Genomic DNA, 142,152 nt, shown 5'->3' on the forward strand with positions numbered 1-142,152 from the left:
GTTTCACTATGTTGGCCAGGCTGATCTTGAACTCCTGACCTCAGGTGATTCGCCTGCCTTGGCCTCCCAAAGTGCTGGGATTACAGGCATGAGCCACCATTCCCGGCCAGAAATCTGTACTTTTAACCTGTATATATTTTAAGCTGGGTGGTGGAATAATCATAGTAATGAAGAGGCATGAGAATGATCAGGAGGGTTTGTTATGAAAAAAAAGGAATGAAGACCAAGGAAAGAATAAAAACAGGAAGACACTTACTGAGAACCTACTCCACATCTGGCATTGGGCTTAGCACTTTGACACATAAGATCTCATTTAATTTTCCCCAGGACTCTGAGATGGGTGTTACACTCTTCCCATGTTTAAACAGAGAATGCTGACGTTCATAACTTCTCCAAAGTCACACTGCCAGTAGATTAAGCAGTAGGAGTGGCAGCTAACATTGACTAAACTCCAAAGGAAGCAATGAGGATACATACGCGGTGATTGCATAGTGTGTTTTTAACATAGCTGAACCTCCTCAGGCTCAATGACACAGAAGAGTAACTTTGCTTATGATTTCTTTCCTTGTACCAGGTCTAATGGAAGAGGAAAACCAGAGGGGAGTGGTACACTTCCACTTCCACTTCTTTTCAACAGACCTGGTGGTGGCTTCCTTTATAATTGTGGCCTTGATGTTGCACCAAGAAGCCTTGTTGGACACTTCACCTTTGGGCCCACAGTCTGGCAAGATCCCTTCCTCCATATTCCAATGTATTTATTTTTATTTTTTTGGCATTGACTATGTTGGAAATTGGCTACTCCACCAACATTTCTCCTCCAACACTGGCTACCGTCCTTTACATGGGGAAGATGCTTATCTCCCTCCCTGGCTATGGAACTCAGATGCTCTTTGTCATCCTTTTGAGAGGATCTGAGTGTGTCTTGCTTGCTGTCATGGCTTATGATAGGTATATAACCATCTGTCATCCATTCAATTACAATCTCATCATGAGTGGGTAGCTCTGTGGGCAGATGACTTTGGGCTCTTTGAGGCTGGGATTCCTGTTGTCACTGTTTTTGACTATGTTGATCTGACACCCTCCATTCTGTGGCCTAATGAAACCTACCACTTCTTCTGTGACATGCCCACAGCAAGTGCCTGGTCTGTGCAGACACCACATGCATGAGTCAGCTCTCTGACTTCCGTGTGGCCACCATCACCATCCCCTTCCTTCCTCCTTGTCTGCCTCCCCTATGGCTGCCTTGCAGCCACCATCTTGAGGATGCATTCAGCTAAGAGAAAGCACTAGGCCTTCTCTACCAGTTCCTCCCACCTCATTGTGGTTCTCCTGAAGTATTGGTGTTGCATCCTCATCTGCCTTTGCCCCAGCTCTAGTTACTCCCCAGAGGAGGGCTGGGAGGTATCTCTTGTTCACATGTTTTTCTCCCGGTGTGGAATCCCTTGATCTATAGCGTATGGAACCAAGACGTAACTGATGCAGTAGAGAGACTTGTGGCAAGAATGTCCTTGTTCTAACAGCCAGAAATATTCCTTCTTAAAAAATATTTCCCTAACTAGGAGGACATGATCTAAGGGACAGGAAGCTCAAAGACAAAAAGGAAGAAGTGGAGCATGGGGAGCCAGTCATAATCCCAAAAGACACAATCCAAGTCTTAAAATCTTGAAAGATCAAAATCCCAAAAATATAATTCTGAAAAAAGAATTTAAAAATTATTTAAAAGATATTTATTTACATTTGTAAAAGGGGATTTATTTGAGAAACATAAAAGCACTGCAGAGTATGTTATAGGGCACTTTACACATTAAAATAGGCAATAATAAGATACATATTTTTGCAAGCATAAGCACTCAGGTACACTAATGACAGTCACATGAGTATGACAGTTATGAGCAGATGCTGAACCGTATTTACAAAGAAATAGCTCATATAACTGCAGTCATCTGAAATACTGTAGGGACAACCTAAGTCTTTTGACGAGATTGATGAAAAACTGCAGTGGGTCACCGCTGCTCAGGCAGTCACTCAAAGAGCTGATATCTTGAGAAATGTTATCTTTCACAAAAGTAGATGCACAAAAAGGACATTTCTTCATTTACTGAGGAAGTTTTAACACTTTCATGTTACGCACAATGCTTACACACAAAGTCGATGTTGCAATAATGCACTTTTGTGGGGTCAAATTTGCAAAAAATGCATACAATGTATTAGAACTCTCTAAATGTCTTTACAAAATTTATACCTCCAGTATTGGAAATGATGCAAAGATAAACTACATAGCATAGTGAATTGTTAAAAATAATGCTGGCAATTTAAAATTGTGAGAAAAAACTAAAAATACTAAAAACAAAATACAAAACTACCTGTAATCCCAGCACTTTGGGAGGCCGAGGCAGGCAGGTCACGAGGTCAGGAGTTCGAGGCCAGCCTGGCCAACATAGCGAACCACGTCTCTACTAAAAATTCAAAAATTAGCTGGGCGTGGTGTTGGGCACCCGTAATTCCAGCTACTTGGGAAGCTGAGGCAGGAGAATCATTTGAACCCGGGAGGCGGAGGTTGCAGTGAGCTGAGATCGCACCGTTGCACTCCAGCTGGGGTGACAGGGTGAGACTCCGTCTCAAAAGAAACAAAATAAAACAAAACAAAAAACAAAAACAAAAACAAAACAAAAGTTTGACATATGAAAATGCATATTTCAGGGGTAAATTATGGGCAATTAGACAAAGGAAGTCCATAAGAGCTTTCTGAGTTTCATAATCATTAACTACATTTTGAAGTCTTGCATTGCAATAAGTAGCTGCTTTTTTTTTCTTTTAGGACATGGCTCTTCCTGGAGAATATGCTCGTATTCATTTTCTATGTGGTGCTGCTGTTTCAGAAATTCTTCTGTGATTCTATACACATGGACATGAGCATTCCCTATTAAATTTTTTCATCTTCTGTGCCATCCATCTATATTGTTTTGGGCATGTGGAAATCCATACATTTATATGCAGACCATAAATTTGGCAGAAACAATACTGGTGATCAAACAGCAACACCATTGTGTGTCTTCTTATCTTAGCTTGCACATAATTATTTTTGAACCAATCAGTAACTTCACTGGCTTCTTCAGGCAAATGCAACTTTAATTTGTTAAAAGTTTCTGGCATGTCATCAGCTGAAAGGAATGCCAATGCAGGCAAATTATCCATTCTCACACTGAAGTTGTTGTCCTTGTCATATCATGTGGCCAATTCACTCATCTGAATTTTTCACCAAATGCATTGGGATGAATTTTTTAAAAAAGCTTTTTATTGGTAATACTTTGAAATTCATTTTTAGGAGTCTTGATTGCACCTAATTCCAAATCTGTCATAACTAGGGAGACTGATGGTGTAACTCTGAGTCCGAGGCTGACAGGAACCTGGGAGCTGCTAGTGAGTCCCGGAGTCCAAAGGCCACTGGCCTGGAGTTCTGATGTCTAAGGCATCTGAAGAAAAGTGTGTCCCAGATCTCAGAGAGAGTCAGTTTGCTTCTGTTTTTGTGTGTGTGTGTGTGTTTTTTGAGGAAGGGTCTTGCTCTGTCACCCAGGCTGGAGTGCAGTGGTGTGATCTTGGCTCACTGCAACCTCCACCTCCTGGACTCAAGCAATCCTCCCATCTCAGCCTCCTGCACAGCTGGGACTACAGGCATGCACCACCATGCCTGACTAATTTTTTCTTTTTTTTTTTGGTAGAGATAGGATTTTTTGCCATGTTGCCCAGGCTGGTCTCGAACTCCTGGGCTCAAGCAATTTGCCCGCCTCAGCCTCTCAAAGTGCTAGGATTACACGCACGAGCCACCAAACCCAGCCTTCTGTATTTGTGGGCTCTCTAGGTCCCCAGCCCATTGGATGGTACCAGCTGACACTGAGGGCAGATCTCCCCCACCTAATCCACTCAGACTCACACATTAATCTGCTCTGGAAACACCCTCACAGACACACCTAAAATAATGCTTTAACACGTTTCTAGGTATCCCTTAATCCAGACAAGTTGACACCAAAAATTGAGTCCACAAGTCCACCCTTGTCAATTTGGCACCAATATTCATCTCTTTAAACCATAGTTATTTCCAGATAGGGACAATAATAAGGTTATTACCTTATTACCTTATTCTGCCTAATGTGAGGCAACTGTCACATGATTGTGATTTTGAGGAATTTAAATATAAGGGATTTTTAGTTTAGAAATATTGATCTTTCAGGATTTCAACTTTTAGGATTATGTATGGTGTTCGAGATTGTGATCCAAACCCCTTAATGGCTGTCTTGGCCTATGAAATGCTGATCAGCAGTAATTTCTCCACCTTTCATTAGATTCCAATGATGAATCCCTGGATTGGGTCCTACTGTTACCAGAAAGGGGTCCCGACCCAGAACCCAAGAGAGGGTTCTTGGATCTTGTGCAAGAAATAATTCAGGGCAAGTCCATAGAATAAACTGAAAGCAAGTTTGTTAAGAAAGTAAAGGAATAAAAGAATGGCAACTCCATAGGCAGAGCAGCAGAATGGGCTGCTCGTTGGCTATTTTTATGGTTATTTCTTGATTATATGCTAAACAAGGAGTGAATTATTCATAAGTTTTCTGGGAAAGGGGTGGGCAATTCCCAGAACTGAGGATTACTCCCATTTTTAGACCATATAGGGTAACTTCCTGACATTGCCATGGCATCTGTAAACTGTCATGGTGCTGGTATTATGGCAGGCCAGGTCTCACTAATGCAGGCCTCCATTACAACTGTCCCAGCACTGACTGAGAAGCTAGGTTAAATATTAAAAGCTGATTGAGCCAGTGCCCTTATACAAAGGCTGGAATGTAACAAACAGCCCACCAAGAGTTTTGCCTAGGCTTTTCCTGGGCCTTCAAGCATGACAAGGTAATGAAGGAATTCTTAACAGGACCCTTTTAGGATTAACCAAGTTTTATTGGGGGTCTGACGAAACTCCCCAGGCCTCCACAAACAAGTTTATTGGGGTCTAAAGGAACTCCCCAAACCTTTATGATTTAGCGGGAGACATGATAAGGGTAATCACCCCAGCACCTAGACCCATTTAGATTAAGTAAACTTACTGAGGCTCCAGAAAAAGGTCTTCAGGACTCAGACCTTAGTTATAGATTAAAAGAAGTTGGCTGGGCATGGTGGCTCATGCCTGTAATCCCAGCACTTTGGGAGGCCGAGGCGGGCAGGTCACCTGAGGTTGGGAGTTTAAGACCAACCTGACCAACATGGAGAAACCCTGTCTGTACTAAAAGTACAAAATTAGCTGGGCATGGTGGTGGGTGCCTGTAATCCCAGCTACTTGGGAGGCTGAGGAAGGAGAACTGCTTGAACCCGGGAGACAGAGGTTGCCTCGAGCCGAGATTGTGCGATTGCACTCCAGCCTGGGCAACAAGAGTGAAACTCCATCTAAAAAAAAAAGGTTAATCACTTGTGTCTTTAGAAGAATGCACGCTTACATGTAGACATACAGTTTAGAAGGTATATAAACTCTGGAAGACTGTAATTTTGAGTTGGTCTGGTGATAATTTCCAGGCCTTCTCTCTTCTCTGGTTACAGAAATGAAACCTGTCTTCCTGCCCCGTTCATCTGCATCTCGTTATTGGGCCACGAGAAATAGCAGCTCGACCCTCAGTTTGGTCCGGGAAGAGTAGGAGTGTCCTCTAGCATGCTAATGCATTATAATTAGTGTATAATGAGCAGTGAGAATGACCAGAGGTCACTTTCATTGCATCGCCATTTTAGTTTTGGTGGGATTTGGCTGGCTTCTTTACCATATGCTGTTTTATCAGCAAAGTCTTTGTGACCTGTAACTTGTGCTGACCTCCTATCACAGCCTATGTCTTAGAATGCTTAAACTCCTAGGAATGCAGCCCAGTAGGTTTCAGCCTTATTTTGCCCAGCCCCTATTCAAGATGGAGTTGCTGTGATTCAAACGCCTCTGATACTACCACCTCCACAAACTCCTCTTCCACCATAGGGCTTAGAATAAGGACTGGCACAGGAAGGTCAATGAATAAAAGAATGAATGTGGCCGGGCGTGGTGGCTCACGCCTGTAATCCCAGCTCTTTGGGAGGCCGAGGCAGGCAGATCACGAGGTCAGGAGATCAAGACCATCCTGGCTAACATGGTGAAACCCCATCTCTACTAAAAATACAAAAAAATTAGCCAGGTGTGGTGGTGGGTGCCTGTAGTCCCAGCTACTTGGGAGGCTGAGGCAGGAGAATGGCATGAACCCGGGAGGCAGAGCTTGCAGTGAGCCGAGATTGCACCACTGCACTCCAGCCTAGGCGACAGAGTGAGACTCCATCTCAAAAGAAAAAAAAAAGAATGAATGAATGAATGGATGGATGGATTGGTGGGAGCAGGTGGTAGAGTGGATGCCATCCTGTCTGCTGTTTTGAGGGCCTACAGCCCTGAAGGCATGCAGACCCAATGGATTTACATATCCGTATGTCTTTTTGACCCTTTGTCTTTTAAGGCCTGCTCAAGTTCCACTGCCTCAAGAAAATCTGCCTGGCAACTCTATCTGGTGGTGATCTTTCTCTTTTCATTAAATCATACTTCTTTCTATAAACTGAGTTTCATATATTTTGGTATTGCCTCTATAATATGCCTATAAGGCCCCTTGGGTCAGAAGAAATGGCTTACTTTTTCTGTGTATTTTCTGGCACAGTGCTGGGCACATAGTAAGTGCTTAGCCTTAGGGTCCAGGGCACAGACTTGAGCTCTAATCTTTCCTTTATGTAAAAAGGGGATAATAATAATAATAATGGCAGCTTTCCTACCTCAAAGGACTGGAATGATAGTCAAATGAGATAATGGGTATGCAAAAATATAATAGGAAAGTACACAATAAGCCGTGTGTGTGTATATGTGTGTGTGTATCTTTAAGGTTCTTAGTCACTTGCAACTGAATAGCTCTCGCTAAGTTGTGTAAGTCTCACCTTCCTGAAGGTCATATCAGCTCTTCCCAAAGTGAGTAGTAGAGTCAGCTACTTCTTATGGCAGTATATTGGATCCTGCAATCCTTCCAGGGGAATGCCAAAACCGCAATAGGCAATGAGCAGGGTTGTTACAGAGATTGGTGGAGAGGCTCAAATGGAAGATTAGGAGTAGGGAAAGATATTTTCAAGATACCTTCCTTAATAAGATAAAAGAAAATAGTCTCCATTCTCTTCTGCTTTTTTTCTTTTTCTTTCGATATGGAGTCTCCCTCTGTCACCCAGGCTGGAGTGCAGTGGTGCAATCTTGACTCACTGCAACCTCCGCCTCCTGAGTTCAAGTGATTCTCCTGCCTCAGCCTCCTGAGTAGCTGGGACTACAGGCGTGCGCCACCATACCTGGCTAATTTTTTTTGTATTTTTAGTAGAGACGGGGTTTCACCATGTTGGTCAGGCTGGTCTCAAACTCCTGACCTCGAATGATCCGCCTACCATGGCATCCCAAAGTGCTAGGATTACAGGTGTGAGCCACCATGCCTGGCCCCTCATTATCTTCTCGATGTGGCAAATGCAATGCAATAGATGATAGAAGCCACTCTATCCCATATCTAATCGTGCAATATACAAAAAAGGGAAAAAATGAAGAAAACCAATATGGAAACCCAGTGGCAAGAATTCTTGGGGTCCTTGGCTGGGCAACAACATTAAGAAGTGAAGGGTCATACAAGCATTTTATTTATTTTATTTTATTTTTTAGAGTCAGGGTCTCACTCTCTCATCCAGGCTGGAGGGCAGTGGCATAATCATGGCTCACTGCAGCCTTGAGCTCCTGGCCTAAAGTGATTCTCCCACCTCAGCTTCCTGAGTTTTTGGGATTACAAGGATCAACCATAGTGCTGAGCACAAGTATTTTTAATAGTGCTAATGTGGAGAAGATTTGATAAATATTTTATCTATAACAATGGCATTTGTTGAACTTAATAAATTACTTCTCTATTTTTCATCTATTCTATTCCCAATCTCCTTCCACAAAAGATTTGAAGCAGCTTAAAGATACATCTAATCCAAAAGTTAAAAACACATGGTCAAGAAGATTGGGGTAAAGAAAAAAATCCATCAGGATAGTAAAAAATACAGTAGTAAGATTGCTATGCAGAAAGGCAAAGCATGTGCTCCTCTGCGGTTTAGACAGTGGCCAGCTATAGGCATCTGAGCTTCCCAGTAGCCAAGAGAAAGAATAAAACACAATTAAATTTGAGAATTTTAAAGTTCATATAATAACATACAAATATATGAAGAAATCTAACTTTTTTGGCATAACCTTAGATGTAAAAGGGTCTTTTCCTACAGTTTTCAAAGGAGAATATACCATATATTAAAACACATCAGCAATGATAATAACACTAGCTGTCTTTTATTGGGCATTTAAGTATGTATCATTGTTTTAGGTGCTTAGTACATGTTAATTCATTTGAGTCCACAAAATCTTATGAGGTAAGTACAATTATCATTCCCATTTTACACATAAAGAACTGAGGCTCAGAGAGAGTAAGCAAATTTCCCAAGATTACACAGGTAGTAAGTGCTGGCTCAGCCTCACTCCAGAGCCTGCGACCTTAACCACTAATTCTCAATGTAGGCTAATGGTGTGTCATTGACATACAAGGCACTTCAAGCAGTTCTGTAACGGGCCATCACAACCAGTAAAAGGATACAGCTATTTGATTGTCTAACTTGATTTTAGGGAATAAACCTAAATTATCAGAGCCTGATTAGCCAGCGTTTCAAGAAATGCCCCACAAACGCTGTTTTACTCAACCAGGATCTTGATAGGAATTGGAAACGAGAAAATTTCTGATTATAGTTTCTACCCAAGAGCTGGAACACCTATATTCTGCAATAATAATGAGTAAGAAGTTTTACATTTAGTGTACAAGATTTGGACATGATTGGTTTTCATTTCTTTAAAAAATATTTTTATTTCAATAAGTTTTTGGGGAACAGGTGGTGTTTGGTTACGTGAATAAGTTTGTTAGTGGTGATTTCTGAGATTTTGGCGCACCCACCATCTAAGCGCCTACACCTACCCAATGTGTAGTCTTTTATCCCTCACCACCCCGCACCCTTTCCCCTGAGTCCCAAAAGTCCAATGCGTCATTCTCATGCCTTTGCGCCCTCATAGCTTAACTCTCATATATGAGTGAGAACATATGATGTTTGGTTTTCCATTCCTGAGGTACTTCACTTAGAATAATAGTCTGCAATTCCATCCATGTTGCTGCGAATGCCATTAATTCATTCCTTTTTATGGCTGAGTAGTATTCCATGGTATATATATATAACATTTTCTTTATCCACTCGTTCATTGATGGGCATTTGGGCTGGTTCTATATTTTTGAAATTGCAAACTGCGCTGCTATAAACGTGCATGTGCAAGTGTCTTTTCATATAATAACTTATTTTCCTCTAGGTATCTACCAGATACCTAGTAGTGGGATTGCTGGATGAAACAGTAGTTCTACTTCTAGTCCTTTAAGGATCTCCACACTGTTTACCATAGGGGTTTTACTAGTTTACATTCCCACCAACAGTGTAAAAGTGTTCCCTTTTTACTGCATCCACGCCAACATCTATTTTTTTTTATTTTTTGATTATGGTCATTCTTGCAGGAGTGAGGTGGTATCGCATTGTGGTTTTGATTTGCATTTCCCTGATCATTAGTGATGTTGAGCATTTTTCCATATGCTTGCTGGCCATTTGTATATCTTCTTTTGAGAATTGTGTATTCATGCCCTTAGCCTACTTTTTGACGGGATTGTTTGTTTTTTTCTCACTGATTTGTTTGAGTTCTTTGTAGATTCTTGATATTAGTCCTTTGTTGAATGTATGGATTATGAAGATTTTCTCTCACTCTGTGGGTTGTCTGTTAACTCTGCCGATTATATCTTTTTTTTTTTTTTCAGATGAAATCTCGCTCTGTCACCAAGGCCGGAGTGTGGTGGGTCAATCTTGGCCATGTTGGCCAGGCTGGTCTTGAACTCCTGACCTCAAGTGATTTGCCCACTTTGGCTTCCCAAAGTGCTAGGATTACAGGCATGAGACACTGCGCCTGGCCTCTGCTGATTATTTCTTTTGTGTGCAGAAGCTTTTTATTTTAATTAAGCCCCATCTCTTTATCTTTGTTTTTGTTGCATTTGCTTTTGGGTTCTTGGTCATAAAGTCTTTGCCCAAGCCAATGTCTAGAAGTGTGTTTTTCTCATGCTATCTTCCAGAAGCTTTATGGTTTCAGGTCTTAAAGTCCTTAAACCATCTTGAGTTGATTTTTGTATAAGGTGACAGAGGAGGATCCAGTTTCATTCCTCCACATGTGGCTTGCCAATTATCCCAGAACTATTTGTTGAATAGGGTGTCCTTTCCCCACTTTGTGTTTTTGTTTGCTTTGTCAAACAGCAGTTGGCTGTAAGTATTTGGGTTTATTTCTGGGTTCTCCATTCTATTCTGTTGGTCTATGTGCCTATTTTTATACCAGTACCATGCTGTTTTGCTGGCTATGGTCTTATAGTATAGTTTGAAGTTGGGTAATGTGACGCCTCCAGATTTGTTCTTTTTGCTTAGTCTTGCTTTGGCTATGTGGGCTCTTTTTTGGTTCTGTATGAATTTTAGGATTGTTTTTTCAGTTCTGTGAAGAATGATGGTGGTATTTTGATGGAAATTGCAATTAATTTATAGATTGCTTTTGGCAGAAGGATCACTTTCACAATATTGATTCTAACCATCCATGAGCATGGGATGTGTTTCCATTTGTTTGTGTCATCTATGATTTCTTTCAGCAGTGCTTTGTAGTTTTCCTTGTAGAGGTCTTTCATGTCCTTGGTCAGGTGTATTACTGAGTATTATTTTTGCAGCTATTGTGAAAGGGGTTGAGTTCTTGATTTGATTCTCAGCTACATCACTGTTGGTATATAGCAGAGCTACTGACTTGTGTATGTTAATTTTGTATCCTGAAACATTACTGAATTCATTTACCAGTTCTAGGAGTTTTTTGGATGAGTCTTTAGGGTTTTCTAGGTATACAATCATATCATCAGCAAACAGCAACAGTTTGACTTCCTCTTTACCAATTTGGATGCCCTTTATTTAATTCTCTTGTCTGATTGCTCTGGCTAGGACTTCCAGTACTATGTTGAAGAGAAGTGGTGAGAGTGGGCATCCATGTCTTTTTCCAGTTCTCAGGGAGAATGCTTTCACCTTTTCACCATTCAGTATAATGTTAGCTGTGGGTTTGTCTTAGATGGCTTTTATTACTTTAAGGTATATCCCTTCTATGCCAATTTCTTTTAATCATAAAGGGATGCTGGATTTTGTCAAATGCTCTTTCTGCATCTATTGAGATGATCCTGTGATTTTTTATTTTAATTCTGCTTATGTGGTGTATCACATTTATTGATTTACATATGTTAAACCATCCCTGCCTCCCTGGTATGAAACCCACTTGATCATGGTGAATTATCTTTTTGATACACTGTTGGATTCGGTTCACTAGTATTTTGTTGAGGATATGTTCATGAGACCTATGTTCATCAGAGATATTGGTCTGTAGTTTTCTTTTTTTGCTATGTCCTTTCCTGGTTTTGGTATTAGGGTGACACTGGATTCATAGAATGATTTAGGAGGATTTCCTCTTTCTGTATCTTTTGGAATAGTGTCAATAGGATTGGTACCTATTCTTCTTTGAATGTCTGATAGAATTCAGCTGTGAATCTGTCTGGTCCTAGACTTTTTCTTGTCAGCAATTTTTTGGTTACCATTTCAATCTCACTGCTTGTTATTGGTCTGTTCAGAGATTCTATATCTTCCTGGTTTAATCTGGGAGGGTTGTATATATCTAGGAGTTTATTCATTTCCTCTAGGTTTTCTAGTTAATACATTTCAAGGTATTCATAGAAGCCTTGAATAATCTTTTGTATTTCTGTGGTATCAGTTGTACTATCTCCTGTTTTGTTCCTAACTGGGCTTATTTGGATCTTCTGTCTTCTTTGTTAATCTCGCTAATGGTCTATCAATTTTATTTTAATTTGTTGAGACAGAGTCTTGCTCTGTCATTCAGGCTGCCGTGCAGTGGTGCAATCTTGGCTCACTGCAACCTCTGCTTCCTGGGTTCAAGTGATTCTCCTACCTCAGCCTCCCGAGTGGCTGGAACTGCAGGCCCATGCCACCACACCTGTCTAATTTTTTGTCTTTTTAGTAGCGATGAGGTTTTGCCATGTTGGCCAAGCTGATCTCGATTTCTTGACCTCAGGTGATCCGCCCACTTCAGTCTCCCAAAATGCTGGGATTACAGGCATGAGCCATCACCCCTAGCCTATCAATTTTACTTATTTTTTTCAAAGAACCAGCTTTTTGTTTCATTTATCTTTTGTATTTCTTGTTTGTTTGTTTCAATTTCATTTAGTTCTGTTCTGATCTTCGTTATTTCTTTTCTTCTGCTGGGTTTGGGTTTGGATTGTTCTTGTTTCTCCAGTTCTGTGAGGTGTGACCTTAGATTGTCTATTTGTGCTTCTTCAGACTTTTTGATGTAGGCATTTAATGCTCTGAACTTTCATCTTAGCACCACTTTTGCTGTATCCCAGAGGTTTTGATAGGTTGTGTCACTATTATCATTCAGTTCAAAGAATTTTTAAATTCCCATCTTGATTTCATTGTTGCCCCAACGATCATTCAGGAGCAGGTTATTTAATTTCCATGTATTTGCATGTTTAAGGGTTCCTTAAACATGCAAATACATGGTTGATTTCCAATTTTATTCCACTGAGAGAGTACTTGATGTAATTTCGATTTACTGAGAATTGTTTTGTGGCCTATCATATGGCCTATCCTGGAGAATGTTCCATGCGCTGATGAATAGAATGTATATTTTGGAGTTGTTGGGTAGAATGTTCTATAAATATCTGTTACATCTATTTGCTGTAAGGTATAGTTTAGGTCCCTTGTTTCTCTGTTGACTTTCTGTCTTGTTGACCTGGCTAGTGCTGTCAGTGGAGTATTAATGTCTCCCACTATTATTGTGTTGACGTCTATCTCATTTCTTAGGTCCAGTAGTAACTGTTTTATAAATTTGGGAGCTCCAATGTGTTAGATGCGTATATATTTAGAATTGTGTATTTTCCTGTTGGACAGTCCTTTTGTCATTATATAATGTCCCTCTTTGTCTCTTTTAACTGCTGTTGCTTTAAAGTTTGTTTAGTCTGATATAAGAAGAGCTACTCCTGGCCGGGTGTGGTGGCTCACACCTGTAATCCCAGCACTTTGGGAGGCTGAGGTGGGCAGATCACCTGAGGTCAGGTGTTTGAGACCATCCTGGCCAACATGGTGAAACCCTGTCTCTACTAAAAATACAAAAATTAGTCGGGTATGGCAGTCCTCCCACCTTGGCCTCCCAAAGTGCTGGGATTACAGGCATGAGCCACCATGCCCAGCCAACTTTCTTTTTTTAAACTAAAGATGTCAGGCAGGCCATAGCTCAGCTTTAGGTGGCCCCCCTCTGACACTCACGGTCTCTTTTTGCTGATTACCCACAATAGTGGAGGAAGATCCACATATAAAGTCAAAAGTCTAGGTTAAAATCCCACATCAGCCACTGATGAACTGTGCAAGCTTGGAAAAATCATTTCACCTCTGTGAATTGTGGTTTTGCCATCTGCAGAGCTGAATGTTAACCATAGCCCAAGATACTAAGTATTATAGGATTGAAATGAAATATAAATGAAACTTTGTAAATGTTAAATTATAACACAAATCATATGGTCAGTGTCGATGTCCTAATTGTTCCTAACTCCTCATCACACTCTCCTACTTCTTCATTGTGGCTGCCATCCTGATATCCGCTCTGCAGAGGGGAGGCACAAGGCTTTTCCCACCTGCTCCTTCCACCTGGTTTAATTCTCCTCCAGCACAATGAACAAGCCTCACCTATTTGTGCCCCAGCTCCATCTTCTCTTATGAGAGGGGCAAGGTAGTGTCTACGGTTTACACATGCATCACTCCTGTGCCAAACCCCTTGATCTGCAGCATGAGGAAGAAGGAACTCAAGCATGCTCTTAAAAAAAAAGAAGAAATTGCAAGGTTCTTGCTGCTCAGAACACATTGACTCTTTCTGGATATTGTTGATCAAGAAGCTATTTCTACCTGGAAAAGAAAACTGAATGAACCATACAGAAGTTAAGGGAAAAAAGACACCTAAGTGTCAGGAATTGTTGTAAATTCTATTGACTCTCCTTTTGTTGCTGTATCCCTTTTCTGGCTGTGAAGACACAATGTCTTTTTTCATCTCTAAAATCAGCCTGCTTGTGAGGCCTGTTGAAAGTACCATCAAGTGAGACCGTGGACCTAATAGTCCTATATAAATTGCTAAGTCTGATCTCAGATGACTTGGGGTCTTGATTCTGTTGCTTCCTACAAACAAAATCCATTTCTCTTTTCTTTCTGAAATGCATTTACATTATTTAGGTGACTATTAGCTAAGAAGGCAAGTGTGTCAAGTTCCAGTAGCCACAAGATATCAGAATTCTCAAATGCTGCTGAAAAGGAGTTACCGTAAGAGGTGTATCATCTTCTCTTCTAGAACAGAATAAATCAGCATTTCTTAAAATGCTGGCTTACTTTCAGGTGCCTACTTTCCTCAAATGACTGGTAAAAAAAAATTCCATGGCTAAGAGGAGAAAAGTGCATACTAACACTGCTTTCCTCTTGAAGACTCACATGCACTTCATCTGGGGCATCCTAGAGTGAAACAATCTTTGTAGGGTTGGAGCTTCCCAAAACATTTGATCATGAGAACTCTTTCTTTAACCACCTATGAATTTAGCCGAATGAAGACAATCTTCTGGGAATACTTTTAGAGAAATGGTTATGTAAATAACCAACAGCAAAGACTTAAGGAAATGGTACTAGGTGGAATGGTCCTTTAGTGCTGAATGAAGTAAGTCTACTGTAACAGAATCCAGGCTGTAGACATCAACTCATAAGCAAACTGTTTTTTTTTTTTTGAGACAGGATCTTGCCCTGTCACTCAGGCTGCAGTGCAGTGGCATGATCATGGCTTACTGCAGTCTTTAACTCCTGGGCTCAAGCGATCCTTCCATTTCAGCCCCCTGAGTAGCTGGGACTACAGGTGCATGTCACCAGACTTGACTAATTTTTTTTTTTTTTTTGTAGAGATGGGGTCTTACTATGTGACCCAGGCTGGTCTCTAACTCCTGGATGCAAGCAGTCCTCCTACCTCTCTTCCCAAAGTGTTGGGCACCTGGCCCATGAGCAAACTGAAAATGCAAATTGTTAGGCTCATGTCCATCTTTGCATTACTGAACACAATTCCTTTAGATATATTTTAAGGTTTGATTGTTACCCAGGTAAGTTTCACCTAGAAACCAAAAAATTTCAAGAAGAAAACACTAAAAATACAATGATTTACTAATTTTTTGAAGTGAAATTCACTCCTCACTCTTAGCTTTTAGCAGTGGCTCATACCTGTAATTTGAAGCAATCCAGGAGTCTGAGGCAGGAAGATTGCTTGAGCCCAGGAGTTCGAGATCAGCCTGGGCAATATAGTAAGACCTTATCTCTAAAATAAGTAGATAAATAGATAAATAAATAGAAATAAAAATAAATAAAAAGATCTTTAGGGGCATAGAACATTTACTGGAGTGTAAATGCTTACTATTCTTAGAGAGGGGAGATGTAGGTGTTTGTTGAGGCCTCATTTACCAATAGCAAGCTTGGCTGGGCCCCCATTCAAGCCATAGAGACACAGCCCATACTTGCCAACTGTGTCCACTGGGGTTAGTGGTTGCATTTGGGAGACTCAGGTTGAAATGATGGGGTCAGCTAGAGGCTCTCAGTAAATCAATGGGGAATGTGGGAGAAAATGATCCATTGATCATAGTAATAGCCTCATAGTCGCCTGGGATCCCATCACTTTCTCTTCCAAACTCCCTGGAGTCTGATTCTAGAAGATGGGCCAGAAAATGGCTAAGGGCTGGTGCCACTTGCAAAGGAGTCAATAGACTTTTCTCCCTGAAGCTTTTTTAAAAAATGAGTTTTCATTTGTACATTGAATTCAGCAAATAGGGAACCATTAAAGGCACATTAAATTCAGCAAATAGGCTGGGTGCGGTGGCTCAGGCCTGTAATCCCAGCACTTTGGGAGGCTGAGGCAGGCAGATCACCTGACGTCAGGAGTTCGAGACCAGCCTGCCAACATAGTGAAACTCCGTGTCTACTAAAAATACAAAAATTAGCCAGGTGATATGGCAGTTGCCTGTAATCCCAGCTACTCAGGAGTTTGAGGCAGGAGAATCCCTTGAACCCGGGAGGTGGAGGTTGCCGTGAGCCAAGATTGCGCCACTGAACTCCAGCCTGGGTAACAGAGTGAGACTCCATCTCAAAAAAAAAAAAAAAAAATTCAGCAAATAGAGAACCATACTTAGAGGCATAGATAATGGAGAAAAAGACAGGCAAAAGAAAAGGAAAGAGAAGGGATAATGAAATGTAGAACTTAAAGAAGAAAGAGAAGGTTAAAAATATTTTGTGTGGTTGGAATTAATAAAGTACTGTCAAGTAGTGCCTTCGCACAGAAAAACAAATATCACACTTTCTCACTCATATGTAGGAGCTAAAAAAAGTGGATCTCATGGAGGTAGACAATAGAATGGTGGTTGCCAGAGACTGAGAATGGAAGCAGGGAGGGAGGATGAAGAGAAGTTCGTGAAGACGTGCAAAAATACAGTTAGATAGGTGGAATAAGTTCTAGTGTTCAATAGTAGAGTGGGGAAATTACAGTAACAATAATTGATCGTATATTTCAAAGTAGCTAGAAGAGAAGAATTGTAATGTTCCCAACACAAAGATAAATATTTGAGGTGATGGATATTCCAATTACCCCGTTTGATCATTACACATGTATACAGCTATCAAAATATCACATGTACCCCCCAAATATGTATAACCATTATATAAAAATTTGTTTTAAATATTGCTTTCTGTGTTATGCAGAGACTGTTTTTCTGGCTTTAGCAGAAAGAGTGTAGACTCCAAATAAATTGAACTGTGGCTGGGCTTGGTGGCTCACGCCTGTAATCCTAGCACTTTGGGAGGCAGAGGTGGTGGATCACCTGAGGTCAGGGATTCAAGACCAGCTGGCCAACATGGTGAAACCCCGTCTCTACTAAAAATACAAAAATTAGCCTGGCGTGGTGGCAGCAGGCGCCTGTAATCCCAGCTACTTGGGAGGCTGAGGCAGGGGAATTGCTTGAACCTTGGGGGCAGCAGAGGTTGCAGTGAGCCGAGATCACACCACTGCACTCCAGCCTGGGCAACAGAGTGAGACTCCGTCTCAAATAAAATAAAATAAAAAATAAAAAATAAATAAAAATAAATAAATAAATTGAATTGCAACTCAAACATGGCAGCTGCTCCACCACGTGCATCCTGAAGCACTGGGCAGTAGAACAAAACCTTGAAACACAACCCATCCGAAAGCTTATTCATGGTCTGTAGCCTGTAGGCCAGCAGCTTGCAATTACTGCTCTAATGCAATAAAATGGTTTTGTTTGAGTGGACACTTGACCACTTGTATGTCCTTAAAATATATCCCAGCCCAGGATTCACATACACTCTTAAATGGGTGGTGACTGTTTCTTAAGGAAAGGTCTTGTATTTTTTTTCAAGACTGCTTTGAAAAATTCCTGCCAAATTTTCTCTCTCTCTCTCTCTCTCTCTCTCTCTCACACACACACACACACACACACACACACACAGACACACACACACCCTGTAAGTCCTTCTTTTCAACAATGATTCCAGAGTTTTCAGAGCTATTGGTATAGGAAGTGAAAGTTTTAGGTTCTACATGAATAAGGATTTAAACATCTTTTGTGTTTATTTATAAGTGAGGGATAAATATATATAAATAGTACAATACACATTGTTATGTAACAAAAAGTGAGTGAGTTGAATTTAAGAAAAATGTTAAGTAAATAATATCAATAACTGAGATAAAATATAAGTCATGAAGGTTGTTCATGAATAATGCAAGTTTGGAAATTTTATTTTTTCCTTTTTTTTTTTTTTAAGAGATAGGGTCTCACTCTGTCACCCATGCTGGAGTGCAGTGGTGTCATCACAGCTCACTGCAGCCTCAAACTCCTGGGCTCAGAGGATCCTCTTGTCTCAGTCTTCCATGTTGCTGGGACTACAGGTGTGCACCACCACAATGGGCTAATTAAAAATAAATTTTTCTTTTTTTTTTTTTTGTAGAGATAAGGTCTTGCTATGTTGCCCAGGCTGGTCTCAAACTCCTGGGCTCAAGTGATCTTTCTGCCGCAGCCTCCCAGATTGCTGACATTGCATTTGTGAGCCACCACCCCTGACCTATTTTCTATATTTTATACAATCTTGACCAGGTATCAATATCAGCAGTTTGCATAAAACGCTTCATTTATAAAAAGTGTGTATGGTCTTGAACAACATTAGATGAATGAATGAAGGAATGTCCAATGACATAATGTTCTGCAATCAATGAATGCTAAACATGTGCTATATGCTTAGCACCACATGAGAAAATGCAATGCAATATCTAGCTGAATAAGTTACTCTCTTTGAGGACCTATCCTGGTAGAGGTGGAGCAACAAGTCCTATGATATCGCAGAGTGATAACTGCTGTAATTGGGGTGGGCACAAAGCCAGTACAGAGCATGAAACATGGAATAATTTTTCCTTCTTGGAGGAGGGTGGGGGAAAGTATATATCAGAATTAAGCTTCATTTGACAGGAGACACTTGGCTGAAATTTGAAGATTCTGAGAATTTGTCTAGGTGCACAAAATTAGCCTCTGCCTTGATGAATTAAAGCTGGCTATCTTGCCAAACTTATCTTAAATGTGGAGAATAAAAACTTAAGCAATGATTAAAATAGAGCTAGCTAAGTCTAGCCTGGGCACAGTGGCTCACGCCTTTAATCCCAGCACTTTGGGAGGCCGAGGTGGGTGGATCACCTGAGGTCAGGAGTTCGAGACCAGCCTGACCAATATGGTGAAACCCCGTCTCTATTAAAAATACAAAAGTTAGCTGGGCGTGGTGGTGTGTGCCTGTAGTCCCAGCTACTTGGGAGGCTGAGACAGGAGAATTGCTTGAACCCGGGAGGTGGAGGTTGCAGTGAGCTGAGATCGCACCACTGCACTCCAGCCTGGGCAACAGAGCGATACTCTGTCTCAAATATATATATATATATGTCCAGTAACAATTAAACCAGTTTAGACTATCTTGTCTTTAAGCAATTCCTGTTTGTGTTCAAACTTTAACCCTACTGGGGATGGTCAAGTTGAAAGCTAAGTTATCCTCTTGGGGCTTTACTGAACCAAATTAGGCAGGGAATTCTCCAGAAATGATATGAGAAGGAGAGAGAGTTGAGAAAGAACCTACAATGAAAGCCCCACCGCCTTCTCTTTTGAAGCAGCAGCAGGAAAGGACTAACAGAATCTAAATGTGTGCTTCCCTCGGTGAAAGGCGGTTTATCGAGATTTGACTCCATGGTTCCCAAGATAGTAAAGGAGAAGATTCTACCTCGGGCTCTACTCAGTTTCTGGTAAGGATGTGATCATCAGCCTCTCTGGGCAGGAGACAAGGAAGGGTAAAGGGAAGACTGGGCTGATTGGGCTGTTATGTGGTCTAAACCCTGGGGAATGGACCAGTGAACCCTATGGGCTTTGGGATTTCCTAACCCTGTGAGGGACTTCCTGGTGTGGAGTTACAAATGAATTGAAACATTTACAGTAGTTTAACCGCCTGGAGCTAATGAAGTGACATTATATGCTAATGATACTAACAACAAGTAAGTCTTCAAAACAGACATTATGAGTGGCATCAATAAATGGTGAACTAGGGGGTCCCAGGCCTCACTCCCCCCACAGAAAGGTCAACTAGCAACTATCCACAGACAAAAACACTTTGGTAAAAACCCCAAAATATGGGACCCAGGTGGTCTAGCTGTGAAGTTTCTCCCTATATCCCCTGTTTCCCAAGAGGTGGGAAAAGGGAACCAAGGAGGCAACATTCAGCCTCCCTAGCACATCCTGAGACATTTCCCAGCAAGCTCACTTCATAGTATTAATGATTATTGCTAACATTTATGAAGAGCTGACTGGGAGCCAGATACACTTATTCTCACAACAAGTTTTTTGAGCTGCGTCCTACCGTTATATTTATAGATAAAGAAGTTGCAGCAGAAATCTTCAACAGGTTATCCGAGGTCATACTCTTGGTCAATCAGCCCAGGAATTAGAACCTAGACTAGAGGCTGTACTCTTGACAACCAGGCAAGAGATAGAAGTAGAGGGCTTTGTGGTCTGGGAATGGTATAGTGTGTTTTAAATTTCAGTGCTGACTCAAAGAGGTATTTGTGCACCAATGTTCCTAGCAGCATTATTCAAAATAGCTAAAAAGTGGAAATAGTTCAGTGTCCATGAGCAGAAGAATGGGTAAACAAAAGGTAGCATATACATACAATGGAGTATTATTCAGCCTTTAAAAGAATGCAGTTTTGTTTGTTTGTTTGTTTGTTTGTTTTTTAAAGGCAGGGTCTCACTTTGTCACCCAGGCTGGAATGCAATGGCTCAATCTCGGCTCACTGCAACTCCACCTCCTGGGTTCAAGCAATTCTCCCGCCTCAGCCTCCCTAGAAGCTGGGATTACAGGGGCATGCCACCACACCCATCTAATTTTTGTATTCTTAGTAGAGATGGGGTTTCACCATGTTGACCAGGCTGGTCTTGAACTCCTGACCTCAGGTGATCCACCCGCCTCTGCCTCCCAAAATGCTGGGATTACAGGCATGAGCTACCGTGCCCAGCCTCCATGTACTTCTTCCTGACAAACTTTGCAGGTCTGGAGATCTTCTACTTTTTCACCATTGCCCCTCTGACTCTGGCCAATGTCCTACCCATGGGGAGAAACCTCATTTCCCTGCCCGGCTGTGGAGGCCAGATGTTCTTCTTCATCTTCCTGGGAAGGGCTGACTGCATCCTGCTGGCCGTCATGGCCTTTGACTGGTTTGTGGCCATCTGTTGTCCTCTCTGTTACGGCCTCATCATGAGCTGGAGGTTGTGTGTCCAGCTGACCCTGGGGTCTCTGCTGTTGGGGTTCTTCTTAGCCATGCAGCTGACCGTGCTTATCTTCCAACTCCCTTTATGCAGCAGCAAAGAAATCAGCACGTTCTACTGTGATGTCCTCCCTGTCATGAGACTGGCCTGTGCAGATACCTGGGTCCATGAGGCCACTATGTCTATGGTCAGCACCACCTTTCTCACCGTCCCCTTCCTGCTCATCACTCTTTCCTATGTCTCCATCATGGCCGCCATCTTGAAGATTTGCTCTGCAGAGGGGAGGCACAAGGCCTTCTCCACCTTTCCTCCCACCTGACTGTGGTTCTCCTCCAGGACTGATGTACACGCCTCGCCTTCTTGTGTCCCAGCTCTAGCTACTATCCTGAGAGGGGCCAGGCAGTGTCTGTGGTTTACACCTTCATTACCCCTGTGCTGAACCCTTTGATCTACAGCATGAGGAACACAGAACTTAAGGATGCTTTGAAGAGAGCAATGACGAGGGTCCCGCTGCTCTAAACACATGCCACTCTTCAATACTGCTGGGCAGAGACACATGGCATACTGCCAGAAAGATAAGGAGAAGGGGCACAACAGTTGATTGTGTTTTATACTGTTAGTTCTTAGTTATATTATTTTTGAAAAGTCATTTTCCATTTCCCAGCCTCAGGTTCTTCACCTCCAAAATAGAGATTAAACTACCTGCAGGATCTAAATTCTGGGGGTACTTCTGAGGATCAATAGATATATTAAGTGAAAGTACTTTGTGACTTTTAAAGGGAGATATGGGCGGGGCACAGTGGCTCACGCCTGTAATCCCAGCACTTTAGGAGGCTGAGGTGGGTGGATCACCTGAGGTCAGGAGTTCAAAACCAGCCTGGCCAACCTGGTGAAACCCTGTCTCTACTAAAAATACAAAAATTAGCCTGGCATGGTGGCGGGTGCCTATAATCCCAGCTACGTGGGAGGATGAGGCAGGAGAATCACCAGGAGGCAGAGGCTGCAGTGAGCCAAGATTGCACCACTGCACTCCAGCCTGGACAACAAGAGTGAGACTCCATCTAAAAAAAAAAAAAAAAAAAGGGAGATATGGCAGTAAATGTGGTTATTGCCATCTTCATCATCATGTAAAATCTGCCCTACCTTGGATTTATCTCCAGATGTTGTTCTCAGGTTCTCAGCAGGCCCAAACAGTGCACACGTGGGGCTAAGCCAGGAATAGGATTCAAATGAAACTGGGACCACTGAGTTTGTGCTTTTTTTTGAATTAATAATCTTTCATCCTAATTTCTATTCCAGGGAAAGGTGATGGAGAAAATATCGGAGTCTTGGAGTTTCGGTAGCTTCTCTATTCTTGTTTTTTTTTTTTTAGATAAGAGTCTTGCTGTGTTGCCCAGTCTGGAGTGCAGTGGTGCAATCTTGGCTCACTGCAGCCTCCACCCCCCGAGTTCAAGCATTCTCCCGTCTCAGCCTCCCAAGTAGCTGGGACTACAGGTGCCACACCACCAGACCTGGCTAATTTTTGTATTTTTAGTAAAGACGGGGTTTCACCATGTTGGCCAGGCTGGTCTCGAACTCCTGACCTCAGTTGATCTGCCCACCTTGACCTCCCAAAGTGCTGGGATTACAGGTGTGAGCCACCACACCCGATCTCTTTTCTTACCTTTATACCAGAGCTTATTGGTCTCCATATGAATCACTGGCTCTGTATCAGTCTGCCTCCAAACTGTTCTCCCCACGACTATTCATTCCCCTCCCCTTTCTCCCGCAAATGTGTGGTCATGATTCCCTAAGCTGAGGGATTTATTTTGCGATGTTTTCCAAACTCTTTTTTCTTTGGAGGACGTCTTGAAGTGGGTTGTGTTGTTGAACTTATGTTGATAAATGCAGCATTATGTTGGAGAATGCTGAACTTATGTTGGAAAATGCTGACTCTGAATACCAAGATGGTTATTATTTTATCTGTGAATGAAATATTCCAGGCATTTCTCAGTTTCCCGTGCTCTCTGAAAAAGCAGTGCAGTTATAAAGGGTTAGCAGACTTTTTTTCAAGTTATTGAATTACGGAATTAACAATTCTCGTATATATTAACTCACTTATCTTCACAAAAACCCATGAAATGGGTACTATTATTATTATTTATCATTATTAGTTTTTTGAAACAGAGTATTGCTCTGTCACTGAGGCTATAGTGCAGTGGTGCAATCTTGGCTCACTGCAACCTCCTCCTTCCAGATTCAAGCAATTCTCATGCCTCAGCCGCCTGAGTTGCTGGGATTACAGGCATGAGCCACCACCCTTGGCTAATTTTTGTATTTTTCTTAGAGACAGGGTTTCACCATGTTGGCCAGGCTGGTCTTGAGCTCCTGGCCTCAAGTGATCCACCTGCCTCAGCCTCCCAAAGTGCTGGGATTACAGGTGTGAGCCACCACGCCCGGCTGAGATGGGTATTATTATTATCTTTGCTTACGGATAAGGACATTGAGGCACAGGGGCATTAAATCAATTGCCAAAGGTCACACAACCATTAGTGGTAGAACTGAGATTTGACCTGGGTAGTTTGGCTCCACAGCCTGGGCAGGCAACCACTGCCTTTTGCAGCATGTCTATCAGCATGCTATGTGAGCTTGGGAAAATCATCTTATTTCTCTGTACTTAATTTAATTTATAATAAAATGGGGATAATAATATGTACCCTAACTCCCTCCCTGAGTGATTGTGAGATATCAGGACAAAACAAAGTTATAAAAGTGCAGTAAAATTCAGTATGGCTATTCAAACATTCAAACGAGGAAATACATTAGATGGCTTATTTCTTTAATTACAAGGAGTTTAAAGCCACAATTATCCAATTGCCCTTTATCTGTGCTTCATTATAAATATCCTGTTCCTCTTTTTAAAGGAATAGATATACTTTTAATTTTTTTTTTTTTTGAGACATGTCTCTCTCTGTCACCCAGCCTGGAGTGCAGTGCCGTGATCATAGTTCACTGCAGCCTCAAAATTCTGGGCTCAAGCAATCCTGCACCGCAGCCTACTGAGTAGCTGGGGACTGCATGTGAGCACCACTATACCTGGCTAATTTTTTTTTTTTTTTTGAGACGGAGTCTCGCTCTGTCACCAGGCTGGAGTGCAGTGGCGCAATCTCGCCTCATTGCAACCTCTGCCTCCCGGGTTCAAGCAATTCTCACTGCAGCCTCCACCCCCTGGGTTCAAGCAATTCTCCTGCCTCAGCCTCCCAAGTAGCTGGGATTACAAGCACACACCACCACGCCCAGCTAATTTTTGTATTTTTAGTAGAGACGGGATTTCACCATGTTGGCCAGGATGGTCTCGATCTCCTGACCTCATGATCCACCTGCCTCAGCCTCCCAAAGTGCTAGGACTACAGGCGTGAGTCACTGCACCTGGCTCGATTTATGTATGTTTTGTAGAAATGGGGTGTCACTCTGTTGCCCAAGCTGACAAAGAATTCTTATTATTATTATACTTTAAGTTTTAGCGTACATGTACATAACGTGCAGGTTTGTTACATATGTATACATGTGCCATGTTGGTGTGCTGCACCCATTAACTCGTCACTTAGCATTAGGTATATCTCCTAATGCTATCCCTCCCCGTTCCCCCACCCCACAACAGTCCCCGACAAAGAAATTTTAACACAGTTGAAACTGTACAACTATGGAAGGTGCCACCTTGGGAATGTCTGGAAAAACTAAAAAAGTTAAAATGGCAAAAACTCCAAAAATTATTGGGTGTCCTGTGGCATGCTAGGCCTTATCTAAAGCACCTTTCTGGATTACCTGATTTTTTAGTGATTTTTGCCTTATAAAATCTTGCAGCTATTTTCCAACTTGGTAAGTTGTAGAAAATTCATAGGAATGCCAATGATTCTTGTCCATAGAGATGCCTGGTAGAAGTGCAATTGCTCTCCCAGCACCCCGAGGCCAGTTCTGCATTTATTATTTATTTTTATTAAAAATATAATTTTTAAGACAGAGTTTTGCTCTGTGGTCCAGGCTGGAGTGCAGTGGTGTGATCTCAGTTCACTGCAACCTCTGCTTCCCAGGTTCCAGAGATTCTTCTGCCGCAGCCTCCCGAGTAGCTGGGATTTGTAGGCGTGCACTATCACGCCCGGCTAATTTTTTGTATTTTTAGTAGAGATGAGGTTTCAAGATGTTGGCCAGGCTGGTCTTGAACTCCTAACTTCAAGTGATCTGCCCGCCTCAGCCTCCCACAGTGCTGGGATTACAGGCATGAGCCACTGCACCCGGCCAGTTGTGCATTTATTAACATGTTCGTTTCAGCATTCCTGATTGCCTATATATGTGTGTACACTTTGTGTTTTCCTCTGGACAGGGCTAGCTTTACTGGTCTCCTCATTCATTAATGAATTAAAGTCTTTGATGTGTGTGCATTTTATATTTGTAGAGGAGTCATGATTTTACTCTTTTCAAAACAATTATCCTGTAACAGGAACCCTCTGAGCAGAGGCAGACAGGCCACCCTTGATTCCTGCTGTGGAAAGAGAATTTTTTACTCCAGACCCCAATGGTCCTTTTCAGATTCCTAACGTGAAGGGTTGTTCATATCTCGGCCTCTCGCGGAAGACTCTATTTTCTTGAAGCGCGGGGAACTACGTATTCCCACTAACAAAAATCTGTTAAGGGGCAGGGCGCAGTGGCGCACGCCTGTAATCCCAGCCCTTCGAGAGGCCGAGGCGGGCGGATGGCTTGAATACAGGAGTTCCAGACCAGCCTGGGCAACATGGCGAAACCCTATCTCTACGAAAAAAACACAAAAATTAGCCGGGCGTAGTGGCGCACGCCTGTAATCCCAGCTACTTGGGAGGCTGAGATGGGAGGATGGGTTGGGCCCAGGGGATCGAGGCTGCAGAGAGCGGTGATCGCGCCACTGCACTCAACTTGCGCAACAGAATGAGACTCTGTCTAAAAAACAAACAAACAAACAAACAAACAAACAAACAACCCCCAAACTCCCCAAAAATGTGTTAGGGGAAGGAGGTGGGACAGTGTGTATTTCTGATCTACTCGCCTTTCCTAGTATGACCACCAGGGGGCGCGGAAGCCCTCCTGGTACTAAGGCGGGGACAACCTGCCCAGCGAGCACAGCGGGCAGAAGGAAGTGTGCCGGACGCGAGAGAGAACTACGGCCGAGACCCGCGGGGCCGGCTCAAAGCCCGACCTCTGCCATACGCACCGTATCTTTATGGGAGCCGATGAGGTCAGCAGGGAGCACGCGTTCAGATGGCAGAAGAGGGCAAAGTACTGCTAGAATTACAAAGATATTTACAGCTTTTTAACCTGAAAGCACAGAGCAGATCCTATTCTTCAGAATTAAATCTTCGGCTCGCCAGTCCCGTTTATGGATCTCCACTCTGATGAATGTGCCATTTGTTCCCAAGAAGACAAATAGGGTAGGGAGAAGAGGGAGAGGCGGGGAGAAGACTCGAGATAAAGGGACGATCTGCTTTTCGGAAGCAGAAGCCGCCTGGGAACCACCTGCACACCAAGCAGGCTGCGAGGACGGGGAGCGCTCCAGTGCAAAGTTCTGTATTTTAAAGCCCCTCCTCGCTCACAGGCTTCACAGCGAACTACGAAGTGGGTACCATCTCTGATTTACAGACACGGGAACGGGGTCCTCTTGAGAAACGATGCTTTCCCAAACGTCTGCAAATTGTGAGTGCCAAGTGTCTCCACTGGCACTAACAACATCGAGCTGCTTACGTTTCTCGGAGCGGTCCCGATTTCCAACAAGCAAAAGATCCAAATTCTCTGACCACCCTGACCGTCCTGTATCTCCAGATCTCCAGGTCTTTCCTCTGGACACCTCCTCCATCCCCCCACTTTCACTGCCAGCAGCCCTGAGGCTGCGCGGGATCCCGCTACTCGGAATGCCTTCCTCCTGGCGGGATATTTTTAGAACACTCGACTGCCACCCAATGTAGCCCACATCACATTGTCTTATTTGTTTTCGGGAGCTTGTCCCCGCCTAGCAAGGAGTCGGCTAAGAACTGGATCCTAGCGAGGAGCCCGGCACAGACAGCGAATGACCGCAGCCAGACAGTCGCTCTTGCTCTTCCTCGGCCCTGCGGCAGGATCCGCCGGTGCAGGGGCCTCTCCCCGGACTCCACGCGTGTCTGGAGGGCTCTCGGGTTAGGGAAGGGGGCTTTGGAGACGCCCCGGGCGGCCGGGCGGTGGCGGGACGCGGGCCCTTTAAGAAGGAGCGAGGGGCGCGGCCAGGTAGGGGCGGGTCCAGGGCGGATCAGCGCTGCGCCGGCGCCGGCCCGGGAGCCGGATTTGGAGCGCGAGGCGCCGGTGGGGGCGGAGGGGGCTGCGCGGCGGAGGCTCCCGTGGCCTCGGACGCTCCTCCTAGCTAGCGGCCGCCGCCCGCCGCCGCCTGCGCCTCCAGCTCCTTCGCCCCGGCGGGCCCGGCCGCCGCTTCCGGCAGCTCACCTGGGAAGCGCTCACCTGGGACGCGCTCACCTGGGACGCGCTACCTGCCTCCGGGCGCCTGGGCTTCAGGATGAAGGACCGTCTGGAGCAGCTGAAGGCCGTGAGTTTCGCCGCAGGCGGGGTGCTGCCAGGAGGGGTGCTGCATGGGAGAGGGGCTTCCCTTTGCTCCCCAAGTCGAGGCTGGAGGGGGGCCCGAGCCGGAGGCTTGCCCTCCCCAAGCCCCCACCGCTTCCCGCGCCGGTTCCGCACCCTCCCCTCCCCTCCCCTGCGGGGTCATGTGCCCGGTGATTCATCGCTAGGCAATGATTTTCCTGAACGCCTCTAACTCTCCCACCCCGCAAGCTGGACAGTGTCTGTCCAGAGCTGGTTCCCGAAGCGGGTGCTTGGGCCCGGGAGGTCAGGGGTCCCTTCACCACCTGCCCACTGCTGCCTGGCACTATGCCCAGGACCAGCCTCCTTCTCCCTTTCCTGTTTCTCTCCTGAGGTGCTACAGGCCTGGCTGCCCCTTCCCCCAGGGAGCAGCTCAGAGCTCTCTGGTGACCTCTGGAGCTGTGAGCCGGTCACATGCTGGGATGGGTCAGCTCCTCTCCAACCGGTGGTCTGTAATTGTTATCCCCGGGTGTCATTGTCCCCCCCTCCCCCGCCGTATCTTTTGGAACAGCTGTGGTTAGGTCAAAGGATCTGAAGGTAGACTACCTCCAGCCTTGGCTGCGCAAAAGCTGTAAAGCCTTAGGTTACTTACTGTGAGTCTCTGTTTCCTTATCTATCAAATGGGAATGATCATACCCTAGGAATTTGTTGGGAGGATCAGCTGATACAATGGAACTTGATACAGAAAAGGGTTAACGCATAGGGTTTTAAGCCAGATATTCATTGACTCATTCAGTACATAATTATTGAGTGTATTCTATGGGGAGGTCCAGTGCTAAGCCTTGGAGATTCAGTGGCACAGGTTCTACCTTAATAGAATTAAAATCTAGCCCTTGACACTCAAGAGTTTAGTCCATCTACTTTGGAGCTTGTTACAAGTGTAGCAGCTTAGGCCTGAGTCTAGCCCCGCAGAATCAGAATCTAATTATTCATCCATTTCCCCAGGTGATTCATGGGCACATTACAGTTTGGGAAGCACTGGACTGGATTAGAACTGGGGTTGTCTCCTGGCTCCACTGCTTACTGGTGATCCCTTAAAATCCCAGCCTAAGTTTTGTCATTTGTAAAATGGGTAGTTGTAAGGTCGAAATGCAACAGAAGATGCTTAAGAACACTTTTAGGGTGCATGGCACGGGGGACTTAATAAATGGTGAAATATGCTAATAACTGTGAGTGCTCTTGGGAAAATGCAGATGTCAGGGACTGCTGGGATGATGTTACAAGAGTTTATCCTTTTTCTCCCTTGCTTGGATGAGACCTTCATTCCTGTTTCACCTGTTCTGTGTAGCAGGGCTGCGGAGGAGGCAGGTAGCTGGGGAAGTGAGAGAAGCAAAGGGACAGTTGCCTATTGTGGGAGTGGCCTCTCTGCCTCAGGCTTGTGCTTAGTCATCTCAGCCTCACAGCGTCCAGGTTACTGATGGGGCAGAATTTATTGCCCCTGTTTTTATAGATGGGGAAACTGCTGCTCACGGGGTAGGAGGGATGCTCCAGGACACAGAGCCGGCCAGGGCACCACCAGGAGAGGAACCCAGGCTCTTGACACTCTCCACAGTGCTCCTTCCCTTGAAGCACGCTGGTTGGGGAGGCAGAAGGAAAAGAAGAGCACGATTTTGAAGATCTCTCTGTGTCGGCACACCCAGCAACCATAAAAAAGTACAAAACTGAACAGCAGGCTCTTCCATTTATTAGGAAATCCACTTCCAGAGGAAGATACTCCATGGCCCCTTTCAGTAGCTCATTGTCAACAATGAGCAAAGAGTCTTAACTGAGCTTTGAGTTCCAAGAATAAATTTAATTTGCCTGGGGACGCTGAGCAAGTCTCTTTGCCTCTCCTCGGTGCCTCATGGTTACCCTCTGTACAATGGAATTAATGATAGGTTTCCTCCCCTTCCCTCTTGGGGATGTGGTGAAAGTGAGACTGGAGATGGTGGTGGTATTATGGGAGGATTGTTCTGAAATCACAGGGTGGCTTCTGTAGCGTCTTGGAGCAGATGCATGGCAGCGTGGGACAAAGGGACACAGGTGGCAGGTTCCAAGACTGATCACTGTGCTTCTTTGCGTCACTTCTCTGCTTCTCAATTCCTCCTTTATACAACAAAGAATTGAGTTGATCTCAGAAGCCCCCTCTGGCGTTATTATAGGTTTTTCTTTGAAGACTGTTAAGGTTTATGTGGATTTTGGTGTCAGTTCACCTCCTCTTATCCCCTCTCCCCAGCCAGACTCCCAGGGATCACCCTCACTGAAACAAGATATGCGTCTTCTCCCTCTGATTTCCGTTATCAATTAGAAGCGTTTGTTAACCTGCATGAAACAAATTGCACATTGAGCAGCCTATGCAATCTCTTTCTGTGGTGTTCTTTCTAAATCCTGGGGAGGGGAGGTGGTAACTGCCTCCCGATAACTGGAGGGCTTTCCGTGCCTGTGATTGACTTTGTTCTGGGTAGATACAAAGAGAACATGTGGGGTTGATGGGTAGAAATGAGGAATCTGTAAGAAAGCGTTTTTAGTAGACAGAGCTGCCCAAGGATGGAGTAGATGGTGCACCCTCCAGCATGGGAAGGAAGCAAGAAGCTTGTTGGGATTTTGAATGTTGTAGGAATTTGAGCATCTCTTGGAGGGGAGGTGAACTAGGAGATATAAGGCCTTCACCAACCTTAAGAATGTGTGGTTTTATAAAATGCTTAATTGTGAGCCTGTCCTGAGGCTTTGAAGTCTACAGGGACTGAGGCCTCAAGAGTTGCCCCTGTAAAGTGGCTCATCACCCTTTTCCCATAGGATCATTGTGAGGATAAAATGAGATAATCCGTGACAATCACCCACCACTGTTATTGTTAGTTCCTCTGTCTTGGCCTGCTGGCAACAGCGTCCACACAGAAGGGCATCCCTTCCTGAGGCCATGGTCACAAGATCTGACTCACCTGGTCTCATCTCATCTCTTCTCTTGCACTGCTCTTCCTGGTGGGCTCCCTCGACAGCCTGCTTTTTCAGTGACACAGGACAGGCTTGCCAAGAATGTGCAGTGCCTCTACCCAGCCTATCCCAGGACATGGTTTTCTCTGACTTCTCAGCAGCTGAACTTTGAATCTGCTGAGTCCAGACAGTTCCATGCTTTTGCATGGCCCTGTTTTCATTCAGCAAACATTTGCTGAGTACTGAGTACCCACTGTGTGCCAGTCCTTGTACTAGATGCTGGAGTGTAATGGTGATAAACGCATGTTCCTGGCCCTTAGAAAGTTCATGGTCAGGTAGGAAGAAACAGAAGAAATAGACATGAGGATATCATCCTTGTGATAGAAGCAACCACAGGAAGACCCTGTTGGCCAGTCTTTGGAAGATGGGAGATGGGCATGAGGCTTTGGGTGGGTTCCCAAGAAGTAGTAATGCTTGAGCTCAGCTGATTCTTCCAGCCCAATCTGACCTTTTCAGATATGTAAAGGTGGTTGGAGATACATAAGTTACTTTACGTACCAGATAAGTAAAGAGACCTTGTATCTAATCCTCTCAACCCTGCAAAGCAGAGTGGGTTTTTCTATTATTCTCATTCTGCAAGTGAGTGAATTGAGGCTTAACAAGAAAGGCAAGGATCCTAGATTGTCTTAATCACTCTCGCATTGGTGTATAAACCATCAAGCATATAAACAACTCAAGGGAGCATCAGCAGGGTCGCATGTGCATGGTACCTGCTGACCACCATGATCAGAGCTTTGTGACCTCTGTGTGCCTAGCATCCTGCTGGGCGTCAAGTTTAGGCAGGATTGACAAAGTCCTAGTATCAAAGGGTAAATGATCACATAGGGAAGACAAAGACATGTAGTATATGACAAGAGGGCCAACAGTAATCAAAGCCATATGGTGGTAATGGAGAAGCCAGTGATGTATGGAATAGAGGTTGAAGGCTTTGGACTCCCTTGGAGACGGATCTGTAGAGGACTGGAAATGACGTGGATGTAATGGCCCTTCAAAGACCAGCACTAATAAGGACACACTAATGAAATCAACCACCTGGGGCTCTAAAGGCCAGACTAACTTTTTACTCTCTCTGTGTCTTGCTGCTTCCTAAATGGCTGTTATTGGCCTCCTTCCCCACTGGAAGCTCCAGGATCTTTGTGGAATCATAGTTCCTTAGGATAACATTATAACCCCATCAGCAACATGGAGCTGTGTACTTCTCCTTTAAAGCTTAATTTGTTAATAAATATTTATCGAGCCGCTTTTATGTGCCAGGTGCTTTGGATCATAACTGAACCTTAACATACCAATCTGCGCTTCACTGAGATTCTGTCTTTCTCTAGTCATAAAATTTCATTCAAGTCAGGATTCCTGCCTCCCCTCTTCTCTGTACCTGGGAGGATTCATTCTCTGGAAGAGCTGTTTTTCTGTGAGCAGACGGGAACCAGAGCTGAGAGTGATGGGGATTGAGTAGGGATTACAGCCCCATCAGCCGGAGGCCAGAAAATGCTTGGATGAGAGAAGAGGATTAATTTTATTTTTATTCCTGTGAGTGTGGGGGAAGTCGGGGGAATTGGCAGGAGCTAAGGGAGGGACACTTGTTCATGTTGTCCTCTCTCTCTTCCAAAGCTTCCTCCCTGCCTTTTGTCAAAATTTCTACCCATCTTCCAAAACTCATTTTTTATAGGTAGTAGTGTTCTGTAACTGCAACTTAGAATACTCTCCTCCATTCTTGCAGCTCTCACGGGGTGCATGTTGCTTTGCAGTAGGTTGTGGGTTTTTTTTTTTTGTTTGTTTGTTTTGTTTTTTTAATTACCATGGAGTGGGTTTGAAACCACTGTCCGTTGCTTTTTATAAGTTAGACCCTTTATCCCCTTTATCTTCTAGGTCCTTTTGTCTTTAAGGTCAGTGTTTCTAGTACTTCTTGTCACCACATCAATTACAATAACAACAATCATTTATTGAGCAGCTACTATTGGACAGACTTGTGCTACATACCTTACATACCTTGTCTCTAATTCTCTCAACCCTGCAAAGCAAAGTGGGTTTTTATATTATTCTCATTTACAAGCAAGGAATTGAGATATTATTCTCGTTTTACAAGTGAAGGAATTGAGTCTCAGGTTTGACTGAGATCCCCATCTGGGAAGTGGTGGGCTCAAGAATTGAACGTGTGTGTCTTGCTTCTTCGTATCCCCTTACACTGTATTCGATCATCTCCCTAACTGCACTATATGCCTCTGATGCAACAGCAGTTATGATAGTCCTCTGGAGCCCCAGGGCCTAGCACTCTGCATGGTAAGCCTGTATTAAACATTTGTCTCTTAGTTGATTAATAACAGCTTGACCCTTACACATCCTTTACTCATTATTATGACTTATTTTTCTTGCTCCATTCCCTGTGGGCTGGTGAATCTTTACCTACCTGAAGTGGAACATTTACTGAGGGAATCCATATGTTTGCTAATGAAGCCAGACCTTACAGGTCCATCCCCAAGGACGGAGTTCCAAGGCTCCTAACTACACCTAAACACCTAGCCCAAGATGACATGGAAGGTTGCCCCTATTTAGAAAGACAATGAAGGCGAAGATGTGGCTACCATGGTGAAAACTTAGGTACTCCATTTTTCTCCTGGCAAAATCCTACATATCTCCAAAGTCTCAGTTCCAGTGTCATCCAGCTTCCCAGGCTGACAGCACTGAGCATGCCTTTCCTCGGACCCCGCAAACTTTACTTTTGGTGGTGTATACAAATAGCCACATGGTATTGCAATTTCAGATGCCACTGGCTCTGTTAGTTCTTGTGCTCTGGGAGAGCACAGACCACATATGTCTCATTCTCTCTTATACCTTCCCAGCCCAAAGCCTGTAAAGCTGTAAACCAAACTGTCCTGTCAATGAATGGGGATATTCTGTAAATTTATTTGCCCGCAGATTCTGTAGTCCCTGAGGGGCCTTACCTCCAGCCACCTTTATGTTAGGCCCCTCTGCAACTGCCCCCACCCCATCTCCTCTCTCAGGGTAGCCTGCTTTTTGGCATTGGACCATTTCCATGGCAACTTTCCCCAGTCTCCATCTGGAAACTGAGTGAAGTTCAACCCCCCACCTAAAGAGATTAGTGGAGCAAATACTGTCTGGTTATGTTCAGCTGTCTGGGTTAGGACAGCTCAGTATGGCATCAGGGTTTTTTTTTTTTTAATAAATTTTTAAGTTTTAGCCTACTTTTAGATTTATGGAAAAGTTGCAAAGATAGTACAGAGAGTTCCTGTCTAGTCCTCTCCTGGTTCCCTCACTTGGTCTCATTTTATACTACAGTGTACACTTAGCAAAACTAAGAGACTTATATTGGTACATTACTATTCACCCAACTCCATACTTTATTTGGATTTCACTAGTTGTTCCACTAATGTCCTCTTTCTGTTCTAGGATGCGATCCAGGACACCACATTGCATTCGGTTGTCACATCTCCTTAGCTTCCTCTGGCCTGTCTGACAATTGCTTAGTCTCTTGTTTTTTGTGACCTTGGCGGCAGGGCTCCGGCATCTGTTTTCTAGTGCTCTGGAAGCACATTTCCTGTGGCCAGTGCTACATGCTACAGCTAGGGTGGTGGTGGAGCAGCCGTTAAGAGGCAACACTCCAGATGGCTGAGGACAAAGTCCCGGCAGCCAGCTGCCCAGGCACCCCTCCTAGCTCAGGTGCCCACTGTCTGCAGGATCTTGGTCAGGTTGCTTGGTGTCTTTATGCATTAGTTTTCTCAGCTGTAAGATGGGGAATATCCCCAGAAGACTGGCCTAGGGATTAACTGTCATGGTCAATAGAAAGCACACATCTTAGAAGGATCCTCACTCAGCACATGTTGAGTGTTTAATGAAGGTTGCGCGTTGTCACTGTTATTTAAGTATTCTAGAATGACCATGAGGGAGAGGAAGCTTGTGGGACAGAGGCTGAAAGGAGGGGTTGGGGAGAAGGCTGAGGATGGAGTAAGACAGTATTAGTTCCTTTCTTCCTCCTCTCTGTGTCCTTGAGAACTGAATGCCATGGTGGTGTCCAGAGGCCAGGACAGGAGACAGGGGAAGGGAGTGGAAGAGAGGGAAGAAGTGTGGGGTGGAGGAGGAAGGATCTAAAGGACACCTGAGATCTCCAGGAGGAAGAAGAAGGCCTTCTTTGAATCTCCTTGAATGGCTCCTGGGATGAGAAAGAAAGCAGGAAGAAGGTCTGATCTCCTCACCCTGAGTGGCCTTCTTGTAGGTTTCATTTGGGTAAATCCACACATTCCACAAAATTTCTCCAAGGAGTCACTTCTGCCAACATTCTCTAATAAGCTTCCATCTTCCCCAGGCTCAACCTTGAATTCAGGCAAGGTTGGGCACTGCGTCTTCTCTTGGGTGTGTAATTCCTTGGGCTAAAGCACTGTCCTCACGTGTCATGTGGTATTGTATCGCATGGACTGTTGCTTGGCAGATGTTAGATGTGCAATAAATACTGCCGGATGAAAGAATGAACAAATGAATCTGTTACTTTGCATGGAACATTGTGGCTGTGCTGATGGGTGATGAGACCTTGAGATGCCTCTCTGAGTTAATGAAGGAGTGAACATTGGATTAGACCACCCAGGTTTCTAATCTTGGCTGTGTTCCTTACTGTGTGATTCTGGATGAATTAACCTTCCTAGCCACAGATTCCTTGTTAGTGTACATAACATCTACCTAGAGGGCCTTTTCCCCCTCTTCTTCCTTTCTTGGGAGTTTTTGTCTTTCTTGTCTAGACCCACCTCAGGTCTGGAGAAGCAAAAGCAGGTAGGATGGCATGTGAGGATTGGACTTCAATGATTTTTGTATCCGACAAGCAGAATGCAAGTTCTTTTGAAATACGCATAGAAGATTAAGAAATACCATGTATTAAGACACAAAGAAAATGCCAAATCTCACAGAATAAAAGTCATATAGGCCGTTTCCTAACAGTGATACAATTAGAAATTAATACAATAATTGTCCTCCCCAGGCTAATCCATATTGGAAATGTAAGAACGCCTTTCTAAATAACTCTTGGGCTAAAGATAAATCAAAGTAGAAATGACAAACTATTTAGAAATAAATGATCGGCCGGGCGCGGTGGCTCATGCCTATAATCCTAGCACTTTGGGAGGCCGAGGCAGGTGGATCACCTGAGGTTGGGAGTTCAAGACCATCCTGGCCAACATGGCGGAAACCCTGTCTCTACTAAAAATACAAAATTAGCAGGGCATGGTGGCGCATGCCTGTAATCCCAGCTACTTGGGAGACTGAGGCAGGAGAATCACTTGAACCCGGGAGGTGGAGGTTGCAATGAGCCAAGATCAAGCCATTGCACTCCAGCCTGGGCAACAAGAGCGAAACTCCGTCTCAAAAAAAAAAAAATAAAAGGAATGATCACAAGAGCGGTAAATATCAAAATTTGGGAGAAGTAGTGGAAGAAGAATTGAGAGGGAGCTCTGTTTCTTTAAAAGCATATAGTAGAAAAATGACAGATTTAAAGCACATGAGGTAAATGCCAATGAATACATGAAATTCTCTCCTCCTGAGACATCTAGTGTCACCATCTAAGAATTGGCATTAGAATTGCATCTTTGCCAGAAACTCTTAGCAAAAACAAGGCCCAATTTTCTGCTTTAGATAACATGATCTTGGGCATTTAATATGTGCCTAGCATTGCTCTAAACATGTCTCCTGTGGTACTGATTTAATCCTTGCAACAATTCTATGAGCAGATTATTCTTGTCATGTCACAAATGAAGAAACTGAGGCACAGAGAAGTTAAGTAATCTGTTTAAGACCATATAGCTATTAAATGGTAGAGCCAGGTTTTCAACTCTGTATCTCTGTAGAGGTACAGAGATACATCTGACTGCCTGAGTTGGATTATATACACTGGTATCTTTTTCACTCATGCATATAGGTTAATCCAACTTAGTTTTATGGATGTTGTGGTATCCCCTGAAATAAGCGAGAGCGTGTTCACTGAGCCTGAGTGGGGAGGATGCCTTCAAGTGTGTGTAGTGGGGAACAGCAGAAGCCCTGGGCTCCCACAGACTTGCCTGTGAGTCCTAATGAGGTCGTTTATTAGCTGAATCATTTTGGATGAATTATTTAATTAAGCAGTTGTCTTATCTGGAAATGGGGAAAGTAATATTTGTCCCTCAGAGGGTTGATGTGAGAATTAATACATTTGAAACCACAAAAGTGCCTGCAACAACACACACACACATTATCTATTATTATTATTATTATTATTATTATTATTATTATTGTTAGGGCACACTGAGTGGAGTGGGGTCCTCAGGGACCTTGGCTCTTGTCCAGTTGTCCACTGGCTCACTGGCCTTGGGCTCACTGATAGGATTTATTCTGCAGTGTCTTCATCTTTCAAATAGGGCTAATTCTTTCCTCAAGTTGTTCAGCTAGGGCTTTCTTCAAAGTAAAAGCATGAGGCTCACTTAGGATATCATTATCTGTCAATCTCCTCTTGATTTCATCTGATGAGTGTGTTGGGGAAGATGGAATTAAGTGAAAAGGGGAAGTGTGCCCTCTGGGAGGGTTTCACTGGAAGAGAAATCACAGCTTAGTGAGAGAACTGGGCACTGGAGAAGAGTCATTTGACTCTTCACATAGGAAACAGAGAGCATGGAGTGCCTGTTGAGAACCTACACTCAGAATTTCTGGCTCTTTAAAGAAGAGGGACTGGAAAGACCAGATGTTGGGCAGTGTGCACATGGGTGTGTGTATGTGTCTGTGTGTGTCTGTGTAACCTTTGTAAGTGGTGGTGTTTGTCTTTAGGAATCCCCAGACCCTCATTTGGAGGGAGGCAGTTGGGAGAAGTGGGTAGCAAGGACAAGAAAAACCAGGAGTCAGGCTGGGTGCGGTGGCTCATGCGTGTAATCCCAGCACTTTGGGAGACCGAGGAGGGTGGATCACACAAGGTCAGGAGTCCAAGACCAGCCTGAGCTACATGGTGAAACCCTGTCTCTACTAAAAATAGAAAAATTAGCTGGGTGTGGTGGTGTGCGCCTGTAATCCCAGCTATTTGGAAGGCTGAGGCAGGAGAATCACTTGAACACAGGAGGCAGAGGCTGCAGTGAGCCGAGATTGCACCACCGTACTCCAGCCTGGAAGATAGAGCAAGACTCTGTCTCAAACAAACAAACAAACAAACAAAACAAACAAAACCCAGGTGTGTCATTGTTTCTTTGAGTTAAATTTATTGGGAGATAATCTGGATTTATAAAGAAGCATCTGTGTCTCCAGAGAAATAATTGTTTAAATTTGGAGAAGAGAAGGTGCAAGAATTTGTACTCGCTTGGTTGTGCCAGGAGGGGTGCTGCCCCACCGGCCCACAAATCTTTAATGCCCCACTGTGGGAAGTTAAGGACCAGATATACCCTTTCCCCTCTGTTATTTCTTTGACCCAGAAACTTTCCTGGGGGCTCCTGGGCTTTCTGCCTTGTCCTGGGACCCTTTTGTCTGCCTGGGGTCTGGCACCTGTGGCAGGAAGAGAATCAGAGCTGGTGAACACTGTGCTCTTCATCTGGGATGACTTCCTTTTTCTTTGTCTCATTCTGCCTTGCTGCTCTGATTTGTAAACATTCTTAAGGAGATACTGATGATTTAAACTTACGTTGCAGATGTGTTTTAACTTGGAAAGGAGGGACAAACTCTTTTTAGAAAGCACTTGTTCATCTATTTCTGTGATTTTCCAACTTTTTTTCTTTCTTTTGTGACAGTAGGACTCTTTCTTAAAATGAAATCTTATATTGAATCCCAGTGTATAAAGCAGATAAAAGTAAAGCTCTGTAGATTGAAGAGGGGGTGAGGCTCAGGACAGCTACGTCCCCCCATTGGCTCCCCACTCCCTGAGTACCCTGAGTGGGGTTTCTGAGGCACATGTGAAGTTTCCTGGGTTTCCGCAAATCTGCACTGGAAAGCCAAGCCCCTCCTTAATTGATGAGAAAGGCTTAATGGAAACAAATGTTGTCCCCAAAGGGCCACAGCTCCACTTTCTCAGCCCAGGATGCTTTCTGCAGGGTTGGGCTGCTTAGCTTCTGGGCCCCAGCTGCTCTCAGTGACAGGCTGCCCTGAGCAGCGTGCAGTGCGATAAGAAGGGCTTAGGACAGATGACTTAAGCTTGAGCCCTGTTTCGGCAAATCAGTAGCTGGGAGACCTTGAATAACTTACACCTTCTCTGACCTGCATGTTCTCAACTACATACTGCAGATGGGATTCGTTGACATGGTGTACACAAAGCAGCTAGTGTCTTGTGGCCACCTAGCACCTACTAGGGGCTCTATGGGGTTGCAAATATTTTTATAAATTATATGAGCTAATGAAGAGAGGAACCTGTGGTCAGATAGACTAACAATGATAGAGAAGGCAGTTGAGACAAAGACACTGAGCCTTGAGAGAGAGGAATTGCAGTTCAGTTGCTTGAGGTTGCATTCTGGGCCTCTGAACTCTTTCTACTTTCTGTCCAGAGAGGAGGTCATAACCCTGGCTGTCCTTTCTGGATTTGGGGGCACACTTGAGGGGTAGGGTCGGGGGAGATAGATCCCAGGTTGGAGTTCAGTGTTGCCTAAGTCATTGGTGATATCTCTCATCTCCTTGGGCGAGAGGCATCTGGAGGTTGGGGAGGGGAGGAAGTTGATGGCTGGGCTTGTGGTTCACTTGTGTTTTTTATTGTGGCTGATATTGCAGCTACTGTAATGTTCCTATTACCAGATATGTTGATTCTTTGATAAAGATGCTGAAGTTCTCTTCTTGGCTAAGCTCAGTCATGTGGGCTGAAGATAAGGGCATTGTGTGCTTTCCTTGCCCTTGGGTTCTGATGCCTCTAGATCTGCAAGAGAGCACATGTGTGTCAGAAGGGCAGGAGCCCTTACCCTGAGATTGGTTGAGCTTGCTCTGTAGGGAAGCCTGCTGCTAGCTCCAGTTTCATGTGACTCCAGATAACATGCGATGATGGCCTCTTCCTTGAGTTTTCTGATCTGGACCAAACTTTGTTGTTGTTATTTTGTATTTTTGGAAGTGGCATGCTACAGTGGGAAAAACTCTGCATGGGAAAATGGAAATCCAGAAACCTGGGTTCTATTCCTTTCTGTGTCAGTAACTCATTATTTCATTTTGGGCCTTGGTTTCCCCCTGGTTTCTGTCCAGACCTCCTCTCTGGACAGAAAGTGAAAAGAGTTCAGGGACCCAGAATTCAACCTCAACGTTTCCCTTTTTCTAAGTGAGGGGATTTGATGGTAAAATCTTTAACATTGCATTCAGCTCTGAAAGTCCTGTATCTAAAGATACTCATATCCAGGTCAAAGCTGTAGAGAAGTTGACTTGGCCAGATCTTATGTATGGTTGCTTTATTGAGTTCTTACTGTGTGCTCTACATTGCATAGGGAACTTTAAAATATTATCATATTGAATTCTCACAGCATCCCTGGCAGATAGCATATATTTTTTATAGAAGAAGGAGGCAGGGAAGAGGGGTGGATTTTGCAGGGATTCTCTCTGTTGCAGTAAAACCAAAGAGTACGTTTTGGCAGTGCTGGTAGGCATGCAGTCACATTGCATGTGACAGGCAGATTCAGTCAGTTGATATCAACTTCAACTTTCTAGGTGCCCAGCCTTGTGTCAGGTGCCCAGGAGATACTAGTAACACTTACGAGATACTATCCCTGACTTCAGGTTGGTTAAAATTGAGCTTGAAGTTGAGACTGCAACTCATTAAACTATTTGATAAACATGAAGTGGGGCAAGTTTTGTGGGAGAAATGGGCCCTGTGTTTGAATAGCAGAGGAGTATATGAATATTGGTTGTGATTGGGAATAAGGGGACATAGTGCTAATATGACTATTGATGGTGGTTGGGAATGAGGGGGCATGGTATTAAGAAAGCCCAGGAGCAGGAAGCAATGGGATGTGTGCAGAAGACATGAGGAGATCAAGTTGATGAGCAGAAGGTGTCTGGGGGAGAATAGTGGGAATATAGCTAAACGCATAAATACGGTCAGCTTCCAAAGGGTTATGACAGACAGGCTGAGGACTTTTATACAGTAAGTAATAGGGAACCATCATGTATTGGGAAACAGGGACATAATGGGATTGGACCAGAGAGATAATGGAGGTGGGTATGGGCAGGAGACTGTTGTAATGGTACAGGGTCTGCTACTCAAGCAAGGTCCAAAAATACTCTATTATTACTATTTTATAGATGAGGAAATTGAGGCTCAGAGATGTGTTACATGTGTGTAACTTTACAGGGAGGTAGCAGTGTGGTTTTGTTACATGGCTCTATTGCATAGTAGTGAGGTCTGGGCTTTTAGTGTATCCATCATCCAAATAGTATACATTGTATCCATTAAGTAATTTCTTGTCATCTACTCCCCTGCACACATGTATTGGGAAACAGGGACACATACATTTCTTTATCCAATCATCCATTGATGGATACTTAGGTTGATTCCATATTTTTGAGGCTCAGAGGGGTTAAACCATCTGTTTAATGTTCAGTGAGTAGCATGTGATGGACCGTGGTATAGAGCCCTGGCCATTATGTTGCCATGGAGCCGATCTTACTGACTTAGCCTTTAGTTTGAGAACTTCCTGTGGAGGAGGAGGAGGAGGAGGAGGATGAGGATGGGTGCGGACAGTGATGACTCACAGGGGATTCTGCTCATGTAGACCCACATCTTTTCAGCGGGGCAGCGGGGTTAGGCGCTGATGTATGCCTGGTATTGTGCTTTCCATATGTGATCTCGTTCAGTCCTCATAAAGGTCATAAGGTCTGTGGGGGTATTACTACTTACAGGTTGGAAACTCAGAGAGGTTTGGGACTTGACTGAGGCATCCCAGCCAGTAATTGGAAACAGCAGGTTTTGGATCTAGGTTTCTCTTTGCCCGTTTCACAGATTCTCACTGAAGGCGACCAGGCTGCCTGGCTACATCTGCACAAAGCTAAGAAGTAGCCATTGTGGATGTGGGGAATCCCTGTGTGGATACTAGGGGTCTCAAGAACTTACGTCATGATGGAGTGATAAGTGTCTGCCTCCCATGCTCCAGGTCACAGTTGTTCCCAGCTTCTGGAAACTTCCTTTAATCCATCCCATGATGGTAGCCTCTTCCCATTTCCTTAACACGTGTTTGAAGACTGAATTGATGTCTTATAGTGTACACGTGTGTGTGTGTGTGTGTGTGTATGTATGTGTTTGTGTGGGGGGGGAAGGTGTGTGGGTGTATGTTTGGAGGGGATGTGTTGGAGTGTGGGTGTATGTGTGTAGTGGGGTGTGGGTTGTGGGTGTCGGTGTGTGGGAGCTTGCAGATGTGTGTGGGAGGGTTATGAGTGTGTGTGGGTGTATGTGTGGAGTGTGTGTGTGTGGGATGTGTGTGTATGTGGAATGGGTGTGGGCATATGTGTAGAGTGGGTGTTGGGTGTTTGTGTATGTGGAATGGGTGTGGGTGTATGTGTGGAGTGTGTACGTGTGCAGCATGTGTGTATAGGGTGTGCGTGTAAGGGGTGTGTGTGTGTGCTGTATGTGTATGAAAGGTATATGAAGAGGTGGGGTGTATGTGTGTAATGTACGTGTGTAGGGTGTGTGTATGTGGAGTGTATGTGGGTGGGTATATGTGTGGAGTGTATGTGTGTAGGGTGTGTGTTTATATGTAGCGTGTGTGTATATGGGGTGTGGGTGGGCGGGTGTATGTGTGGAGTGTGTGTATGTATAGGGTGTGTGTGTCTGTGAGGAGTGTGTGTGTGTGGGTATATGTATGTATACAGATATACTTGAGGTCTGTCCCCTCAGTCATTCTCTAGATGACTCTGAAGAAAGGATACTCCCTAAAAAGCTTATTGACTCACTCTCCTAGAGGAAGACCGGGTCACAGTGAACCTCTTGGGAGCTGGAACTCTCTAGAGGTTGCTGAGGGGCCTGAGAGTTGATGATACTTGATGAAGGGAACATTTTGTCTCAAACTTTAAAAACTGGTGGTGAATCCTGGCTGCTAGTCTTTGTGGAAGCTAGTTATTTATTCAGCTAAAATTGGTTAAATTTCTATTATATGCCTGGTTACAGGGTGAGCGCTCAGGAAATGTGGAATAAATTAATTAATGACAAGTACAGTGCTCAGTTTTAATTGCAAGTGACAAAACTCAAGTCTGGCTAAATGAACTTAAAAAAGACATATTAGGAGGATACTGTTCAACTCATTGAAAGAAGACTAGGGAAGATCTGTAGAACCTGCCCAAAGCCAAGGGGTGTTGTGGGAAGCATGGGAATGAGGGCAGCTCTGGGAATTTCATGGACATCTCTGGGGGCAGCCATCAACTGACTCGGGCCCATTCACTTCAGACTCCTTTCACAATTCAGATTCCTCAGGGAGCCTGGGTCACGGTTGATCGACTCCCCCAAATCATGTGGAGGGCGTGAGGGGTTGCTCCACAGAGGAAGGTGTTTCGAGCAGACACAGACACACATACAAGTATCCACTTCGGCTGGGTGCAGTGGCTCAGAGCTATAATCCCAGCACGTTGGGAAGCTGAGGCGGGTGGATTACTTGAGGCCAGGATTTTGAGACCAGCTTGGGGCCTGGTGGTGCATGCCTGCAGTCCTAGCTATTTGGGAGGCTGAGGCAGGAGGATCACTTAGGCCCAGGAGGTTGAAGGTGGGGTGAGCTGTAATTGCGCCATTGCATTCCAGCCTGGGCAACAGAGTGAGTCTTCCTGCATAAATTTGCCCCCCGTCCCCCCACCTCCCCCCCCCCGCCCGCCCACAGAATCTCCAGGAGTTTGTAGTCAGTGGGGAAAGACAGGTGAGTAAAGGGCTGTGATGGTTGGTGTCGAAAGTTTGTGCAAAGTGCAGTGGGAGCTTAGGGAGGTTTTAACTTTTGCATGCGGGAGCCATGCCCAGGTCAGGCATACAGAGGTTGTCCGAGCTGAGTTTTAAGGGCTAAGGAAATGTTTGTCAGTTGGACCAATGCCTTTCAGCAGAACTCCCTGTGTGATAGAGTGATCTAAAAGAATGGTGTGTCCAGGGAATGGTGTGTCCAACTGCTTGCTTGGTCTAGAGTGTGCATCATAGAAGGAGAAGTATGGGTGGAGCTGGATCTTAAAGGGCCCCACGTGCTCTGTTAGGCACTGGGCCTTTAAATTATAGGAGCTAAGCTATCATTGGATGATGTTACGTGGCAGAAGGACATGATCAGTTCTGAGTTTAGGGAAGTTGATCGGGGAGGTGGTAGCAGTGCCCTCAAATTCGACTCCCTTGAATGTGGCTATTAACCTGGGGATGCTGATTGTTGCAGACCAGCCAGAGAATGAGATGCTGGGGGAGCCAATCAAGAGACTGTCCACATGGCTGGAGAATCCCAAATAGCCATAGGATTTCCCAGTAACAACTTCTGCCGTGGATTCAGGGGGATGGTCGTGGGTGAAGGAAAGAGGCTTCTGGTGGCATTCATTGCCCATGGAATTCTAAGTGTTCGAGAGTGCTATATCTTGGACTTAGAGGGTCAGAGGCTGATGAAGCTTGTGAAGAAGCAGGTGTGGGGGGTTTATCCCCTGCCTCACCTCCACCTTTCACAACAGTCAGTTCTCTGTGCTTAGAAATCAGCAATGTGCTGTGCAGCAGCTGTCTGGGAAGAACATTGAACAGGAATGTAGAAACAGCTCAGGCCCTTATGCTGGGTGGGAATGGAATCACTTCCTTTAGATGGCCATTTTGTGAATTTTTACAGAGGAAGTTGAATGAGATTGAGAAAGCTTGGGTCCCCAGAGGTGGCTGGGGGCCGGGGGAGAGCTTCCTCTTTCTTATAAACAGGAGCTTCTGACAGGGAGTGACATAGCATTGTTTCCTTTGTGATAGGTGGTTTCTGAAAACAGGAAAATCTTTACTCCTAATGTGAAAATTGAAAGCTTGTCCTTTGTAGGAATTGTGTCTGGAACCTGTTTGAACAGCATGGAGAAGGGTTTAGCGACCCTGGGGTTCAGATCCAAAAGATAAGTTTGATTCTACCTGTTGCCATGTTTTAGCTGTGTGGTTTTTGCCAAGTTACCTAACCTCCCTAAGTTTTAGGTTCCTCAACTGTAGTGAGTTACAGTAACTACCACCACAACCAACAGCAACAAAACCTAGCATGTGTTGAACTTACAGTGTACCAGGCACCATACAAAAGCATCCTATATTCATTATCTCTTTTATACCTTACACAATCCTATGAAGCAGGTAGTGTTTTTATCAGCATTTAACAGATAAGGAAACCTAGGCACAGCAAGATAGGTAACTTGCCAGTTCCTCCCTTTCTCACCCCTCACCCCCTGAAAGAAACACACACACACACACACACACACACACACACACACACAACCCAGCAATTGGTAGAGCTAGGATTTAATTTCAGATGTTGAGACACCGGAATTTGATATATCAGAGAGCTGTTATGAGTTTTAAAGGAAATTATGTGTAAAATGCTGAATATAGTTCCTAGTACTTCGTGAGCATTCAATAATTTAGCCATTTATTGTGTTTTTAGCCTCACTCTGCTCTTTTTTGCCTTTTGCAGAAGCAGCTGACACAGGATGATGATACTGATGCGGTTGAGATTGCTATCGACAACACGGCTTTTATGGACGAGTTCTTTTCTGAGGTAGGCAACCTTCCTGTATTTTTTTCTAAATGTACATAAGGAAACACTATTTCCTTAGTAAGAATAAAAAACCTTAGATTTTTCAGGGTAGCAGAGGAAGGTCACAGTTTTTTGCTAGGGTGGGATGGCCAGACAAAGAAATTAAAATAACATTATTTTCAATATTTACTTGAATCTGGATTTTTAAAAATCTTAAGAAAGTCAGCAGAGGGTCAATTATATGTAATTGAAGAGATGCTTTTAAAATCTTACTCCGTATGACAACATTTTAATGATATCCTTTCTTGCTTAAAGTACATAACAAATACAGAATCAACCATAGGATCACAACCATGAGTATAAAACATTGCATCTTTAGGCTTGTGATTCAGATACATCAAATGTGTAGTTTTGAAAATTTTGGGGCCAGACATGGTGGCTCACACCTGTAAGCCCAGCACTTTGGGAGGCCAAGGCAGGTGGATCACTTGAGGTCAGGAGTTCAAGAACAACCTGGCCAACATGGCAAAACCCTGCCTCTACTAAAAATACAAAAATTAGCCAGGCACACCTGTAATCCCAGCTACTTGGGAGGCTGAGGCAAAGGAATCACTTGAATCCGGGAGGTGGAGGTTGCAGTGAGCCGAGATCGCACCACTGCACTCCAGCCTGGGTGACAGAGTGAGACTTTGTCTCACACACACAAAAAAAAAAAAAAAAAAAAAAATTATAGTCCCTCTGACTTAATTCTAGTGGTAACTGAGAAACCAAACTGCCAGTTTAGTTTTGTAAAAGTTCAACAGGGGCAAAAATGGGTTCATGTCTACAGATCCATGTACTCTGATCTTAAAGGTCCTCAATGGGATGGTACTATGATAGGTAGGTGGTGGAGGAAAGCTTGTAGAGGCAGTAGTATATCGTGGATGAAAACACTGGCTTTCGAGCTGGGTAAACTTGGGCCCAAATCTCAACCCTGCTTCTGAGAAGCTGTTGATTTCATGAACGTTCCTTAACAATCTGTGTCTGGGCTTCCTTACCTGTAAATTAGGATTGATAATGTAATTTCCCACAGGTGGGATCACCTGAGCCTAGGAGTTTGAGGCTGCAGTGAGCTATGATCATGCCACTGCATTCTAGCCTGGGCAACAGAGTGAGACCTTGTCCCCTAAAAAAAAAAAAAAAAAAAATTCACTGGTGATCCAGTGTTTAGGTAAGAAAAGAAAAAAACAATAAACAACAAAAATCCCCATTGAGTTGCATAAGGATTAAGAGGGACAGGCCAGGCGTGGTGGCTCACGCTTGTAATCCCAGCACTTTGGGGGGCCGAGGTGGGCGGATCACAAGGTCAAGAGTTTGAGACCAGCCTGGCCAACACAGTGAAACCCTGTCTGTACTAAACATACAAATATTAGCTGGGTGTGGTGGTGGGCACCTGTAATCCCAGCTACCCGAGAGGCTGAGGCAGGAGAATCGCTTGAACCCAGGAGGCGTAGGTTGCAGTGAGCCGAGATTGCGCCACTGCACTCCAGCCTGGGTGACAGCGGTAGACTCCGTCTCAAAAACAAACAACAACAACAAAAACCAAGAGGAATAATGTTTGTAACACAGCATAGCATCTGGCATATATGTGCTTAATGAATGATAATTCAAAAAACAAAAACAAAAAGCTCACTATTGTTGAAGTTTCTGCCACCATACTATGGTTTCTTAGGTTTTTAATTTCCCCTGGAAAGAAAACAAGAAGTATCGTGCTCTTTTTGCAGAGAGAATGTGATGCTTCCCATCCTCTAGACTGTGGATGTGGAAAAGTAACCCTCCAGTTTTTTTTCTGAAAGGAATGGAGTGGGGCATGACGGTTCGTGCCCATTTATCTGTTAGAGTAATAAACAGGAATTAAGAATAAACTTGAATGTGTGCTGGCCTGATTGGGAAGTTGGCTGTAAACTCTCCACAGATCCCCACCCTCCTCACAGGCGGGTCCATCAGAGTCATAGTGAGATCAAACAACACTTAGGCTTTGTGAGTCCAGTGTTACTCCAATTGTGGATCGTGGAAGGACAATATCCTTTCACTCCGTGATGGGGGTGGACTTAAGGAGATGTTTGAAGTCTTTCTAGCTCATCTCAGTCTGCCTTGGAGAACCAGATACATTAAAGAACTTCTTCCCTAAGATAAGGAATCTTTTCCAATAACTGTGTTCTCCTTTTTCTTCTGAGCCAGTCAGAGGGTCCCTGAGAGGACCCTCTTTGTTAGGTGTGAAGATGGTGGGCTTTGGCCTCTAAAACATGGTTTGAGTCCACTTTTCAAGCATTTCGTAGCAGTGTAACCTTGGTCAGGTTGCTTAACATCTCTTAGTTTTAATGTCCTGCTCTGGAAATTGGGAGTGTTAGTACTTACCTTTCAAGGATGCCATGAGGATCATATGAGATCACACATCTGGGAAGGATCGTCAGACATAAAAGCACTGGATGGGTGGTAGCTACTTCTGAAGAGGCTGTTGAAGATTTAACAAGACCTTCAGGGCTGCTGCATTGCTTATTTCTTTCTCTTTGTTATGTGTGTGTCTGTCATTTAGGGAAAAACCCCGTGAAACTTATATTTAGAGTGGAGAAGAGGGACAGCATGGGGAGGTGGAAAGAACATGATCTTTGAATTAAATTCCATATCTGCCACTAACTGTGTGATCTTGTTCACATTCCTTAACTGTTCCAAGTATCAGTGGGTTTATCTGTAAACTGGGGAGAAAAATATTCATGTCATAGATTTGGTAGAGATTAAAGGAGCTAATGCTCAGAAAGTACTTAGCATGGGGTTCAGCAGTGTTACTTTCCTCTTTTCTTGGATCTGATAGAGCACAGAGAGGATAAGGCCTTGGGGGAGTGGGGAGAAGTAAGAGGGAGTGGATCAAGTAGGCTCTGGCCCCACCTAACATGGTCTGAATCTCAGCTCTGCCCATTACCAGTGGTACAATTTTGGAAAAGTTAACTACTCTAAACCCCAGTTTTCTCTAAAAAGAGAATATTACCTGTTGGATTTTATGGATATAAAATGAGAAAGGGTATGGGTGCACCTATCACAGTGCCTGACATCTAGTACATATGTTCTTATCACCCTTCTGTCCCCCAGTGTACTTATGAATAAGTAGACCACAAAGTTTATTTTATAGAATGTGGTGTAGATATACTGTTGAAATTGGGATAAATTATGTTTCAGAGAATAGAGATTTGGGGAAATGAGAGATTGTCCCCCTCTATGTGACTGGTGATCATGCCCACTACACCCTGCAGGTTATATAACTAAGTCGCTTTCTTGGGAAAGCACTCTTGATAAAACTTACTGTTTGGACTGGTTCCAGGAGGTCATCCTTGGTTATTTGCTGAGAGCATGAATCACAGCTTAGTCATAGAGGTATTTGCAAGGTGCACATGAAGTCATAGGACCAGGGTGTTTTCAGAATGTGATTTGCACTGTCAGATTCCATTGTATCTTCTCTAGCTTCTTGATCGTTGGAAAAAAAGATTGGCCCTTGGGTTTTCAGGCCACTTTGGCTGATCAAGCCAGAGCCTGGTAAATGATAAACGCCACATTTTTGTCTAATTTGCAGTTGTCTATATTTTTCTTGGTTTGTTTGCTCAGTTGGCAGAAAGTAATGTTCAGATGAAACAGACCTGCCTTTGGAGGCAGAAACATTAGGGGTTTATTTTTCTGTATTCGTTTATCTATTCATCAAAGTATTTGAGCGCTTACTGTCTTCAAGATAGCATGTTAGGTGCTGGGGATCCAATGTTCTGTGACAGGATTCTCGCCCCCTGTTGTCTCCTTATCTGGTAAGGGTGATAGAAATTTTTAAAATGTTGTTATATGATAAGAAAAGTGTCAGTAAGGTACCATGGGAGCACAGAAGAGGAAGCGTTAAATTCTGCCTGCAGAGAGGAAGGTGAGGGAAGATTTCCCTGGTTCTTAACTAGACTTGTCATCAGAATCACCTGGGGAGTTTTTTGCACATACACATACCTGATTCTTAGGGACTGGAATGGCTCAGACTTTTGGATTTTTAGGAATGTCTTCCGGATAATTCTGTTGCCTACTGCAGCTATGCACCACTGCAAAGTGATGGGGAACCTTCGAGGATTTAAACAAGGAAGTGATGGGCTCAGAGTGTGTTTTAGAAAATTCACTCCGATGGCAGTTTGTGGAGGGTGCGAAAGACCTGAAATGGAAAGACCAGCAAGCCAGCGATGGAGCCTTGACCTGAATCTGTGATCCTGAGCAGCAGTGTAGCCTATCATTTAGGGATGCTTTTGACTAACTGTGGCTTAAGCAACAAAGATATGTAATTATTTTGCATATGAAGTAGTTTGGGGTTAGGGATGGTGCCGTTTAAAGGTCAGCTTGGGGTTCTAGGTCAGCATCACTGTGATCCTCTTGGCTTTTCTCTTAGGATTGTGAGAGAGAGAGTCTGTTCTGTGATTATCTATTGTTATATCACAGCATAGCCCCAATATTTAGTGGTATAAAACAACTGTTTGTTTTGCTGACAGATTCTGTGGAGTAGGAATTCAAACAGGGCAAAGTGGGTCCGGATTACTTCTGCTCTACAATTTCTGGGGCTTTTATTGGGAAGACTTGAACAACTGCAGGCTAGAATCTTGTAGAGGCTTTTAAAATTTTACTGTCTGGTGCCTTTACTGGGGTGGCTCAAGGGAAAAGCTCAGCAGAGACTGTCAGTCAGAGCACCTACACTTGGCTTCTTTCTGTGGCTTGGGCTTCTCGTAGCTGGCCCACTTAGGGCTATTGAACTTGTTACATAGAAGCTCAGGGATGCAAGGCAAGTGTTCCAGCTACAGAAGTTACATAGCACATCACTTCTGCTTGGCTCTGTTACTGAAGCAGTCACAAGCCTGCCAGATTAAAAGAGCGGTACATAGGTCCCACCTGCCTGTGTTTTGAAACCACCAGAGTCAGAGCTCTATTTGGCATCACCCTGTGACAGCGTTGCAAGCATTAAGAAAGGGTGCAGCTAGAAAAGTCCAAAGGTCCTTTCATCAGAGAGGAAAACTGCCCAGATCCTCCAATCTGACTTCCCTTGTGGCCTCCTGGATAGCACTGGGTCACATGGTGTGGGCCTCCTTAGCTGGAAGGGACACCAGGAAAGTGAGTACTCAGCAAAGGGACAGGATTGCCAGGATTGCCATCAAACACATCATGATTCATCCTCTGGGGCTGGCAATGCCACTACCCAAACAAAGTCAGATTTCTGTTAAAAAGAAAGAGAGGGAAGGGGCCAGGGAATGGCTGTTTGTTGGGTCAGTGAAAATGCGTTGTCACAGATGGCAGTGTGAGGTGCAAAAAGCCTTCTGTGATCAAATATGTTTGAGAAATGCTTCCTGCTTCTTTCTTCTCTTGGAAACTTAAAATGCACGTTAACTTATTGAAAGCTCTAAGAAGTCCTGTAATAAATCAGCTTAACTTGGCTATCCTAGCATTTAATTTTTCAGAGCAACACTTTCTAACATGGAACTTCTATTAATAAGGATGAAAGTTTTCTTTTCTTTTCCTTTTTTTTTTTTTTTTTTTGGGGATGAAGTTTCGCTCTTGTCGCCCAGGCTGGAATGCAACAGTGTGATCTCGGCTCACTGCAGCCTCCGCCTCCTCCTGGGTTCAAGCGATTTTCCTGCCTCAGCCTCCCAAGTAGCTGGGATTACAGGCATCCACAACAATGCCCAGCTAATTTTTGTATTTTTAGTAGAGACGGGGTTTCACCATGTTGGTCAGGCTGGTCTGGAACTCCTGATCTCAGGTGATCTGCCCGCCTTGGCCTCCCAAAGTGTTGGGATTATAGGTGTGAGGCACCACGCTGGCCAAAAATTTACTTTTTTGAATGCTGTCTTAGTTTGGGCTGCTATGAGAAAGTACCGTAGACTGAATGGCTTATAAACAATAAGAATGTGTTTCCTACAGTTCTGGAGGCTGAAAGTCCGAGACCAGGATTCCAGCATGATCGGGTTCTGGTGAGGACCCTCTTCTGGGTTGTGGACTGCCACCTTGCTGTATCTGTATCCTTACAGGGTGGAAAGAGCAAGCTAGCTCTTTGGCCTCTGCTTATAAGTGCACAAAACACAGTCATGAGGGCTCCACCCTTACAACCTAAATGCCTTCCAAAGGTCCCATCTCCCTCTAAGTACCATCCCATTGGGGATTAGGCATCAACATATTAATTTTGGGAGAGCACATTCAGTCCATAAGAAGTATGCATTTGTAGTGGTATAACAGACCATTTGTAGTGATATAAGAAGCATACTTGTCTCCTGCAGTTACTTATATTCATTTATTTATTCAGCAAATGTCTACTGAGTAACCCACATGCTTGACAGTGATGAATATCAAGTAGTCTAAGTTGAGCAACACGTGGTCCTAGTGCTTGAGGGGATCTGAATCAGTTCTGGGAGAAGTTAGGGTGGATAAATTGTGGGCATAGTGCAGCAGAGCCTGGCTGGGGTGAGGGGTGGGTGGAGCAATACCTGGCTGGAGGAGCTGTGAGGTGACCAGTCTTGAAGCATATGGATTTGCTAGGTATGCTTGATTTTTGTTAGAACTAAGAACCTCAAAGTGAATCCAACTTGGAAATCCACACATTAAATCTAGCAGGTTAAATACTTTTTAATTCTTTAAGTAGAATATTGGATGACAATGACCTACCAGGCAAACTGGTAGATTCTGCATTTCTGGGCTCTTCCAATGGGGCAGGCAGGAAGCCTTGCCAGTCATTTGCCTATTTGCATTCAGGACCATTCCCTACTGTCCTTCCTCTGCTCTTCTCTGTATCACAGGGAACTACATTTCCCAGCTTCCCCTGCCAATTGCTTTTGGTATATTTGACTAAGGAGAGTGTTATGGACTGAATGTTTGTGTCCCCTCAAAATTCATATGCTGGAGTCTAATCGCCAATGTGATGGTATTTGGAGGTAGGGCTTTTGGGAGGTAATTAGGTCATGAGGGCGAATTAGTACCCTTATAAAAAGAGACGTGAGAAAGATGATCTCTCTCTCAGCCATGTGAAGATACTGGAAGAAGGCAGCTGTCTACAAGCCAGGAAGAGGGTCCTCCTCAGACATCAGATTTGCCAGTGGACTTCCTAGCCTCCAGTACTGTGAGAAATATATCCTGTGTTTAAGCCACCTAGGCTATGGTATTTTTCTTACAGGAACCTGAACAGATTAAGACAGTGAGGTACTAGCAGAAGACTCAAGGAGGAGGGAAGAGACCATAGTTTTCCTCCTTTCTCTCTCTACCTCAGACATGCCTTCTTCATGGCCTCAGCTCTTTCTCAATAGACCCCGCCTCCATGGTCCCAGTTCTGCTGGTCAACTCCACCATGGTCTGGTCCCCATCAGACAGCTCTGGCTTTAGGCTCTGGTGACCCTGCCTTCCTTCTCTTTCGCTCTGACCTGCTGTTGCTAATTTTCAGAGTGCCCCAGCAAACTTCTGTTTGGCTTCTTGACGCTTCCATCCCTGCATAAACAATCCCTTTATTATATTACTTTGATTAAAATAACTAGATAGGTTTTCACTTTCCTGACTAAGTTTTGAGTGATGCAAAGCCCCAACACACTTAATTTACTTGAGATTATTGTCTCAGAATACTTGTTTTCATTGGTCAGTATAATTCTGAGATCATTCTTTTCTTTTCATTCATAAAAGGAGAATTGAAACATTAGTCCTGGTCTTGATAAAATGCTTTTGGGACTTGACTTCCATTGCTTGGTTGACTGAGGTGGCCTTTTCCCTCCCTTTTCATCAACATTTGTTTTCTTTTTTTTTTTTTTTTATATTAGCACAAACACATTTATTTATTAACCAAAGGGATGATCCTAATTAATCCAACACACTTTGAAATAGCTGCATGTAAAATGTTTATGATAAAGATAATTGAACACAGTAATGAAAAAAAAAAGAAAGAAACAGTATGGAGATTTGCTCATTGAACTGAGCTTGGTCATTCTCTTAATTAACTCCTGTCCAAAGTGATGATGGAATTTTTATTCTACTTTTTCATAGATCCGAGTACAGGTGACATTGTTCATGACACACTCCACCACTAATTTCCCATCTTTCAATTTTCTTGTTATTGTGCTTTCCTTCCCATCCCACTCCTGATGCTGAACCAATGCACCATCTGTAAAGTTGCAGACAGTCTGAGTTTTTCTGCCATCAGCTGTGGTTTCTTCAAACTTCTCTCCCAGGGTACAAGAAAACTGTGTTGTTTTCAAAGTGCTCTCAGTTTTTATGGTGAGGTTTTTACCATCACAAGTGATGATACAATCTGGCTTGGCCATTGCGCCCATTTTTCGCAAAGCTATTCCCACTCCTAGCTCCTTCATGTATTCATCAAAGCCTTTGCTGTCCACCAGGCGCCATCTTCCTTCCAGCTGCTGAACTGTGGCCATGGTGGGTGCGGGCGGGCTGGCGTGCAGAGAGCAACATTTGTTTTCTAAAGCAAAGAAGCAAACAAATTAAAGAGGACTTGACTGAGCAGCTCTAATATGAAGACTGCTTGGGATTCTGTCATTTTTTGGGGAAAGTGAAGGTGTATAAATTGTGAAAAGGAGGGATCATTTGACAGTTAAAATCACATTGCTCTTGTCACCTCGCAATAAGTTTTCAATACGTAAATATGCAGCAATTAATGCTCAACTAGAGGTACAAGGTACCTGGGAGTTTAGGAGAGGCCGAGACTAATTCTTAGGGAGAATAAACAGAGCTTTTTTGCTTAGCCTTCCATCTTACCCCATGCAACCTGCCAGTTCCACAAACTAGTACTTTCTCTGCTTTTCCTTGTTTAATTAGATTCCACTGGCTAATTAGGTCCAGAAGGAAGAGGCCATCCAGATCTCGAAAATAACTCCTTCCTTTTAGTTATAGTTATTAGTATAATATAGTAATTATATTTGGCCACGCCCAACATGTAGAGTGATTGACTTGGGTGTTGACCTTAGATTTCCTTGGGTGGCTACTGATGAGGTCAGACTGTTTTATTAAGACTTTTTTACAGGATTGCTATGAGGATTAAATGAGACATGCCTGTAAATGCACTGCATAGTACCTGGCATATGACAAATGTGCAGTAATTGCTGGCATTTTTGTATTTATCATTGTCATCACCTAACATTTATTGAACATGTACTTTATGTTAAACATTTGGCATGTATTGTCTAATTTAATCTTCACAAAAACTCTAAAGTGGGAGTTGTGATAATTCTCATTTCACAGATGAGAGAACTGGTGCTTAGGGACACTTACAGGGTGCGTTCAAGGTCATAAAACTGCTAAGAGAGATGGAGCAGAAACTGGAACCTGGTCTGTTTGATCTTAATTCCTTAAATCCTATATTATCTGGATTCCCGTATTACTAACAAAGCATTGAAAAGTACATTTTAGGCTGGGCCTGGTGGCTCATACCTGTAATCCTAGCACTTTGGGAGGCCGAGGTGGGCGGATCACTTGAGCTCAGGAGTTAGAGACCAGCCTGGCCAACATGGTGAAACCTTGTCTCTACTAAAAATACAAAAAAAAAAAAAAGGTTGGTGTGGTGGCGGGTGCCTGTAATCCCAGCTACTTGGGAGGCTGAGGCAGGAGAATCACTTGAACCCGGGAGGTGGAGGTTGCAGTGAGCCAAGATCATGCCACTGCACTCTAGCCTGGGCAACAGAGCAAGGCTTTGTCTCAAAAAAAAAAAATTAATAAACAATGTGCAATGAGAAGGCACTGGGAATATATTAGCTGTAAATTTTACATGGTGATTTAAAAAAAAACACTTTTAGATGTCAACACTTGGTCAGCAATACTTCTTGAGGGCTCATTTTGTAAAAAGCTTTCTATAGGGAGCGGTGGTGAGAAGACAGAGAAATAAGGATGATCTCTGTGAAAGGCAACTGATCCATTCTCCCAAAACAGTGGATTGAACATGCACATTAACCTGATGTGAGCTGAATATGCATGAACTTGGGAGAGAAGATATAGGAGCCTTCCTTAGGCGTTTACCTGGTTCAGGAGACAGGATTTAGTATTCCTGAGTTCAAACCTCAGTTTTGCCTCTTTCTGCAGTATAACCTGGAGTAAATTTCTCTACTTCTTTGAGACTCGATATTCTCATATGTATAAAAAGGAGATGATGATGGTAGCCTCATAGAAGTATTGTGAAGTGCATAGCATCATTTCTGATACAAGAATATGTTTAGTCAATTTTAGTTCTTAAATATATGAATATGCAGAGTAATTTTAGATGTCAGTATACTTAACCCCAGACAAACACATGCAATAGCCCTTAAACTTTTAGATTGGGCACTTGTCAGTTTCCTATACCCCTTCCCTGCAATTGCCTCATGATTTTTTGATTATGTGGCAAATGCACAAAAGGAAACCACATGTAGCTGCCATTTCACACCATTAAATACTCAGAAAGTCACCTTTGAGGAAAACCAGTACTTCTAAGAAAAAGCAAAGCCACGAAGTTCAAAAAAAGAAAGCTCTATGGTTGGCCACTTGCCCATCCTGAGGTCCCAAAAAGGTCCTGTGATTATTTGGTGAACTGACTAAATTGCTGTGAAATCAGATTCCCTGAAATGCCTCCAAATAGAAAGGTTGATGCGGTCAGAGGAAAGAGACCAGCTACAGTGGGTGGAGGATGGGTGGGGTGGAATGGAGTGCTCCCTGGGCCTGGGAAGTCCCGTAGGCAGGTTGCGGATAGAGCACCCAGGACCAGTTCTCCTGTGCATAGGGCAGGGTGAGTATCAGCCATCCAGTCTCCAAATGCCTGTAGTGACACTGAGCCTGAGGCCTGCCAGTCTCATCCTAGAAACTTCCTATCTCTTCCTGTGCTTCTACCATTGACTGAACTTTGGGTCAGAATACTCTTCAGTTTATAAAATAATTTTCCAGATGAGAGAATTTCTGTGACAACCAATCTGTTGAACATGCAAAATCTAAGTCCTTCATGACTTGTTAAAATTTAAAATTTGATAAACTCATTTAAAAATGTTTAGTGTGTTTTCTTCTAGAAAGCCTTTTTCCCTCCCTCAATCCTGTAAAACAGTGTAATTGCTTTGGCAAGACAGTTATGTGGTGGAACTGGAAACCATGGTGTGATGCAATGACATGAGTTCTAAGAGGGGCCAGTAGATTCTGAGGTGGTCACACCCCTAGAGTCTGTGAGTGTATTAGTTTGTTTTCATGGTGCTGATAAACACATACCTGAGACTGGGCAATTTACAAAAGAAAGAGGTTTAATGGACTTTCAGTTCCACGTGGCTGGGAAAGCCTCACGGTCATGGCAGAGGTCAAGGAGGAGCAAGTCACGTCTTACATGGATGGCAGCAGGCAAAAAGAGAGCTTGTGCAGGGAAACTCCTGTTTTTAAAACCATCAGATCTTGTGAGACTTACTATCATGAGAACAGCACAGGAAAGACCCACTCCCATGATTCGATTGTCTCCCACTGGGTCCCTCCCACAACACATGGGGATTATGGGAGCTACAAGATGAGATTTGGGTCGGGACACAGAGCCAAACTGTATCAGTGAGTATCATAGGTTGTAACAGAGGCCTTTTTTATAGCTGGGTAGGGCTGGAATGCTGCTAAACAGTACAGATAATTAAAAAAATTAACTCTTCAATCTAATGGAAAAAAGCTTCCCAGTTGGAGTGTGGAGGGCACTATTTGCATGCTGTCCCTACCACTAGCTATGTGACCTATAATTTCTTTAAACTTGTTTCCTCATTTGAATAATGGTACTGGTCCAGTCTTATAGGTTGCTTTGTAAACTCTTAAAATGCTTCACAAATATTTGGGTAGTTACCTGTATGTATGTTTACACTCCCATGATATTATTACATTGTAATTTTATTCTACATCTTTCAGCAAGCAGCTCTACTCTTAAACTCTGGCACATCTAAGCCAATATATTTATAGAGGGGAAAATCCTGTGCTCCAGTGGCAAAAGTACTGATTTGAGGGCTAGAGAGCTCAAGTATTGTTTCTCCTATTTTCTTTCTTTTCCCTTTTTTTTTGTTTGTTTTTGAGACAGAGTCTCACTCCGTTGCTCAGGCGGGAAATGCAGTGGCATGATCATGGCTCACTGTGGCTTCAACCTCCCAGGCTCAAGGGATCCTCCGTTTTAGCCCCCTGAGTAGCTGGGACTACAGGGGCATGCCACGATGCCTGGCTGATTTTTGTATTTTTTGTAGCGACGGGGTTTTGCCATGTTACCCAGGCTGATCTTGAACTCCTGGGCTCAAGTAATCTGCCTGCCTCGGCCTCTCAAAGTGCTGGGATTACAGGTGTGAGCCATTGTGCCTGGCCTCTCCTATTTTCTATTGAATATGAAGAGCTATAATCAGGTTTTGAAAAAGGTGAAGTGTCCACAGGAAAAGAGGGATGCTGGAAGCTGCATATGCATTGAGTTTTATTTTTGTTGCATCTCAGATGTTAGGATCCTACTGTATGACATTTTACAAGATTTCTGTTTGTCAATTGTTGCAATGTTGATGTGCCCTTCACTTTGAGAGTGAAGCAGATAGACCCTACAGGTGCTGAGGTCTCTCCTTCCTGCCCTGCTCCCTGTACATAGGCTTCCACTGCAGCAGGGCTGTGGTACCAGTGGCATGGGCACCTATGAAGCGGGGAGCTGAGGCTGCAGTCAAAGCTCACACAGGAATGTCTGACAGTGGCGTTCTACCTGGGAATGAAGTGCTGCTGGAAATATTTTATGATACTCACAGCCTTGTACAATCAGGAGCCTTAGAAATATGCAGAAATGGGCTGTGGCTCGAGCTACTGGGTCCTGATCGTCTGAGGAAATCAGTTAGTACAAGAACATATGTGTCCTAGAGAAGCTTGGGCTGTCTCCTGAGACCTTCATTGCCTAGTATCTCTCTTTTTCTCTCCTTGTTTTCTTTATCTGTTTCTTTCTTTCTTTTTTTTTTTTTTTTGAGGCAGTCTCGCTGTGTCGTCCAGGCTGGAGTGCAGTGGTGCGAACTCGGCTCACTGCAAGCTCCACCTCCCGGGTTCACGCCATTCTCCTGCCTCAGCCTCCCGAGTAGCTGGTACTACAGGCGCCCACCATCACACCAGGCTAATTTTTTTTTTTTTTTTGCATTTTTTAGTAGAGACGGGGTTTCACTGTGTTAGCCAGGATGGTCTTGATCTCCTGACCTCATGATCCATCTGCCTCGGCCTCCCAAAGTGCTGGGATTACAGGCATGAACCACCGCGCCTGGCCTATCTGTTTCTGTCTTTCTCTTCCTCTCATTCTGTGTTTTTCACTCTCTAGGTTTGTTCTTTTCCTTTCACTTCTTTCTTTCCTTCCTTCCTTTTTCCCCTCTCCTTCATCCTCACTCTTTTCTGTTCTCACTTTTTGGGCTTTAAGGCTCTGCCTGCTAAGGTCTGCTGATTCTCCCCCTCTGATCATTCTTCATGGTTTTTCTTAGCTCTTCTTGACTTTGGCCTGAATCCTTTCATCCAAAGTGGGTGAATGTATTACTCTTAGGGAGCAACAAGTATGGATTTTTAACAACTGTTCTGTTGAGATTACTTTATCTGACCATGGAAAGGGTACTCACTGGGCAGCTGAGGACTTTAAGTCATTATCTTCTTCCACAAACCCAGAAGATGGGCAGCTTTCACCAGCAGCTCTGCCAAACGTTTATCTCAGCCATGGACCTGTACTTCCTCTTTGATGATGAAGGTTATTGTCTTTCTGATTATAGATTGAGGAAACTCGGCTTAACATTGACAAGATCTCAGAACATGTAGAGGAGGCTAAGAAACTCTACAGTATCATTCTCTCTGCACCGATTCCAGAGCCAAGTGAGTGTTTACTTAGAACTGAGTCATCCAACAATCACCCTTTCCTTGGAGCTGAGCCAGCCTTGTTTTCTTGCCCTTCGTGAGCAGTAGGGAAGTGTACAAGTTACAGGGCACTAGTGTACATATTATCTCATTTCCCTCCCCTTTACCTTACCTGAGCTCCTACTGCCTGGCCACAGTCAAGGTTTTGTCTTCATGGTCCCACTCCAACCATTTAGCTAGACTTTCCTGTTTCCCAGCTAGTCCCTCTTCCTGACTGGCGACGATTCCCACTGCTGCTTACATACCCTGTGCCCTGTCCCTCCTCTGAGCCTCTGCGTGTACTATTTCCCCAGCCTGAACTGCTTTTCCTAGCCCTCTTTCTGAATCCTACCAGATCAAGTCCATTTTTTCTTTCCATGAGGTGTTCCAAAATGGTTCGAGTTCACAGAAATTCCTTCTATCCCTAAACTCCTGTTTGTTACCACCACCTAGGCAAACGTTTTTTCTCCCCTAATTGTTTGCATGGGTGTCCAACCTTTTGGCTTCCCTGGGCCACATTGGAAGAAGAATTGTCTTGGGCCATACATAAAATACACTAACACTAACGATAGCTGAAGCGCTGAAAGAAAGGTTTGTGCATAATTTTCCTGATATCTGCCACTACAGATAAGCAAAAAAATCCGTGCGTTCCACGGTTTGGACACGGGTGGTTTAGGGCTATATTTTTGGTTCCTTAAGAACAGGGAACAAGCCTGACACTGTCATTCCACTCTTTCATTTTTCCCATGGGCCCTCTTACCTAAAGACTGAAGTGGGAACACTTTAGCAGAGCATATGGGCATTGTCTTGATCACATTCCTGCCTTCCCAGCCAGCCTGTCTCCTGCCATCCTCCTCCTGCTTCCCACGCTTCAGCCAGAGCAACTCTGTCTGGTTCCCCAGGCATTTCCTGTTCACTCATACCCTTTACTTACTGTTTCTTCTCGTGGAATTCCTGCTTTTAGTCTCTTTCTCTACCTGGCCAACTCACAGTCCTTGAGACTCAGTCCTGCTCATCTCCATCTTTAGAGGCTTTTCCAGATCCCTCCAGGCTGTGCACACCTTGACCAGAACTCATACCTTACTCCACGCTGCATATTAGAGCTGCTGATTTATTTCTCCTTTGTCTCCCACTAGACTCTAACACCTTGCAGGAAAAATCTAGATCTTCTTTCTGATTCCATAGTTTCTAGCTCTGTTCCAAAGTTGTAGTAGGGGCTGAAGGATGGCTTTTGAATGAATGGTTATAGCTAACACTTAGTTTGCTCCATACAACCTAGGATGTGTGTAGTAGGTATGTCATAAATATTTGCCTCATTTTAAGTTGATTAGCCTTGGTTGAAATCTATTTTCCCCATAAGCTCCCTAGAACCTTCTCAACCGAAGCTCCCGTGGTAGGCTCTTTCCTCTAAAAGCAGAGTTTCCACAATTTTATGTGCTGCAGGATTACTCAGGAGGGTTGAAAGAGCTGATTTTGTGGTTCCAACCCTGGGTATTTTTATTCTGTAGACTGAGATGGGGTGCCTGGAAAATGCCTTTAAAAAAATAAGCACTCTGTGATTCTAATGACAGATGCTGGGGAGTGCGTAGGGATAAATACCATTCTGGGCAGTGGATGCCCGATAAAGCTCCCCTCCTCTGATGATGATTGCTGTAGTTCACAAAGGAATCAGTCCTCTCCTTTCTAACGGATTCTGCCTGCCTTTATTTACCCAGAAACCAAGGATGACCTAGAGCAGCTCACGACTGAGATTAAGAAAAGGGCCAACAACGTCCGGAACAAACTGAAGAGTAAGAAGGGAACAAAGAAAACAAGGCCGTCCCCACCACCATCTATCTCAGCTCCCCTAGGGTCCAGCTTTCCGAACTGAAACTCCTCTTGATGGAAGTGACACCACTTGGTCCATCTTTGCTTGTGGTTTGGGCTCTGTCCCCGCAATGATCCATTGTAGCCCCAGAAATTTACCTTTTCTTAAATCCTGACTGTACTGGAAAGAGTCCAGAATTGAAGCTAGGAGATGAGAATTAAAATGTGCTTTCAGCTGCTGAGTAGTTTTGTGACTTGGTCCTTTAACTTAGTCTTTCAACTTGTCTCTCTTTTTTTTTTTTTGAGACGGAGTCTCACTCTGTCCCCCAGGCTGGAGTGCAGTGGTGTGATCTCGGCTTATTGCAACCTCTACCTCCTGGGTTCAGGTGATTCTCCTGCCTCAGCCTCCTGAGTAACTGGGACGCACCTGGCCCATCAACTTTTCTCTTATTGGTCTTATTTCCCTGGCAACTACATACTTTTTTTTTTTTTTTTAAGACAGAATCTTGCTCTGTTGCCCAGGCCAGAAGGCAGTGGCTCAATTTTGGCTCACTGCAATCTCTGCTTCTTGGGTTCAAGTGATTCTCATCCCTCAGCCTCCCAAGTTGTTGGGATTACAGGCATGCACCACCACGCTCAGTCAATTTTTGTATTTTTAGTAGAGACGAGGTTTCGCCATGTTGGCCAGGCTGGTCTCGAACTTTTCTGGCCTCAAGTGATCCACCTGCCTGGGCCTCCCAAATCGCTGGGATTCCAAGTTTGAGCCACAATGCCCGGCCACCTACATACATTTGAATAGTCATTTTAGAGATATATAAATGCAAGAGATATCATTCAGTCTACAGATATTTCTTGGTGGGCTAGGCATACCACCTTCCCATACCCTCACTCCCCCCATTTGGGAGAGTATAGTTCAATGAAGCTACTGTCATAGATTCAGTTCTTCCAGAGCCTAGAAGGTTTACTTAGTTCTGTTGCTAGAGCCTGCATTCTTGCCCAGTGTATTTGGTGCATGCATGCTATTGATCAGAAGAGAAAGCATTATTGCTCAGCTCAATTTACCATTTCTTCCCCCCAAGTATATTGCAATAACTATTTTAACTGGAGGAGTCATTAGTAGCAGATTCCAGTAATAACAGTGATAGTGCACCTGCCATTGTGCTAGGCACTTTATGTGTCTTCTCATTTAATCTTCACATTAGTATTGTGAGGGAGGGACTGTTATTCTGTTTTACAGATGAGAGAACAGGTACATTAAGAGGGGTTAAGTGGCTTTTTCAAAGTCACACCCAGTAAGTGCCAGGGCAAGGATTCAAGCCTAAGTCTCATGGTGACCAGAACCCATGCTGTTAACTGTTATGCCAAAACCTGGTCATCGTAAAGGCTGTGGAATGCACGTCCTGTGGCTCATCTGGGAGCTGACCTTTTGAGGTGACACCTACCTGTTACATCTCCGTGGGCTGGATGTGTGGGAATGAGTGAGGAAGTTTCACTGAATAGCATGTTTCTTGGAGGCGGAGATAGGTTGCAAGTATAACCTTCCTCTCCTCTTTAGGCATGGAGAAGCATATTGAAGAAGATGAGGTCAGGTCATCGGCAGACCTTCGGATTCGGAAATCCCAGGTAAGACTTTTCCTGGTCTCATGATTAGCTAGTCCAATCTCTTATTGTTTTCCCTTAACTGTGGAGGGATTTTTTTTTTTTAATACAATCCTTATTTTGAAACTCAATTTGAAGACCTGGTAAAGGAGAACTCTCCAGGTTGAAATAGGGGTCAGGGCCAGAGTCCAGCCCTTTTGGCTCCTCTCCTGTACTCTCCTTCTCTAAGGAGGCCCCTGAAGAGCTTTTCAGGCTTCCTAGAGCACAGCTTAGGATTTAGCGTGCCTTCTTGTTTTACAGGAGAGGAAATTAATGTCTTCTAACAATTGTTAGTCATTGGTTGTCCAGTTTGGAGCTAGGCACTTTAGGGGTCATCAAAGATAGGATCCTTGTCCTTAAAGAACTGGCATGCCATTGAAGCGGCATGGAAAGCTATTACCTAAGACCCAGCAGGAGGATGCGACCCAGCAGGAGGATGCGATAAGAAGACACATGCATGGTGCTCTCAGCATCAAAAGATCTCAGGAAGAATGGGGGGTAGCCAGAGGAGGCTGGGCCAGAGTGCCAACATGAGCAGCCTCAGGAAGTAGTTTCCCCTCTCTGAGAGGCACAGGGGCAGGAGTGAGGCACGCACATATGTGTGTGTTGGCAGCAGTGGTTGGTAGTGGTGGTGGGTAGACGTAAGGGGCAGACGTGAAGACAATAGGCTTTCTGTAGAAAAAAGTTTGCTGTGGGATAGTGGACACATAATTTTTAGTAGATAATGTAGTGCCACATTCTAGAGGTCTTTGAGGACCAGTCTGGGGAATTTGGATCTGATGTTATAACTTACAGGCATTTGCTTCAGGCGGCAGTATATTAGGAGGATTATTATGGTAGCCATTTGAAAGCCGTTTACAAGTGGGAAAGAAGCAGGAAACTGGAAGGTCCCTAGTTAGGTTTTTGCAAGGGTTTTGGTCTAAATTTGTATGGTGGTAGTGGGTTTGGAAAAAGTATATATATTGGCGATTTTCCAAAGGAGAAACCAGTAAGTAGGGCTTGATGCTGAGAGGTGAGCAAGGAATAAAAATTATTAGGAAGGTTTTAGCTTAGGCATGCAGGGCTGTTGAGATAATGCATCTACTTATAAGCAAGAAGAGTTGGGGAGATGAGTTTAGCGTAAGAACTCAAGGATCTTTGGTAAGTATGACATGTGGGAAGGGAATCTGACAGTTTTAGAATGCAAGCCAAGTGTTGTGCCAGAAAAATGCTACTAGTCCATGTGGATGTAGGGCTCAGAGATTTAGAGATGACCTCTGGCCTCGCAATTACCACGTGAGGTCAGCAGTAAACCGGTTTCAGTAAACTGGTGCTGAAACCATGCTCTGGAAAGGGCAGTGGACTCTCCCAGTGGCACAAAGCTAGGAAACAAAAAACTTGGTTTGACACCTGGTTTTTTGATTCCAAGTCCAGTGCTATTGTAGATGGCTATGTGGGGGTGGGGAGGGGTTCTATAACAGTTACAGAACCACTGGGGCCTGACTGCATTTTACATCATCCCACAGCACTCTGTCCTTTCTCGGAAGTTTGTGGAGGTGATGACCAAATACAATGAAGCTCAAGTGGACTTCCGAGAACGCAGCAAAGGGCGAATCCAGCGGCAGCTCGAAATTAGTATGTACTTGAGGTTTGGCGTGTGCCCTCCACCTTTCCTGCCACCTGGTTGTCCATCCCAAGTTTTGAGGCCCTGGTGGAGCAAGCAGGAAGCACATTTTGTGCCTAAGTCTAGGGCAGCTCCTGCACCACTGGCACATCCCGAATGCTGTGCTGTAGGCTGAAAGGTGACACCGTGTTTATCAGGCCCAAGTAATTTTATTGTATGGGGTCCAGCATTGTCTCCTATATAGAGGGGAAATGCTTGCCAAACAGTTGCTCTCTTGTGGACTCATTGTATCATTTTGCTGTCTGTTTGACAGCAAAGCACATTTAAGAAATAAAAAGTGTGGTGTAAGTTGCTGGGAGGATAAAAGTATGGTGTAAGTTGCTGGGAGGATTAGAGAAATAAATAAAGCCATACCCTTTAGGAATGTAGTAATGTGGAAGGCAGGGCCCCGTGGAGTGGAAGGTGCTTTGGATGAGAGGAATGGTATGAACATAATCAAGAAAGAGCAAGTGTGTTTAGGAGTGGCAGGTTGTCTAGGGTCTGGAGAAAGGGTGTGTCTGGAGTAGCATAAGGTTAGGATGGATTGAGGGAGGGCTTGCCCATGAACTAGCATGTTATGAGGGCCTTGGACACCATAGTGTAGTGAATGGGGCAAGGAAATGTTCTGAGCTGGGAAGCAATGTAATGAGATAAGTGCTTTAGGAAGGTAACTGCTGATAGTGTTAAGGATGGCTTGGATTAGGGCAGAAATAAGATGAGTCAGGAGGCAATTGGGGGAGTGTTGTAAAGGCCACGGTCTTTATAGGGAAGTCACGTTCCTAATTTTCAGGGTCCTTATCAGATGGTGTTTCACCGTGATCTTATATTTGACGCTCTACTTCTTTTGTTACAAAGCTGGCAAAAAGACAACCGATGAGGAGCTGGAGGAGATGTTGGAGAGTGGCAACCCGGCCATCTTCACTTCTGGGGTGAGTGCCCTGTGTGCTCGGATAGCACATCCCTCTCGTGAGCAGGGAGGCCACTGCGGAGCTCATGCAGTCCAGCAGGTGGAGGGGGAGCTGCAGGTGCAGGGAGTTCAGGGAGGCAAGGAGCTCCCCAGGAGCGTGCATGAGGGCTGTGGCAGGGGCAGCCTTTCTTGCAGGGGTAGCTAACAGTCTGTGTGTGGCCTGTTGTAGATCATTGACTCACAGATTTCCAAGCAAGCCCTCAGTGAGATTGAGGGACGACACAAGGACATTGTGAGGCTGGAGAGCAGCATCAAGGAGCTTCACGACATGTTTATGGACATCGCCATGCTGGTGGAGAATCAGGTAAGTGGCAGTGAGTCCCAGCGTGGGGAGGGAGGAGAGGAAAGCTCAGGGTCTACTGAGAACAGGGAGAAAGGGAATACTGGAAGCCAGTGAGGTAGGGTGGGAGAACCATTGGGAATTTGCATAAAGGAGAAACAGAATCCCATGGGAAAGTGTGCATTCAAATTGAATGTTGACACTTTGGGTGATCTTAACCTTGTCATTCTTGCCTGTCCCTTTGGCCTTGCAGTCGTTGCTAGTTGATACAGGGTTTGATGTGTTCTGTCAAGTACCCAGTTTTCCTGGATTTTTGATTTTTTTTTTTTTTTTAAGATGGAGTATTGCTCTGTTGCACAGGCTGGAGTGCAGTGGCGTGATCACAGCTCACTGCAGCTTGACCTCCCAGGATCAAGCAATCCTCCCAGGATTTGTCTTTTTTTCTTTCTTAAAAATCAGAGATCCGGGCTCCTAATGGTGACGTTTTAAAACAGCCTCCTGATATGGACTAGTTCACTGATGACATTGAAAATGTGATCTTTTCTCTAGTTCACAGGGAAGACTCAGGTTTAACATAAATTTTTATTTTTTTCCATTTTTTTTCTGTTTGTATTTTTTTTTAATTTTGGCACCTTTTGCTAAGGCACAGAGCAGACAACAACATGAATGAAGGAGTAGCAAAATAGCATTGACAGAAAGACTCGAAACACTCGTGGTGCTAGTTTGACAGCTTACTTTGTCCCAGGCATGCTTGCTCGGGATAGAATTCTGGATTGCCTGCATAGGGCGCTAGTTTCGCATAGTTAGATGGTTCCTAGTTCTTATGGGACAGTTAAGTGTGCCACAGGGTCATGGTGCTGTGCACTGTTGCCATGAACTTCCAGCTGCTCTGACACTTGGGATAGGAGAGAAAATTGCTTCCATAGTAGGCAGACTGCACAACCTAGTTGAAGCTCGAGCACAGCTTGACTAGTTTTTGACATTGGTTCCCTGCCGAGGGCCTGGATGCTTTCCCCCCATTCCCTACTGGCCTCTGAGACCATTTCTCAAGTCCCTCCATCCCACCTCTTCTTTTCCCCCACACTGCCTTGCCGAGGAACTGGCTTGAGATTCAAGTGGTGGTAAGTGCCTTGTTCTGTTTACAGACTGCCATAAAGTGATAGAGTTGGGTTGGGTAGTTGAGGAGAATTCCTAAAATGCCTAAGATTAATTGGAATGATCAAACTTCCCTGTCAGGAAGTGATTGCTAGGAAATGGTTGGGAAGCTTATCAAGAGACCACTGTCTGGAAGGGAAAATATAACCAAATAGCTTGGGTAAACCCAATGTCTGTCAGTTAAAGGGCCTGGAAATAACTTAGAGAAAGCAAATGTTCCCCACCTCAGATAGTTATTGAGCACCTACTGTGTGCCAGGCACTCTTCTGCAGTTAGTGAATATACTCAATTCAGGCTGAATGATGTTGATTCAGGTCTGAATGACCAGGAAGAGGCCAGCATCCTAGTGATGTCCTAATAACAATGAGATATCCTTATTTTGGTTCCTCTCCATGTGCTTAAGTGTAAAAAAAATAACAAAGGTTGTCTGGGGATATCTCAGAGTATATTTATAGGTAGTTACTAGGTATCTAGATAGTATGTTCTGGATGCCTGGTGGAGTGCTGGTCACAGAGAAGTAGTAAAATTCACTGAATGTTTCTTGAACAAGTGACTGCCACCCCACCACCAAGGACTGTGAATGGGTGTCCTATGGAAGGCCATGCATCAAGGTTTGTGGATGCTCTTCTTGCCACTGAAGATTGTAAGAAAGAGAATCCCTTCCCCGCATTGGCTAGGACTGACCTGAGACGTTTACTTGGTGTGATCAGAGTCTGTTCTTTGCAGGGTGAGATGTTAGATAACATAGAGTTGAATGTCATGCACACAGTGGACCACGTGGAGAAGGCACGAGATGAAACGAAAAAAGCTGTGAAATACCAGAGTCAGGCCCGGAAGGTGAGACTCTCCTGTGGCCTTCAGAGAAGAGAGTCCATTTTGTTTGCTGTGTCTCGCTCTTTCTCTTCCCTCTCCCTGTCTCTGTTTCTGCTGCCACCACCTCTTGCATCTGGGGAAAGGGATCCATGATTGACCGTATTGAGAACAACATGGACCAGTCAGTGGGCTTTGTGGAGCGGGCCGTGGCAGATACCAAAAAGGCTGTCAAGTATCAGAGTGAAGCCCGGAGGGTGAGCACCTTCATCTCAACTGTCCTTCGTCTCAGCTGTCTTACTAGTATCTCTTCTCCCTGGCCACCCCTACCTGTGTTCTTGAGCCCATGCCTCCCTCCCTGTCGTAGCCTCATCAACCCCTCCCTCAGCTTTTCCTAGAGACAAGCTGCCTGCCCTTCCTTCCCAGGTGTGCCTTGCATGGATCTGGCTCACAAGCTATCTCCCCAAAAACCCACACTTGAAAGGCAGTTCTGTAGGATGGATGCATGGCCCAGGTGGTGCTGCTAATCTTCTCCTGGACTTAGCTCATGAGGCTTTCAGATGTTACACTTGACTCCTCTGTTCAGAAACCTTCTCTTCATTGTCTTCCACTCCAGGCGCCCAAGCTCCGCCTCCCTTCTCTTTTTCTCTACCTTGTACCTAGCTCATGCTAACTGCTATCTATACATTATGTCATATCTGATGGAGCACCTGTTATTTCTACTTTATAAATGAGACAGTTGAGGGTCAGGGGCTCAGTAACTGGCTTCAGGCCACCTAGTAAGTAGAGGCACTGGGATTCAAGTTCAGATCCCAATCATTCTGTTTCTACCACACCACTGTATTTGCCCACCCTCTGGTGCCCCTGCCGCTTAAGGACTTCTAGGCTTCTGTGCTCACGACTGTGGTTATCCAGCTCTGGTGGCGTCTGCTTTTTAGACTTCTCTCCTTTGACTGGTTCTCTTGGGCTCTGATATTGTTGTTGTTTAGTTCTTTGTTTTTCATCCAACTTTACCTATTGCTTATGCAGGGATTTAGGGGACTGGGAAGTTATTTTACATGGTGAATCCAGGCTGGGTGGCATTTTCTGATATCCAGGCAGTGTACTGGGTCTGACAGGTAGGAGTATGGGCAAAAGTAGGAAATTAGAACTCTATCAAAAATGCCTTTACATTCCCTCTTAAAATGGAAAAAATCAGTCAGTGACTTTTTATCTTGGCCAACTGCTCCTTAGAGACCCCACGATAGTGGCTCTGATTCTATCTGTCCACATATACAGAACTGCAGTGTGAGCTGAGAGCTGAGAGAGGCCCCATATTTCCCTCTGCTGGCATTCCTAGCCTAGAAGTAATTTAAGAAATTTAAACTGTCCTAGGCTGGGTGTGGTGGTTCACACCTATAATCCCAGAACTTTGGGAGGCCGAGGTGAGAGGATTGCTTGAGCCCAGGAATTTGAGACCAGACTGGGGAACATGGGAAGATCCTGTCTCTACAAAAATAAAGAAAATGAGCTGAGCATGGTGGTGCATGCCTGTAGTCCTATGTACTCAGGAGGCTGAGGCAGGAGGATCACTTGAGCCCAGGAGGTCGAGGCTGCAGTGAGCCATGATCATGCCACTGCACTCTAGCCTGAGTGATAGAGAAAAACCCTGTCTTAAAAATAAATGAAGTATCCTAGAAGGATGTCTGTATGTAGAGATGTAGGCCTCTTACTCAGACTGGTAAGATATTTTCTATGTAGAGGTGACAGGGGTTAGGTTTTGGATGAGTTGTTATTTTTTTGGTTGTTTGTAATAATGATTTGTTTTTGTCTTATTCCTCTCTCCAGAAATTGATAATTATCATTGTGCTAGTAGTTGTGTTGCTGGGCATTTTAGCATTGATTATTGGACTTTCCGTTGGGCTGAATTAAGAGTGGCCTAAGAGGCTGCTGCACTGAAATGTAAGTAAACGAGTGGTTCTTGGGGACTCTGGATTTGGCTCCTCAAGAGGAAATTAGCTTGGGATTTCAAATTCCTCTTCTTTCCCCCTATGATTGTCCTTGGACACACTGAGCTTTCTAAAACTTTCAGTAGCCTGTGGATTCTTTATCTCCTTATAGTTCTATTGGTTTCTGGCTGCAGTACGTGGATGAGCTCTCCGTTTGTTCTTATCCTGTAGATTCTGTCCCCAATCTCTGTCTTGTCGTATTACCACTTCTCCCAGCATACCTGAGCACCCCAGGTGACTCCCCTTACTCAGGAAGCATGCTTCTAAGTTGGGTACATCTCTGTCTTGGATCTGGAGTCTGTCTTCTGAATTCTTACTGATTTTCATGGATGTTGGGCTTTACTTTCTGTATCCTTTTCAATGTAAATGAAACTCTGAATTGGGATTTGGATCTGCAGAGTTTTCTCTGTTGCTGAGTGGTTGGGTCTTAAATGATGATAGTTAACACACTTTTGAGTGTTGTGTTGTACCAGACAATGTACTAAACACCTTATACACATATCATTGAATCCTTACAACATCCTTTGAGACAGATACAGTGTTATGCACATTTTACAGACAAAGAAACTCAGTCAAAGAGAATGTTGAATAACAGGGCCAAGTTCACACAGCTAATAGTGGACCTAGCTTCTCTTTGTAAAAGAAGGTAGCCACTTATCATTAACTATAAAGCCTGGAGAACCTTAGAGGATAGCGATGCTAAAATTTAGACTATTCATTTTCTTGAAAATTTGTTAAAAGTGATAGACTTACCACTGAATCACTGGTTTTTTTTTTTTTTTGAGACGGAGTCTTGCTCTATCTCCCAGCCTGGGGTGCAGTGGCATGATCTCGGCTCACTGCAACCTCCGCCTCCTGGATTCAAGCAATTCTCCTGCCTCAGCCTCCTGAGTAGCTGGGATTACAGGCACATGCCACAGCGCCTAGCTAATTTTTGTATTATTAGTAGAGATGGGGTTTTGCCATGTTGGCCAGAATGCCTTGAACTCCTGACCTCAGGTGATTTGCCCGCCTAAGCTGGGATTACAGGCGTGAGCCACTGCGCCCGGCCTGAATCAAAACAAACAAAAAACGTTTTTGTTGTTGTTGTTTTTTGTTTGTTTCTCATTCTTGTCCCCCAGGCTGGAGTGCAGTGGCGCGATCTCAGCTCACTGCAGCCTCCGCCTCCTGGGTTCAAGCGATTCTCCTGCCTCAGCCTCCCGAGTAGCTGGGATTATAGGTGCCTGCCACCACGCCCGGCTAATTTTTGTATTTTTAGTAGAGACGAGGTTTCACCATGTTGGCCATGCTGGTCTCCTGACCTCAGGTGATCCACCCGCCTCGGCCTCCCAAAGTGCTAGGATTACAGGCGTGAGCCACTGCACCCGGCCTGAATCACGTTTAATAGTAGTGAGCATATCAATCTGGTTATTGGGACTATTAAGACTTTTGTGACTTTAAAACAAACAATTTTTTTTTGTTGTTGAGATTGTGTGTTGCTCTGTCGCCCAGGCTGGAGCGCAGTGGTGCGATCTTAGCTCACTGCAACCTCTGCCTCCCAGGCTCAAGTGATCCTTCCGCCTCAGCCTTCTGAGTAGCTGGGACTATAGGTGTACACCAACACGCCAAGATAACTTTTATATTTTTTGTAGAGATGGAGTTTTGCCATGTCACCCAGGCTGGTCTTGAACTCCTGGACTCAAGCGATCCACTTGCCTTGGCCTCCCAAAGTGCTGGGATTACAGGCATGAGCCACTGCGCCCAGCCAGTGACTTTTAAAATATTTTTCTGAATAAAATATAGCATGCATTGTTAAAAAAAAACCTATAAAATACAGAAAACATAAAACTAATGAACTTTTAATATTATTGCTGATAACCTTGTGGCACGTTCACATACTCAGACATAGTTTTACATAGTTCAGACTATATTATCCAGTTTTGTACCCAGTTAGAAAATTATAAGCATCATTCCACAGCATTAAAATCTCTTTGTAAATCTAATTTTCAATATGAGATTGTGGCCATACTCTCAAATATTTAACATTTTCACAATGTTGGAGGTTTATGTTATTTTGCTGTAGCTAACAGTGTGACTAACCTTATTTAATATTTTTCTCATTTAAATTTTCTCTTTATTACCAACTCATATAAGTTGGAGTACTGAAATAACAGGTATAAACATTTTTAAGACTTGGCACATAATACCATGCCAGTACCCAGAGCTGTGCCTTCCTTTTATATTTGTTTCAGTGTGTCTCTTCTTATTCCTCCTCCTTCCATGTGACCAGGGGATCTAAAAGTCAGCTTATTACAGCATTGAGCATTCAACTTCATCTTGAAAGATAAGCAACAGTGAGATGAACAACCTCTCATAGACAGGTGGTTGGTTGATTTTTTTTTTCCCCTCTTTTTTCTGGCACTTGGAGTCTAGCCCTTGACTTTTTTGTATGTGAACTTTAAATTTTGGTTTGGCTCTGAACAATCTGATTGAAATAGATGTTGAAATTTTAAAAAGATATAAGAGTTGTTATTTTTCCATATCCTTGGATGAAAGATGATATGCAAATTTGTGGTGCCCCTTTCTATTCCTAATTCCAGGACTTCAGAAGGTATATGAATCATTTTTCAGGACGTAACTCCTCAAAGAGGAGCAGACTAATTAATATGTTGTTTTTGGTTGACTAACCCTATCTTTAACCTGCTAAATTGCTGAGCAGTTGTTAAGCTGCTTTTTTTGTAGTGTATTCCATGTTCCCTAACAAAGTCAAGACTGATTGTTGCCTAGGTCTGGACTCTCCTCTTCCTCCATGTCACCCAAGGGAGAGAGGTCTCTGAACAGGAGGGTAGACAGTGTGTTTATATTTCCTAGTAATGTGCCAGCTGCTTGCTCTAAGATCATAGTATCCTCATTTTACAGACGGGGAAAGAGCAATGAAGTTAAGGAACTTGCCCAAGACTACATAGCTCATAAGGTGGAGCAGCCATAATATGACCCCTGAACTTTTTCCATAGGCTTTTCATTGTGTCCTTCTGTTTTCTAAAAGAAAGGCAGCAGGGAGTTCATGAAGATCGAGAACCAGAAAGCAGCTCCTGCAGCCTGTCTTCAGGAGCGGTGTTGCTGTGGGACCTGCAGAGCAGGTGTTTTCACTAGGGATTGTCCCTTCCCACCACGTCCTTCCATGGGTGTGGACAGCCTGTGAGAAGGCTTATAAAAGGCCTAGAGGCTTTTCTATTTTTTTCCCCTCTCACAGTAGGGCTTTTTGTTCTTTGTACAGTGGGATATTTAACTCCAAGTTCTGTCCTGGGTTTGTCTATTTCATAGTGATTTCTGGTCTTTCCTCCCCACCTTCCAGGTTTGTGGCTGACTCCTTCTGTTGCCCTTTGCCTTCTTCCTGTGTACTGATCAGCTCCTCCTTTCCCTGCCTCCTAGAAACTGATTTCACTCCAGACTGGTGTGGCCACCCTTGTCTTCAGATGAGAATGGAGTCTGAATGGCCTTCCTGAGAGCGAGTGCGACCCGTTCCTTTGTTTCCTTGCAACCACCCTTGGACCTGACTCAGCTAACAATCTAGCCCTGGGGGAATGTGATCTACCTGATGCGACCCTGAGTTCTCCCCAGAGCCTCCTCCTGCCCCACCAGCTCTCAAGTACCTTTTCTCCTGGACTGTGTGGACCCACCCAGCTTTCTTCCTCCCTGTTGTGTGTCAGATTATGCCTTGCACTTGGGAAAGCTCTTGTGAGACTCTCCCAAGGTGCTGTATTTTTCTACCTCATGGAGTATTCTCCCAGAAACTGCAATGTATTTTTTTAGGGGAGTATCTTTAACAAAGCAGAATGATTCTTCTAAGTTTGGCAACAAGAAGGCTTGGATCTGAGTCTTCTACCTGGCAGGATGCCAATCCTGTTTGTTGTCCGTATGTCCTGAAAACATGAGGGACTGGCAGATGTCATTTTGGTCTAAAGAGCTGACTTGTTTGAAATTCAGCCTTAAATTAAGCTCTTAGTTGTTCAGCTTGGGGGGCAACTTTGATTTTTCTCTGTGTTGTAGTCTCTCATATTTACTCAAGGAGGGACCAGGATGATACAGTCATCTGAGGTTATGCTTTGCAAAAGGCTGACGGTATGGAATATGTTTCCATGTCTGAGTCTTAGAAACTGGCTGCTCATTGTTAGAAAGTGATGCTTTGTGAGACTATTGTCTTGGGGCCAAAAATAATCAGGGATTTTAAATTGGGCAAGGGACAAGGTGCTAGAATCCTAAGCTCTGGAAATATTTCATGACACTGGTGTATTCACTCATGTGTTCCAGATGTATTCTAATTGTGTATGAAATGTATGTACACATAAGTGTGTGTGTCTCAGGAAGTAGGAAATAAAAATGGAAGCTATTATGACCTCAAAAAAAAAAAGCCAACTTTGAGCTAGGATAAAAATTGGGTAAAGGACATTTGCTTACCTGCAAATGAATCACTGTGGAAATGTGATCTTCCCATATCATCAAGAAACTTGTTTTCTGGATGAATACTGGGAGAATAAAATGAGAACTCTGGAGTGAGCTAAATTGATCCCAATTAAGTTTTTCTGCTTAGCAGACAGAAGGTATAATTTTTTGACACCCTTTCCCACCTGGTGCCTATGCTAGGCTTGTCCTGAGAACATCCCTCAGTAACTTGATATTCACATGACCTACAGGATGTCCCATCTGCAGGGCTGAGTCAGTTGGGGAACACCAGAGGCTACACAGTAGCTCTTCCTGCTACTCGGTTAATGAGCTTGGCAGGTTCTTTGTCTCACTGAATTCTTATCATGGAAACAGCAGCAGCAGCCGCTAGGAAATCTTCAAGTGTAGTGTCTGTGCTAACCCAGTGGTAAATCCCTTAGATCCCCTGCTGGTCTCTGGCAGTCTCCTTGATTTTGGGTACCATGTATATTTTCCGCTTTGACTTTAACGCTTTCTAGGATAGGGTAAGCACCCTTAATTCAGGCACTGTCCATTAGCTTCCTTTGCAAAGGCTACTTATGGCCGGTCACAATCCAGCACTCAGACAGAGCCAAGGCAATATCCTCTTGCCCATGGCTATGATGTCAGACAGTGGATGGGCTCCAGCAACAAGAGACAAAATAACTAAAGGCCTTTGCTCTCCTCTGACATTGAGGCCTGGGGCTTACAGTTTGGAATACAACATGTGAAGGTTTTTGTTGTTGTTTGTATTTTTTAGATGTAAACTTGATTATTTTATTGCTAATTTAAAAATAAAAATGACTTTGTATTGATTGTGAAACGGTTCTGGCTCTGTCTCGATGCAGAAACACAATGATCTGGTGCCACCATGTGGTGATTTTTATTCAGGTTTTAGAATGCAGTTCACACCTTTTTAAGCCATGTGCTGGATCAGATGGTTCAAAAGTGCAATTTTTGAACATGGTTTAACTCCCACAGAATGCAGTGTAACTATGTTTGTGTTTCAGATTTGAGGTGTTCCCCCCAAAAGAATTTGGTTCAGTCCTTGGGAGTATCTGGCTTTAGGAGGAAATGGGGGAGATCTGTCACGATGTTATCTAGAAGGTGGAATGACCATACCAAACATCCTTTTAATCTAACTTGAATGTCTCACCAAAAATAACATTTCTGTTGGCATTCTGGGTCCTAGAAGCCAGATCCATCTCCTTTTTCCTTCTGTTGCTCTCTTCCTTCACACCCTCTTCCATGTCCACATGCACTTATCTCCCTGCAGAATACTTTTTGCGATGATGTTTCTCATGTATTCTTTCTTTCCTTGTCTGGATGAGCAGAAGAAGATCATGATCATGATCTGCTGTATTATCCTTGCGATCATCTTAGCTTCCACCATTGGGAGCATATTTGCCTGAAAAAGGTGAGCCATCTGTGGGGAGGGTCAGACCTTCTTTCACTGACTTGAAACCTTTGTGTCTTGGGGGCACTCTAGGTGCCTTAATCTGGGTGGGATTAGGTGCTAATAATGGTTAGAGAAAACTAAAGAAAGGGATGTTTCAGAGACAGAAAAGTGAGTGAAGAATGAACTGTTAGTAGGTAGTCTGTGGGAGGAGGGGGGAGACAGAAGGTGGCAATCTGTCCTATAACCTGGTGTGGCAGAATGCTTTGTACAGGTGAAGGATAGTGATTCCTGCTAAACAGTTTGAGCCTTGGTATCTGGAAGTGACAAAAAGAACAAGAATTAGTTCTTGCATTAGGTGCATCTTGAACTTTTTGGAAGAGGGCCGGCCACACAGTAAATTCAAATTAAATTTCTTCCCTTTCAAGGTTAATGAAAGTTAACACAGCCTTGTATGTAGTCCTTTACCCCGGGTAAGAGGGATTTGGTGATCCCAGCCACGAACACCATGCTATATAATCTATGATTTTTTTCCTCCATTTTTCTGTTATCTCCCACAGCCCTCACAGATTGATCGACTGGCATTTCTAATCCTCCTTCCACTTCTGTGGTACCATCACTTCTCCACGCAGACTCCTCATCAGCTTCTCCTCTTTCCATTATGAAACTTCTTAAGAAACAGGGCACCAATCAACTACTTATTAAGAATTATGCAAAGAATAAACGTATACAGAATTGGGCGGAGGACAGGGACAGGGAGTACAGATACATAGCTGATTAGGCAGATGGTTTAAAGGAGGACTGCAGGGTAGAGAAGCAAGCAGAGTGGGCGCCTCTTTAGGAAGTGACACAGCCTGCATGTGCAGTATGGCTGTGAAGGGGCAGATATCATAGCACACCTAACTCAACAGGATCTTACTTGAACTGCTGTGAGTTGGTCAAGTCAGGGCACTTCTGCTCTTCAGGCTCCTCTAGGTCACACCTTTGACCACCCTACATCTGTTTCCTCTTTCAGGCTCCAGTAGTAGTCTTAAAAGTGAAGTTTATCTAAGGATAAGCACATGCCTATCTTGCTCACTGCTGTGTCCCCACTTTTTAGCACAGCGCCTGCTGCTTACAGGTACTCAAATATCTGCTGACTTAATTACTTATAATTAAGCTCTTATTTCAGTCATGGACAAATCCTTGGGTTTGACTCCTAAACTCTTTAAGGTACCAATGAGAACGTGGTTTGTTACTGTCAGAGGCTGTGTAAAGCCGCTTGGGAATGGGCTGATCTGCTTATGCAAAAATGCTACCAACCTTTCAAACCCCATTACCACAACATGAAAATTTAAAGTGCTTTTTCTATGGGTGGTGATGGTGGAGTTCTAGCAACAGCCTCTTAATCTGTGGAGAAGATGGCTGGCTCCAGGACTGTGGTTCAATAACGAAATACAGGCCCACAAAATAAAATAGGTTTATAGCATGACTGAACTCACACATCAGTAGAACACTCTGTGAACCATAACAAAGAACAGATAAAGGTGTCAAGTGAGAAAGGTGAAATGAGGTTATCACTCACTTCACCTCTCACCTGATTTGTGTTGCTAGCTGAAACTGCTGGCCAGTAACGTATGTATAAGAAACTGTTATAGGCCGGGCACGGTGGCTCATGCCTGTAATCACAGCACTTTGGGAGGCCAAGGCAGGTGGATCACCAGACTGACCAACATAGTGAAACCCCCTCTCTACAAAAAATACAAAAATTAGCCAGGCATGGTGGCTTGCACCTGTATTCCCAGCTACTTGGGAGGCTGAGGCAGGAGAATTGCTTGAATGCAAGAGGCGGAAGTTGCAGTGAGCCGAGATCGCGCCACTGCACTCCAGCCTGGGCAACAAGAGCTAAATTCCATCTAAAAAAAAAAAAAAAACAAAAAAAAAAAACTGTTCTTAATACTTAATACTGTCCCCAATTCCATTCAAGGTTCAGTTGTGTTCAGCTTTAAAACCAGCTATGTGAATGTGAGTTCTAGTGCAGATTATTTAGTGATTATGTAACTAAAATTGATGAAAAAATCACACTATACAACTGTGAGGAGCACACAACTGCTAAGTTTGTACTTTTGAAAGTAAATTATTCTTTGTTTGATACCTTATTTTTTAAGAAAGTGGGATTAAAAATATTTTGGTCAGTGCTGTTTTCTACCCACCTTCAAAAGCCAATGGTTTGATATTTCTATTAATTTGTGCTTCCTTTAGTTTTAATAGGGGATAGAAGACTGCAGCTGGTTGGGTCTGGAAAACATTAATCTGGGCAAACGGAGCTGGAGCTATGAGGATCTGAGTCCTAGGGGGCCCTCATTCACTAGCAGTAAGAATTTAAGTGGTGCATGGCACATAGCACTGTACTAGATTCTGCAGGGGCACAAACATAGAGCCAAACACTCTCCCTCTTGGAGAATTTCAGACCCAGAAAAGGCCACGCAGTTCTAACTTTTGTCATCGGTTCCTTTTGCTAAAAGGCAAAGGGTATGTTCCTTGCCTATTGTCCAACATACCCCTTCCAAGATTGTGAGAAGATGGGTAGCTGGGCATCAATAAATATTGAATCAATTGACCTATGTACTGTTGTTTTTTTCTTACTCTAAAAATGTGTTTTTAACCTAGTAAAATATCACAGAAACTGGCTCCTGAAGTGTGTACGTATAAAAGGCAGTATAAACATTTAAGTGAGACTCGCATCATAGATGGGGGAATGCAAACATTTGTTTCAGCCTTCATGTTCATCTTACACCCCAGGAGGACCAAGAACTCTTTAGTCATTGAGGCCTATTTCTTAATCTTTTAAGGGATTAAGAATGACCAATGAGAAGTTATATCCTGAAGTGATGTTTAAATTTTATTTAATAAAAATACAGTTTTCTTTTTAAATCAACAAATAACATTGTTTTTCAGAAATCTACTCAAATGCTGCTCCTTAGTTATGGCTTAAGAGCTACCCAAAGACTTCAGTGGGTAGGCTGAGGGGAATAGAAATGCAGAATCCTTCTTTCAGTAGCCTATATACAGTTATCTCCTACACTCACTACACACGTTTGGGCATGTAGAACTTGCCCCAGTATTTCCCCTTGTGGGTCAAGTCATATGGGCTCAGTACTTTCCGTATGCCCAGCATGTTGGCAGTGGCTATTCGCTCAAATGTCCAGGGGTTCTGGTTGTTACGTTCTCTTTCCTCTTGATCTTTTCGCATCTTCTCTAGAGTCCCGCGGCTCACAGCCTTTGCTGCGAAGGGCAACTTGTGGGCAACCTGGTCAAGGAAACCTTGCACTTCTTCAAATTCACAACGCCCACCCATCTCTACAACAAGGCGGCCAGCCTTCACAGGTGTCACGTAGTGGTCAATAGCACCTTTGCCTCCCCCCATGCGATGCCCAACACTTTTGCGAGTGATGGGCTTGAAAGGGGCTGGTACTCGCCATATGGCAAACATGTTCTTGGGGTCCATAGAGCGGTTGATTGTCAGGCGCATCATTTCAAAGTGGCCCCAATGCAGGTAGCCACCACCCAATGCCTAAAAGTGAATGGGAGAATTAGAAACACATGCGGACTTCGACATCATCTATGGGCTCATTATTTTGTCTCTTCTAGTAACTGTGGCTTCAATGATACAATTGAAAATAAAAATCTAAGTTCTAATAAGTCCCATGGAGGAAAAGCCTAGGGTACACAGTAATAGAGTGAAGGGGGACCCATTTCAGTGGAGAGCCAGGAAGGCTTCTTTGAAGAGGTGACATCTAAAGCTAAGACCAGAATAAAAAGAACTAGCCAAGGGAAAAGAGAGGAGTGTGCCAGGCATAAGAAAGGCTTATGTGGAGGCCCTGGCACAGCAGAGGGCTTGGCAAGTTGAACAGAAGCCAATGTGGCTGGAGTAGGGTGAGGAATGGGGAGAGTGGGCAGGAGGTTCTGAGAGGTCAGTGGGGGTGATTATGTAGGCTGCAGGAAGAGGACTTTGGAATATCACTCTGGCTGCCTGGTGGAAAACAAATCCTAGTGCACACCCATTTGTGTGGCTGCTGACATCAAGTCTTCATGGAAGCTACTCAACAAGTAAGGAAACAGCTGTCTTCCACATCCTATATTGTGGATGGTTTTATTTTTACCAGGGCTTGAAAAGATCTCATGATCTGATTATGGGGCACATTAGCTAGCCCCTTCCTTCTGCTTTTACGTTATTTTCACTCTACATTAAAAAAAAAAAAGATATATAACCCAAATGTTTACTGGGTACCCAGTAGCCTCTGTACATACCAGTTTAAAGAGCAACTGGTGGCAGTTCTAATAAAAACTGTGGAGGAAGAGACTAAATTATCTCAAGGAGTATGAGATTTTGTTATTCCCTAGCTTCCATCCCATTGCTGCTCGATGCTGAATTCACTCACCAAGATTGCAAAATTGCCTTCTGTAAACTCCGTAGCTTCAGTGGAAGGTCCCCGTATGTCACTTAAATTTTTAGGTTCTCTTCTTACTTTTGGCACAAGTGGTGCCCTTTCAATAAATCTAAGCTTGGGTTTTTCAGGAATGGAAACATCTAAAAGAAGCACAGACAACCAGGATAAAGTAAAACTATACATCTCAAAAGATCTATTTTCCTAGAAAGATTTATAACAGGTGAAAGTCTTAATTTCTTTCTTCTTCATTTTTTGGTAGAGACAGGGTCTCACTATGTTGCCCAGGTTGGTTTCAAACTCCTGGCCTCAAGTGATTTTCCTGCCTTTACCTCCCAAAGTGTTGGGATTACAAGTGCGAGCCACCATATCCAGCCTGAAAGTCTTAAAGTTACCACTGAACAGTAACTGTAAAGGTATATTACATTTTTGCAGATGCTTTTAGTGACACTGGAATCTTCTGGCTGTGACAGTGGCTAATGCAAATGTTTCTAAAACTTTAAAGATAGCAAAGTTTTATCCTCTGAATCCAAATGCACTTATTAATCACCAACTCTGTGCTTAACACTGTAACAGGGATTGTTTGGAAACCACTAGTTCACTTAATCTTTAAAATAACTTTATAGCCTTGGTATTCTTTCAGGGCTCTCTTTTTAAAAATTTTAAACTTGTCAAAGTTTAACACAGCTATATCAAAGGGCCAAATTAAAAATATACAGCTCAGTGAATTACCAGAAAGTGAACACATGAACACACACCACTATTACCCAGATCAACAAACAGGATATTAGGCAGGTAGTATTTTTAATCTCCATTTTATAGAAGAGGAACCCGAGGGCTAAAAACACTTTATAATCTGGTCTATGCCATCCAGTTCAACAGCAAAGCTACATACCATGTCACAAAAATATATACATATATTTCCCTGCCTCTCTGGATGTTAATGGGGGTAGTGGAAGAATACTATATTGTACATAAAAATATCTAAGTTCTCCAGCTCTGCCACATTCTTGTTGAGAAACTTACAACCTAGGAATCCTTTGATCAATGCTCTTTCTCTCATATATGCAGGGACTTTTCATGCTGAGACCTGCACAGGTCAGTGTGCCAGGTTTTGGTGGGTGGGCAAAACTTCAGGCCAGACATGTGACATCTTCTTTATCATCCTTACTTGACGATTTGGGGAAAAAAGTTAACATACAAATCATTTTTAAAAATTTCTTAAATGAACCAAGTATGGCTTTATAATGGAGACAAATACAAAATAGAAGAGTTTGAGGAAATACCAAATTATTACTATCAGAGTTTCAGAAGCTGCCCCTCAACTTCTATATGTAGCTACAGAGAATCTTAGTAATGCTTTCTTTCACCTACAAGTCAAAATGTACTTTCAAAACGTGGTTTAACAATTCTGTACAGAAGACCCTCAGATGTACAGACCCTATTCATTTTTTTTGAGGGTTCCAGTATATTTCTTTTTTAAAAAGTAAACTAGTTTTACGATATTGTGGCTTAAATTTAACAAATTAAAGCTTTTTCACATATCGTTAGATGACTGCATATATGTAAACTTATTTGGAAAGAACATCAAAAGTTCAGGTTTTTTTTTTCTTTTGAGACAGAGTCTCACTCTGTTGCCCAGGCTGGAGTGCAGTGGCCTCCTGAGTAGCTGGGATTACAGGTGTAAACTACCACGCCCAGCTAATTTTTTGTATTTTTAGTAGAGATGGGGTTTCACCAGGTTGGCAGGCTGGTCTCCAACTCCTGGCCTCAAGTGATCCACCCGCCTCCGCCTCCTAAAGTGCTGTGATTACAGGCGTGAGCCACCATGCCCGCTCAAAAATCCAGATTTCAGGCCAATGACTACTGGCTGAGTGGACCATGGGACACACACCAGTGGGAGGTTTTAGGGGAGCTATCTCATTAGACGCTGCTCCGTAAGAGCAAGGAACTTTTTTGGTTTCCTTTGTCTTTGATTTATTTCTAGTGCTCAGAATATTAGTTGGCAAAACTGTAAGCTCTAAAAACATATTTATTGAAAGAGTGAACGGGGATGGGAAACACGAGAACATTCCTATGTCATCTCCCACCCGCTCCTGGTTTCCATCAGAGAAAAGATTTACGAACAGGAGAAAGACAAGCTCTCACCTTCAAAACTTGGTACTGGGAGCAGTGTCTTTACGCCAGCACTGGCGGGGAGGAGTGCCCAGGAATCTACAAAGACAAATCAAGTTAAACGACGAAGGTAACAGGCCGGGACCCCGATACAACCTGGGCCAAAGGTACTACTTCTTATTTTTATTTATTTTATTTTTTTGAGACGGAGTCTTACTCTGTCGCCCAGGATCCAGTGCAGTGGCGCGATCTCGGCTCACTGCAACCTCCGCCTCCCGGGTTCAAGAGATTCTCCTGCCTCAGCCTCCGGACTAGCTGGGATTACAGTCGCCCACCACCACGCCCAGCTAATTTTTTTTGTATTTTCAGTAGAGACAGGGTTTCACCATGTTGGCCAGGCTGGTTTCAAACTACTGACCTCAAGTGATTCGCCCGCCTCGGCCTCCCAAAGTGCTGCTATTAAAGGCGTGAGCCACCGCGCCCGCCCAAAAGTACTTCCGCCGGAGGAGTCTTGAGGTGTGGGATGCGGATTCCACTAAATGGACTCAAAGGCTCAGGCTCCGCAAAAGGCCAGCCGGGATCTCTGGGCGCCGACTCCCAGACGCAGCTGTGACCCTCTTGCACGAACCCCTACGGTGGAGGTCGGCGGTGCGATAGCGTAGTTCCTAACCAGTGCTTCACCAAGCATATGCAGAGCCGCCTTTTGGGTTAGGGAGAAAAAGCACTGGAGGGTGGGGGAGGAAGAGGGGTAAAGTCTTTAGGAACCAAAAGGGACTTCTGACCTGACAAGGGCACCCGCAGGAGCGGCGCACTAGCGCGAGCCAGCAGCCTCCACATGGTCACGGGCGTCCGGCGGCGCGGAGCTCCCCCAGCGACTCCGGCTGTCTCCTGCACCCAGGTAAGCAGCGGCGCTCCACTACCTAGCTGTAATCGGCTCAGGACACCGCTCAGTGGGGCCGGAAGTTGTGTTCACTCGGGTCCACTCCGCAGAGTCCCGACGGAAGCGAAAGAAACTCGAGCGACGGGGGTTGAGTTCCGGGGGAGGTTGAGTTCCTGCGGTCAAAGGCGCCGTCCGCCCAGCCACGCCCAGGGGCCCTGTTGGCTCTCTAGGGTTCTCCTTCCAATCTCCAGTCTTTCCCCAGAAGAAGAGGGCGGCGGGGCGGGGAGTCTTTTGTTTTATTTATTTATTTTTCTGCGGAGTACAACTGTTAGTGCCTGCCGGTTGCTTAGCAAGGTGGTCCCTTACGATTCACAGCCTTTGAGATGATTTTCTAGGGGACCCCTCAAAGACATTAGGAGAATACCAGATTTAGCAATGGTTTAACATGTATAGGGCAATTGCAATGTGTCATTGAGTACCTCATTCGTTAGTCCTGCCAACGAATCTGTGAGATAAGTCATTATACTTATTTTGCAGATTCCATCCTGAGGGTGAAATAATTTAACTTGTTCTGGGTCATACAACAGGAAAACAGTACCATCAGAATTTGAGCACAGTCTGTGATTCCAGAGATCTCAGTGAATGAACAATATTGTTGATGAAAAGAGTGAAATTCTGTAAGATATTGGAAGAGATTTATTCTGAGCCAAATATGAGCAACCATGGCCTGTGACACAGCCCTCAGGGGGTCCTGAGAACATGTGCCCAAGGTGGTAGAAGTGCAGCTTGGCTTTATACATATTAGAGGGGCATGAGACATCAATCAAATGCATTTAAGAAATACATTGGTTTGGTTCAGAAAGGCGGGACAAGTCAAGGTGGGCTTCTAGGCTATAGGTAAATGTAAACATTTTCTGGTTGACAATTGGTTGAGTTTGTCCAAAGACCTGGGATGGATAGAAAGGAATGTTCAGGTTAAACATAAATGATTGTAGAGACCAAGTTTTATTATGCAGAGGAAGCTCTTAGATAGCAGACTTTAGAGAAAGACTGTTGTAAATTGTTTTTTTATCTGACTTAAAGGGTGCCTGGAGGCCGGGCGCAGTGGTTCACGCCTGTAATCCCAGCACTTTGGGAGGCCAAAGCGGGCAGATTACCTGAGGTCAGGAGTTCAAGACCAGCCTGACCAACATGGTGAAACCCCGTCTCCACTAAAAATACAAAAAATTAGCTGGACGTGGTGGCGGGTGCCTGTAATCCCAGCTACTCGGGAAGCTGAGGCAGGAGAATCACTTGAACCTAGGAGGCGGAGGTTGCAGTGAGCCGAGATCACGCCACTGCACTCCAGACTCCAGACTGGGCAAGACAGAGAAAAAAAAATATGCCTGGCTCTTAGTTGATTGTCTCCTGGATCTGGGAAGGAAGGAAGGAAAACAAAGGGGAAAGAGAATACCTATAGAAATGGATTTTTCCCGCAAGAGACTTTGCAGGGCAATTTCAAGATATGGCAAAGAAATATATTTTGGGGTTAAATATTTTTTTCTTTGTCTCATAATGTTATGCCAGAGTCATGTTGAAAAGTAAGTCACAATATATAGGGTAAAATAAAACCTATATGATGAGAATTTATGGTTTGTAGGGCATGATTCCCTTAGGTAGGAATTTGGGCAAGATAAAAAATCAGAGCTTAGTCCTCAAGTTGAATATTGTGCAATATTGTTTTGAGTGAAAAATGAAGTGGCACTAAAATCACGGTTTGATTGGTCTCTAAGTCTTTTGGTACCCCAAAACTTCTACCTTATTGTTTATTTCAAAAGAGCCAAAAAGTGCAATCTACGGATCCAGTGCAATCCCTATCAAAATTCCAATGCCATTTTTCACAGAAATAGGAAAAACAACCCTTAAATTCATTTGGAACCACAAAAGACCCTGAATAGCCCAGACAATCTGGAACAAAAAGAACAAAGCTGGAGGCATCACACTCCCTGACTTCAAAACATAAGTTGATTGTAATCGAAACAGCACGGTATGGCAGAGAAATAGACACACTGACCAAATGAATAGGATAGAGAGCCCAGAAATAAACACACACATTTATACTTCATTGATTTGTTTTTTTTTTTCTTGAGACATAGTCTCACTCTGTCGCCCAGGCTGGAGTACAGTGGTGCGATCTCGGCTCACTGCCACTTCCGCCTGCTGGGTTCAAGCGATTCTTCCGCCTCAGCCTCTCTAGTAACTGGGTGTTACTAGATTCTTCCGCCTCAGCCTCTCTAGTACAGGGGTGTGCCACCACGCCTGGCTAATTTTTTCTATTTTTAGTAGAGAAGGGGTTTTGCCATGTTGGCCAGGCTAGTCTCAAACTCCTCAGGTGATCCACCCACCTTGGCCTCCCACAGTGCTGGGACTACGGGCATGAGCCACGACGCCTGGCGCAGTCCATTGATTTTTGGCAAAGGTGCCAAGAAAACATAATGGGGGAATGATAGTCTCTTCAACAAATGACGTTGGGAAAACCGGGTATTCACTTGCAGATTGAAATTGGACCCTTGTCTCATACCACATACAACTTAAAATAGGTTAAAGATTTAAATATAAGACCTGAAAGTGTAAAACTGTCAGAGGCATTTGAACCAGAGTGACTCCATCTGGAATAAAGGCTGGGTAAAATGAGGCTGAGGTCTACTAGGCTGCATTGCCAGGAGATTAGGCATTCCTAGTCACAGGATATTTATGGTTAAGGGAACAGTTAATAATGTTTACCAGGGCCAGGCTTGGTGGTGCATGCCCATAGTCCCAGCTACTTGGGAGGCTGAGGTGGGAGGATAGTTTCAGCCAGGGAGGCAGAGGTTGCAGTGAGCTGTGATAGCACAACTGCACTACAGCCTGGGCAACAAAGCAAGACCCCACCTCAAAAAAACAAAATGATGTTTACTGAACAGGCTCAGGACTTAACAGACCCAGGAAATGTCTTGATGTCCCAATATCTTAATAACAAAAGCATTCTTAGTGTAAGGATAAGTTTCACAGATGGATGTGGTGGCTCACGCCTGTAATCCCAGCACTTTGGGAGGCCGAGGACGGTGGATCACCTGAGGACGGGAGTTCGAGACCAGCCTGGCCAACATGGTGAAACCCTGTCTCTATTAAAAAATACAAAAATTAGCTGGGCGTGATGGTGGGTACCTGTAATCCTAGCTACTCAGGAGGCTGAGGCAGGAGAATCACTTGAATTAGGAGGTGGATGTTGCAGTGAGCTGAGATCGTGCCATTGTACTCCAGCCTGGGTGACAAGAGCGAAACTCCGTCTCACAAAAAAAAAAAAAAAAAAAAAAAAAAGAATAAGTTTCACTTTCAATTTAATAATATAGATGCTTGCAAAAGACAGTAGTTACACAAAGATTAACAATCCTTTGTCACAAGCACTTGTAGTAGAACACATCCTCCCCTGATTTTTTTTGCTTTGTTATCTTGTATATAAACGAGTATTATACCAAAGGCAGATGTGTTTCTCCTCTTGCTTTTGGGAGTGCTCTGTCTATGGAGTAGCTATTCTTTCTTTTTTATTTACATTCTTAATAAACTTACTTTCACTTTGCTCTGTGGACTCACCCCCAAATTCTTTCTTGCACAAGATCCAAAAACCCTCTCTTGAGATCTGGATTGAGACACTTTCCTGTAACAAAACTACTAGAAGAAACTGTGAACCCTGAAAATCTAAGACAGGTCTCAGTTAATTTAGAAAGTTTTTTTAAACAAGGTTGAGGATGTGTGCCCATGACACAGCCTCAGGAGGTCCCGATGACATGTGCCCAAGGTGGTTAGAGCACAGTTTGATTTTATACACTTTAGTGGGAGATGAGACATCAGTCAACATATGTAAGATAAACATTGGTTTGGTCTGGAAAGGCTGTACAACTCAAAATGGGGAGGGGACTTCCAGGTCATAGGTAGATAAGAGACAAATGGTTGCATTCTTTTGAGTTTCTGACTAGCCTCTCCAAAGGAGACAATCAGATATGTATTTATCCCAGTGAGGAAAGAGGTGACTTTGAATAGAATGGGAGGCAGATTGGCCCTAAGCAGTTCCCAGCTTGACTTTTCCGTTTAGGTTAGTGATTTGGGGGTTCCAAGATTTATTTTTCTTTCACATTTTCCCCCTTTTCTTTTATTAAAATGTTTTGGAGAGATCATTTTATGAGGTTTGACAATGTGATGCTTTTATGGTGCACTTAAAAAAATTTTTTTAATGAACACATATCTTAGTGTCTAAACCACGCTGTTCCTTAAAAACAGAGTAAGCTCTGTTGCAGTTAACTATTTTAGTCAAAAAAACCAAAACAAAACAGGTAACACAATACAAAAGCAAACAGTTTAAGAGCTGAGATGAACTTGTCTGTTTACGTTCTTGGGGTCCCATAAGAAAAACAGGTTTCTCCCCCAAAGGGAGTCTGGCACTTTCTCAGTTTTCTTTAAGGAACCCCAGGCTATTATTAAACTATTTTAGGTCCCCTATGCAGCAGAGGGGGCAAGATAAAGGAGAGACAGAAGTAAATGAAGAAACCAGAATTCAGTCAACTGAGTGGGAAAAAACTTTTGCTCAAAAAAAGACAGGGTCCTAGGAGAAAAACAAAACAAAAATGTGAGGGCCTTTTAAATACAAACACATCCACCTGCACACATACATATACACATCTTGGATGTTAGCTTCTAATTAGGGTGACTTTTAACCATTGAGCTCCTTTTAAAATAGATGTTTTTAAATCTTATTACTGTATTTCTGTTCTTTCAGAAGTACAGCCATTGCTCTTTCAGTTTGGCTTGGCTAGCAAAAGGGTGGCCTTGTTATGTAAATAAAGCTCCTTAAGTAGTCAAAATAAAAAATCTTTTCTTTTTTTTTTTTTTTATGGGAATTTAGCCACTTCAGAGGCCTCGTTCCCCATAATTTGGAACATTCCCTTGGATTTGATCAAGTTGGATAGAATTGGTCACACCCAGTGGGAAAAGACTGAAACAACAACAAAAACAGAAACAAACAACAACAACAACAACAAAAACCAGTTAAGCAAAACAAGTGATCGCACAACTTATGTGATCACTGAGCACTCTAATGGTAAGGAGAAATTAAGACCAGTTGGTTGTTAATTTTAACTTTATCCAAGACAAATCCCAATTCAGTTACTTACCCAGGGGTGGCTCTCAGGCTGAAGACTGCTCTTTACTATCCTAGAAGCAGCAAAAAACCCCCTTCATCTTCCCTGTTGGAAGTAGCTCAAATTCCATAAAGGAGTTACCTACCTTCCATTGTTATGGAAGCAGGAAAAACTTGCCTTCCTTGTGTTGGAAGCAAGTAAAACTCCAAAAAAAAAGGGGGGGGGGTTTATACAGCAAAATAAACTTTAGATCTTGACCAAATTTTGGGAGATCAGGGATTCTCTGGAGGGGGTGCTCCCAGACCTCAGCAAATTGTCCTTTTGGTTTGAGCCATTAAGTTAGCTCATGCTGGTACCAAGGACCGATAGATTTGTCAAAGGTAAGAGGCACCTCCACTCAGAATCCCCCTGTGGTTACCAAAATGTGAACCCTGAAAAATCTGAGACAGGTCTCAGTTAATTTAGAAAGTTTATTTTAACAGGGTTGAGGATGCGTGCCTGTGACACAGCCTCTGGAGGCCCTGACGACATGTACCCAAGTTGGTCACAGCACAGTTTGGCTTTACACATTTTAGGGAGACATGAGACATCAATCAACACATGTAAGATGAACATTGGTTCAGTCTGGAAAGGCTGTACAACTCAAAGTGGGGAAGGGGCTTCCAGGTCACAGGTAGATAAAAGACAAATGGTTGCATTCTTTTGAGTTTCTGACTAGCCTCTCCAAATGAGGCAATCAGATATGCATTTATCTCAGTGAGCAGAGGGGTGACTTTGATTAGAATGAGAGGCAGGTTGGCCCTAAACAGTTCCCAGCTTGACTTTTCCCTTTAGATTAGTGATTCTGGGGGCCCAAGATATTTTTCTTTCACAAAACCATACAGGAAAAGTTCCACAACATTGGCGTGAGAATGAATTTTTGGAAATGACCTCAAAAGCACAGACAACAAAAGCAAAAATAGACAAATGGGATGACATCAAAGTAAAAAGCTTTTACACAGCAATGGAAATAACTGACAAAATGAAGAGACAACAGACAGAATGGGAGAAAACGTTTACAAATTAAACAGCAGGGGTTAATATTAAAAATGTATAAGGAACTCAGCTCAACAGCAAGAAAACAAATAACCCATTTAAAAAATAAGCAAAGGACCTAAACAGACATTTCTCAAAAGAGGACCAACAAAGAGCTAACAGGTACATGCAAAAATGCTAAGCATCGCTAATCATTAGGGAAATGCAAATTAAAACCACAATGGGATATCACCTCACACCTGTTAAAATGGCAATTATCAAAAAGATGAAAGATAATACGTTGGCAAGTATGTGGAGAAAATGATGTAACTCTTGTACATTGTTAGTGGGAATGAAAATTAGTACATTATTGTTGTAGAAAATGGGATGGAAGTTCCTCAAAAAACTGTGTGTGTGTGTGTGTGTGTGTTTGTGTATGCATGCATGTGCATGTACACTATCTTTTAATACACCACTTGGGTTTTTGCTGATCAAAATGTAACCACAATGTCATAATAAATTACCTTGAAACTTCTTCACTCCAAGTGTGCAGAGCTCCTCAAGGGACTTGTTAATGTTAGTTTCCTCATCAATTTAGCTTCTACGGACCGATTGTGGTGGCTCATGCCTGTAATCCCTGCACTTTGGGAGGCCAAGGTGGGTGGATTACTTGAGCTCAGGAGTTCGGGACCGGCGGGGCCAACATGGTAAAACCCCGTCTCTACTAAAATACAAAAATTAGCTGGGTGTGGTGGTGCGTACCTGTAATCCCAGCTACTCGGAAAGCTGAGGCAGGAGAATTACTTGAACCCAGGAGGCAGTGGTTGTAGTGAGCCGAGATTGTGCCACTGCACTCCAGCCTGGGTGACAGAGTGAGACTCCATCTCAAAAAAAAAAAAGAAAAGAAAAGAAAAAAAATTAGCTTCTACATGCTTTAGAGCATTTGTAAAAGGGCAATGATACCATAGATTTTGCCAGAACAAAAAACAATATTCTCTAATAAAATATTAACCATTAACATATTAGCATGATTTACTCTTTACAAAGGACTTTCACATGCACATAGATTATTTTACTGGAATCCTATTATGTACATGATAATGGTGGATATAACACACAGAAATCATTAAGATTATTAAGATCATTGCACAGAGCTGGGATTTCCATTCAAGTGTCTATTCATTCAACAAACATCTCTTGAGCATCTACTATAGTGCCATGAGCAAAATTAATGTGTCTACACTTATTCCAGAGGTTTCAAGGTAAATTAAATTCAGTCTCAACTGGAAGAGTTACTGAAGTTTTACAAGAAAGCCATTTCAGCTGTTCTCATCTATTAAGTCAACAGGTGCAAAAAATGCATCAACTCTTTAATTGTGTGACCAAGAAGAAAGAACAATGCCAATTAATCTTATTGTTTTCTGTCTCAGTATTCATGGGCTATATTAAAGTATTTCTATGAATGTGTTCATCATAATGAATCATTATTGCTGCTCAGTTAAATTATTTACAAATCTGTTATTATAGGCCATGCTGCAATAAGCAGCCTTGTACATTTTTGTTATTTTGTATTTCTTTTGGGCACTTTCAAAAGGAGAAATTTATGGATCAAAGGGAATGTTCATTTTATGTCTTTTGACTTTATACAGTTGTGCAAAATTGGCCTCCATGATCAGAGTGTTTTCTTGATCAACACCCTTGCTAAAGAAGGATATTATAATTTTTCTACGGCTTTGCCAATATGAAAGGTGAAAAACACCACTCGGTGTTACATTTATAACAGGTTGTTAAAATGCGATTGTTTCTGCCTCAGTTTTGCTTGGGACCACAAGGTAATCTCCACATTTCACAGTGAGGTGCTGGGCCTTTTAGGCAGTTTATGCAGCAGGTGGTAGGAACTGGCTTTGCTATTTTTAGCTGCCCATTCTCTGCCAGCCTGTAAAAAACACTAGAAAAGCCAAGAAAGGAAGTGGAGACTGGAGATTATAATAAAGATTTCGTTAACACAGTTGTTGGTGTACTGTGAGTTTCATGCCTTCCCCTCTTCAATGGCAAGGGTTGGGGGGTGCTCCATCAAGCCCAGTGAAAGACATTTCTAGATCATTCAGAGAGTTTAATATAATTCTTCTGCAGTTTAAGGGACAGTGGGCTTTGGGGTTTGACACTGGCTTGAGAAAATGATATGTTTGGAGGCTGGTAGAAGCTGCCTGTGGCATCAAAAGTAGAGAGCTGCAGTTGCGAAGTAGCCACATTTCCATTGATGGTGGGGCAAAGGCATGCATGTCCTGTTGACTAGGTGTGGACTCCATGACTAGGTGTGGACTCCTGTGTAGAGTGCCAAGGTAGGGTTTCTTACATCAACAGAACTGCATCAAAGACAGGGAGAAAGAAGTTGGAGTAGGTGTGATGATGGATGTCCTGGGCCTGAGGGAAGAATTGTGTGCAACCAGCCAACAACTCAGCAGAGATGAATTTGCCTGCATCAAGGGAACAGCAGATGAGAGATCCACAGCAGGTGTGTGTGTGTGTCCGAGTGTGTGTGTGTTTGTGCATGTGAAACATTTGATATCTTGAAGTCCTGACCCCTTGTACTTCAGAATGTCAAAGAGAGGTCCTGGAAAAGATCCTTCCTCACAGCCCTTAGAAGTGACAAGCCACCCTGCAGACACCTTGATTTCAGACTTCCAGCCTCCAGAACAGTGAGGCAATAAGATTCTGTTGTTTAAGCCACCCAGTGTATGGTACTTTGTTTGTTTAGAGACAGGATATCACTATTAAAGCACCCTCTTTCTCTCATGAGTGCTTTATGAATTCTTCTTTAAGAAGGAAAGTACTGCTGAGTGCTGTATTCGTTTCCTAGAGCTGCCATGACAAAGTATCACAGGCTGGACACAGTGGCTCACACCTGTAAGCCAGCACTTTGGGAGGCTGAGGTGGGAGAATTGCTTGAGTCCAGGACTTTAAGAACAGCCTGGGCAACAGAGTGACACCCTGTCTCTAACAAACAAACAAACAAACACATACACAAACACACAAACGAACACAAAACAAAGTACCACACACTGGGCGGCTTAAACAACAGAATCTTATTGCCTCACTGTTCTGGAGGCTGGAAGTCTGAAATCAAGGTGTCTGTGGGGTTGCTTGCTGCTTCTAAGGGCTGTGAGGAAGGATCTTTTCCAGGCCTCTCTTTAGCGTGGAGATGACCGTCTTCTTCCTACATCTCTTCACATCATCTTTCTTCTGTATATGTCTGTCTGTGTGAATGCAAATTTCAGCGAATTGGATTAGAGCCCATCCTAATGACCTCATTTTAACTTGATTACCACTGTAAAAATACTGTCTCCAAATAAGGTTACATTCTGAAGTGCTAGGGGTTAGGTCTTCAAGATGATATATTTTTTGAGGGATCCTATTCAGCTCACATCAGGTGCCACCATCCCAGAGGCATCGTAAATAGTGAGAGACTGGGGATAGGAAAGATCTTACCTGATTAGTAAAAGTGCAAGATGAGGAAACAGGTTCACCCCATGCTCCCCATTTTGTTTTTACTATTATCTCTTTGTCTGAAGCAGGGCCGAGCTGGGGGAGGAGAGTCACTTTTCTTTTAAATGGAATTCAGAGTTGTGACTGTTACACAGAATCAGACGTTTTAGGTCCTGAAGTGAGAATGTTTTCTGTGATTAGAAGTGACAACACAACTTTTTAATTTTTATGTTTTAAATAAGAGAGTAATGAGAAAATACAAAAACCAAACAAAAAAAAAAAACACACACAAAAAATCAAACCCAACCCAGCCTCACAGAGTTGATTTGGATAACCAGTAGTAAACTAAAGTTGATTTCTGATGACGTTCTCTGAATTTTACTTAATATAACCTACATACTGATTATAGGTTAGTTTGCATTTCCTTAATGATAAGTGATGTCAAATTTTTTCTCATGTCCTTGATTTCACATATTTTTGTCTATTTGTTTTCTGTATGTGTGATTTGCTTGTATACTTAGTCCATTTTTTAATTATTTTGCTTTTTTTCTTATCAATTCAAAATTGCTTATGTATTAAGTATATTACCTCCTATTAGGTTGTATATGTTTTATTTTTATTTATTTATTTTTTTTGAGACGGAGTTTCACTCTTGTCATCCAGGCTGGAGTGCAGTGGGGTGATCTCAGCTCACTGCAAACTCTGTCTCCCAGGTTCAAGTGATTCTTCTGCCTTAGCGTCCTGAGTAGCTGGGATTACAGGTGCCCACCACCAGGCCCAGCCAATTTTTGTATTTTTAGTAGAGACGAGTCTTCACCATATAGGCCATGCTGGTCTTGAATCCCTGACCTCAGGTGATCCACTGGCGTCGGCCTCCCAAAGTGCTGGGATTACAGGCATGAGCCACTGTGCCCAGCTGGTTGTATATTTTCATTTTTTTCAGTTTTCAATATATCTTGATTGTTTTTGAAGTAGGACCATTTATAATTTTTATGCAGTAAAATCTGTCAGTAATAGTCTTAAGAATTTTGACTTTCAGCCAGGTGCAGTGTCTCATGCCTGTAATCCCAACACTTTGGGAGGCTGAGATGAGTATTGCCTGAGCCCAGGAGTCCAAGACTGGCTTGGGCAAAACAGCAAGAGTCCATCTCTACAAAAATAAAATATTGGCCAGACTTGGAGGCTCATGCCTGTACTCCCTGTTGCTTGAGACGCTGAGGCAAGAGGATTGCTTGAGCCCAGGAGGCTGAGGCTGCAGTGAGCTGTGATTGTGCCACTGCACTCCAGCTTGGGCGACATAATAAGACCCTGTCTCAGAAAAAAAAAAAAGAAAGAAAAAGAATAAGTCAAATATATTAATAATAATATTAATATTTGACTTACTTTGATAATTCAAAATATATTGATACTGCTTATAAAGGCCAGAGGTAGGGATATAACATAATTCTTTCTCAAAGTTGAAAATTCTCATTTAATATGTGACTTTATTTATTTATTTATTTTTTGAGACAGAGTCTCACTCTGTCGCCCAGGCTGGAGTGCAGTGGCGCGATCTCGGCTCACTGCAAGCTCTGCATCCCGGGTTCATGCCATTCTCCTGCCTCAGCCTCCTGAGTAGCTGGGACTACAGGTGCCCACCCCCATGCCCGGCTAATTTTTTGTATTTTTAGTAGAGAGGGGGTTTCACCGTGTTAGCCAGAATGGTCTCGATCTCCTGACTTTGTGATCCACCTGCCTCGGCCAATCAAAGTGCTGGGATTACAGGCGTGACCCACCGCGCCCGGCCTATTTATTTTTATTTTTTATTTTTTTGAGACAGAATCTTGTTCTTTTGCCTAGGCTGGAGTGCAGTGGCGTGATCTCTGCTCACTGCAGCCTCCGCCTCCCAGATTCAAGTGATTCTCCTGCCTCAGCCTCCAGAGTGGCTGGGATTATAGGCGCATGCCACTATGCCTGACTAATTTTTGTAGTTTTAGTAGAGATGGGGTTTCACCATATTGGCCAGACTGGTCTTGAACTTCTGACCTCAAATAGTTCATCTGCCTCAACCTCCCAAAGTGCTAGGATTACAGGCGTGAGCCACCGGGCCTGGCCTTAATATGTGACTTTATAATGTACTAAATTCTCACAGCTTTCGGGAGTTCCTTTTGACATTTTCTTCCATTCACATGCTCTGAGACTGGTGCTACATTGTTTTAGTCATTGCCACTTTATTACACATTTTTATATCTGTTCAGTCAAGTTCTTTGTTTTTGCACTCTGCAAAAAAACATACTGGCTATGTTTAACATGTTTGTTCTTCAAGATAAAATTAAGTTCCACACTCTCTGTTTTCATTTTCTTGGCTAGAATTCTCATTCCTCTCTTTTTTTTTTTTCATTTTAATCTGAGAACCATTTGCACTTCTGACAAAGTTGAGGCTTTTGCTATTTCAAAGAATTGCAGGATCTCAGTTTGAGGCGACTGGAGGTGTCAGATATTTAGTTCCAGTTCCTCAACAGTGTACTTCAATCACATACTTGTTATATAGGTTATTCACACATCTAATTAAAGACAAGTGCAATTGTATACAATCCCTAAATGGAGGGAAAGTATTTGCTAGCAATCTTCCTTTCTTTCTTTTCTGCATCTTCACAAAATAGTTATGCTCAATCGACCCTTCCCCACTTTACCCTCCTAAGTAGCTGTCACTATAGATCTGTGCTACAAGGCCCGGCTAATGTTTAAATTTTTCATAGAGACGGTGTTTCATTATGTCGCCCCAGCTGGTCTACGAACTCCTGGGCTCATACGAGACTTTACCGTGTATGTCCAGTAGAGGTCACAAAGTGCTTATTATAGACACTGAAACCTCAACCAAATGCGTGCTTGGGCATTTGCATTATGCAATAATGAGCACACATAAATGATTATAATTAGGGGGAATTGTTACACTTTAATTCATTCTTCTCTATTACACTCAATACATTAGGATAGAGAGCTTATTATAAGCAGTATACATATCTCAGAGAATACAATTCTTAAGACTTTTCCAAAAATAAAGAGAATTTTAGAGATGATTCTATGCCAAATCTCTGAGTATAGATAAAGAAACTGATCTTTGAGTTAATTAGAGACTCGTCTGGGTCACTCACCTTGTTTATGAGCAAATACAGGAGTGACAACTCAAAATCTTTTGATCCCAAGATCAGATTTCTTCACACTGTATCTGTAGACTATGTTTTCCAATAGTAACTTAATCTTTTCTGAACTAAAATAATTAATTAATTCAATATAAATATTTATGCCAGATGCTGTGCTAGGTGATGAAGATATATTGTTAAGCAAAAATGATCCTTGCTTGTGAGACTATGAGAAAAATGTGAGTAGAGGCAGTAAAATAATGACCAGAAAAACCTCAGAGGTAATGTTAGGTTTCTTCCTGATTAGGTACTTTCTATGCATATTCAGTACTGATTTTGTTTGGTATGTTCAGTAATTTTGTGTCTTTCTATTTTTAAAATTTAATTTATTTTTTGAAGTTAAAATTTGCATTCTAACTTCAAAATATAAATTGTATTCTCTGAGATATGTATACTGCTTATAATAAACTCTCTATCCTAATGTACTGAGTGTAATAGAGAAGAATGAATTAAAGTGTAACAACTCCCTCTAATTATAATCATATGAAATAATACGAAGAAAAACAGTTATCATATTACAAATTTCTTCTCATTAATTGCTATGAGAGTTTACTACTACCCAACATAAAACTGAGTGCATAATAAATACAAATGCACCTTTCTATGAAACTCCTCTTATAAAAATTGAAGTAAACATTAAATTTCCAAGTGAAAGGAAACACTACAGTGTTTAATAAATGTATTTGCTTCATCTTCCAAATCTATGAGCATCCATCCTTTTTTTTTTTGAGACAGAGTCTCGCTCTGTCGCCCAGGCTGGAGTGCAGTGGCGCGATCTCGGCTCACTGCAAGCTCCGCCTCCCAGGTTCACGCTGTTCTCCTGCCTCAGCCTCCCAAGTAGCTGGGACTACAGGCGACCGCCACCACGCCTGGCTAATTTTTTGTATTTCTTAGTAGAGACGGGGTTTCACCGTGTTAGCCAGGATGGTCTCCATCTCCTGACCTCGTGATTCGCCCGCCTCGGCCTTCCAAAGTGCTGGGATTACAGGCGTGAGCCACCGCACCCGGCCGCAACCATCCTTTTAAAAAAAAAAAAAAAAAATTTTAGATTCAGGGGGTACACGTGCAGGTTTGTTACATAGGTATATTGTGTGATGCTGTGGTTTGGGCTTCTAATGAGCCTGTCACTCAAGTAGCGAACATAGTACCTGATAAATAGTTTTTCAACCCTTGCCCCACTCCTTGTCTCCCGTCTCATCTCCAGTGTTTATTGTTTCCATCTCTCTGTCCATATGTACCCAATGTTTAGCTTTCACTTATTTTATTTTTTATGTTTTTTGAGATGGGGTCTTGCTCTGTCACCCAGACTGGATGGAGTGCAGTGGTGTGATCATTGCTCACTGCAGCCTCAACCTCTCTGGCCCAAGTGATCCTCCCAACTTACCCTCCCAAGTAGCTGTCATTATAGACATGTGCTACTATGCCCGGCTAATGTTCAAATTTTTCATAGAGACAGTATTTCATTATGTTGCCCCAGCTGGTCTGTGAACTCCTGGGCTCAAGCAGTCCTCCCACCTTGGCCTCCCAGCATGCTGGGATTACAGGTGTGAGCCACTCCCCTCAGCCTTAGCTCCCACTTATAAGTGAGAACATTCAATATTTGGTTTTCTGTTTCTGCATTAATTCATTTAGGATTGCAGCCTCCAGCTGCAACCATGCTGCTACAAAGGACATGATTTCATTTTTTTTTATGGCTATGTAGTATTCCATGACCTATATGTAACGTATTTTCTTTATCCAATCTACCATCATGGGCACCTGGGTTGATTCCGTGTCTTTGCTATTGTGAATAGTGTTGTGATGAACATATGAGTGCAGATGTCTTTTTGGCAGACCATTTATTTTCCTTTGGGTATATATCCAGTAATGAGATTTCTGGATTGAATGGTAATTCTATTTTTAGTTCTTTGAGAAATTTCCAAACTGCTTTTCATAGGAGCTGAACTAATTTGCATTTCCACCAACAGTGTATAAGTGTTTCCTTTTCTCCTCAACCTTGCCAACATCTGTTATTTATTGATCATTTAATGATATCCATTCTGATTTGCGTGATATAGCCTCTCATTGTGATTTTGATTTGCATCTCTCTGATGATTGATGATGTAGAACATTTTTTCATATGTTCGTTGGCTGCTTGTGTGTTTTCTTTTGAGAAGTCTCTGTTCATGTCCTTTGCCTACTTTTTAATGGGATTGGTTTTTTTTTTCTCGTTTATTTGTTTAAGATCCTTATAGGTTCTGGATATTAGTTCTTTGCTGGATTCAGAGTTTGCAAATATTTTCTCCCATTCTGTAGGTTGTCTGTTTACTCTGTTGGTAACTTCTTTTTTTTTCTTTCCTTGGTTGTTTTTATTTTTATTTTTATTTATTTTTTTCGAGACAGAGTCTCCTTTTATTGCACAGGCTGGAGTGCAGTGGCACGATCTTGACTCACTGCAACCTCTGCCTCCTGGGTTCAAGTGATTCTCCTGCCTCAGCCTCCCAAGTAGCTGGGATTATAGGTGCCCACCACCATGCCCGGCTAATTTTTGTATTTCTAGTAGATATGGCATTTCACCATGTTGGCCAGGCTGATCTTGAACTCCTGACCTCAAGTGATCTGCCCACCTCACCCTCCCAAAGTGCTGGGATTACAGGCATGAGCCACCGCGCCCAGCTGGTAATTTATTTTGCTGAACAGAAGAGTTTTAGTTTGATTAGGTCTCAATTGTCAATTTTTGTTTTTGTTGCATTTGCTTTTGAGGGCTTAGTCATAAATTCTTTGCCTAGGCCAACATCTAGAGGGGTATTTCCTAGGGTTTCTTCTTGGATTCTTATAGTTTGAAGTCTTACATTTAAGTCTTTAATCCATTTTGAGTTAATTTTTGTATATGGTGAGAGGTAGGAATCCCATTTTATTCTTCTGCATATGGCAGCAATATTGATTGAGTAGAATATCCTTCCCCATTGTTTATTTTGTTGACTTTGTCAAAGATCAGTTGGTTGTAGGCTGTGGCTTTGTTTCAGGGGTATTCTGTTTCATTGTTACCACCTTTTTAAAAGAAATCAGGTACTGTATATTAATAAGTCACCCAGTTGAACTGTTTCTTAGATGAGTTACTGGTGCTAAATGACTGTAACATGAGAATTATGGGCAAGAGAAACGAGAGAAGCAATGCTTGGAAAAAAAATCCTTAAACTGTGTAGTAGTCCCCAAATGAACAAACAAAGAGTAGAAATCCTTAATCTGTGAGATAATGACAAATGGAAACAAGCTGGAAAATGTATTGGAAACATATTAAAAAATGGAAATAAGTCTTGGAAAATGGGTATTTTTATATATATGCACTCATATATATGATCTATATGCTTACATATCATACGTACGATATATATGCTTATATATCGTACGTATGATATATATGTCCTAGCACTTTGGGAGGCTGAGGCAGGCGGGTGCATCACCTGAGGTCAGGAGTTCAAGACCAGCCTGGCTGACATGGTGAAACCCCATCTCTACTAAAAATAGAAAAATTAGCCTGGCGTGGTGATCGGCACCTATAATCCCAGCTACTTGGGAGGCTGAGGCAGAATTGCTTGAACCTGGGAGGCAAAGGTTGCAGTGGGCCGAGATCACGCCTTGTACTCTAGCCTGGGCAACAGAGCAAGACTCTATCTCAAAAATAAATAAATAAATAAATAAAGCACTTCTTCAAAACAGAATTACAACTTTTGAAGCCGTTTCCTTGTCTCTAGCTCTGCCAATATAGATGAACACACACGCAATTAAGTCCTAGATAGGTAGCTAAAACAAGGTTTTCATTATATGAAACAAATCTGTGATTTCCCTCTGTTTGTTTTCTTTGTTTCCTCCCTAGGCTTGTTTCCTCAGTTTCTATTACTAGAGCAAAGGTTGGGGACAGAACTCTCCCATACACACACACAGACACACACACACACACACACACACACACACACAGAGAAATCTCTTTGGTTGCCCAATTTATTGTTAAACAAGCAGAAATAATCTTTGTATAAAATAATGTTTTTTCCATTTTCCAGTTGCTCAATTATTATGTGTTGTATGGCTAAAACTTAGAAAACAGAGAGGCAAACAAAAAAACCCTATCACCAATAATTCTGCACACAGAGATTACCACTGAAACACTCCAGCATGGACAATATTATAATGTCGTCATGTACTTGCCTTCATTCACTTGGAGTTGCCTTCATTCACTTCATTCACTCACTTCATTCATGTTCATCATGAACGTCTTTTCATGTCTGTAAGAATTTATCTTCAACATGAATTTTAGTAACTTTTAAGTATCCCATCATATGGATGCACCAGAGTTTGTCCATTGTCGTACTGTTGGACATCTAGATTGTTCTATTTTTTCCCATATTATAAACATTATGTTATGTGAGAGCACTTTGCTCACCACCCCTGAGATTTCCTTCTATTATAGTGACAGTCTTGGCCTTTTTCTGGGATAGAGAGAGTTACCTAATAGATAAGTTTGAATTGAGGACCTGGGCCTGTGTGGCCCACACCTCCTTCTCCTAGGAGCCAGACTGTTACCAGAGAGCAGGTACTTGCTCTGAGATGCTCAGATGGGAGCATCTGTGCCTGGGCAGTTCAGTCTGTCTGATTCTGGGGTTCAGTTTTAGGAAGTGTTCTGTGGCTGTACACCTAAGCTCTTGTCTATAATAGTTACAGCTGACCTTTTGATTCTTGTATATTTATGTGTTCTCATATATATATATAAAAATTTCAGAATTGGGATTTTTTTTTTTTTGGCCAAAGGTGTGTATATTTTAGGCCTGTTTTTTTTTTTTTTTTAATTGAGATGGAGTTTTGTTCTTGTTGCCCAGGCTGGAGTGCAATGGTGTGATCTCAGCTTATAGTAACCTCTGCCTCCTGGCTTCAAGTGGTTCTCCTCCCTCAGCCTCCCAAGTAACTGGAATTACAGGCACGTGCCACCACACCAGGCTAATATTTGTATTTTTAGTAGAGACGGGTTTCACTATGTTGGTCAGGCTGGTCTTGAACTCCTGACCTCAGGTGATCCACCTTCCTTGGCCTCCCAAACTTTTGGGATTACAGGCGTGAGCCACCACACCCGGTCATTTTAGGTCTTCTGATACAAATTTTTATATTATTCTCTAGAAAGTTTGTACCAGTGTTCACTCCTACCAGTAGAGATTACAGTTATGTTTATCTTTGAAAGCTTAATTTTTTTTCAAAGATCTATATCTATTTATCATATAAAATATATAATATGTTAAATTATATATAATCATATAACATATATTAAGTTATATATAATCATGTAAAATATATGATATATTAAATTCTGTATAATATATTGAATATAAGTTAGTTTACTAAGTACATATTAAATGATCTAAATATATATTTTAAATATGAATTTAACAAAAAAATTGGAAATGGAAGGAGAGAGTTAAGACATAACATCAATTACCAAGTTTTGAACCATCTGGGAGTTTTATATGTTGAAATGTTTGGTCATTTCATGTATACATGTATGTACATACGTGGGCATATTTACGTTAGGCAATTTGAAAAGGAGTGCTTGGTATGATAAGAAAATATGAAATTTAAAAAATATATCATTTGTAGAAATAGGGAATGTGCTATTTAATTAATCAAGAAATCAGAATGATATCCAAAAATATCAGCTACTCTCCCTTTTCCCCTCAGCTTAGGTTTAAATGATGATTGGCAGTCATTGTGTTGAGAAGATGAAAATTTTATTTTCATGAGTCATAGATGTTGAGACTCCAGTGAACTTTGCATTTTTATTCTACATAGTGGTTCTCCATGTTTTTACCAGGAATATGGTAGCATCACAGGCATTCGCTTTTTTGCATAGATTTAAAATGAAGTGGAAAAAATTTCACCCATCCTTTGGAGATGTTTGATAGAAGCTGAACCCACCTCTTCGTTAGTACTGTGTGAAATTGGCTGTGATGTGCTCGTGGTTGAAGGGTATGTAGTCAGCAACCCCTGGAAATAAGCAGAGAATAACATGAGGTGACTGTGGTGCATGTAACCACCTCCATCCCCCAAGGGATGCAGTGAGCTAGATGCAGTGAACCCATTAAATGTTTTTAAAGGAGTAAAATCATCCTAGAGAGAAATAAGCAGTTTGATTATGAAGAGAAAATGAAACTGAGATTTAGGGAGTTCTTGTTTCCAGTCTCTGGTCACCACTTCATGGAGTAAGTCTTTGGGTATACCCTTTAAGATGCGCGAGTCTCTTTTTCCTCACATACAAGATTTTGTTAATAATATTTACTCTGAAGAGTTATTTTCAAAATTAGGAATAATGACCGCTGGGTACCTAATACAGTACCTGACACAGAATAATTGTGCAATAAGTGGTGGTTATTGTTAAAATGGCTTATTTAGGCCAAAATTAGGGCATTCAAGGGAGAACTTCCTGTTCATTTTTGAAGATTTTGTAAGACATAAGAAAGAGCAGTGGGTTGAGAATTTTTGTCTTTCAGAACAGGAAAGATAGATGATGGCAATATCTGTTACCTTTCAGGTAGCTGGCAACAGAAAGAATGACAGTTTCAGGCCCAAATATTTTTGTTTCTCAGAGGCCTTTACCATTCTTTCTCCCAGGGAAGAAAAGTAATTTGTAGACATGAGAATATGCCTGATTTAAGTTCCTGGGGCAATTACTTTCTTTTTTTTTTTTTTTTTTTTTGAAACGGAGTCTCGCTCTGTCACCCAAGCTGGAGTGCAGTGGTGCAATCTCAGCTCACTGCAAGCTTCGCCTCCTGGGTTCATGCCATTCACCTGCCTCAGCCTCCCGAGTAGCTGGGACTACAGGCACCCGCCACCACGCCTGACTAATTTTTTTGTATTTTTAGTAGAGACGGGGTTTCACCATGTTAGCCAGGATGGTCTTGATCTCCTGACCTCCTGATCCGTCCGCCTTGGCCTCCCAAAGTGAATTACTTTCTTTTTAAAAAAATTCTGGGTGTTTAAAAAATTTTTAATTTTTGTGGGTACATAGTAGGTGTGTATGTTTATGGGGTATATGGGATATTTTGATAGAGACATTTCTTGGGATGAAGGTGATGGGAAAACTAATAATAATAATGATGATTAATATTTTTGAATACATGCCATGCAAAAAACATTGTACTTAATCATTCTAAGTATATTATTTCCAATCCTTACAATAACCCAATAAATGATTAATGCAATTTCCATTTTAAAGCTGTGGAAACTGGCTCACAGATTTACTACTAATATAATGCAGCTATTAAATAAGAGAAAGAGCTTCTAGCCAAGTCCTCTGTGATTCCAAGATCTTTATTATATGCTTTGCTACAACTCCACAAATTCTGACTGGCAAGATTTTGCTAAATACATGATTGATTCTAAGAAAAACATCTCCTCCACTGTAATATTGGATAATGAAGCATCTTTACCAACCTATAGCCTTGGCTGTACTGTGACTTTATTTGCCTTTACATGTCTCTGCATGGTGACAGTTAACATCAGGTTAACTAGGTAACGTCATGCTTAGACCAAAACCATACAGCAATGCTCTTTAAATTGGGGAATATTTTAATATGTGTGCAAAAGCTTTAACAAATGTTAAGGTTTTGCTGAAGTCTGAGTTTTATTCTTCCCACTTTCTCCTAATTTTTTCAGGGGAAACATGCACCAACATCCATATGCAGGCATTCCTCTCTCTGGAGATTTTTTTAAGAGAGAAGGTGAAGCATAAATTTTGAGTGAAACTTTTGTACAAAGCACATTTGTCCTAGAGTTTGGAAACCTGGGTTTGATTATCCACTTTTACATTCTAGATGCATGCCTTGTACAAGACCCTTTAATGTCTCTTAAGACTTACTTTCCTTCTCTGTGAAAAGTATTATCGCTGCCTACAGAATTAATCTCTTTCTCTATGTAATGATTATATATATATATATATATACACAAAATATATGTGTGTATACATATATAAGCAATCACTGTTTATAGAATTATTGTATATACACATGATCTCATAATTATTAATTAAGTGAATGAATGAATAAATTAAATGAAAAAATAATTAAAGAATGTAGCCTTCAGACTATGGAAGATAACGCCTATGTCTTTTCTTCCCTCACCTTCATTCAAAGGTGTTACACCACTAAGAAACTGCCAGTATGTCTTGTGATTAACATTTTCCGCGATATTGTTGATAGAAGAGACGACAAGGCCCCAAGATGTCATTGTGGTTTCAAATCTAAAAAAAAGTTTATATATGATTAACATCTCACTTTAGGTCAGGGAATAAGCGGTAAGATGAAGGGATAGAGACAGTCAATTAATTAATTAGTTAATTAATTTTTTAGAGACAAGGTGTGACTTTGTTACCCAGGCTAGTGGTGAGATCCTAGCTTATGGCAGCCTCAAAATCCTGGGCTCAAGCATCCACCCGCCAGGATAGAGACACTTTAAATGCTTCAGATAAATGCTTCAGATATTTTAAATGATATTCTCTTTTGAGCATGATTTTATCTGATAAAATGATCAGATAAAATCAAATGAGAAAATGCTTTAACCAGTTTACTATTGATGGGCATTTAGGTTGATTCCATGTCTTTGCTATTGTGAATCGTGCTGCAATGGACATGGATGGAGGCCATTATCCTTAGCAAACTAACACAGGAACAGAAAACCAAATACTGCATGTTCTTACTTATAAGTGGGAGCAAAATGATGAGAACACATGAATACACAGAGGGGAACAACACACACAGGGGCCTATCAGAGGGTACAGGTTGGGAGGAGGGACAGGATCAGGAGAAATAACTAATGGGTAGTAGAATTAATACCTGGGTGATGAAATAATCTGTACAACAAACCCCCATGACACAGTTTACCTATGTAACAAACATGCAAATGTACCCCAAACTTAAAATAAAAGTTAAGTTTAAAAAAAAGAGAAAATGGGCCAGGTGTGGCGGCTCATGCCTGCAATCCCAGCACTTTGGGAGGCTGAAGAGGGCAGATTGCTTGAGCCCAGGAGTTCGAGACCAGCCTTGGCAATATAGTGAAACCCCGTCTCTAACAAAAATACAAAAATTAGCCAGTCTCATAACCTGATCTCAAAATAAATAAATAAATAAATAAATTTTAAAAAAGCAAACATACAAATGACTAATGAATATGAAATTACTTCACTTAGAATGAAATGAAATGAAAATGAATGGATTTTGAAAACACCTATTAATAATCAAATTTAAAAAATGTAAATTCCCCCAAATGGGTAAATGATTATATGAGTGATGGAATGAATATCCAAGATTAAATATTTGGAAGCCATGAAAATATTTGTCAATAATTTTCAGTAACACAGGAAACTACTTATGCAATAACGTTAAGTGAAAATATGAGGTACAAATTTTACATGAAATATCTGTCCCATGTATATGATGGATCACACCTATTTGTAATATGCATAGAAAAAAACCTACAAAAGTTATAAAAAATATTAACAATTGTGATATTGTGTGTGGACTATAGATGATTTTTCTTCTTTTTGCTTTTTCCCTCAAAATTTCTGCTCTATGTATTTAATACATTTATAATCAGAAAAAGAAAAATTAGGCAAAATTAAAGCTAACTTCAGAGAAGTAAAGTACGGTATATTCAGAGGGTTTTAAAATTAAATATTTTTGGGCCAGACGCAGTGGCTCACGCCAGTAATCCCAGCACTTTGGGAGGCTGAGGTGGGTGGATCACCTGAGGTCTGGAGTTCAAGACCAGCCTGGCCAACATGCTGAAACCCCATCTCTACTGAAAATACAAAAATTAGCAGGGCATCGTGGCGGGTGCCTATAATCCCAGCTACTCAGGAGGCTGAGGTAGGAGAATCACTTGAACCCGGGAGGTGGGGGTTGCAGTGAGCCGAGATCGCGCCATTGCATTCCAGCCTGGGTGACAAGAGCAAAACTCTGTCTCAAAAAAAAAAAAAAAATTAAATAGTTTTGAAGTGCAATTTTTATCCTGACCTGTCTATGGAAGTTAGGGAAGTTATGGAGTCGTGCAGTAAGCAGCAGACACAATGTGCTCAACAGAACCGGGTGGAATAGATACCCACGTGGTATCACTCAGTTGTCAATTCCTTAGCCTTTGTCAGTATTCCTTCTTGATATCTTCCTGAAGAATTTGGATCATCTTTTCTTTGAAAAAGAAAAGATGCTTTTTTCCTTTCCATGACTTGGCATTTTTCCTCCTCTCCTCCTATAGCTTAGACTTCTCCATGTTTCTTTACTGCTTCCTCTTTTTGCAAACTATAAACATGCCCTAAAAGTTAATTTTCTCCTCTGTGATTTATTTCTGTATTTTCCCCTACCTTGAGAGGGGCATGGAAAGAACATGAGCATCAGATTCAGTCCAACCTGGGTTCCACTCTCAACTCTATTAGTTACATGTTATGTGATCTTAGGAATGTTACTAACTTCTTTGGGCCTAAGGGTTCTATCTGTAAAATGAGAATAACTAAATATGTCTTATGGTTTTATTGGGTGCAAGTATCTGCTATCTACTGCATGGGTTCTTGACTTAGGTCATCACCTCTAAGAGATGACTGTCCAATTTATTTTTTGCATGTCCTGACCTCTTTTCCTAGTACTTCCTCTATGCCTCCAAAAGCCTGCCTTTCTGTTTCTTTCTTTCTTTCTTTTTCTTTCTTTCTTTCTTTCTTTCTTTCTTTCTTTCTTTCTTTCTTTCTTTCTTTCTTTCTTTCTTTCTTTCTTCCTTCCTTCCTTCCTTCCTTCCTTTTTCTTTCTTTCTCTTTCTTTCTCTCTCTCAATTCCTTCTTTCCTTCCTTTTTTTTGTTTTTTTTTTTTTTGAGACAGAGTCTCACTCTGTCTCCCAGGCTGGAGAGCAGTGGGCACGATCTTGGCTCACTGCAACCTCCACCTCCCAGGCTCAAGCAATCTTCCCGTCTCAACCTCCTGGGTAGCTGGGACCACAGGCACGCACCACCACGCCTGGCTAATTTTTGTACTTTTAGTAGAGATGAGGTTTCGCCATGTTGGCCAGGCTAGTCTCGAACTCCTACCCTCAACTGATCCACCCGCCTCAGCTTCCAAAGTGCTGTAATTACAGGCATGAGCCACTGTGCCTGGACTATACCGCCAAAAGCCTTCTAATGTTCCTATTTCAAATGCCTACCATTAAACATATCTAAGGAATTTAATCCTTTTCTTTGAAAGATATTCTTTCTTCTTGACCCTTTAATCAATAGTTTTGAAGCTTCTTTCTCTTGACCTCTATGTCCCATCACTCACAGAGCCTTGGTGTGGGTCCGTGTATCCCAGAGGAAGTCATCGTCACTTCACACCTCCATTATTGGAGTCATGTCCTATGTTTTAGCCTTGTCTCCTATTCTCACGACCTAAGCAACATTTTACCAAGTGGATTTTCTTACTCAAAAACTTGCAAAATGAAGTTCAGTCTCCTGAACCTGGTATTTCAAGACTTTTACACTGTCACCCAACCTGGTATGTCCACCTGGCCTATTCATTGGCCCCAAATTCCTTGCTCAGTCTTATCGCAAATGCTTTGTTCTGGCCATTTCTTTTCCTTTTTTTTTTTTTTTGAGATGAAGTTTTGCTCTTGTTGCCCAGGCTGGGGTGCAATGGCATGATCTCGGCTCACCGCAACCTCCGTCTCCCAGGTTCAAGCGATTCTCCTGCCTCAGCCTCCCGAGTAGATGGGATTACAGGCACGTGCCACCACGCCTGGCTAATTTTGTGTTTTTAGTAGAGACGGGGTTTCACCATGTTGGTGAAACTCCTGAGCTAAGATGATCCGCATGCCTCAGCCTCCCAAAGTGCTGGGATTACAGGCGTGGGCCTCCCAAAGTGTTGGGATTACAGGCATGAGCCACTACGCCCGGCCTGTTCTGGCCATTTCTTTTTCTGGACTTACCTCTTCCCACATCTTCCTAAATAGTACCTATTCTTTGTGTTTCAAAGCTACAAAGTCTCTTTTGCCTGTTCTACTCTGCAATGGACTTTCGAATCTCCTCTGAATTTTTGTTTTTAAAACTTCATCATATGTTGACTTATATGATTTAAGTTTTCATGAGAGCCTTACCTATTTATTAGATTGAAAGCTGCTCAAGCGCTATTAAATAAAAATCTGTTATCAAAAGGAAAAAAATTAGGAAAACAGGATGGATAAAAAATGGGAATTCAGATCAGGCCTTGAGAGAATGATGAATGACATTTGTAATACTCACTTGAACATAGGATTTTTGCGCTGTGCTTCCTCTAGGACAACAAGTAACACTGACCCACTTTTCACACTAACATTGATGGTCTCGTTGAAGAGCAGCTCAACCCCCCTCAGCTGGTTATTTATGGTGTATATGACAGTGATGTTAGATGCAGAGGTGGGGCCAGGGCCAGGGTTGCTGGGTAGAGTTGGTTGTACCTCATGATCTGTGAAGGGCAAAGAGGCCACATTTGTCAAAGATTATGGGGTTTGTATCATAGGTGCAAAATCTCTGTTATTGGCAACTTACCCCAGAAGACATTTTGAGAAAGTAGTGAGTTTCATACCATTTAACAAAGTACTTGGACAACTAGCATAGAATTCCGGCAAAAACTCCATGGCCACCTTGTTAAGGTTGGGACATCACTGGGAAGCAGCCTAAGGGGTTGAGTGAATGTGGTAGTTTTTGGTAGGATTGGGATCAGTTTGCTTGATTTTGGTCTCCACATTCTGCATTGAGATAGACGAGAAACTTATTAATTGCTTCTTGTCTTAGGAAGTTCATGCAATGCAAGAGGAATGATGCTTTGTGTTAGCATTTTATTAAAAAAAAAGAGTTTGAGGAATCCATACCAAACACTAGTAATCTCTGGAGTAATAAGTTTTTATGCAAGACCTCCACTTTCCAAATGCATATTTCTGTAATGTTTGAATTTTTAGTGTCTTTCAATTATATGCATAATTGGATAAAATAAAGATATTTTTAATTAAAAAGTGGCATGCTAGGTTTCCACTCCATCTCATTGATATATTGCGTGCATCGAGCTTTCATATTTAGATCGTTAAGGCTCGATTTAAATATGAATTCTGTTCTTCTCTGAAGCCTCCCAAACAAAATCAACAACTGGTCACTATTTTTCTTTTTGGCATTTGCACTGTGTGTGGCTTTAACTTCTATTTAATACTTACTCGATTGTCCCAAATATTGTAGTTTTTGTTTACACATCTGTCTTCTGACTTTGTGAAAGGCAGATATGATAAGATATGCATAGTGTTTGATGGTACATTTGTGAAATGAATAAATGAAGCTATATGTTGTTTGATAGCTGGGACCATGGAGCTTCTTCTACCTCTAGTATCCCACAAAATGCTTTGCACATAGTAGGAGCTAGGTAAATATATGCTGAATGAAGTAGATATGGGGCTGAGTTCTGAGTGCAGGAAGGTATGTCTGTGTGCTAGCACACACTCTTAAGGACTGGGAGTCAGATGTACTCTGCCCACATGGGAATAATGGACATTACAAGCCTATATGCCACTTAACATTGATCCACATGTCATTTCTGGCATAAGTTGCTGCTTTATGACATAAGGAGAGGTGGATGTCTTACCAGGACTACAAGTGACCTGGGGCACATCTAGGTATGTCTTGCCTTTCAGGGAAGGGAGGATTTGAGCAATGGACATGGGGTTGTGGAATTTCCCCTGCTTAATCTCATTGAGTATCATATCCGTAGTCTTCTTGCAGTTCCATTCCTTTTTAGATGGCTCAGGTGTTACAGAGAGAGCCTGGGAAGGAAGACAGAAAGAGAGAGAAAGAGTAATTAGGCATAGCTGAGAGTTGGCTCTTACATGTCTTAAGAGATAAACTTGATCACTAATCATGGTGATCACGTAGTCACCCAGAATGCAAAGCCAATGCTATGTAAGGTTTGGAAAACATTTGTCTTCAATGCTATGTCCCCACCACTTAGCACAGTGTCTGTCAGACAGCAGACACAGAACTGTGCAATGATCAGATCCAGGGAACACTATTAGGCAGTCATATTTACGAACGACTCTTGAATGTAGAGTGAGGGTGAGAGCTGGGCTCCAGAGGGAGCTTTAGCCTAGGACAGTCTAGCCACATAAACGGAGTAGACCCCTTGTTTCATATTGCCATGTGCCCTCTTTGATGGACTTTTCCCTCACTTTGTGCTTGTGTCAGGACTCTCAGAGGCTCCACAACCCTGGCCCAGGATGGACTCATGACCTGGACTGGGCTGATGGTGGTCACCATCCCCTTGATGACAGTGATTGGTGGACACATGTACTAATCAGAATCATTCCCCGACATACAGACATTGGGACACCCAAAGATTTTTTTTTCCTGCTAAGGTTATTCAACTGGGACCATGCAAATAAACGGTAAGCTGCTAGTGACCATCTTTCTCAGCCACTTTGAAGAAGCCCTGCAGCAGGAAAGAATGAGGAAAATCAGGGCTGGACGATGAAAAAAGAGTGGCTCCTGATATCATGATTTGAGCCCTTTATTCTGGTTATTCCTGAAACCACCTAATTCAGCCCTAGACTTCCCAGTGTATGTGAATAGTAAATCCTCATTTTTTTCTTGAGCTAAAAGGATTTGGGTTTCTGTTACTTGCAAAATGAGTCTTGAGTAATACACCAAGCCATTCAGCCATTCACCTATTTTGCTGCGTTATCTATCGCATGAATAAAATAGAAATAATAACTTCTGTCTATTGTTGGGGGAGTCATTTGCGGTTCCAAGGGGCTAATGTATAAAAGCATTTCGTGATGTGTGATGTGTGATGTGGAAGCTGTCATTACCACCTCCCTTCCTTTACAGTGCGATTATGGCCACCAGAGCATGTTAATAGGCTGAGATTGTTAATGACTGGTTCACCTGAAGCTTGGAATAGGAAATGGGAGAAGAGAGAGAGAGGAGTCAGAAACGGCTGTCTCAGCTAGGGTCAGTATGCACAACTGGGCAGTTGTGACAGGGACAACCATCACTGAACCTCAGCATCTATGAAGCATGGCTCTGGACAGAGGCCACTTTACAAGGCAGTTGCTTTAAGGGCCATCAGGTGGGTGCTCCTCAGCAACAATATCTTGTCCACTTGTCATATGCACCTCCCAAATTTCACTAAGCAAGGTATATTCATTGGGATTACACATCACCAATGCCAACACTCTAGAGAGGATAACACATTAAGTGGTTAGACGTCATTAATAACTTTCCATCAAGAAGTTTATCAGTTCTCTTTTTCTTTTCTTTCTTTCTTTTTTTTTTTTTTTTTTGAGATGGAGTCTCGCTGTGATGCCCAGGCTGGAGTGCATTGGTGCAATCTTGGCTCACTGCAACCTCCGTCTCCCGGGTTCAAGTGATTCTCCTGCCTCAGCCTCCTGAGCAGCTGGGATTATAGGTGCCTGCCAGCACACCAGGCTAATTTTTGTATTTTTAGTAGAGATGGGGTTTCACCATATTGGCCAGGCTGGTCTTGAACTCCTGACCCCAAGTGATCTGCCCGCCTCGTCCTCCCAAAGTGCTGGGATTACAGGTGTGAGCCATCACGCCTGGCCTATCAGATCCCTTTTCAAGATAAGCGCCTATCAGAGGAAACTTGAAAGCAATAGGATATTCATGGAAGAAAGATGAGAAGTTCTGGAACAGAGGAAATGCCTCATGAGCGTCTTTGGGTAGGGAAGAGTGTGGCCTGGGCCACTGGAAGTGTACTGACATCTTGGAAGAAGGTGAACAAAGGCTGAAAAGGAACTTTACTAGCATCACTGCTCTGCTGAGACAGATCTTGAACAATTGTTAAGCATTACATTATGCATGCATTTTTTTGCATACCACATTTTATTTAACCTAATTGCAACCTTATTATTATGGGGAAAATAAAATCTGGGGAAATTCAATATTTGTCTGAGATGGTGGCAGGTGTGGGAGTCAAACCTAAATTGTGATAGTTCCAGAGCCCTTTGATTTTCTATATCAGAATATTTTAGATTAGGAAAATATTATATATTAGACACCTATTGATTCCAGATTTCAGGATGCCTAAATAAGTTCCAGATAGAGGCAGTAAAAAGGGTAGGGAGAGATTATGTATTCTGACAAGAAATCCACATGGCCTGTGGTATTTGGATGTAGACAGGGTCCTGCCTTTTGATAGGAAAAGCTCTAATTCCCAGGTACAGCTTATCAAAGTGTACTTGGCAGGTGATAAAATCCAAACAGAATTCACAAACCAAGTTAGCAAAAGTAAACACTTCACTGTCTGGTGATAAATTGAAGCAAGGTTATTTTTAGAGAGTCACACATAAAAAAAAAAAATCCCCAAACCATCTTTTATATCTCTTCCAGACTGCCTTTTTCTTTCCAAAAAGCTTCTAGACCAGAGCACTGGGAATGTTCTTGTAAAATTCAGCCATGGAAAAAACAGGGTTTTGTTCTATGACAAAGTCTCCTTGACTGTGACATAGAAATGAACTCTATTTTTATTAGTCACTTCTATATGTGGTCCATTGAAGTGGAAATTTTTTTTTTTTTGCTCTTATGTTTAACATGAACCAATTCTTAGGCTGCTTATATCCTTTTCTAATTTTTAATGTATGAAATCTCAATACTAGTCTCCATTGTTTTCCCCAGGAGACAATTTCTTTCTAATAGTCCGCAACTATGTTAGGTTTAGGGCTGGCATCACCATTCCATGATTCTCCCTTTAGTGGGCTTTCTGAGTTGAAGAGTCCCTGGTCCTATTAATCCCCATAGGACATTTTGAGACACTGGAGCTCAAACTTCTTAGTTGGGATTAGAGGATTCAGCCACAGATGGTTGCTAGTTTCTGATTCTAGTTGGTTATTTCTGCCCACCACCATTGGTGCATCTGTCTTCTATGGAGGCTGCTGCCCTAATCAACTAGGGTAGGGTGGGTTGTTGGATTTGGAACTATGAATACCAAACACATCTTACAGAATCCAAGCCTGGGAATGCATGCTGTGAAAGCACAGAATTGAATATGGACTTGGCTGACAGATAGATCTGCTTTACCATTTACTATGGGTTTTTGTGAGGCTGGGTCAACTTTAGGTTATTTTCCTTAATCATTTTGAGTATAAACTTGCTATTTTTAGATCAAGGTAAAACACTGAAAAAGAACACTTGGCTGGTAAGATTGCATCAGAAAATTGTATATTTTTAGAGGGCCTGCTTTAATATTCTTATTATTTATACATCAAAATTGTAATAGTCTGTAACTATTACAAATAAACTGATCATTATTAATAATAAATTAATATATTTCTTGATTTATTTGTTTCATTTTTTTTCCCAAGAAAGAGAAACAAGTTCATATAGATTTGTTTTCACACTTTACATAGGAGGTAGGGAGGAATTAACACTTACCTGCATTTTACCAGTAGAGAAACTGAGGCCCAGGCACCACAAAGAATATATCTCAGGTCATACTAGCTGGACTTTCACAGAGATGTTAGTAGAAGCCTGGCCTCTTGATTCTGCAATCCAGGCTTATTGGCAGGAACCCAACCAAGAGCATCCAGCACGTGTTTACCTGCATGGCGAGGCCAGTACTGTAGATGTCTCCAATGATGCCATTATCTTTGATCTTCATGCTGATTTTCTCCACAATATCCTTTAGTACCTGACCAAACAGGGATCTGTAACCTTCCTCTGAACCTACAGGGATCTTGTTGTACATACAGGTCAGAGCCAAGGTTGCCATTGCTCCTGTGTCTGTGAATGACAGAGGGTATAAGATCACCATAGTCACCATCACAGCAATATGAACAGCTAACATTTATTGTGTGCTTATTATATTCTGGCTCCATGATTTTATTTGCTCCTCAGAACAACCTGTGAAACAGTACCTGTAATCATCTCCATTTAAGAGACAAAAAATGGAGGCTCAGAAAAATTAAGTAAGCAGCAGGGCCAAATCTCCATTTGAAAGTTGCATAACTTCGTTAAGGGTGCTAGTGTTACTGACAACCAGAAGTAAATAAGTCCAAATTTTTGGAGGCAGAGATGCCCCAGAAATGTGTGAGGTCCCAGATGTGAAAGGGAGACCAGTCTGTTCTTAACCCCCAGGGAGGATCCTAGAGCAGTGGTTCACCTGTTTGTCTGACAGAAACTGAAACAAGAGAGGTTGCTGATGGGGCATGCATAAGGGAGTGAAAACCTGAGATAATACTATTGCTTAGAGAGTTGGCAGAGGAGAAAAGGTGATCATGAATGCGGGCTGTGACAGTGGCCCCCACAGAGAAGGATCATTATCCATAGAAGGGGACAGAAGGAGGACATGATGTTGTAGAGGGAAAAGCTTCTATTCACAAGCAGCCATATGCTTGCAGAACAAAGACGCAAGGTGGTCCCCGAGTTGCCATGAAGGGAAATATCACGAGTTAGGGTTCCGAGAGTAGCTGTTTAATGGAGAGAGGATATTTGGATGTAATGAGGAGAAGCATCGAAAAGAATGGAGTGTGGGAGCATCAGTAGTGATTAAAGAGAGGATGCAGAGGAGAACTGAAGCAAGACATTCATATTTAATTTGGGAAGAACTTCTGACTTGAATGGCATTACTATTGTTCCCAGCGGAGATTCTGTAGCTGCCAGACATATCAAGTATTATCAATTGTCCTTGTTTCTACATAATACTACCCCCTCTTCCTTCACTTACTCCTCAATTCACCTGCCCAACAAACATCTGGTAAATATCTCCCATCCACAGGCACGTTCACATCCTTAGCTCCTCCTCCATGGGACGCTCTCCTTTGTCACTTCCCTGCCAGCTCCACCATTCAGTTCACGATGCCTCTGATGTTCCCAGCTCGGGGTAGTGGTGACCTACTCACCTACATTGAAGGGAGAGGAGTTGGCCAGCAGGGTCTTGGCAAAGCGGACGGCTATCGGCAAGGTCGCCTCAGAGTTCTTCTGGCACAGTGCCAAGATCGCTAGACTGGGCCCATAGAAGGCTGATGCTTCAGCGTTGGGGCCTCCGAAGGGGATAGAGAACCTTCATCAGACTCACAGTCACCACGATGAGGACATTTGCAAAGAAGGAAAAGCCAAGCCTTTGAAAAGGAAATTGCTAGAAAACCTGCCCCCAAAGAGAGACACAGCATAGGCAAAGAGCAACTTCAGTGTTTTTCAAAAGAATGTCATCAGGCATCTGCAAAGAATAAAAGGGATGACTCTGTGTCTTTAGACAGGTGATGGCTGGACAAGCTTGTGTCCTTGGGATCATGACCTTTTCTAGTTCATTTTGGATTGGAAATGAATCTTTCTGGTCTGGATTATCAGAAGGACCAGAGTGAAGGATACATTGTCTCTTCCCTAACTTGCCTTTCTCTCCACCCCCACCCTTTTCCTTTCTGGGTTTAAAATTCTTAGGTAAAACCATATGCCTGACTCTTTTCTCCCTTCCAGTCAGGTCTTACTGGAAGGTGCCCAGTTCTCCATTTGTCTTTGTAGAATGGATACTTTATCCCCAGGGTCTCGGCAGGAGGAGGTGAGGGCCATGATGGTGAGGCCGAGCTGCCCAATGGTTAGATCTGCAGAGAAGAGAACACAACGGTTAGACAGAGACATCCTCAGGGGACAGCTCTCCAGGAGCCAGTGATGAGTTCTCTGCTTTTTATCTAGAGCATTTTGACTTTTTAATAATATGAGCAGTTCTTTGATCTGTCTTTCCAAAGAAAAAAATATGGAAGAATACGTAAGGGAATATTTAATCTAGTGGCCTCTGTGTAACTTGATGACTCTAGTATTTGGTATTTGAGAATCCCTGGTATTTGATTAGAAAAGCAGCAAAATACTCATATAGATTTATATACAGAAATTTACAGTTGCAAAATAATTTAAACTTTATCTAACTTGAGCCTGCAGGCAGCTCCTGGGAGATAGGCAGAACAGAGATTTTATTATTATTATCATTGCTATTAGTAGTAGTAGGGTTATTGTTACTACAATCATCTGCAAGGTGAGGCTGAGCAGTATCCAGTGACTTGTCTCAGATCCCAGAGTTATGACGTGGCAGAGCCAGAACCAGAAGGCTGCTCTTTCGACGTCTAGTCCAGAGCTCTCCCTGCTTTACTGACCTCCTCCATGAATGCTCTGACTTCACACATGTTTCTTTCCAGGTACCTTCCAGGTATGTAAGGAAAGGTGTTTGGGTAGTTTATTTACAGTCAGAGGCAGCATTGGGGTGGGAAGGACGCTGAGTTGGAATCTGGAGGTGGTATGTGATGTGTGAGATTCAGGGAGAGTGCGAGCGGCTCAGATGTCTCACCGTTGTTGTCGCTGGACATGAGCTGGTAAGTCAGGAGCTTCTGGGCCTTCAAGTTGTAGGCTCCGGCCAGATTCATGGCAATCAGGATGCTGGGGTTTGGGTAGGCTGATGAAGTCACCGAGTTCTCCATGAGTACTTGTATTCCATTGACCAAGGGCTCCTGTGCTGAGGGAACGGCTGAGAAGAGGAAAGCCATTTACTCACCTTCTAACCCTCATTCCTTCTCAAAAACATTATCCCCGTGTCTTTGATGCTTTTTCTTTCTTTCTTTTTTTTTTGAGACAGTGTTACTCTTGTTGCCCAGGCTAGAGTGCAATGGCACGATCTCGGCTCACTGCAAACTCTGCCTCCCAGGTTCAAGTGATTCTCCTGCCTCAGCTTCCTGAGTAGCTGGGATTACAGGTGTGCACCACCACGCCAGGCTAATTTTTGTATTTTTAGTAGAGATGGGGTTTCACCATGTTGGCCAGGGTAGTCTCGAATTTCTGACCTCAGGTAATCCACCCTTCTTGGCCTCCCAAAGTGCTGGGATTACAGGCGTGAGCCACCTCGCCTGGCCATCTTTGATGCCTTTTAGGAGAACACTTGATTAGCATTAGTGTCCTAAGTCACTAAAGAGAAATGGAGAAAATGGTGAGATTTTACTTTTGAGGACAATTAGTTTCTACATCTTCTCAAATAATCCATATCCTTAAGAAAGTGATTTTTAAATTTAGTAACTTCAAGCAATATGGCTCATGACATTTCTCATAGTTTCTATCACTTTCCTGGAAATCACTGATTTCCTTGCATTCATTTTTTTCCTTACTCTTTCATGAAGAGTATTAAAGATTTGGGATATAATTTATCCTCAGTGAGTACCAAAATCTCTCACTAGTATGTAGTGGTGTCTGGTCACAATAGCCACTGAGTGTCTGTCTTTGTACCATCAACCATTATTCCTGCAGTAGTACTTCCATCTCTATTATTTTTATTTATTGATTTTTTGAGACAGGGTGCTGCTGTGTCATCTAGGCTGGAGTGCAGTGGTGTGATTATAGCTCACTGCAGCCTCGACCTCCTGGGCTCAAGCGATTCTCCTACCTCAGCTTTCTGAGTAGCTGGGACCACAGGTGCATGCCACTGCGCCCAGCTAATTTTTTATTTTTATTTATTTATTTTTTTTGTAGAGATGGAGTCTCACCATGTTGCCCAGGCTGGTCTTGAACTCTTGGGCTCAAGCAATCCTCCTGCTTCAGTCTCCCAAAGTGCTGGGATTACAGGTGTGAGCCACTGCACCTGGCCCCATCTCTCTTAATAAAAAACATATAGACTTGTCTCTCAAAGAACTTATGCTATTAAGTCAGGAAGGATGAACAGCACACAATCACACTCAGACTTACCCATTTTGGAATTCCTATAGTGATTGCTATTTTCAACCACTCAGTGTCAGAGGTCACAGCCCCTTCCCCAGGGCAACTGCTTCCCTGACCTCCTTGGAAAAACATCATACTCACAGCATGAACTCTGGGTCTGGGTACTAGTCCCAGCTGTAGCCCAGAGAAGGCTCAGGAGGTAGAGGGCAAACCAGGCCATCTCACTCTCTCGTCTATGTCTCTCATCCACAGGTACCGCGATTTGCAAGTGGAATATTTCTTTACCTTCTCTTATATGTGCTTCCCTTTGTTAAATAATCTGTCCCCAACCCAGCCTCTCCTAACTGCCCCTGTGCTGACCTCTCCTTTCCTGATACAAGTAAGTAAATTTTCATTTGCTTATCTAAGTTTACCGACTATAGACCCTCCAAGGTGTCTGAAGGTGACTTCTAGGTTGCACAGTCATATGAGAAACCTGGGGCTGGGTATGCAGTGAAGGCAATGTTGAGAAAATGTCCTTTACCAAAGGCCTGGGTCAGACATCAGGAAGTTTGGATAATGTGCTAGTATCAACAAGACCTCTTCTAGCCCTTATTGTATCCAATCAGTTACCAGGCTGCTTTTTAGTAACTACTTCACTGGGATTTAGGCCATTCATAGGCATCAGCTCATTTTATGATCCTAGACACCTGCTTTACAACATGTCCTTTTAGGCTCTCAGGCAGGGATCTGCCAGGTGACATCTGGCTTTGTGAAATTAATGATGTCTACCTGGACCTGGATTCTAGCCTAGACTCTTTGAAGTTGTTTGACTTTAGGCAAGAAATGGACCTCGGTTTCCCAGAAATGGTTTTGTTTGATTTCTCTTTCCTTATCTGGAGATAAAAGCCATCTCAAACACCCAAAGCTTTCAGATATTATCTTTTAAAGTAAGTAATTAGAAAATGTGAGATCCATTAAGAATACATATTTCAGATGTGTAGCTACATTATAATGCAAATTATACTTCTTTATAAGGGAGAACTGAAAATGGTATGTTGAAATTATAAAGAAAGGAGTTTTGTTTGTTTTTTTCCTGCATGTAAAGTAGCTCATTTTAAGGGGATATTCTCCAGTGGCGCCCATCTTAGCATAAAAGTCAAAGCCCTTTTCATGACCTATAAGACCTTAGAAGATCTGGCTCCTGGTTTCCTTTCTGACCTCAGCTCCAGGCGTTTTCCCCTTTGCTCACACCGCTCCCATCACACAGAACTTCTTGTGCCCCTTGAACACATCAGCTACCTTTGCACATGATGTCCCCCTCAGCCCAGGACCCTCTTCTTTTAAATAGCCTCATGGTGGCTTCCTCACATCCTTCATGTCTCTGCTCAGAGGTAAGCTTTTAGAGACGCCTTCCCAGGCCACCCTACATAAGATCCTACATCCTCACCTCCACTGACACCCCTCATGCCCCTCGCCTGCTATAACTCATTGCCCTCTGTCGCACTAAGTGTGTGGTTGTTTATCGTTTGTTTATCTCCCTACTAGAATGTCTGCTCCACGAGGGAGGGGCTTTGTCTCTTTGGCTCACTGCTCTATCCTTAGCCCTTACAACACTACCTAGCTCACAGTAGAAATAAAATACTTTTTGAATGAGTGAATTAATGAGCAAATGTAAGACATGGGTAATAAAGCATTTTTTCCCCCTTGGGAAACATGGGTGAGTTTTGTGAGATGAGAGCACAGGGTACATACTGGGGTGTGCTGGACAACTTCTAACATGGCCCTGTGTTTTCACCTCCCGGTATTCATGCCTTGTGTAGTCCTCTTCCCTAGAGTGTGGGCTGGCCTGGGGCCACATTCTATTATAATGAATATAATGCAGCAAAGGTGATGGGATGTGGTTGCAAAAGACCGATTTCCCTCTTGCTTGCCTTCTCTCTCTTGCCCTTCCTGCTCTCATGAAGGCAGCTGCTAAGTGTGAGCTGCCTTATGGAGAAGCCCACATATGGCCCCTGAGAGTAGCCTCCAGCCGATATTCAGGGAGAAAAGAACCCTTCCCCAGTGAGCTTTGAGATGAAGGCAGCCCCAGCTGACATCTTGATTGCAGCCCTGGGAGAGACCCTCCTAAGCCAGAGGACCCATGTAAACCCTCCCTGGACTCCTGACCCACAGAAACTGTGGGATAATAAATGTTGTCTTAGGCCCCTAAGTTTTAAAGTCACTTGTTATGCAGCAATATATATCCAATACATGGTACATGGTGGAAGATGAGGCTGGAAAGACAGTTGGCATCTACTTGGTGGACAGCCTTGCATGCTGTGTGAAGGAGTAGGAGGCAGAATAATGGCACTGCCCACACACCGCCAAATGCCCATGCCCTAATCCCTGGAACTTGTGAACATGTTACGTGGGTTATATGGCCAGGAAGAATTAAAGATGCACATGGAATTAAGGTGGCTAATGAGCTGACTTTAAGAGAGGAAGGTTAGCTTGGATCATCTGGGTGGGCTCAATGTCATCACAGAGGTCCTTGTTAGTGGCAGAGGAAGGCAAGAGCGTTAGAATCAGAAAAGCAAATGTGATGTTAGAGGCAGAAGTCAGAATGATGCAATTGCTGGCTTTGTAGGTGGACAGGGGCCATGAGCCATGCAACGTGGGCAGCCTCCAGAAGCTGGAAAAGGCAAGGAAATGGATTCTTCTTCACAAGCTCTGTTACTAGGGGAGCCCTACGGAAATAGCTGGGAGGGCTTCTTATTTTCTTAAACTGTTGTTTTCCCTTAGCCTTTTTTTTTTTTTTAAGATTGTCCCTGTTCCTTTTTTTTCTTTTTTTTTTAATTATACTTTAAGTTTTAGGGTACATGTGCACAATGTGCAGGTTAGTTACATGTGTATACATGTGCCATGCTGGCGTGCTGCACCCGTTAACTCATCATTTAGCATTAGGTATATCTCCTAATGCTATCCCTCCCCCATCCCCCCACCCCACAACAGTCCCCAGAGTGTGATGTTCCCCTTCCTGTGTCCATGTGTTCTCATTGTTCAATTCCCATCTATGAGTGAGAACATGCGGTGTTTGGTTTTTTGTCCTTGCAATAGTTTACTGAGAATGATGATTTCCAATTTCATCCATGTGCCTACAAAGGACATGAACTCATCATTTTTTATGGCTGCATAGTATTCCATGGTGTATATGTGCCACATTTTCTTAATCCAGTCTATCATTGTTGGACACTTGGGTTGGTTCCAAGTCTTTGCTATTGTGAATAGTGCCACAATAAACATATGTGTGCATGTGTCTTTATAGCAGCATGATTTATAGTCCTTTGGGTATATACCCAGTAATGGGATGTCCCCTTAGCCTTTTTATCTATAGATGCCACTGCTTAAAGAGCTCCAGATGGCCCAGGATGCTTCAGGAGCTTCATGATCCCTTGCCAAATACCAGAGGAAGATAAGACCTGCACCAGACCGGTGCAAACCAGAACCGGCAACCCCTAGTTACTTTTAGATCATTAACATATCATTATAATACTAGATTCCTCTCCCTTAAAAGAAAATCGCTGCCATTTTGTGTACATGCGAGGTATGAAGAAGTATGTCTGGGGACTGCGCCTGCGTGTTTGGAACTCCACCCTCGGCCTGCTTACATACCTCCCTGCCCCATGTCTAACTCTTGAAAATTTCCCTGCTTCCCATTGCTTAAGGAGAATGCGCCTTTAGAGCGAGAGCTCCCCTTCTCCATTCCCTGGCCAGTGAATACGACCCAATTGCTTTTGTCCAATTGCATGTTCCTTCTTTGTGACCCATACAAAGTAGGGAAAGAACTTGGTTTACTGCTGCCACCTCTAGAAGGAACACAGCTCCTTCGACACCTTGATTTTAGCCCAGTGAGACTCTGACTTCCAGAACTGTGAGATGATAAATTTGTCTTAAATAACAAAATTAGTGGTAATCTGTTACAGCAACAATAAGAATCTAATACAGGATTATGAGTACAGTATGGTGCTGACTTTGCATTCCAGAGCCTGCTCCTGATCGTCCTGAGATGATCCACACACCCTTGGCCTGCCAGCTCTTTAACCACTCACTTCCTTGTATTATAAATTACCATTTACAACCAGGGCTGCTGCAAGATTGATCGTGACACAATTGTTGCAGTTAGTAAATAATTCCCAGAACAGGAACCACACAGGCCATACATTTCTTAACAGGGATATTTTGACAGTCCTTGGTTAACTATTGACTGGGATGATGTGTTCATTTATTTCCTTGTTTCTCCTGTGCCTAATATTTTGGTATCAAAGCACCTAGACTCTCTCTGGACATAAGTGAGGTTTATTTGTGGTGATTATTCTTTGCTGTGGCAGCAAAAGGAAGTTTCTCTCTTCAGACTCAGTTCAGGTTCTGTAATAGTCTCAAGCTGTAGGAGCTTCTTGTAAGGCAAGTGTGGCCAATTAGGTTTCTTATTTTTATTTTTATTTTTATGTTTTTCTGAGATGGAGTCTGGCTGTGTTGCCCAGGCTGGGGTACAATGGTGTGATCTCAGCTCACTGCAACCTCTGCCTCCCGGGTTCAAGTGATTCTCCTGCCTCAGCCTCCTGAGTAGCTGGGATTACAATTGCCTGCCAATATGCCCAGCTAATTTTTGTATTTTTAGTAGAGGTGGGGTTTCGCCATGTTGGCCAGGCTGGTCTCAAACTCTTAACCTCAGTTATCTGCCTGCCTTGGCCTCCCAAAGTACTGGGATTACAGGCATGAGCCACCACGCCTGTCCTCAGAACTAGGTTTCAAGGGCCGATGTTAGTGGAACCCTAAGGGAGTGTTATTTCATGTCTACTTCTGAGATTAAAGGCATTTATATCAGACAGCAATGTTACTTACTACATTATACTTTTTTTTTTTTTGAGACAGAGTCTAGCTCTGTTTCCCAGGCTGGAGTGCAGTGGCGCATTCTCGGCTCACTGCAGCCTCCGCCTCCCAGATTCAAGCGATTCTCCTGCCTTAGCCTCCCGAGTAGTTGGCACTACAGGCGCATGCCACCACACCTTGCTAATTTTTGCATTTTTAGTAGAGACGGGGTTTCACCATGTTGGCCAGGATAGTCTCGATCTCCTGACCTAGTGATCCACCTGCCTCAGCCTCCCAATGTGCTGGGATTACAGGCGTGAGCCACTGCGTCCGGCCTACATTATACTTTAAGACCTCTGGCTGGGAGAAACTAGGCTCTGTCTGTTAGAAATAAATGCTAGTAGTGCTAATTGCTAGTATGCAATTCTGACATTTTGCATATTTCTCACCTTAAACCAGTATCCTTCAATTTCACATAGCTTGTATAGGCTACAAACAGATCTGACGATTAACAGCACCAGGGATCCTGGAAGGGTAACATGGCTCCCAGCTTCTCTAATTTAGCTTTATTATTATTATTATTATTATTGTTATTATATTTTTAATTTTTGTGGGTACACAGTAGGTGTATATATTTTCTAACTTAGCTTTAAAGATGAGACACAGACCCAAGGGATAGAATCCATTTCTGTCCACTCATGAGGGTCATGTGTTACATCCAGTTAATGAAGACCAGGGCAGAGTTGAACCTGAGCATCGAGTATCAATAGCAGAAAGCAGTATGTTGGAAGAGGGTTCAATCTCTGACTGTGAAGCAGTGTCACTGGTGAAGGAGAGGAAGCTAGGATGATTGTGAAGAAAACACAGGAGAAATGAGGAAGACATTGTTAAAATAATTCACCTGGCTGGGCGTGGTGGCTCACGCCTGTAATCCCAGTGCTTTAGGAGGCCAAGGTGGGTGGATCACCTGAGGTTAAGAGTTCGAGACCAGCCTGGCCAACATGGAGAAACCCCACCTCTACTAAAAATACAAAATTAGCTGGGCATGGTGGTGCATGCCTGTAATCCCAGCTACTCAGGAGGCCAAGGCAGGAGAATCACTTGAACCCAGGAGGCGGAGGTTGCGATGAGCCGAGATCACACCATTGCACTCCAGCCTGGGCAACAAGAGCGAAACTCTGTCTAAAAAAAATAATAAAATAAATAATAATTCAACTAATTCTACCTGAAGGCATTTTTCTTTTAAAAATTACTTTATTTTAAACTTTAAGTTCAGGTATACATGTGCAGGTTTGTTGTGTAGGTAAACCCATGACATGGGGGTTTGTTTTACAGATTATTTCATCACCCAGGCATTAAGCCTAGTATCCATTCGTTATTTTTCCTGATCTTCGCCCTCCTCGCCACCCTCCACCCTCTCATAGGCCCCAGTGTGTGTTGTTCCCCTCTATGTGTCCATGTGTTCTCATCATTTAGTTCCCACTTATAAGTGAGAATATGCAGTTTCCTGTGTTAGTTTGCTAAGGATAATGGCCTCTGGCTCCATCCATGTTCCTGCAAAGGATATGATCTCATTTTTTATGGCTGCATAGTATTCCATAGTGTATATGTACTGTGTTTTCTTTAAAAGTCTATCATTGATGGACATTTAGGTTGATTCCATATTTTTGCTATTGTGAATAGTGCTGCAATACACATACACGCGGTTTATATTAGATTTAGATGTAGAATGATTTATAGTCCTTTGGGTATATACCCAGTAATGAGATTGCTGGGTTGAATGGTAGTTCTGTTTTTAGCTCTTTGAGCAATCTCCACACTGCTTTCCCCAGTGGTTGAACTAATTTACACTCCTACCAACAGTGTATGTGTTTCTTTTTCTCCATAACCTCACTAGCATCTGTTATTTTCTGACTTTTTAATAGTAGCCATTGTGACTGGTGTGGCATGGTGTCTCATTGTGGTTTTTATTTGCAGGAAATTACTTTAAATGGGTTACTTTACACTTTACATAAAGTACCTTTTGTCCTTTGGTATCTTAAGTGTCCTTCTAGTTTCTGACTGTACTGCATGTAGCCCAGGTACTCAGTATAAGTACAAGCTCATGCTGCCTTGATGTGATTCAACTTTTTTCCTTTAAGACGTGACTTCTTAGCATGACAAAAATTGATTAGAAAAATAAAAAAGGAAAAAAGTGAATTCTGTGGAAATGAACATGATAAGTGACTTTTTTGCATATGTATTTTGATGACATGAATATTGGGGTGATTTTATGGGGAAATAAAGGGAAAATAAATGTAAGAGAAGAATAAGTGGGACCCAAGGGAGACATCTGGAGGCAGGGGATGAGATTGTTTCTCAAACTACGGGCAGACCTTTTATGTATATGCCTCACGTTTCCCCCTTTCTTCTGAGCAACATGTTTTTTTTACCCACTACCTGTATGAAATCAGTGTGACCAATGGGCTCCTCTCTTGCATCTGGGCCTCAGAGAGCTCAGTCTTTCACAGACTTTCTGCTTGATCTCATTGGTTGTTGCTGCAACATTAGACCTAGAACCTTATCCCCATTTTACCCAGTTGCCCAATGCCACTGAGATAGTTAGTAGGAGAACCTTGAGTAGAACCCCGCTTATTAGACATGTGGTCTCATTTCTTTTCACTTCAGTTTTTCCTTAGGTGGACTTTCCTCTAATACATTTTAAAATCCTTTCAGAATGAACTAATTAGAACATGCTCTTTTTGTATAGTTGTTAATCTTTCAACAACTTTTATTGAACATGTAGAGAGAGAAGGGGAGGTTATTAACTCTCCTGCTCGTACTGGGATAAATGAAGAAGAAGGCATAAGGACAATAAACATGGAACTCCACTGCAAATGGATTTTATGCAGCTGAGGAAAGTTTGGGCTTATTAGTATTTGCTCCAGCGAACCTCCAAGTTTTCTCCATTGCGGACAACGTAACTACCAGCTCCTGAAAAGGAAGAAGAAAGAGAACTGGGTCAAATGATTTGGCCACTAAATCACCAAATAATGGATGTCATCTCTACTAACCCCTTGGCCCAATCCCCACAGAGGCTCACACCCCTCTCCATTTGGGCATTTTTAGCATGGGTCTTTTTGGCATGTCTCTCCCTTACCTTGGCTCAGTGGTTCGCCTCCACTCAGAAGTTCCCAGTAGGTTCTGTCATTATTGTTGGCACATAGGCCCTGAATACAGGTGATATAGGGCCCCCATGAGCGCTCCTCCATTGTGAAACTGTGGGTGACAGCAAGTAGGTTACTGGAACTTAGAATTGTCAAAGGAAACCAACAATAGGCATTTCTCAAACTTTAATGTACCTGAGAATCACTTGATGACATTATAAAAATGCAGATTTCCTGGCCCTATCCATAGATATTTTTATTTTTAGATATGAGCTGGGGATCAGGAATCTGCATGCTTTATAAACACTCCAGCTGATTCTAATGCAGGCACTCCACACTCCATGCTAAATTAGAGAAATGATGCTCATGGTTTCTGCTCTCCCCACCTGCCATGGTAGATAGGTTTCAGATAACAGCTTCAACCTTCCACCCCAAGATAGTAACTGCTAAAGATACTGATTCAGTAGAAGAACATATGATCCTCATGTGCTAGAGACACCATAAGTTACTGAGTTTTCCCTTAGAAAAGAGGAACAGGAAAGGATAATTTGATATTTCATATTGTGTTTATTAAAAAGTGACAGGTCAGTATCTGTTTTATATTCCGTAGTCATTTTTCTACCTCCCTTAAAGCCCTTGAGGGTAGCCTTTATAATGTATATTATATTATTATTCTGATTTTCTTTATAGCATCCTACACTGTGTTGTTAGATATGATAAATAACTGTCAACTAGAGTTAAGGAGCCAAATAAGTCATACTTTTCAGAGGCAAAGCCATTATTTTAATTTTAATACTTGACCTCCTTGACCAGTTACTTTAGTTTGGGGATCTATGAGTTTTCTGAAAGCGAGGGCAGGGAGAAGCTTCAGGGTATCTGTGAAACCCTCAGTTGAAATGCTAAATTTGGCAGTGGCTCATGCCTGTAATCCCAGCACTTTGGGAGGCTGAGGTGGGCAGATCTCTTGAGCCCAGGAATTCAAGACCAGCCTGTGCAACATAGTAAGATGCTGTCTGTAAAATAAATAAATAAACAAATGCCAATTTTTGTGTGTATGTTCATTTTTTTCCTGGATGAACATTCATTACATTCACTTGATTTTCAAAGGGGTCCGTGATTCAAAAAGAGTTAAGAACCACTGTTCTAGATCTCAAATGTTTGACTTTAGAAGTTACATTTATTGCAAGAATTTTACTGAAATAAGAGAGAGCCCTGAGATTCATTAATTTATTTAGCGAACATTAATTTACTACCTATTATGTGCAAGAAGATGAAATACCTCACCTCCTATTTTAAACTCCTGCTGTGAGATGTAGATGGACAGCAAAGCTACTGACCCAGAAGCATTTTAAATATACTTTGTATTTAGGTGCAAATGCATTCTTACTGCATCTTTAGAAATGACAGCAAACATCTTAACCTTAGGTTAGGTACAGACCTACCCAAATATAGTATCATTCATTTTCTGGGCTTTCTCCATCACACTGAGGAAGACAGAACCATTTAGCACAGTGACATTGGTGAAATATGTTTCATTGATTCTCACAGAGTAATTGACGGAGATATATGATTGTGAGTCAGGAGGTGTCACAGTTATAGGCTCATCAGCGGAGATGTTGAAGTTACCTGGCAGAGACAGAAAAGCCCAGAGCAATATTCAGAAAAATAAAAATGATATTAGAGTTTGCAGACCTACTCAACCCCTATCCAAGGACTCCTTGCCTTTATGCAGACACGGATTTACTATAAGGAGCAATTATCATCACTCAAGGGGCAAATTTCTCATATAACTAAAGCAGAAACTAAGACCCAAACTCACCAGCTTGTGAATGTTGGCACTTGGCTCAACTCCCAGCTGTTTAAGCAATTCAGTTGCTCTAACTTCTGTTTCTCACAGAGGATCCTGATTTTTTTTTTCTTTTTTTGCCTTGGTACAGCATACAATAATGCTTGTCTTTTCTCCTTTTTATTGCTTAACGTTTATTGAAAACATATGAATTGCCAGGCACTATACTAATCATTTTACATGGATTGTCTCATTCAATCTTTACAAAAACCTATGTTAGGTACTGTCCTTGTTCCCAACTTTTACATTAGAAAACTGAAGCTTAGAGGTTAAACATTTTGTCCAAGTTTCCTAAACCTGTGAGTGGCTGAACCAGGAATGGACAGAGATATAAGACAATGTCTCCTTTCCTTCTACCTGGTTGCAAGGTCATTTTTTGAATAAGTAATGCATGCTACAATTTTTGAATACTGGCATATCACTTCCACACAGATGTCTCATTTCCCTAAGGGATCACTCACTGTGCAAAGTCAGAGTCACGGTACCAATACTCCATACTTTATTTAGGATGAGAATGATGCTCAGATCCTTCTATATCCAACAGTCAGAAAATACACCTTTGGAGATAGACATTATTTAATCAGGTCTGCCTTGTTAATGTTTGAACTAAGAGGGACATCTAGCACTCAGTTAAGAACAAATCCTCAGGTGACTGTAAACCCTGGTAACATGAGGAAAACTGAATTCTCTCTGGCAACTGTTATGTTTTGGAGGTTTATCTGGTCACTTTTGGTTTCAAAGGACACCTGAATCTCACATGCTTTGGGTGCTATGGTGAAAAGCGAAACAGTGTGCTCTCTTTAATGCTTATACCTGAAGCAGAGACGCAAGAAGAGTCTTTGTTAATATCCAAGAAGGTCTTTCCCATCAGGGCAGGTAAGACCTGGGCTGCAGCGTTTGGATTGCTGAATGCTCCTTGAGAAATTTCCGTGAGCACTGTATTCAGAGTTTGTTGGCAATTCCAGTCATTTTCATTATAATAGTCTGATGATACAAAGAGGGCCTAATGAGGCAGGGTGGGGTGGGGGGGTGATGAGAGATAAAGAGAGACAGAGAGAGAATATGAGACACTTCAAATAAGGGGGAAGCCTTATCTATAACTATATATGTAACTAATTCAGTATTAATTGAACATTGACTACCTAGGAAGCACCTCAGATAACTCAGTTATCTTTCTTGTTATCCAGAAGCTTATAAACTAGTTTGGGCAGGGAGGTTGGAACTGCTTAATAACACAAGCTATAATAGTTCCAATGAAGGCAGACTTTGCCACATTCATTTCTGTATCCCAGTGCTGGGAAATACCTGTCATATAGGAGACACTCAATAAATATTAACAAACTACTGTAAAAGGAGTTGCCAGAGGAATGCCCTAAGGGATGCATCTAGTGGGATGCCTCTTTCAAAAGAGGAGAGGAGCTCACAAACATTTAATGAAGCTAAAAAAAAAAAAGCTTCCTGGAGAAGGTGGTATTTGAGTTAGGCCTTGGAGAGTAGGATAGAGCACTCAAGAGGAACAACATGAACAAAGGTGTTAGGTAGGAATGGCCAGGACATGACCTGGCAATGATGACAGTATCTGCATTTTAGCAAAGTTCCTCAGGGGATTCCTCCTGGTTTAGGAGAACTGATGTATGGGGAACATTGGAGGCAACTGTGGAAAAACAGGCTGGAGAAGGAAGTTGGGCTAGACTAGTAGATGCTTGAATTTTATGATGAGATGTCTGACCTCATTTGATTGACAACGATGAGGAGGTGTCTGACATTATTTGATTGACAATGGGGAGTCTAATTGTTCATTAAACAGAAACTCTCCTGGCAGCAGAATGTAAGCTTGATTGAAGGGGCAGAATTGTGAGGTAGTAAAAGTTAGGAGGGCATTGGGGTAAGCAAGACAGGAACTAAGGTGGGTCGGACTTGAACATGCTGCTCTGTAGTTTCCCAGGGATGGACAGTTCCTGTTTTCATCTTTTCTTGGAGGTTCTTAAGCTAACCAAGTTGTCCACAAGCATTTGTGGGATATTAAGAAAAAAGAAAAACTGGTCATAGTACATTTCCTCTTAAGACACGTCAATAAATGTTATTCACATACATAACAATAAATTAAATGTTATTAATATTTAAAAATACCCAACAATGTGTTGTAGGCAATTAGCTCTTGATCCTACTGTGAATTTGTATCACCTGTAGGGCTTTTAAACCAGAGCAAGGCCCAGGCTCCACCTCTAAATTTCTGTACTACCTGGCTGGTGTGGGCCTGGGTATTAGTGTTTTCTAAGAGCTCCTTCAGGTGATTCAAATATGCAATGAAAATGGGAAAGCAGTTTATATTCAGTTCAAACTTAGTAAGGCAATCAACAACATAAATAGTAACAACAACAATACAGATAACCTTATGACTGGACCCGTGCTTACACCTCCAGCCTCCTGTTATGTTTCCCAAGGACTCTGTGCTGGTCATGCCGAACACCTTGACCTTAAAATGCCTAACATTCTTTTGTGCTTTTGGGTCTTTGTCCTCACTGTCGTCTCTCCCTTGAAAGTCCTCTAGCCCTGAGTCAGCCTGGAAAATATCTATTCATACTGATGATGCAGTAAAGTTTTTTTTTTTTCTGTAAACCTTCCTTGATCGCTTCTTATATCATCCCCTTAGAGTTTGTAAATCAATGGCTGAATGAATGCAGGAATAAAGTCTCAGACCTCAAAGAGCATATGCACGACAGTGTAGGTGCTGAGTGTGAGTTTTGAGAACAACAGCCCAGGTCCCATCCCAATCTACACCACTTTCTGGTTTTGTGAGATTAGTTAGATTACTGACACAGTTACTGTGACTCATGCTCCTAGTTTAGGAAATGGAGGTGATGGGGTAGTTTGCTCTTATCAGCGGGGGATACATTCCAAGACCTACAGTGGATGCCTGAAACCATGGATAGTACTGAGCCTTAAATATACTATGTTTTTTCCCTATACATCCACTCCTATAATAAAGTTCAGTTTATAAATTAGGCACAGTAGGAGATTAACAACAGCAATAATCAAATAGAACAATTATAATAATATATTACAGCACCATTGCTCTTGTGCTTTGGGGCCATTATTAAGTAAATACGGGTTACTTGAACACATGCACTTCAATGTTGGGACAGTTGATCTGATAACCGGCTACTAAGTGATTAACAAGCATAGACAAAGGGATGAGTCACTTCCTGGGTGGAACAGAGCGGGAAGGTGCAAGATTTTATCACACTACTCAGAATTATGCACAATTTAAAACTTATGCGTTATTTCTGAAATTTTCCATTTAATATTTTCAAGCCTCAGTTGACCTTGGGTGACTGAAACTGTGGAAAGTGAAATTGTGGATAATGGGGGGACTACTGTGTGTGTGAAAGTGTAAACTACGTGTGATAGAACAAGAAAGCAGATTGTAGTAGACTCTAGAGTTTCTTAGAGAAATTGTAGTTAGGAAAAGCTTCCTAGAAGCATTGGCTATGGGGAAGTAAAGCTGAAGATGAGAAGAGTACATGTCAGGGAGGGGAAGGGAATCGTATGAGCAAAATCAAAGTTAGTATAGGAACCGCAGAATGTATAATAAGGTCTTAGGAGGCCAATAAGAAAGGAAAAAGATACTGGCTGGGCGCAGTGGCCCACACCTGTAATCCCAGCACTTTGGGAGGCCAAGGTGAGTGGATCACCTGAGGTCAGGAGTTCGAGACCGGCCTGGCCAACATGGTGAAACTCTGTCTCTACTAAAAATAGAAAAAATTAGCCGGGCGTGGTGGTGGATGCCTGTAATCCCAGCTACTCAGGAGGCTGAGGCAGGTGTAATCCCAGCTACTCAGGAGGCTGAGGCAGGAGAATCGCTTGAACTCGGGAGGCGGAGGTCGCAGTGAGCTGAGCTCGCACCATTGCAACTCCAGCCTGGGCAACAAGAGCGAAGCTCCATCTTAAAAAAAAAAAAATACTGCTTTCTTCCAGAGAAGACTCCCTTCTCTGCCTCCTGTTTCACCCTCTGACTTACCTGCATGGCTTCTCCTGTGCTAAATGTGTTTCCAATGAGACCATTTTCTTTTTTCTCAGACAGAATCTTTTCTACCAGTGACTTTGTATAAATACTGATGTTCTTTAAACTGCCTTCATCTGCTTTGATCTGCCCATTTATTAGACTCTTCTTCACACAGGTCAGAGCCAGGACAGCCATTGCACCAGTATCTGTCAGGAAACAAAACATTGTTGATAGGCGACCAACCACCTCAGTTTGTCCTGGGCCGAGAGGTTTCCTGGGATGTGAGACTTTCAGTGCTAAAAGAAAAACAGATCTAGAAAAACTGGGATGGTTGGTCATGCTAATTGGTGAAGAAAGATTTCAAGATACAGCAATCATCTCTCCAGCACTAACCACTCAAATATTTAAAGATTTCTTCCCAATGTTCAGTTGCCATGTACTCCATAGTTCATACCTCATACTGTAGTGCGATGGGTCTCCCACTTAAGGTTACTTAAGGGAGATGCACCTCACTAGTGGCCACCATGGCCAGTTTATTTTTCCCAGTGATAATGTACTCTGGCCACCTTTAGCTCATATACTAGCATTGTATATTTTGGTACTTATGACACTGTGTCCTGTGTTGTTCAGCTATTTCTGCTATAGTTCATCTTGACTTAAAGCCAAGCTCCTGGAGGTTTAGAGAGTGGTGTCTTGTATGTGTGTGTATGTGTGTCTGCAATCATATGTAAAGAAGTACTTAACATAGGGTCAATGCTCAGCTGAACATATTTAAAAAGAAAATTCAAGATGCATGCTGAAAGAGAAAAAGGGAAGTGCCCTGCAAAGATATGTCTGCTGCCTGAACTGTCTGAAGCCCAGGCCATGGAGCCCAGCTGAGGAACAGGTGTCTTTGAGAATCCAAACATCCTGGAAAGCATCTAAGAACTTGCCAAGGAAAAGAGACCCATCACACACACATAGCAGGTAAAAAGCCAGGAAATTAGCTTAAAAGCAGTTTAGGGTGGGATGTAGCACGAATCTCTAAAGCTCTCTTGCTGCTGTCTGGAGTGTTTTTTGTTTGTTTGTTTTTTGTTTTTTGGTTTTTTTTGAGACGGAGTCTCGCTCTTGCTGCCCAGGCTGGAGTGCTGTGGTCCGATCTCCCTGCGAACTCTGCCTCCTGGGTTCTAGTGATTCTCCTGCCTCAGCCTCCTGAGTAGCTGGGATTACAGGAGTGAGCCACCACGCCCAGCTAATTTTGTATTTTTAGTAGAGACGGGGTTTCACCATGTTGGCGAGGCTGGTCTTGAACTCCCGACCTCAGGTGATCCACCCGCCTCGGCCTCCCAAAGTGCTGGGATAACAGGTGTGAGCCACTGCACCCTGCCTTTTTTTTTTTTTAAATACAATTCTGGGTTTCTTTTTTTACACATATTTTGGTCATAAAACACCTATGGATTTGTAGGTGCATACACATGGACAGTATTTCACTTTTACATCTTGGTTGCTCTCATCTTTTCCATCTTTCTCTAATCTTTTAGCCATGTTGGCTGAGGGATTGAGAAAACCTAAGAGGCTGAATCAAATAAACTGTCTTTGTAAGGCTCTCAAGGGTTTCATTAGACTGATTAGAAAATAGTACTTTACAGAGTTGTTGCCCAGTAAACCTCTTTACAAAAGAGGATGAGGCAAGAGACTGGAAGAAGGAAAGATAAGGACACGTTTTCTGGCTTGATACTTGGTGTCTCCTGTGTTCTTTAGCATGGGACCTTTCCTCTCTCATGGGAAAAGAAGTCTGAGAAATCTCACATTCTCCTTACTATCCAGAAATACTACATGGTGATTTGCTTTGAACTTCAATTTGAACTTTGAATTTGGAGAAAGATGAACTTGTATATCTGGATCCATAGAGGCTAAGCACCTATACTAACTGTCTAAAGACTTCTTTATGGATATTAAGGCTGACACAGTGGGAAATTTCTGGTTCATTTCCCAAGGTGAATATACAATCTATTGATTAAAATATTGGACTTTGTCACTGGAGAGGTGGTATTGTTCAAGACTCTCGAGGTATCCAAATTGTCCCAATAAACTAGAGAAAGAGACAGTGTTAAGATAAACGAATTCCATTGCATTTCCCTTTTCTAAAACTTACCCTTTCTAAAATATTTCATGTGGATATTCTCATGCCTTATCCTCATCTTACAAATGGAAAAATTAAGATCAAGAGTTAACATTCATTGTTTATATAACCCAAAGAAGAGCTGGAGCAGAAACCGGGTATTTCTACTATACCACACATCTAGAAAGAAGCTTAAATGCCATCCATCATCCATTCTTCTCAAAAAGAAAATTCCCTTTTGAGGGGACTAGAGCAAAGAGGGTAGAAAATAAAATCCAGGTACTTACTGGTAGAAAAACTCAAAGAGCAAGACCTACTGGTGACCATGTCCTCTGTACCAAGGGAATTGGGCTTAGTAACTCACCTACTGAGAACTGGCTACCAAAATAATAGTTTTTATTTTCAGGAGTGAAGTGGTTGACAACTTCGGCGGTTGAGTAGTTCCCATTGAACAGACACAAGGCCAAAACGTCCAGGCTGAGCTGGTAGTAGTTAGTCAGGGGAGTGCCATTGTGTGCTTCTAGAAAAGAGAAGAAATACCTCCCTTAATCATGGAAGTGGTAATGGCGTATGCATTTTCCATCTATTCCTACTTACTCTATTTTAATTTCTTTACATTTAAGGAAAGGTGGCTAATAGAAGGGGGAGGTCACCCATAGAATCAGAAAACCTGAGAAATGTGAGGGCTTTTAAGGGCCACTAAATTCCGCTCAATTTCTTTCATTTTATAACTGAGGGGACACAGTCTTAAAGAGATTAAGATGCTATCTAGATATTCAGATGGTTACAGAGTTAGGGCCAGAATACAGGTTTTCAACCTCCAAGCCTCTTGCGTTTTCAATAGTAAGGTGTTGAAACTGTAAGTAGAAACCTAGGTTAGAGGCCATCTCAAAGGAAAATGGACTTACTGAAAAATAGAATAAATATTGGGTGGGAACTGAAATAAAAACAGTGCACCTCACTAGTGGCCACCATGGCCGGTTGATTTTTCCCAGTGATAATGTACTCTGGCCACCTTTAGCTCATATACTAGCATTGTATATTTTGGTACTTATGACACTGTATCCTGTATTGTTCAGCTATTTCTGGTGTAATTCATCATTTGACTTAAAGCCAAGCTCCTGGACGATTAGAGAATGGTGACTTGTGTGTGTGCATGTGTGTGTGTGTGTGTATGTGTGTGTGTGTTTCTGCCATCATATGTAAAGTAGTACTTGACATAGGGTCAATGCTCAGCTGAACATATTTAAAAAGAAAATTCAAGATGCATACTGAAAGAGAAAAAGGGAAGTGCCCTCAAAGACATAGTGAGATGAACGGGATGAAGAGAAGGAAAGAGTGGAGGGAAACTTCATATAGTTTTGAATCAGTGGAGGAGAAGACAAGGTAGTCTAGGGTCTCTAAATATTTAATTCTTACCCATATTTTCAATTTCTGCTTGGAATTTATTTTCTAGCTTGTCGATCAGGTGGTAATCATATATTAAGTTTTCCTCAGCGTTACGACATACTCCCAAAGCCAGTATAATCAAGGCAAGCTCTCCCGAGCTTACATCTGACACTGAAAAGAAAAGTATTCAAGCTTAATAAGGTACAGGCTTGTGATTTTTTGGGCCTCCTGATTTCCTTGAGACTTATATTGCCTATCACTTTTTTCTTCTGTTGCGCTCTATACAGTCTTGTGTCGCTTAATGATAGGGATAAATTCTGAGAAACTGGTTGTTAAGCGATTTTGTCATTGTGCAAACATCACAGAGTGTACTTACACAACCTAGATGGTATAGTTGACTACACACCTAGGCTATAGGGTACAGCTTGTTGCTCTCAGGCTAAAAACCAGTATAGCATGTTACTGTCCTGAATACTATAGGCAATTGTAGCCCAATAGTATTTGTGTATCTAAACATATCCAAGCACAGAAAAGGTACAATAAAAATACACTATTAAAATCTTGTGGGACCACCGTCATATATATTCATCATTATGTGATGCATTCCTGTATGAATATTTGATTCCTCTCTTCTTTATCCTCAAAGCAGAGCCTTTTAGAGCAGTACTGTATAAATGCAAACTAAATCTTTGTCTTTTCCATAAAAATCACAGAATCGTTTTGGAATCATACAATCCTTATGAAAGTGAAAAAGAGGAAAAATAGATAAACAACAAGATCTTGGGTTTTTTTTTCTTTGTGGTACCAGCTTGCTAGGATAGTAATTCTTGATTTTTAATGTTCTGCCTTTTAGAGTATCCAAACTCTCAGGATTCTCATAATTCTTATAATAATATTATGAGGTAGGTAAGAGTGGCTTCTTTTCCCCTTATACTAATTAGAAAACTGAGGCTCAGTATTAACATGACTGGTTCAAGGCCCACCCATACCTAGTTCAAATCTGGGTTGTTCCATGGTTGCCTTTCCATCACCAGCTTTCTTAGTTATGATCTGTATTCCCATGTGGTTGTGAACTAAGCTAGCTTATATAACAGCATTAATGGATAAAAATCCATAGCTTTTGTTTGTGGCTTCTTGAAGAAAAGTGGTTTTTAAGACCAAAAGAAGCAAGACCTAGCTCTAGGGTGAATGGCATGGGATTGTATTTTGGGCATGTTTCTGTTACCTCAAGTTTGGTACCATTAGAAGGGATGTAGCAGGGATACTTTGGATGCATAATTTTTTAGGATTAGTTGCAGATAATCTTTAAATAGGTAGATTTTTTTCTAAATCTTCCAGAATATACAGCAACTTACATCTGCTTTTCACATTGTATTTGATTTGTTGGATCATCTTTTGCATCAGGGTTTGGATCTGGATTCCAACAAGTTTGAGGGACAACACAACATTGACAGCGCTGGTTCCCCTGTTATAGTTTGACTGGATCATTGTATTCAACAGAGGTTTTAGGCGGATGTAGTTTTCTTCACTTACCTCTGTGGCAGAGAAGGAAGGAAATAAGAAACACATACTCAGAAAATAGTAAGACTTGCAGCAGGGGTTATATAAAAATATTTAGTAACAGATATGGCACAGACCTAGACCAATCCAGTGGCTGCAGACTGTGTTGGTGGAATAATACAAAGGTGGGTCTTGAACCCACCCCCATGCCAGACATTACTCCTTTAACAACCAACATGAAAATGTTTTAATATTTTAACAACTGGTGCAGACTTATCATTGTGTACTGGCAGACTCCTGCCTGGGAAATCTAGCATCATTCCCTAATTTTGTATATGAAGCTTAGATAGATTGTCCTTAAAGAAACTTCCATAATTGGAGGCTGAGCTGAAACTAGACTACATGTCTTCTGACTCTCAGTAAGCAGGACTTTCTACTTCCTGGATTCAGTTCTTTCCTTCTCCATCTTCTAAATCAACTGGGTTAATGTTGAGAAAATGCAGGTAATAATTCTGTGTTATACTGGTGATTGACCCCAAAACTTCATTGTCTGATTACCCAGCTGGCTGGGCATCGAGATCATTATTTAGCATTATGCAGCCTGTAAAAAACTCTCCAGTTTTAGCCTACAATATGCCCCAATTCCAGAGATGGAGGGAAGTCACATTATACTGTGGAAGTAGGAAAATCCATAGCTCCCAAGGAAATAGAGGAGAATAAAAAGATTTACTATTTATTTAAACACAGGACACTTTGTCAATGTATTTTTCCATAATCTTGAGGAGTAGCCCCAAATCCTACATATCTCCAGATTATCTAATGGATTAGTGGGAGAGTGAGAAGAACATGAGGTTTGGATTCAGATTTTGGCCACATTTTGTGCTCCTTAACTTATGACTGTGGATAATAACTTATGTAACTTGTTTTACTCTTAGTTTTCTCATTTAAAAATTGTGGCTGTTAACACTTACCTTACAGATATTGGACAAGAAACCACCGAATAAACTGTAAAATGCTGCACATACTATTATTTCCAGCTCAACTGGAGTTTTTATCACTATACTTGAGAATCAAGGAAATGTAATTTCTCTTGCCCAGTTTTCTTTACTTTAAAAGAATGAGTCAAGAAGATCTGAATAGAGTGATTGTAGAAAGGTCATGGTTTGTTGCAGACACAATGGAACAATTGTGAGTCAGTTCTCTGAGATTTTGTGGAACCATCCAGCTCAGCAGATTTTCTGGCCCTGAAACAGACTTTTTAGTTCCTGATCAACAACTCAAATCAGCTTCCTTGAGTCTCAAAGATAAATTTAATTATTATCATTATTATTTAAAATGAATTGAAAGCTAAAACCTACATAGCCATTCCCTATTCTTAGGATCCAACAGGGGAAATGTCAAGCCAAGAAGAAAAATCAGAGTCAGAAGAGTCTATGCTTTAGCCTGTATGTATACAAGCCTGTCTTCTGTGGTGTTCTCTTCTTACTGGTTAGAGAGCACAGATAGTACCACCTAGTAATCTTTGGACTGGTTTGAAGCTCAATTTCAGAGTAAAGTCTCACAAAAGAGAATTCATGCACTTGAGAACTGCACCAGACTTCATGAGATAATTTGCTTCAATAGTCTCCCCTCATTATCCTTTATTTATGAATGAAGCTAAAGAAATTCAGAAATGTTGGGTCATTCAATAACTAAGGGATCAAACTAAACCTGAATTTAGTTTTCCCTTCTCTTACTTTAAAGTTCTTTTACAGAACCACACAATCTCTGGGGTCAACACCCATGCAAGAGATGATGGAACTTTATCCCATGTGTCCTGGGAAAGAGTTGAAGGAAGGTGGACATGCAACTTGGAACATCTAAACTCACTCATGACAAGACAGCAGTCATCACTATTTGAAAGAGATTATTATTTTTTTCTATGTAGTTACAAGGGGTTAACCCAAAAATCATGCATTGAATTTCAGGGAAAAAAGATTGCATATCAAGACCAAAAGATAACTTTCCATGATCTAGAAAAGTTTCTGGGAGCATAAATTTTCTGTCATTGAAAAGTCACATGAATAGGGAGTTACTTGGTAGGGATGCTGTGCTAGAGAGGATCTGAGCATAGAAAGAGCAGTTAGGCAAGTGAATACACAATCTATAATTCCTCTTACAACAACATGCATTGTGAGACTTTCCTCACCATCTCCTGCCACCCTTTTCATCATTCATGGAGTCCAACCACATACGAAACTGGAATGGGATCTTTTCTCAGGTAACTCTACATAGAGTCTCTTGTCAACAGTTTTCAGTAGACTATCACTCTAGAGTAATTTTAGCTCAAAGTTTACTCACCACAAATCTCGCATAGTTGGCTTGGAATAAAAGAAAACAGTAAGAGCCCCACTAGGGGCAGCTGGTGTGACTGTCTCATCTCTCCAACAGTGTACCAGAATGTTGATGAATTGGCTGGCTATTTATTAAGTGATGGGCAGAAGGTAATGAGAGCTCCTCCTTCAGGTTGCCTCAGCCTCTTTTCACTCAAGCAAATATTGAGCAATGTCAGGAGGTGTGGTCAAGTGTATTTGTCCATGTGATGTAATAAATAAGGAAGAAGACTTGAAGGATGTGGTTAGGGAGAATAAGGCAATAACTTTCCTTTGTCTCCTGTCCTAAACCTTCGGGTTTCATATCTATTATTTGCCTTCCGTGCAGTGAAGATATATTAGGCAAATGACTGTTTCCTATAATCTTTCCTTTTTTTTCCGTTTCACTTTATGTTTTATGTTTCCTGATAAAGTAGATTTGATCATGCAAACACATACAACATATAAAAATGGAAGTAAAAGAAGACATCCAAATGGGAAGCAGGCATATGAAAAAGTGCTTGAAAAGGTGCTTAACATCATTGATCATCAGATAAATGGAAATCAAAGCTACAATGAGATATCCTCTCATCTCAGCTAAAAATGGCTTTATTCAAAACACAGGCAATAACAAATGCTGGCACGGATGTAGAGAAAAGGGAAGCCTTGTACACTGTTGGTGGGAATGTAAATTAGTACAATCACTATGGAGAACAGTTTGGAGCTTCCTCAAAAAACTAAACATAGAGCTACCATATGATCCAGCAATCCCACTGCTGGCTATATACCCAAAAGAAAGAAGACCAGTATATTGAAGAGATATCTGCACTCCCATGTTTGTTGCAGCACTGTTTACAATAACCAAGATTTGGAAGCAAGCTAAGTGTCTATCAACAGATAAATGAACACAGCAAATGTACATATACACAATGGAGTACTATTCAGCCATATAAAAGAATGAAATCCTGTCAGTTGTGACAAAATGGATGGAACTGGAGATAATTATGTTAAGTGAAATAAGCCAGGCACAGAAAGACATACATTGCATGTTCTCACTTATTTGTGGGATCTAAAAATCAAAACAATTGAATTCATAGAGATAGAGAATGAAAAGATGGTTACTGGGGGCTGGGAAGGCTAGTGGTGGGAAGGAGATGCGGAGGGTTAATGGGTACAAAATATTGGAAAGAATGAATAAGACCTACTATTGGTAGCATAACAGGGTGACTATAGTCAATAATAATTTAATTGTACATTTTAAATAACTAATAGTATAACTGGATTGTTTGTAACGTAAAGGATAAATGCTTGACAGGATGAATACCCCCTTCTCTATGATGTGATTATTACGCATTGCATGCCTGTATCAAAACATTTCATGAGCCCCATAAATATATACACCTACTATGTACCTACAAAAATTGAAATAAAAAAATTTAAAAACGGAAGTAAAAGTTGTAAGTCTGAAATTGAAGCAGGCAGTATTGGAGAACCCAGCACATGAGGGGATCTTTGGCATAGTGGTTTCCAAACTATGATTTTTCTCCTAAGATAGATTCCATGAGAGTTTCCTAACCAAGGAGGAAAACCAGAGAGCTATACATCAAATGTGAATTTCTGCCCTGCCAGGGCAGTTGCTACATGTGAGAAGTGTTGCCTATCACAGTTCTTCTGAGAACTATTAGAGAATACTGTCAGCCTAGCTAAGGATGTCATGACTTAATGAGCCACTATTTGCATTGTACCTCTGTGATGGTTAATTTTCTGTGTCAACTTGACTGGCACCTGAGTGCCCAGATTAAACACTATTTCTCGATGTATCTGTGAGGGTGTTTCCAGATAGGATTAGCATTTTAATTGGTGGACTCTGGAAAGTAGAATGCCGTCTCCAATGTAGGTGTGCATCAATCAATCTATTGAGACCCTGAATAGAATAAAATGGTGAAGGAAGGGGGAATTCACCCTTTTTTTGCTTCCTGCCAGCCTGTTTGAGCTAGGACATCTTATCTTCTCCAGCCCTCAAACTGAGATTTACACCATCGGCTCCCCTGGTTCTTGGGCTTTCAGTTTGGCCTGAATCACTCCACTGACTTTTACTGCATGCAGACAGTAGACTGTGGGACTTCTTAGCCTCCATAAGGGCATGAATCAACTCCTTGGAATAAATCTCTTTCTCTCTCTCACATATTTATATAAAACTTATGTGGAAACCACCATTCTACTCTCTGTTTCCATGTATTTGATAATTTTTAGAATCTACATATAAATGAGATCATAGTATTTGTCTGTGACTTATTTCATTTAGCATGATATTCTTCAGGTTCATCCATGCTGTCTCAAAGGGCACTATTTCCTTCTTTTTTATGGCTGAATACTATTCTATTATATAAATATAAATATATATATACACACACACACATATATGTGTGTGTGTATATAAATCACAATTTTTATCCCTTCATCCATCAACAGATATGTAGGTTGTTTCTATGTCTTTGATATTGTGAATAATGCTGCAATGAACATGGGAGTACATATTTTATATAATATATATTTTTGTTTGTTTGTTTGTTTGTTTGTTTGTTTTTGAGACAGAGTTTCTCTCTTGTCGCCCAAGCTGGAGTGCAATGGTGCAATCTCAGCTCACTGGAAACTCCACCTCCCGGGTCCAAGTGATTTTCCTGCCTCAGCCTCCAGAGTAGCTGGGATTACAGGTATCTGCCACCACACCGGCTAACTTTTCTATTTTTTTTTAGTAGAGACAGGGTTTCAACATGTTGATCAGGCTGGTCTTAAACTCCTGACCTCAGGTGATCCACCCACCTCAGCCTCCCAAAGTGCTGCGATTACAGGCGTGAGCCACCGTGCCCATTCGGGAGTACATATATTTCTTTGAAACACTGCTTTTGCTTCCTTTGGATATGTACCCAGAATTAAGATTGTTGGATCATATTGCAGTTCCATTTATAATTTTTTGAAGAACCACCACACTGTCTTCCATAATGGTTGTGCAAATTTACATTCTGCAAACACAAAGGATTCTCTTTTCTCTACATCCTCATCCATACTTTGTTATCTTTTGTCTTTTTGATAATAGTCACCCTAACAGGTATAAGGTGATGTGATTATTCTGATTTGAATTTCTCTGATGATTAGTGATATTGTGCATGTTTTCTCATGCCTGTTTGCCATTTTTATGTCTTCTTTGGAAAATGTTGAGGTCCTTAGCCCATTTTAAAATCAGGTTATTTGTTTTGTTTTTGTTTTCATTTTGCTATTGAATTGCATGGTTCTTACATATTTTGGATATTAATCTATTTTCAGATATAGGTTCGCAAATATTTTCTCAAATATTCCACAGCAACTTGGATGGAGCTGGAGGCAATTATTCTAAGCAACACAGGAGTAGAAAACCAAAAAAAATATTTTCTCACTTATTATTAACATTATTTCATTCCTTTTAATGGCTCAGTAGTAGAATTCTTCTATACCCAATTTGTTGAGAGTTTTTTTTTATCATGAAAGGATGCTAAATTTTTTTGATTGATTTTTTTTTTTTTGCTTTTTTTTTAATGTGCTGTTGAATTTGGTTTGCTAGTATTTTGTTGAGGATTTTTGCATCTATGTTTATTATGGGTATTGGCCTGTGATTTTTTTTTTTTTTTTGGTAGTGTCCTTATCTGGCTTTG

General features: G+C 42.5%; 4 protein-coding genes and 4 pseudogenes across 22 annotated transcripts, besides 8 other annotated features; 4 read left to right on the forward strand and 4 right to left on the reverse strand.

The window, feature by feature from the left end:
- OR10Y1P (olfactory receptor family 10 subfamily Y member 1 pseudogene) lies at nt 581–1,554 on the forward strand (annotated as a pseudogene).
- On the forward strand, nt 13,387–14,111 carry OR10V3P (olfactory receptor family 10 subfamily V member 3 pseudogene; annotated as a pseudogene).
- OR10V2P (olfactory receptor family 10 subfamily V member 2 pseudogene) lies at nt 20,873–21,642 on the forward strand (annotated as a pseudogene). Its single transcript, NR_045005.1, has one exon. The product of NR_045005.1 is annotated as an olfactory receptor family 10 subfamily V member 2 pseudogene (transcript).
- Nucleotides 25,867–26,367: an enhancer, noted in NCBI's record as "H3K4me1 hESC enhancer chr11:59521279-59521779 (GRCh37/hg19 assembly coordinates)". NCBI's record gives its function as "activates a minimal SCP1, AML or CMV promoter by ChIP-STARR-seq in naive H9 embryonic stem cells {active_cell/tissue: H9 hESC(naive)}" and the evidence as "EXISTENCE:reporter gene assay evidence [ECO:0000049][PMID:30033119]".
- Nucleotides 25,867–26,507: a biological region, named in NCBI's record as "Sharpr-MPRA regulatory regions 192 and 10030".
- Nucleotides 26,057–26,351: an enhancer, noted in NCBI's record as "tiled region #192; K562 Activating DNase unmatched - State 1:Tss". NCBI's record gives its function as "activates a minimal TATA promoter and a strong SV40 promoter by Sharpr-MPRA in K562 cells {active_cell/tissue: K562}" and the evidence as "EXISTENCE:reporter gene assay evidence [ECO:0000049][PMID:27701403]".
- Nucleotides 26,117–26,411: an enhancer, noted in NCBI's record as "tiled region #10030; HepG2 Activating DNase matched - State 4:PromP, and K562 Activating DNase unmatched - State 1:Tss". NCBI's record gives its function as "activates a minimal TATA promoter and a strong SV40 promoter by Sharpr-MPRA in HepG2 and K562 cells {active_cell/tissue: HepG2 | K562}" and the evidence as "EXISTENCE:reporter gene assay evidence [ECO:0000049][PMID:27701403]".
- On the forward strand, nt 26,249–77,939 carry STX3 (syntaxin 3). Of its 17 annotated transcripts, none has more exons than XM_047427501.1 (11): nt 26,249–27,295; nt 45,272–45,355; nt 59,098–59,197; nt 60,934–61,008; nt 62,580–62,647; nt 64,168–64,276; nt 65,160–65,233; nt 65,441–65,575; nt 67,433–67,543; nt 69,344–69,457; nt 71,736–74,767. In XM_047427501.1, exons 2-10 carry the CDS (start codon nt 45,335–45,337, stop codon nt 69,425–69,427), a joined length of 777 nt encoding a protein of 258 aa, XP_047283457.1. In that variant the 5' UTR covers nt 26,249–27,295; nt 45,272–45,334; the 3' UTR covers nt 69,428–69,457; nt 71,736–74,767. The 17 variants fall into 17 exon arrangements, with proteins under 17 accessions (XP_047283457.1, NP_004168.1, NP_001427453.1 ...); NM_004177.5 differs by lacking the exon at nt 26,249–27,295 and adding an exon at nt 27,437–27,696 and having other exon boundaries at nt 72,916–77,939; NM_001440524.1 differs by lacking the exons at nt 26,249–27,295; nt 71,736–74,767 and adding exons at nt 27,437–27,696; nt 75,901–77,939.
- Nucleotides 26,348–26,507: an enhancer, noted in NCBI's record as "active region_4760". NCBI's record gives its function as "activates an Ori minimal core promoter by ATAC-STARR-seq in GM12878 lymphoblastoid cells {active_cell/tissue: GM12878}" and the evidence as "EXISTENCE:reporter gene assay evidence [ECO:0000049][PMID:35858748]".
- Nucleotides 27,378–27,637: a silencer, noted in NCBI's record as "silent region_3369". NCBI's record gives its function as "represses an Ori minimal core promoter by ATAC-STARR-seq in GM12878 lymphoblastoid cells {active_cell/tissue: GM12878}" and the evidence as "EXISTENCE:reporter gene assay evidence [ECO:0000049][PMID:35858748]".
- FABP5P7 (fatty acid binding protein 5 pseudogene 7) lies at nt 53,166–53,812 on the reverse strand (annotated as a pseudogene).
- Nucleotides 74,870–74,919: an enhancer, noted in NCBI's record as "active region_4761". NCBI's record gives its function as "activates an Ori minimal core promoter by ATAC-STARR-seq in GM12878 lymphoblastoid cells {active_cell/tissue: GM12878}" and the evidence as "EXISTENCE:reporter gene assay evidence [ECO:0000049][PMID:35858748]".
- MRPL16 (mitochondrial ribosomal protein L16) lies at nt 78,201–82,839 on the reverse strand. Its single transcript, NM_017840.4, has 4 exons — nt 82,665–82,839; nt 81,916–81,981; nt 79,762–79,910; nt 78,201–78,893 (listed from the first exon to the last, which is right to left on the reverse strand). Exons 1-4 carry the CDS (start codon nt 82,717–82,719, stop codon nt 78,408–78,410), a joined length of 756 nt encoding a protein of 251 aa, NP_060310.1. The 5' UTR covers nt 82,720–82,839; the 3' UTR covers nt 78,201–78,407.
- Nucleotides 82,833–83,052: an enhancer, noted in NCBI's record as "active region_4762". NCBI's record gives its function as "activates an Ori minimal core promoter by ATAC-STARR-seq in GM12878 lymphoblastoid cells {active_cell/tissue: GM12878}" and the evidence as "EXISTENCE:reporter gene assay evidence [ECO:0000049][PMID:35858748]".
- CBLIF (cobalamin binding intrinsic factor) lies at nt 101,334–117,560 on the reverse strand. 2 transcript variants are annotated; one of them, XM_011544939.4, is made up of 9 exons: nt 117,436–117,560; nt 115,940–116,116; nt 115,089–115,202; nt 114,504–114,644; nt 113,204–113,385; nt 109,277–109,412; nt 107,869–108,070; nt 103,739–103,857; nt 101,334–101,606 (listed from the first exon to the last, which is right to left on the reverse strand). In XM_011544939.4, the coding sequence occupies exons 1-9, from the start codon at nt 117,512–117,514 to the stop codon at nt 101,545–101,547; spliced, it is 1,212 nt and encodes a 403-aa protein (XP_011543241.1). In that variant the 5' UTR covers nt 117,515–117,560; the 3' UTR covers nt 101,334–101,544. The 2 variants fall into 2 exon arrangements, with proteins under 2 accessions (XP_011543241.1, NP_005133.2); NM_005142.3 differs by having other exon boundaries at nt 109,235–109,412.
- Nucleotides 124,869–138,548, reverse strand: TCN1 (transcobalamin 1). Its single transcript, NM_001062.4, has 9 exons — nt 138,453–138,548; nt 135,968–136,147; nt 134,643–134,783; nt 133,588–133,743; nt 131,138–131,328; nt 127,930–128,119; nt 126,713–126,896; nt 125,264–125,382; nt 124,869–125,097 (listed from the first exon to the last, which is right to left on the reverse strand). Exons 1-9 carry the CDS (start codon nt 138,529–138,531, stop codon nt 125,036–125,038), a joined length of 1,302 nt encoding a protein of 433 aa, NP_001053.2. The 5' UTR covers nt 138,532–138,548; the 3' UTR covers nt 124,869–125,035.
- Between the last annotated feature and the right edge of the window lie 3,604 nt (nt 138,549–142,152).

The sequence above is a fragment of the Homo sapiens genome, chromosome 11, assembly GCF_000001405.40.
Source record: "Homo sapiens chromosome 11, GRCh38.p14 Primary Assembly".
Lineage (NCBI taxonomy): Eukaryota > Metazoa > Chordata > Mammalia > Primates > Hominidae > Homo > Homo sapiens.

Coding starts and splice junctions, on each gene's coding strand:
- STX3 (XM_017018191.2), top strand. CDS start 41,768: ATGCTCCAGGTCACAGTTGTTCCCAGCTTCTGGAAACTTCCTTTAATC. Junction 59,198..60,933: donor TGCACCGATTCCAGAGCCAA/GTGAGTGTTTAC, acceptor TTATTTACCCAG/AAACCAAGGATGACCTAGAG. Junction 61,009..62,579: donor CGTCCGGAACAAACTGAAGA/GTAAGAAGGGAA, acceptor TCTCCTCTTTAG/GCATGGAGAAGCATATTGAA.
- MRPL16 (NM_017840.4), bottom strand. CDS start 82,719: ATGTGGAGGCTGCTGGCTCGCGCTAGTGCGCCGCTCCTGCGGGTGCCC. Junction 79,911..81,915: donor CCCAGTACCAAGTTTTGAAG/GTGAGAGCTTGT, acceptor TGCTTCTTTTAG/ATGTTTCCATTCCTGAAAAA. Junction 78,894..79,761: donor AAGGCAATTTTGCAATCTTG/GTGAGTGAATTC, acceptor ATTCACTTTTAG/GCATTGGGTGGTGGCTACCT.
- CBLIF (NM_005142.3), bottom strand. CDS start 117,514: ATGGCCTGGTTTGCCCTCTACCTCCTGAGCCTTCTCTGGGCTACAGCT. Junction 116,117..117,435: donor CCAGACCCAGAGTTCATGCT/GTGAGTATGATG, acceptor TCCTCTTCTCAG/CCGTTCCCTCAGCACAGGAG. Junction 115,203..115,939: donor CATGTCCAGCGACAACAACG/GTGAGACATCTG, acceptor TCTTCTCTGCAG/ATCTAACCATTGGGCAGCTC.
- TCN1 (NM_001062.4), bottom strand. CDS start 138,531: ATGAGACAGTCACACCAGCTGCCCCTAGTGGGGCTCTTACTGTTTTCT. Junction 136,148..138,452: donor CCAACTATGCGAGATTTGTG/GTGAGTAAACTT, acceptor TCTCTGCCACAG/AGGTAAGTGAAGAAAACTAC. Junction 128,120..131,137: donor GCACAGGAGAAGCCATGCAG/GTAAGTCAGAGG, acceptor CTGCCTCATTAG/GCCCTCTTTGTATCATCAGA.